A 110,396-nucleotide genomic window follows, 5' to 3' on the forward strand; every position below is an offset into this window, starting at 1 on the left:
CTCATGAGGTTGTATTACACAGAAATATTTGGATCAAGTACTACACAAATACAATACACTACTACACCATAGCATTGCATTATTTACTGTACTGTATATAGCTATTCAGAGGTATAAAAGTGACAGTTTGGCCAGCCCTTATTTTAACAGGAAATCTATTTCTATCATTAATGTTAATGTTCACATCTCTCTCTTTTATCTGCTGTAGCAAATTTATTACAAGGGATCATTTTTGTTGTGTGTGTGTGTATAGGGGCGGGAGGGCAAACGTTATGGTGTCTGCAGTGTGTAGTTATTGCATGGAGCCTCCTGTCTGTTGTAATTCTGTGAGTCTTGTTGCTGCCTTTGCACCTGCAATGCACCAGTATACCAGGCGTAGATCTTGTCTCTTGTATTCTTATACCCACTGCTAGATGGGGCCCGGATTGTTTTGGAACTTCCCTCCGAAGGCTGGCTGCACGGTTCCACAGAGCCTCCTGCAGACCATGTACGTAGGAATGAAACCCATGCCTCGTCGCATTATACGTAGATCGCCTTGATCCAGCTTGTGTTTATCTATCTATGACAGTGGTTCTCAAACTTTGACATTTGAAGGTCTTCTCCTTAACTTTGACAGTTTACAAATTGGTTCCATTTGCACACTGTCAAAGTTACAGACTTTATAAGGGTCAATTTAGACCCCCATAAAGGAACCTAGAGCAGGGGTCTTCAACATTTTCAGGCCAAGGACCCCTTAGTTGAGAGAGAGATGAAGCAGGGACCCCACAACCTTATCATAGATTCCGTAGTTTCATTATTTGACAGCACAATTCATCATCCAATCATGTTGGATTCATGTCAATTTGTGTTTTCAGATATTTAACCACTTGAACTGTCAATTCTTAATAAACCTGACCTTTCACTCTGTACTTAGTCTGCTCTTTTCCCCCAATACACCAAAGCTCTTTGCCAAAAATAGAACGCTTGTAGATCTTTTATTTTTGCCACAATGTCTCTCAGAATATGGACAAGAGGGTTCAAGTGGTTAATATAAAATATATATATATATATCACTCAAAGATTTGGAGGACCCCCTGTAGTAACTCTGAGGACCCCCTAGGGGTCCCGGACCCCCTGTTGAAGACCCTTGATCTAGAGAGTCCTTCAAATCCACTTTGAGAAACACTGATTCTATGGCATCTCAGTCCATCGCTCCATTCCCAAGTCAGATTTACTCAGTTGTGTGCCGGTGTCAATCACGCAAAATAGCCGAACTACAAGTGTGCAACGTGTGGGTGTTGCGAAGTGTTGTTAGCTTGTAGATCTGCTATTTTCAGTGTGCGACACTGCCTGCAATGAAGTATATCAGGACCATCAGTTGGTAAGTCCAGTGTTTCACTAATGTTAAAGAGGTGGTGCCATAGTGTTGTACTTTTTCTGTTTTGTATGTGTCTATGGAGTTGACATTACTCTAATAGACCCCCAGGTGTGGTTATAATGTGCAGGTTTGTCTTCCCTGTGTATTTTTGGTTACTTCATGAAAGCTGAAAGACGAAAAACACTGAGTTAATGGCATCATAAAATCATCCCCTCCCCTTTTACCATTCACCCAACACTGTGGGTGCGGCTAACTTCAGCTGGGTCACCTGACAACCAGGCATAGTTAATAAACTGGTGGGTGTGGCCACATACACACCCAATTTTAACACTTTCTGTAAACTTCTTTTGAACAAATCTTCCTCCTAGTTTAATTATAATACCTGATCATCATGTTTTAGGAGGGAAAGAAATCATGGCACTGCATCTTTAAACACGCCTGGAAATTTGCGATTTTCATGCAAACTTCTGATTATGAAACAGGAAAAGATATAGTGCAAGTAAAATTGTAAAAATAGGCAATCAAGAGCCGTACCACAAAGAAAACACTCGCTAGGGAAAACACTGTGTAAATGAGTCATTTTACAGTTATAACCTCAGTGTGGAACATCACACTAGTAGGAGGTTACCCCACTCTACTGAGTGAATATCACACTTTAGGAATGACAGCACTCACTGAGTGACTAGGGACTTTAAGCTCCGACGGCTACGGCAGACTGCTAAGGCAACCGGAAATGGATCAGCACTCGATAGATAAACCTGCTCGCCATCGCAGCCGTCCCTACAACGGCAGAAGCTACCTTCCCACGTAGTGGTTACAACGTCTGCTGCATAGACGCGTCACCATGGGAACCAAAGAGTTCAGTAAAAGTGGTGGGACCCCGTCGCTGACGGCTGTTTGCTTAACGTCCTGAAAATCGTCGGAGCTTAAAGTCCCTAGTATTACACTGTAGGAAGTTACAGCATTCACTGTAGAGTGATTATCACACTGTAGGAAGTTACCACACTCACTGAGTGACACTGACTTGAGGTCACACTTTTGTATATTCAGGTTCAGGGATGTGATTGTTGATGAACTGACCTTGATTCAGATTAATCCTTTTCTGAATGTTCCAATTATGTCCTGATTAAGTTTGAGAATAACATTACAAAAGGTTATTCTATATACCATATATATATTTTCCTTAATAGAGTGCCACGGAGGCTTGTAGACCATCATAATTACCCATATGAGCATGCAGGACTACAAGCCAGCGTCCAATCACCGCAGAGCATTGGACCAAATCTCATTTATCCTAAAGGCAAATTGACACTTGACCAACTCATTGATCAAGCGTCATTTCTCATGTGTTGCACATTGTTGCTGTCGGGTTTAAACCTTGTATGTCCAATAACAGACGAGACGAGAGAACATAAAATGTCGAAATGTGGAGATGCAAGGTTTCTGCCCAACAGAAACGATATGAGAAATTTGTGAGGAAACTCATAAACCAATGGACCCATCACCGTGATCGCTGGACCAAGACTGAAGCGATGAGATTAGGTGGTACGTAGTAGGGATGGGACGATAAGCGATGTCATCGTTTATCGTGATAAAAAACACTCACGATAATCGTATCGTGGAGATTTCATTTATCGTGATATCGTCCTCCGTCATGCACTGGGATCAATTCACCTTTTATTCAGCGAGCTGCATATCCGGTACCACTTAAACCCTCTATTGGTAAAACTTATAATATACGTACTTGATACAGTATTGTTATTTTTTCACTGTCTACCTCTTTGCCAAACAATAGCCGATGTACAAGCTTGTTGATCTGCTATTTTTTGGCAAATGTTCCGCTGCAAGATAATGGATGTTGGGGATATTTCGATTATCGCGATAATATTGTACATCGTGATTTCTTTGGTCACAATAATCGTGATATGAAATCTTCATATCGTCCCATCCCTAGTACTTGGATTACACTCACGCTCATTGGCAGGGGCGTCACACCAAATTCTGGGCCCTGGGTACAAGGATTCACTGCGGGCCCCCCGTGAATGTTAACTATTGAAAAATAGCAGATATACAAGCTCGCAGCGCGGCACCGAGTGCCGCGCTGCGAGCTTGTAGATCTGCTATTTTTGAAAAATCTTGAAAATGTGTGCAAGAAACTTATGTTTCTATGTCAGTGGTGCTCAAACGTTTTCATGTGAAGGACCCCCAAGATGATATGTATTTGGCCACAGCTAGACCCCCATCTCAAAATATTTAGTTCCAGGGACCCCTCCCCGGAAGCAAAATTTGAGTTACAAATGTTCGCTTAAAAAATACATATATTCAAGGATTTGCACACATTTTCACGACTTTTCAAAAATAGCAGATCTACAAGCTCACAGCGCGGCACTCGGTGCCGCGCTGTGAGCTTGTATATCTACTATTTTTCAATAGCTAAAGTATAAAATAATTAAGGCCCCCTCCACCACCTTGGGCCCTAGTAACTCAGTCCCACTTTCCTACCCCTTGTGACGCCCCTGCTCATTGGACACGCCTGACAATGAGTCTCCTGCCAAAATAGTGCATACCAATACAGACTATCCTCCTACACACACTTCCTCTGTGTGTGTGTGAGTGTTATGTTCTCTAATCAGCTTTGGAGTGCCTGTCGTCTGGGTGTTGGCTGTTCTACACTATGAGATTGTCCCGCTTTGGGTGGAACTGCATGTTCCACACATCCCTGCATGCACTGTGTAATGTATGTCATAGCTGTGTTAGAGCGCGCAAGCACAGTTCATCTTGAACTTGTCTTGGCAGCAGTAATAAAGTCTTATAGTCATCAACTGCTACAGTACTGTGAGGCTCATTTCCTGGGTAAATCAATGTGTTAACCACTTAAACCCGTCATTGACCGGGGGTCCCCCAGGGCTCTATGCATGGCCCCCTCCTTTTTCCCTCTATACCAAATCTCGTAACTGAAAATAACCGGTCTAAAACCCGAAATAACCAGTCTACAAGATTACAACACGTTGTGCTTGTAGGTCGTCAATTTTTGCCAAATGTTCAAGTGGTTAAAAGTCAGGAGTTTGTTTGTGGTGCCATGGCATTGGTCCGAAATCTCATTGTTCCTACATCCCATTAGCACCAGCTTCGACTGCTCTCTTCGCATTCAATCCGACTTTTTCACCATTTCTCAGACGTTTGAATGCAGAGAGTATCCACGGGGTATCCACGGAGGAGTATCCACAGTATCCTGTTCACCGTGCACTTTGAAGTACGCATGCGCCGATATCTGTCGCCTTGAATATTATTCCCCTCAGGGGAATCGAACACAAACCGTGGGTTTGTTGCATCCGTGCTCTACTGACTGAGCTAATGAACGGATGATGTGACTCCTTTTTTGTGCATTTATCTTTGACGTGGATAGTGGGGTAGACGTGGATAGTGAGGGACTGAATATTTACTATTCTGTCCATAACGGCACATATCTCGGTAACGCGGCTGAGTGGGATTGGGCGCCGTTCCCACCGCTCGTCGCGGCAACTCGGCTCGCTAGCGCTCGCCTCGGTGGCGACTCACAGGGGTCATCGGCGCCCAATACCGCGCCGCTCCGTCGGGGTCTGTGGCGTGGAGCGTTACACCGGGGAACAGAGAATCCATGACATCTGGTTCGATGCTGGGAGTCAGCTCTGTTTTAATTATTTGGCACCTCTGAGGTTGACCACTAGATGTCGACATTTTACTACTAATATTTCTGCATTGGTGAGATACTTCTCTGCATTGGTGAGAAACTTGGATACCCAGTATCCAGTATCCATGGATACCTCTGCATTGAAGCATCTGAAAGCATGTGAATATTTCGCATTAAGTGCGTTGATATCATTCGAAACAGGTGCCATTAGTCAGAATCTGGTGATGTTAACCTGGTGAAAAATACTATGCCTAACCCTAACCCTAACCTCAGTAAAACTATGCCTAAACCTAACCCTAACTAAATTCGGACTAATGAGATGTAGGACTAATGAGATTTCTGACTTATGGGCAGTCCCCTTGTTTGTTTGTTTGTTTGTTTGGCTAGAGAATCCAGCAGTCCACTTGATGGTCAGTAAAGTGGGGTTATGTGTTAAAAGCCAGAGTGGGTGTCATGCTGTGATACAGAGAAGTGGATTATGTCATTGAGTGGTATGTGCACTGGTGCAGCTGATCTATTGGATATTGAATGTGACAAGCCCGCTTTTTCCTGTGGTTGTTAATGGAGGACCACTATTAAAATGGAGGCTTGCTGCACCGTAATGCCGATACTGTGGCTTTATAAGGAGTATGAACAAACTAATTAAATCTTTATTATTTATCGCACGTTTACGGAATGCTGCATATGCAAATGAAATAGCCACTGGGGGTTTGAGATATGCAAAGTATTGTTAAACTGTAAATTAAACATTACATTTTTCCTAATAGATGTGCATGAGCACTCATTGTCATTAATAAGTATTTACTGGGAAATGTTATTGTGGAGTCATAGAATTGTACTGGTGATTATTATCATTGTAACCTCTAGGAGAGAAGGAAATTGTCATAGTTTCTTAGGTGTTCCCTCATTCAGACCCTCCACTTAATCCATGTTATTTGCTCCACCAAGCATGGACCTGAGAGACATCTGCTTCTCCCAGGGACGTGCTGGCCATTGGGAAAAGCGGGACAACTCCCGAACGGCGGGTTCATTCCTGGCCTGTCCAGGCCGGCCATTAGGAAAAAAATAAAAAATAAAATGTCGGCCTTCGTTCCATTTTGGGGGCTGGGCGGCCAACAAAGTAAATCGTCACTGTCGGACAGAAACCTCGTATCTCCAAGTTTCAAATGTATACATTTTTTCTGCTTCATCATACAAGGCCGTTGCACAAAAGTAGTGAAAACAGCAGATCTACAAGCACACAACGCCTCACGGTGCGAGGCGTTGTGTGCTTGTAGATCGGCTGTTTTCACTAGTTTAAATCATTTTTAAAATGATAAATACAAAACAAACGGTTTTGGACTTACAAGGTTTCCACCCGACAACAACGAAATATAACTCACGTACAATAATTGGCCCACTGGCTTGTCACTTGTCATGATCTGAAATGGCCAATCTTTGAGTAGCAGCAGCGCTATAGAGAGAGATCTCTCTCTATAGCGCGCAATGAGGGCCTCTCCAACTCTTTTTCCCGGGCTGAATCAGGGGCTGAGCACGTCCCTGGGCCTTCTCCTGTCCGTTGTGGAAGGGATCCAACAAATAGTCTCCCTTCCTCTCAATATTCTGCTGGTGTCCCTTTGAGGACCACACACTGTCTGTCCGTCTGCCCTCGCTGGCACTTCCTGCATGACCCTGTGGTTGGCTCACAGAAACGCCCTCACTAAACTGGCCATTCTTTCTGCACCAGTAAGGCTGCCGAATGGGCAAACTGTGCTATTCAGCTTGAAATTAATTGTACCGTGCCAGTCATATTTTTGGTGTTTTGTTTTAACAGCTAAAGTGCATGGCTTTTATTAGTGTGGTTGCTTAGAGGGCAGGCAACACATTATAATTCTAGTATATATATTATCTATAGTATATTTATCTGACTATAAATAGTTAGTAAATTGAGTTCAATGGGGGAGTGATGCTAGCTTTAGGATTGGTCGAGCTTCACATGTACAATTTGGCTATCCAGATAATAATACAACAACAATACCACAATAGGCAACCACACTCGCAATTTCCTCGAATTGCATTCTTTCTAGTTTAAAGCTCACAACACAAGCTTATAGATCGTCTATTTTCTGTGCTGGACACTTGCACGCACCCAAGTATAAATCGGGGTGAAAATGGTCTATAAACTAATGCTCACACCGAAGGCTCAAATTGAAAGCGTCATGCTCTGCGGTTCAGTCTTCCACAAACAGCCTCAGGGTTAGTGTTGTTTGTGCCAGTGAGTGTAGTAGCTAGTGACAAGATGTTGGACGTGGCACTGCCCTGGCAGGCTGGCACACTAGTCCTCATATCCTGTCACACTCTCATTCTGACTCTGACGCCAGAGCAGAGAGCTTGAACACAGATAGATAGAGAGAGTGTGTGTGTGTGTGTGTGTGTGTGTGTGTGTGTGTGTGTGTGTGTGTGTGTGTGTGTGTGTGTGTGTGTGTGTGTGTGTGTGTGTGTGTGTGTGTGTGTGTGTGTGTGTGTGTGTGTGTGTGTGTGTCTGTGTCTGTGTCTGTGTATTAGTACTGCATTTGTGTACTCACTTATACTGCACGCACGCACGTATGCTGTGCATTAAGTGCTGAGTGACTTCCATGAGTACCCTTGCACCATCCATTGCATACTTAGAGCAAGCTTGGGTGGACATTAATCCTCAAATAAGACTGCTTATTTAAATAATTTCTTTAAAGGCTTAGATAAAGGCAGATATTTGCTCTTTGGAGATAAGAGGTTCGGTTCTTCGGATCTGGCATCAGTGATGAGAGACAGTAAAATCTGGAGTGCTAATTTCACTTGAAATGGAACCCTTATGGTTTTTTAGTGCCCAGGGCTTTAGCTGATAGCTGCAATTTAATATTTAATCCATGCAGAGACATTGATATTTCTTCTTTGGGAAACATTGCAGGCTCAGAAGACTCCTTCAGACATTCAGAACCTATAAATAATTGAGAGCTTCACTTCCAAATGTAGAACAGACCTAAATGACAAACTGTGGCATGCAGCTAAGATTTAAAGCGAATTTATACATTTATACACAGTTTTATGTTAATTTACCCCACCAGACCGGGTTGTCTACCAAGGGCCTGCAAAATGTGGAAGGCAGACATTTATTGGAATGGGATCTGAATGACTTGACCTTGATCACATGACCCGAGAGATAATATGTAATTTGGGCTGGTTTAGCGCCACCATGAGGCAGATTTGAAAAATCTGGGGTGGAGGTTCTTGCCAATCGGGATGGAATATGAGAAATCATATTAAACAAATTGTGAGTGTTGCAAACATTGGCCTCCTGGTGGCGCTGTTACAGGCCGAAATGAACCTTTTGGAAGAGGTTTTGCCTTGGCCACCTGGGAGTGTTCGTGCAAAGTTTCATGCCGATCGGTCTATCGGTGGTCGAGATGAGATGTTCACAGACACACGCACACACACACACACACACACACACACACACACACACACACACACACACACACACACACACACACACACACACACACACAGAGAGAGAGAGACATCCGTCCCTAAGAACTAAAGAACACTTGTTTTGTTGCACAGATGGATGTTAAATACTATCTAGACATAGAGAACCAAAGAAGCCACATTCATCACATTTTGCAATTACTTCCTGCCATTGTTGTCTCCAATGTTCAGACACTGGAACAACCCCGCTGGACACTGAGTGCTCCCAGAGCACAGCGCTCTGAATTTTAAAACGGCAACACAGAATGTCTGAATGCACCACAAATTGCTACCACTTTCAACTTAATCTCTCTGATCTGTCAGCACCACTGCCCTAAAAACACGTAGTGTTGTTGATGGTATGGAATAAACACAGAGAAGCACCTGGGAGGAAGTGGACTAAGAAAAGGGAGGAGCTGAACCAAGTCCCTGTCTCTACACAAAAAAGCTGACCCTTTGGAGAAACGCTAGCAGCGCCTATCCGAGGCTTCGCATAACCAAGCATAGGTAGAGAAAGTGAGCCGTATTTAAAGTATGACAGTGTGACGTAATGGACAGCAGATCTGTGAATGAGGAATAGGAAAGGAGCTGACTGACAGCTGACTACAGCTGGGCAGGGCTAGACTCTTGTGTCCTGCATAAACTAACGCTAAAGCTTCATTTATAATATCTTGTTTAATAATAATATGCCTTTACATTAACAATTGTGAAAAACGAATACACAAAAGACAAGAAAACTTTGGGGGGTATTTGCTAACATATTTTATTTTGTGTCGTAGAACAACATGTGAAAATCATTTACAGTAAACCCAAAATACTTGTTATAATAGTTGTGGTCCTCTCACATAAAACAGAGAACAAAGACATACTTCTTTTTGGATCAGAAGAGGTGTTTTTATGGGCTCCTGAGGGGAAGATGGTTCTGTTGGTGTGGACTGTGTCTGAATGGCCTGAGGACTTTCAACAATGGCTTCATGTGCTTTGTGCTGGGCTGGGTGTTGGTCATTGGGCCAAGACTGCAGGGCATTCTTTCGGACCACCAGCTGAAATTGAGTTTGGGGATTAAGGCTGTCCTCAGAGCTGTTGAGGGAATGCAACAGGACAAAATAACGTCTTCTGCAAATAACCATTGGATTTAAAATCCCTTAAAAATCCCCACATGCAGGGGCGTAGCCAAGGGTGGGCCTGGATAGGCCTAGGCCCACCCATTTCGTTTTTGTGCCCACCCGAAAATAACTAAAAAATTCACGGTGCGATGCACGATGCGATGCACAGTTTGATTTGATCATAACTCAGTCAATTATTTAAATGCTTGCTATTTTAAAAGATCCGATGTACAAGCTTGCATCTGTGCCCACCAACATTGTGCCAGGCTTAGCCAGTTGGTAAATCCTGGCTATGCCCCTGCCCTCATGAGGACTGATGATGATGCATCTTCTTCAAATATCTCTGTGCCTAGACGGAACAGGAACTGAAAGTCTAGAGCGCACTCGCCTGGAATGGCTTGTATGGGCGAAGTGTAGGTAGAAATATAACATGGGAGATGACCTCAATAGTCCGCTGTTCGTGGCTCCAGTAGAACCGGTACATGATGTACTGAGACATAGACGCCCACAGTACAGCAGGAAAATGCCCTGGATGGCATCCGCACAAGAAATACTACAAATGGCACTTTGATGTCAACATCAAAGTCAACGTCACATCATTTGATGTCAACTTCTACTGATGCTTTTAAAATGGACTAAAGACATACCTTTTCATTTTCAACAAAGCATTTTCTTAATGTTCCTATCTTTTTAGATATGTTTTTGTCTTGCCCTGTTTTAGCTTAGTTTTGGGGGCCGGTTGCCTATATGGTGTTTTAGTTTTTTTGCCTTGTAGCACTTTGAGATTCGTAAGAATGTAAAGCGTGTTATAAATAAAATGTATTATTATTATCAGAAATGTGGGCCTCTGGGGCGCCCACTGGCCTAGTGGTCAAGGCGCATACCACATACCAGGCTATGATGCCTGCTGGCGTCGCCGGTTCGATTCCCGATTCGGACGACCTTTGCCGCATGTCATCTCTCCCCATTTCCTGTCAGTCTGCTGTCCTGTCAGATAAAGGCATAAAAAGCCCAAAAAACAAATCTTTAAAGAAATGTGGACCTCTATGGAGGCCTCCCACGGGTTGCGGACTCGTGGACAAGGTCAGAGAGAGAAGTTTGAGGCTTTGTTTCGCGCACTTGATGGAGCTTCGGGAAACATGTCCATTCAGACCACGCAAAATAATCCATAAGTATATTATGCCTAATTTTCTCCATTATTAGACTGCACGAGTGTGAAGGTCTGTGATCTTTTTTTCTAGCTGTCAGTGTGGGAGGAGGTTTGGTTTGAGAGAGGCAGGGAGAGAGAGAGGCAGTAAAAGCAGTGTCCTTCCGTGGGCTTTTATCCTCCTCTGAGGTTTGTCAGGTTGTAATGTCTAATTAATCCACCTGTCCATAAGTCGATAACCGTACCCGACAGAGCTTGAAGAGAGATACAGCGTGAGTTCCGCCACAGTGCTTTTACTGAATGTGTTGTCGACTGAGCAGGTGTCTCCTGCCAGTGTCTCTCTCTCCTTTCTAGCTGTGTCCTCTATTATTATATTCTCTCGCTGCACCCTATACTCAACTTTTTGTCCCCAATAATAGGACTATTATCCCTTCTTTTGACATTTTCATTGTCCATGTACAATATGTAGAGCAGGGTTCCCCAATTAGTTTTCTCCAAGGGTCGAATTATGTCTAGGGTACCGAGCCGAGGGCCACAGCATTGCAGGGAGCGACGGTGGCGTTCCCGATACTCCAGGGACCGTTCAGATATCGTCGTCGTTGGGTGAAAATCTTGTATTTATCGTTCGTTTTGCATTTATCATTTAAAAAACGATTTAAAATAGTGAAAACAGCCGATCTACAAGCACACAACGCCTCGCACCCGCGAGGCGTTGTGTGCTTGTAGATCTGCTGTTTTCACTACTTTTGTGCAACGGCCTCACACGATGAAGCAGGGCTTTACTATTTGCGAAGGAACGTACAAATTTGGAGATACGAGATTTCCATCCGACAACGACGATAATACTAGTGTTGTTGCTGCTCTTATACCACCATTATTACTGGGGTTGGTGGGGGTCAGACAGTAGCCCCCCGCGGGCCGCAAATGGCCCGCGGGCCGCCTATTGGGGAACAAAAATATACATACTCTAGTAGTATGTATAATTTTGTCTCTACATGTCACCCCTCTCTCTCTCTCTGTCTCTCTGCTGTCCCAGTTTCCAGGTATTGATTGTGTGACTGTACTGTACATCAGATCAGATGCTTCCCCTCCACATGACTGAGCAATTGATTTCCTGTCCGACAAGAAGCATCTCTCTAAGCCTTGTTGTCCCCATGTCCCTTTAAACTTTAAAAGGACATCGGAACAGCAAGGATTAAACCTTGCTGGCTTTGTACCTAAAAAAAAAAATCATTTTCCACAGAGCAAATGTTGGATAGCAGGCGATATTAGTGGGAGGGCTAACATGGAAGTATGTTTGTTTGAAGTGACATTATAAAATGTATGGTCACTTGATTACGATTGCCTGAACTGCGTTGGAAACCTTGGTGAAATGCTCTATAAACACACACCACACCAGTGACTGTATTACTCTATCAAGAAAAGTGTTTAGAAATGTCCAATGTTTCTGATTACATTGTACTGTAAGTCCCCCTCGGGTCGTTGGTGATGCACGCGCAAAGTCAGTCAGTCAGTTCAGGACAGTTCACGAATCACGAGATACACTCACATACACACACAGACAGAGCTTTCGCTCATTCATAGTAGGACCAGGGGCATAGTTCCGTCGATTTAAAATGATTCCAATACAGAACTAAAACTTCCTATGATTGGCCGCTAGTTGCGCTGTTTTCCCCCCCGGCCGATCGCAAAAAGAATTGTTCTCCATTGGACCCCATTCATTTTCCCCTTTCGTTTTCTAACCTTAATTAACATTTTCATAAATACTTTATGGTTCCTATCGCTAGTTAAAAATTGCCTTTCAATCACGATGATATGCGTTTTGTGAAAATAAGGTCCCATTTATGTTAAAATTGATGATAAAGTTGCGGGGGGCGTGGCCAAATAAATTGATACCAGCCGGCTGTGTTCTTCTTCGTGTGCTGTATTTCGGGAGGCTCCGACCACATCCTCCCATGTATCTCTGCGGTTGCACGTGACCGTTGGCAGCCAATAGCATCCTCTGGTGCTTTTACAATCTATGATGGTGACATGCCAAGGACCCAAAATGTGTCATTTGCGCTGCATAGAAACCAATGGCTTCGCTTTGTCCATATATTTTACAGTCTATGAGTAGGACACACCATTCGGGACCGTCCATGCATTTACATAGCAACTGAATCCAGGTTTGTGGTTGCCATGGTTACTCAATACCCAAACCTTCAATCAAAGTTCCCTATTGCTTTAAAGTTTAACAATATGACACTTTGGTAGAGGTTTAGGGTTGTGTAGTGGTGATGATATATCTTCAACAATTGCTCCATGGTTAGAAATTGATATTTCACTAAGTGTTGTGGAGCTTGTAGATCTGCTATTTACTGAGCAGGACACCGGCACACAACTAAGTATACTGAGACTTTCTTCTCCCAGCATGTCACTTGTTCCTCCAACACCCTTGATCTCCTCTATGTTAATGTCAGGAATGCTTACAGGAACAGCTCTGACCATGACATGGTGAGGCTGGTTCGTTGGGAACTGAACAACAGTGGTCAGATGATTTTTTCTTTTAACAAACAGATTTGTTTGTTGAAGCAGACAAAAAAGTAAGAAGTGATTGAGTTTTGACCTTGGAGCGACAGAAGTTCTCAGTCGCCATGACTGATTTCGAAAATAGCCAATCTACAAGCTCTCAATGGGCCTGCGACCCATTGAGAGTTTGTAGATTGTCTATTTTCAGGTATTAGGGTTAGGGTTATTCAGGGTTATTATATGAAGGTTATAGCATTTGAAGTGGTCAAACTAGCACTATGTTCAGAACAGAAGCATCGTCCATACAATCTTAATAGTCTGGGATATTTCATCTAAAAGCAAAGGTTTAAAGCCTCAGTCTGTGATTTCTTCACCTGGTTGGCAGTATGTAGAGCAGCAGGTACTAGAACATCATCATTTTACATATTGTGTTGATCGTTTAGGGGCAATGTTTCTCAAACTTTCACATTTTCAAGGTCTCACCCAAACTACAGTGTACAAATCAAATGGGTTCATCTGGGTTCATGAGAATCCATGAGAATTTTGACTAGCACAACTGTTACTGAATTGAAAACAGGCTACTTATGTTTATTTTCAAGATATTCACATCAATATTGTCAATTAAAGGGGGTACTTGGAGTCAGCAATCAGGAAAAAGGGGTAATGAAGCCCAAAAAGTTTGAGAACCACTGATATAGACAGTCTATGCCAGCCTATCACAGACTCCATCAGGTGAGGAGGTGTGTGTAGTGTGTGTGTACCCTAGAAGAGGGTTTGTTGCTTCTCTAACTAAATAAACCCTGCATGAACCTGGCAATTCCTATAATGCTTAATTGTTTAATCAATCTGTTGATATGAAAAATGTAAATTCTTCTCCCTTATTGCGACCGTAGGTCGCATTTACTACCAAAACCTCCACCGGCTGTCTGTGAGTGAGTGAGTGAGTGAGTGAGTCAGTCAGTCCGTCACACTTTTGCCCTGCTCATATCTCCACAACCGTTGCCCCCATCCATGCCAAATTTTGCACACACACTCCTTGACTGCCAAACTACAACCTCCAAGGACCCCCGGAGCCCCAGGGACCCCCAGGTCCCTGGGGGACCCCCAGATGTAAAAAATGACCAAATGTGCTCACACGTCACACTTTTTCCCTGCTTATATCTCCGCACCCGTTGACCCGATCCATGCCAGATTTTACACACACACTCCTTGCCTGCAAAACTACAACCTCCAAGGACCCCCGGAGCCCCAGGGACCCCCAGGTCCCTGGGGGACCCCCAGATGTAAAAAATGACCAAATGTGCAAAAATGACCAAATGACCACCCCAACGGGGCTGCTCGCGGGGAATTCCCGGGGACCACCGACTCCTGGTGCTCCAGAACGGATGCAAAAGTGGTGGCGCCCCCAGTGGAGGACCCCCTGCCACTGCAGCGCACATAAAATGCCGTAACTCGGACTAGGAGCGTCCGGGAGAGCCGGGGCCGGTACCTATTCGTCCGCCAAGGCAAAGCGGAGACCCCACCCCTCATTTCTCACATGGCCCTATTCTAGCGCCACCTTCAGGCCGATTTTTAAAACACATTTTTGGACACTGCTCCTACAGTTTTTGCCCTAAAATCACGAATATCACTACACAGCATGTCTACACTCATGTCATCAACATGGATCAGGAAGATTTTGGAAAAACAAATTTGTGGAGATAAGCCACCTACGGTCGCTTATCTCCCGATTAGGGAGTCTTACTGGTTTAAAATAATCGATAGAATCATCTTCTCTAAGAAATCAATAGTTACAGCCCTACTTAAATTAGGAAAATGGGGAGACAAGTGGAAAAACAGTGTGTTTTTTTTGTAAAATGAGGGGAGCAGGAGGGAGAGAGAAGATACCGGGGCCAGCCGCACTGCTGGGAGTCGTCATGGCAACCGTGTCTGGGCAGAGCCACAACGAAAGGCAAAATGAGGGAAGGAAGGAGGGGTGAGAAAAGAGGACAGGTTCAATTTGTTCCCCTCGACTTAATGCTGGAAAAGCAGACTATTTTCCCTGCACTGGGGTGACGGTCATGGGCAGGGGCGTCACACCAAATTCTGGGCCCTGGGTACAAGGATTCACTGCGGGCCCCCCATGAATGTTAACTATTGAAAAATAGCAGATATACAAGCTCACAGCGCGGCACCGAGTGCCGCGCTGCGAGCTTGTAGATCTGCTATTTTTCAAAAATCGTGAAAATGTGTGCCAAGAAACCTATGTTTTCATGTCAGTGATGCTCAAACTTTTTCATGTGAAGGACCCCCCCATCTCAAAATATTTAGTTCCAGGGACCCCCCAGAAGCTAAATTTGAGTTACAAATGTTCACTTAAAAAATACATATATTCAAAGATTTGCTCACATTTTCACGATTTTTCAAAAATAGCAGATCTACATGCTCGCAGCGCGGCACTCGGTGCCGCGCTGTGAGCTTGTATATCTGCTATTTTTCAATAGCTAAAGTTACTAGGGCCCCTCCACCTTGGGCCCTGGTAACTCAGTCCCACTTTCCTACCCCTTGTGACGCCCCTGGTCATGGGACGGGGGACTCTTTTCTCTTGGAATAAAAAGCTTTCTTTTTCCCGTCTTGGCTGTGTGCCTTTCACATTAAGGCACATCCTTTGTGCGAGGGGAGATAGAGAACAGAGAGCCTGGTAAATAACCCTTCACCCACTGACACTCTGGCTCTGTGACCGTACTGTGTGGTCAGCGACGAGGACAAGGCGTTTGAAGTATATAGCTCTGGATTGTGGAGAGTTGACGGACTGCCACATACCTCACTAACAGGCACACAAATAACACACGCGGACAGAGATGCACCACCAAACGGCAACACACACACACACACACACACACACACACACACACACACACACACAGGAAGGAAATCCTGTGTCGCATATAGGGTTGTCAAAATTATTACATAATCGTCTAATCGTGATTTTTAGACATAATCGTGATTTTTTTTTTCATAATCGTCATAATCGTTTCCATGTTGAAAAATGTTAATATATTTAAAAAAAAATCCAAAATAGTGGGAATAGCCGATCTACAAGCTCTGATGCGACGCGTTGTGAGCTTGTAGATCGGCTATTTCCACTATCAATGTTCTTTTTTATGAAGTTGTCAAATATGTCAGTAATTATGTGTCATATCTACCATTTGCAACTTTAAAGCAGAAATGTAATTGTCAACGACAAAAACACAATTAAATCGTTAATCGCAATTATTTGAGTGACAAATAATCGTCATGTAAAATGTCATAATCGTGACAGCCCTAGTTGCATACGCTCATACGTTACATGAAAAGAAAGGCATAACATGCATGTGCACACCCACACACATACAGTAATACTGACCCACTTGTGTCCTCCAGAAAATTACCATTACATACTGATACAGTACATACTGTACATGATCGACGTCACCTTTTTTTACTGCAAGAGCTAGCCGTCTATAAGAGGTCTGTGTGTGTGCGTGCGTGTCCGGGGCGGGGCGGGGCTGGACCGATCAGCACAGAATTTTACGTGGCAATAGGAACATATTTAATACAGATTCGTGCGCTCTTTTTTGCTTAGATTGTTTTAGAAAAATTAAGTATGTTTTATATTTTATAATGGAAGTCAATAGGTATGAAATCAGGCTGACATCGTGCCCAACTTTGGATCTGACTGAGGTCATCAATGTGACCTCAGTGATCTCATATCGGTGTCATATCGATATGCTGGAATGAATCCGAGTGAGTAAAAAGCTTAGTGCATGTGCTTTTTATAGGCATTTTGCCCCCCCCCCCCACCCCTCTCTCTCTCTCTCTCTCTCTCTCTCTCTCTCTCTCTCTCTCTCTCTCTCTCTCTCTCCCCCTGTCTCTCTCTCTCTCTCTCTCTCTCTCTCTCTCTCTCTCTCTCTCTCTCTCTCTCTCTGCTCTGACGTAGAGGTCCACCCGAATGGAAAGCCTGAGCTAATACCCGAGAGCTGTACGGTACGGGTTAGGTTCCATGTCTGTTTACCATTATGTGTAGTACCTGAGTGGATCTGAGAAGATGATGATTAGGCTGACCTATAGGATCAGATATTATACCAATGCAAAATTGAGGAAAAGGTTGAATGTTTTTTTTACATTTTTTAATCATTGTAAATAATACAGAAATGCATTGCTATTAAAAAGAAATAGCAACGTTAATGTGTTCTTTTGAATACTTAAAGGAGTAGTTCACCACTTTTCAACCTGTCTTCATATAATAGGTCCTCACTAATGTTCATGATAAAATATCACACATTTTTTTCTACTCAGTCCAAGTCTCCTAGGAGAGCTGTGGGAAGTTCAGAATCCATCGTCTTGTGACATCATTTTCCAAAAAAAAAAATGTAATCAATATTTTTGAAAAAAATATTTCGATTTTTATTATCGCCAGAACAATGGCTTCCACTTTAAAATTGCAACTTTTCAGGAATAGATAGAAAGCCTGCCGTTTCTATAAGCTGGATTGGCAATCGATGATGTCACAAGACGATGGGTTTCTGACCTGCCCACAGCCCTCCTCTGAGGGAAAAAAGAAAAGAAAAAAGCTATTTTTGAGTGAGGACCAATTATATGAACAAAGGTTGAAAAGTGGTGGAGTGCCACTTTAAGTATTTTTTAAAGCAAGTACTCCAGTACTAGAATTTTGACAGAGCAACTTTCACTTGTACAGTAGTTGAGTAATATTTAACCAGGAGTATACTTTGACTGGGGTTGAGTACTTTGTCCACCACTGTTTATTTTATAGGAGCTGCTACATAAAGATTCCATGGAGCAGCCATCACTATTGGAGTCTGGACTGGTAGAAGCATTTTAATAGCAATTATAATGTTTTGGTTTGTCAGGGACATGGACTCGCTTGGTTCTGTAATAGGCCATCTCTGAACCAATCGAATCTCGGAAGCAATGTCTCGGGTCCATTATAGGGTTCAGGTCTGTCATATAAAAAATGTCAGAAGAACGAATTGGATCTCGGAATGAATTTCCTGGGTTCATGATTAGTGTTGGGTTCCATCATTTTGGACCCGTGAAAAGCTCTAGTCTAACGTGTCCAAATGGAATCGTGCAAAAAGCACAGATAGATACAGAAAGAAAACATAATGCCCACAAAAGAACAACCAGTTCCTTTCTCCTCTATCAGGCCCCCTGGCTGGCCACTGTGGCCAGGGGGCCTTTGTGAGGGTACCTACTAGGGCATTCACCAACTATTCGAATATCAAATTAAATTTTATTTTTTATTGTTTTGTCTTTAAAATATATGTATATTTCTTCATGGTTTATAAAGCTTGGCTAGATAGGATGTCAATAAGAACCCTGACAAGCACTTGGAATTGTAGGTATTACACTTAATGTGACTCGGTTCCGCAGATAAATATTGTGAAAATAGCCGATCTACATGCTCACAACGCCTCGCAGCGCGAGGCGTTGTGAGCATGTAGATCGGCTATTTTCACAATGTTCGCCTCTTGCTTACTTAATATTAGACAGTTTGGCCAGTCCTGTCGAATATTCGACTATTCGAATACTTTGAGGTTGAATAATTCGAATACTAAAAATCACTATTCGTGAATGCCCAAGTACCTACCCTAGGAGACATGGGGAGAACATACAAACTACACACAGAAAGGACCGATGTACTATGTTTTGGTTAGTTTTGTCTTGTTGTCGACACCAGGCCGAAGGCGAGGCTGAGACTGTTTTCACTCCTGTCCGAGTGGGTGTATGTGTATATGTGTGTGTGACTGTGTGTGTGAATGAATGAATGAATGAATGAATGAATTTTTATTTTCGTGTCTTGTCAAAAAGACCCATCCCTTACGGGATTATAAGACACCAAACATGAATAAACAATACCACATTCCATTATTGGAAACTGCACACAGTGCACAACAATATAAAGAAAAGAAAAGAAAAGAAAATGCCAAAACAAAATAAATATACCTTACATATAGGTTTTCTTTGTTTGTCCCATGCTTTCTCTAAATATTCTGCCAGTGCAAATATCTTGTGTTCAAAAATCCAACGAAGTCTCTCTGCGTCACTTAACCATATCAAATCGAGGTTTTTACACTTATGAAACAGTCTTTGACGTAGCTCATGATACAAAGGGCAGTAGAACATAAAGTGTGTGTGTGTGTGTGTGGGTCCGTCTATGTACAGCTAATCTCAGGCACCATTGGACCAATCGGCAGGAAACTTTTCACGTGTAGCAGTAGCGGTCCAGAGCCTCTGCCTGATGACCAAAAGCCTAATATGTCCGGCTAAGGGGGAATTTACCTTTAAGATGATGCCTTATCACGTGGGAGACACGGGTTCGAAACTCAGGCGTTACACGCACTCACTCCCAATATGTCAAGGAATAATCTCCACAGACTCCACCCAATTTGTTTTCAAATCGGTCTGTTAGCACTTCCATCCTGTTGTTGGGAATGCAGCGTCCGATTGCCGTGAAATTTCACACACAGATTCCCGCTAGGTCAAGGAAGAAATGGCACTATAACAGGCAGATCTATGTGAGCAGCTAATCTCCGGCATCGTTGAACCAATCGGCGTGATTTTGTCCAAATATCACCCACATTGGTACACATGGTGAATGGTGGTGATGTATCTCTCTGATCTTTCATATTCCATCATGATTGGCCAAGATTGGCTAACAAAGTTTGTAGGAGTGATCCCTTTAAACAAAATCATGAAAGCAGCGTCCGATTGCAGTGAAACATTGCTGACCTACAATACCTGCCCTTGCGGAGACCTGTGCTCCAAGGAGCACATTTACATTATATTGTCACTGTCGGGCAGAAACATCGTATCTCCAAGTTTCAAATTTGTACATTTTTTCGCAAAGTAAAGCCCTGTTTCATCATACAAGGCCGTCGCACAAAAGTAGTGAAAACAGCAGATCTACAAGCACACAACACCTCGTGGTTCGAGGCGTTGTGTGCTTGTAGATCGGCTGTTTTCACTACTTTAAATCATTTTAAAAAATGATAAATAAAAAACAAACGGTTTTGGACATACGTTTCCACCCGACAACGACGATATACTCCTGCAGATTTTGTCCAAAACCATTCCAATCGGCTATGACTGCCTTCCAAAGTTTGCAGGCCCTTTAGGCAACACGGCCTGAACCAGATCTGTCCCCAGAGGAGCAGACTTTTTTGTGTTACCAGACTATACTTGTCAGACTTTATTCCTTCCATCTTTCCAGATAAACTTTATTTTGCCACGCTACTCCCACAGTTTTGGTGGCACACACTTGCGTATGTCAAATCGACTGGCTTCATCAAGACACGTCTGGCTTCTGCGGCTCTAAGGTGGCGTTCACACGATGCCGCTCCCATGAAAATTACGCAAAATGAAATGTCAGATATGCCTTCCGTTCAGATGATGCATTTTCGGGGGTTGAAAACGCAAGTCCTAATTCCGAAATTTCGAGTGAAAATCTGTGAAACGATCCTCCTTGCGTTTCCATCTAAACGGGCGAGTTACAGGGAAACCGCAAAATGTGTGATGTAATGACTGACGCTGCAAAGCCGACAGCAGTGAAGCACAGGGGAGTCTGTACACTGCCATGGTAATTATGTAAACAAATGATGTGACAAGGAAGTAGAGCAGACAAGATGTCACACACTGCCAGATACGGTGTCACTGCCACCTAGCAACCTGTTGTGCACACTACATTGTTTCAGTCCCAGTGCGTCTTCGTATGAACACTGGAAAAAAAGTGTCAATGCAACGGCGAGGTCCCGGGACCTCGCCGTTTTCTCTACAGGTCGTTGTCATCTAAACATGTCCTAAAATTTTCCTGTGATATCCGCGCACTGTTGAAGGGCCTTTACTGTATGTGAACAAAAAAAAGGAATACCCAGTGTCTCATCATATTGACGCCACCATCAGTATGATGACAGAGATTCACATGGGAGATACGCCTTAAGACTACATCTTTTTTTTGCTATATTGTATAGCCTATTATAGCACAGTACCGTATAGAAGTATATCAAAATAATTATTGTGTAATAATACAGTATTGTGCCATAATTATACTACCATGTTGATCAGTGTGTTCAGGTTTAGGCACCCAGCATTGGCCAGGTTATTGCGTGGGCATTCTGGGAACCCATTCCAGAGATTATTGCATGGGTGAAATGGGCTCTCTCTGTCCCTCACTCTCTCCCTCACTCCTTCCCTCCCAACCTCACTCCCTCCCTCCCAATAGGGCATTCACCAAATATTCGAATATTCGAATATTCGAATATTCGAATATCAAAGTCACCATTCGACGTTATTCACCGAAGTCGAATATTCGCTTATTATTTGTTTTGTTTTGTTTTGTTTTGTCTTTAAAAAATATATATATATATTTCTTCATGGTTTATAAAGCTTGGCTAGATAGGAAGCCATAACAACCCTGACAAGCACTTGGAATTGTAGTTATTACATTTAATGTGACTCGGTTCCGCAGATAAATATTGTGAAAATAGCAGATCTACATGCTCACAACGCCTCGCAACGCGAGGCGTTGTGAGCATGTAGATCGGCTATTTTCACAATGTCCGCCTCTTGCTTACTTAATATTTGACCATTTGGCCAGTTTGGCCAGTCCTGTCGAATATTCGACTATTAGAATACTTTGAGGTTGAATAATTTGAATACTAAAAATCACTATTCGTGAATGCCCTACCTCCCAACGTCACTGCTTCCCTCCCGACCTCACTGCTTCCCAACCTCTCTCTCTCTCTCTCTCTCTCTCTCTCTCTCTCTCTCTCTCTCTCTCTCTCTCTTGCTGATCGAGCTCTGGTCTGATGAGAGACACACATTAAGAAACGGTTGCAGATTTGCATCCTGTGATCAGGTAGAACTAGTGTGATGCCTGTCAGTAATATGACATCATATTGATTACATCGATTGGATTTATGTATTTTCTTTCGAGAACCGCTGATCCGGCCGACACGCCGGGTACCGCACTGGCTCAAGTCGGTCAAACGGTTCTCAAGATACCCAGACTTCTGGAATTTCATAGAGAGATGGATACAGTGGTAGTGTAGCAAGACAGGAAACCAGGGACGTGCTGGGCCCCTGATTCAGCCCGGGAAAAAGAGTTGGAGAGGCCCTCATTTGTTTTTTTAGTTATATTTCGTCGTTGTCGGGTGGAAACCTTATATGTCCAAAACCGTTTGTTTTGTATTTATCATTTTAAAAATGATTTAAACTAGTGAAAACAGACGATCTACAAGCACACATCGCCTCGCGGTGCGAGGCGTTGTGTGCTTGTAGATCAGCTGTTTTCACTACTTTTGTGCAACAGCCTTGTATGATGAAGCAGGGCTTTGCTTTCTGCCCGACAGTGACGATTTACTTTGATGGCCGCACAGCCCCCAAAATGGAATGAAGGCCGACATTTTATTTTTAATTTTTTCCTAATGGCTGGCCTGGACCGGCCGTTCGGGAGTTGTACCGCTTTTCCCAATGGCCAGCACGTCCCTGCAGGAAACTGAGCTCAGTGAGAAGGGGTAGACATGCGAGACATGATGGGAATCAGATTAAAATCCGTGACTCACAAGGGGAATTTAGTCAGTGCGATATCACGTTTTGTGGAGAAACTTCCCCAGAAATACCATAAACTAACAGGAAAGTGGAAACCAAAGCTTTCAATCAGAGGTGGAAGAACGGAGGCAGCATCTGTCCACAGGCAACACCGGCGTCACAGGGCCAAATATAGCTAGCGTAATGCGATGGTAATTGATTTCATGACCAGCCATCTTACATAAGGCTGTCACGGCCAGGGAAGAGATGCTCAGACGATGGGGTGGAATGAGGCAGAGAGAGATGCAACATGTGTAAGCAAAAGATTACCAAAGAGACAAATGGAAACCGGTGATAAGAAACAATACAAAAACAGACATTAAATATGAGAGGTAAGAGAAAGGAAAGGGTTGGAACAAAGTAGAAAAAGGAAATGCATGGACGTAAGCCTATACTTCCTTGGCCGAATGTCAGCATGCACAAGACATTTGGCACTGATGATCGGTCCAGCAGTTTGTGAGGTAAGCCCAGGACACATAAACAGAGGAACAGACAGACCCGTTTTTTTGGCTACCCATTTGTGGTTCTTAAGCCTGATTTATACTTGTATGACGAATAGTCAGACAGACAGACAGACAGACAGACAGACAGACAGACAGACAGACAGACAGACAGACAGACAGACAGACAGACAGACAGACAGACATACATTCAGGAGTGGCAGACAGACAGCATTTTTTTTTTATAAAAACAATAATATACTTTATTCAAGTATGTTTTTGAGAAGTACTTTTGGAAAGGCAGAATTGTGCCAATATGTAGGCCATATCTAGGCCAGATGTAGGCCAGGCTTCAGTTTACTTAAGCCGTGGACATTTTTTGAACACGTTCTTCCCATCGGTTTTTGACCGGACAAAGCCAGATGTTGGCGCTATAGCTACTGTTTCAGGTGCACCGCTAAAAAACGGTACATACAGACAGTACAGCAGTAAAAGAACAGGCAGATCAACAGTTAAAACCCAAGAGGTGAGACAGATAAAGAGGGCCAGAGAGAAGAAAGTCAGGAACAAACAGAAGGTAGGTCGAGAGGTATTTGGCCCCCGTTGCCTAATTAATCATTTTCACTGTGCCAGTCAACTAAGGAAAGGTCATGCTCACACAGTTTGCAAACTGGTTACAGTGGGAGGGAGGGATGCAGAAGGAGGAGAGAAAAGGAGACAGAGTCATTGGATGGTTTTTAATTTGAGCAGCTCCCCATGTGAAAAGAGTAAAGGCCCATTCCCACTGGGCCAGATAACAGATTAAAAAAAAATCTCTTTCTCCAGATATTTTTCCACTCAAGTGGATGGTAGATGGAGATAAGAAATATATATATGATATACTATCTGATATATCAGATATCTTCGGTATCTACCATCCACTTGAATGGAAAAATATCTGGAGAAAGAGATTTTTTTTATCTGTTATCTGGCCCAGTGGGAATGGGCCTTAAGACTGTGCTTTCCATTTTGAAGATTGTTTGAAGAGGCCCTCCCCTGTGCGTCACAGCAGGCAACGCATCAACAATGTAGCAGTTGTTCTGTTGCTTTTAGATAGAATGTTTTGTTTTGATTTGAGATATAGAGGAAACAGACCAGAGCTTGCAGAAGGATTAAAATGCCCCTGTAGTGGCTGACTGCTTGTCCTGAAATAGCCTCTTACACTACTAAGAAATGGACCAACTGTATGGTTATTATACTGTGTGTTGTTGACACCAGTGAAGGACAAAGTGTTGAACCGGTACTTGAGCCCATGTAATATTACCAGCTTGAAAAGCTGTTACCATATTATATGGCTATTTTTTGGTAAAACAAGTGTGAATGTATATATTATTAGATTTCGCGTTACTTTCTCCTCAGCGTTCTCGGTGACGTCACCACCTCTGCAAGGCTAGTTCACAAGGCGCAAGCTAATTTAAAAGGACTGTGTCATTTCTTGTTAAAGCTATACTGTGTAAGTTGCTCAACTTGTGGTCAGTAGCTCTATAGCAAACCTCGGTCGCGTCTTTCGGCCATTTTTCGGTTCTCACACCCCCGCGTCTGCCTCCACCTCGCCGAGATCTATCTTTTGAGGGGTCCCTGGTTGCTGTGCGTTCAGCCATTCCGGAGATACACTCCTTCACCCATGCTTCACCGTGCACCCGAGTATAGAGACACACGGGAGACTACAAATATGGCCGCCCTAGCGACCCCACTCCAAGATGCGCTGTGATTGGCCGGCAGTGTATAACCCTCGCTGTGATTGGCCGGTAGTGTGATGACGCAATTTTTCCGCGAAAACCGGTCCCCGGTAGGGATCATAGAAAACATATAAAGAGAAGGCTTTAGAAGCTGAAAATAACGGAGTGGGGGTTCTAAAACTTTAGCGATTTAACAGTTAGGACAATTTTAAGATTTGTTTTATAAAAAAAGTTACATGGTATAACTTTAAGTGAAAGTTGCTCACTCAAATCTCAAAGCTTGAGTTGTACAGGAGAACTTGCTTTTGCAATTGTGAAAAAAATATGGTATATTCAAACTATAATTTTCTTGCTCATATACTGCAGTTACAACCAAAAGCCACCCTAAAATGTCATTCCAGAATAATTCCCATGATCTCGTAGAGATTGCAAATGATAATGATTGAAGGTTAGGGAAACCAGTGCTGGTACCCTGGGTAACAATGTAGTGTTTATTTGGGTAGCCTGCCCTACTAACCTTTGTGGTCACATGTTGCCATTGATTTTTTTGTGAACCAGCACCAACAGAGAGGGTCCCTTAATGGTATCAAAGACTATTATTGTGTGGGAGTCTTTCATGCATGTTCAAACATACTATTGAACTTTTGGGTAAAGTTTTACACTGGACTTTGGAGCACTGAACACACACACACACACACACACACACACACACACACACACACACACACACACACACACACACACACACACACACACACACACACACACACACACACACACACACACACACACACACAGCCATGCACGCACAGGCACTTGTTTACTTGTTTATTATGCACTTTATGTCTAACCTCAGTACAAGCTGGATTTTGCTTTGTGTAAATGATCTTAGATTTGTTTTATTCTCCTTCCTCCCCAATTTTTTTCCTCTGCTGTTTTCTTTTTCTCCTTGCTTTGCTTTCCTTTTTCTTTCTGAAAACAACCAAAATGATGAAGCTTGCACCAGAATGAATTTCACCCACTTCTTTACACCTATAGACCTGTGACAATGAAGTTGATTCTGATTCACTTGCACATAGTCATACAACCAGGTTCTTACTCAGCAAATGCCTTGAATGACAGCATTTGGGCTTTGTCTCTAGTGTTTTTGACGTTGTTATTGATAAACACACTGTCTATTTTTGACACGTGCCACCGACTGAATAAAAGAGTGACGGAGAATCATAGAGTGAAAGATTAGAAGTGACGGGTAAGTGGGTTATAGCCTTAACTACATGAAACCCTAGCATCCCTAGGCTCAACAAAAGTAGCTGATCTGCAAGATCACAACGTATGTGGATTGTGGAAGTTGAGAGCTTGTAGATCAGCTGTTTTCAGCGAAGAGATTTGGTGTAGTAAGAAAAAAGAAGGGGGCCTAGTACAGTATACTGTAGACCCCTGGGTACAATAGGTTTCATGTGGCTCAGTTAGCGGGGGTCCTTGCTTTTGGACAGCAGCATAGTAAACTTTGCTAAGCAGGACTTCATCTCCTGACTTTACAGGATTAACAATGCGAACAATGTGTGTATGTTCATGTGCTGGCATGTTATTGTCTGTGAGCCTCTGGGACAGCGGGGTGGTGCCACCACAGCTCAGCTGTGTGCCAGTCTTTGCGATGCCCTTGTACTGACACACTATTGAACCTGGAAGTGAGTCCGACTTTGGACAGTGAGTGAGCAGTGGTGGAAAACGTACTCACATTTTGTACTAAAAGTATCAATACTGCAATGTAGATGTATTCTGTTACAAGTAAAAGTCTGGAATTCAAAATGTACCTGAGTAAAAGTATGAAAGTATTGGCATCAAAATGTACTTAAAGTACCAAAAGTAAAAGTCGCAACGCGTTGTGAGCTTGTAGATCGGCTATTTTCAAATAGCCTAGGTATAAAATAGGGCTAAAGTGATTCATGTATGTTTTATAATATTAGAATGTATATCTGCAAAGTAACTAAAGTTTTCAAATAAATGTAGTGGAGTAAAGGTACAATATTTGGATGCGAGATGTAGTGGAATAGAAGTAAAAGTATTGGAAACTCGAAATACTCAAGTAAAGTACCTCCAAACTGTACTTAAGTACAATACTTAAGTAAATGTACTTAGTTACTTTACACCACTGAGTGAGTGAGTGAGTGAGTGAGTGAGTGAGTGAGTGTCCGTCTATTCTTACACATGTTTGTCAGTGTACTGTGACTGTGTCATGTTTTTGTGTCATATTGTGAGTCTGTGTGTGCAACTGTGCATATTATGTAGTAATTTTGTATGCACGCCTGCATGTTGTTTCTTGACAGCTCATCAGTGAGCTGTGTGTTTCTATACTTGTGTCTGAAGTTGATAAGAATTTGAGGAAAATGAATAATGCAGGTAATCTTATTCAGACTCGGGTCCCTCTCTGTCTGTCAGGTAGGGTCTGGTCTCTGCACTCCAAACCTATCTTCATAATGCGTCCAGCAACGTTCTTTTATTGCAGCTCATGCCATCTCATTGGCATGAGATGGCACCCTCCTTTTTCCCCTCTACACCAAATCGCTTTGCAGAAAATTGCCGATCTGCAAGTAAAAGACAAGTTGTAGATCTGCTACTTTCGTAGAATATTCGCCTGTTCTTTGCTGAATATTTGCCTGTTTTTGCTGAATGTTTCCCTATTATGTCATAATGTGGACGCTTCAGGCGGTTAAAATACTGTCGTAAGGTTGAGATAAATTTAATTTAGATAGTTTTACTTGTACGCATACAGATGTAACCACTGTACAGTACAGCAGGGGTCTTCAACGTTTTCGGGCCAAGGACCCCTTAGCTGGGGGAGAGATGAGGTAGGGACCCCCTCTACATATCGTATAAATGTGTGATGCAGATTTTCATCGATTTCACAGATAGATTCATAGACTTGTTTGACAGCACTGTCATCAGTCTATGTTGGATTTGTGTTTTTAATTAACTTGACCTTTCACTCTGTACTTTTTTTACCTCTACACCAAAACTATTTATCGAAAATCTGCTATTTTTGGCTAAAGTTCTCCTCAGAATATGAATGCGAGGGTTCAAGTTGTTAATTTAAAAGAATGATCCTATCACAAAGATCTGTAGTAACCTTGAGGACCCCCTAGGGGTCCGGGACCCCCTGTTGAAGACCCCCGCAGTACAGTACACACAAAAGACCCTGTGTAGAAAAACCACTCAATTAACCACTCAATTAACCAATTAAATGATTCTCCTTGCACCCACTTGTAGCTTAAATGTCACCAATATGGAAACCAAAGTGCTTTAGTGCCTTTAGTGGAATACAGATACTCTATTGGTGAAGAGAAGCAAGGAAACCTTTTAGCTGCGCGGAGCCAGCCCATCATGCAGATTGCACTTCCATAACCACCTGACGCGTAACCGCCGGCTGTTCACACATTCCATTTGAGTATGACATTCATGAATGAATGAATGGTTGAATGGATTTCTCCATGTGGATTGGTAAAATGCCTCCATTAAATGATCATTATTGATCTCAATTGATGTCAATCAATTTACCTGAATTGAAACAGAATTGATTTCAGGCTGTGCTGCATTGATAGTAATGGAGATAATGATGCTTGTTATCTTTCACACACACACACACACACACACACACACACACACACACACACACACACACACACACACACACACACACACACACTCAGATACGCATGAACGAACATGCATGCATGCACACACACACACACACACACACACACACACACACACACGTAAGTACAGTACATAAACACAAATGCTCCCTCACATGCATGATCTCAAAAGAAACAGGGTGTGATGTAAAGATAGTATAATAGTGCGTGTGTATGTGTGTGTGCGTGCGTGCGTGTGTTACTATGGTGATTGCAGGTTGCTGTCAAGGATGGCAGGGATGAAGGAACAGCAGTTCACAGAGGAGAAGCCCTTGCTACCTGAACAGAGAGTACTGGACTCGGACATGGTCAGTAGGTCTTTCTTACTCCCTGGGGTTGTTTATGTGCTTACGTTTATGTGTGTTTTGTACTGTATTTAGGATGGTAGAATATGATTCTGTTTTGGACCGGTGCTGCTGGGTTTAAGATATAGGGTCATCATCACAAAGAATAATAACAGTACTTGTGTACTGTACCAGTGCATGCATTTACACAACGCTCTCCCTCTAAGAACGTGCATGGGTACGACATACTGTAAGATGATGATTTGTGCATTATTATTTTACTTGTAATGGTAGTAGGTGTAGTTAGGGCTGTCACAATTATTACATAATCGTCTATGCATGATTATTTGACATAATCGTGATTATTTTTCATAAACGTCATAATCGTTTCCATGTCAAAAATAGTGGAAATAGCAGATCTACAAGCTCACAACGCGTCGCGTCGCGACGCGTTGTGAGCTTGTAGATCGGCTATTTCCACTATCAATGTTCTTTTTTAAGTATAAAGTTGTCAAATATGTCAAGTAATTTCTTTGTATATTTAGCTTATGTGTCATATCTACCATGTGCAACTTCAAAGCCTAAAAGCCAAACAGAAATGTAATTGTCAACTACAAATACACAATTAAATCGTTAATCGCAATTATTTGAGAGAAAATTAATCGTCATATAAAATGTCATAATCGTGACAGCCCTAGGTGTAGTAGTATTAGTAGTAGAACACCAACATTAGTAGTAGTAGTAGTAGTAGTAGTAGTAGCAGCAGTAATTATTGTTGTTGATGATGATCATCACTAACCAATGCTGATTAGCGTGTGTATTAACGTTATTATGTGTCTTCCACAGCATGCATCTGTGTAACATTTACTCATTTAAAATGACATTTTATTTAAGTTAAATGAACACTTATGATTTTACAGTGCAGTGTCTGTAGCAGGTTCCAGTTTAATGCTAACCCGGTCGTTTCCCATTTTTAAAAGAAGCTAGATGGAATTATCACCAATCAAATGGTGGAAAAATACAACAACCTGTTTCTCATTAAAGAAAAACAAAAAAAAAACAAGATGGAATTATCACCAATCAAAAAGGGGTGGGTGGGGGGGGGGGGGGGGGGGGGGGCACTGTTTAGTATCAGTGATGTCAGCATGCGGCTGTTACCATGGTGGCGACACTGTTTAGTATCAGTGATGTCAGCATGCAGACAGACGGTAGACAGACATTCGCTAAATTAATAGTTAGATTACTTTTTTAAGGCGTATGTAATAAGTAACATACTCTCCTGAGTAATATTGCCCAACACTGCTTATGCTCAACAATCTCACAACGATGTAGATTTATTTTTTTAAATAGTATTGTAGGTATGTAAGAAAAGGTCCTGTCTATTACCTTGTAGTGTAGGTAGGGCTGTCACAATTATTACATAATCGTCTAATCGCAATTATGTGACATAATCGCGATTATTTTTCATAATCGTCATAATCGTTTCCATGTTGAAAAATGTTCATATACATATTTTTTTAAGTAAAAAAAATAGTGGAAATAGCAGATCTACACGCTCACAACGCGTCGCATCGCGACGCGTTGTGAGCTTGTAGATCAGCTATTTCCACTATCAATGTTCTTTTTTTAAGTACAAAGTTGTCAAATATGTCAGTAATGTCTTTGTATATTTAGGTTATGTGTCATATCATATCTACCATGTGCAACTTCAAAGCCTAAAAGCCAAACAGAAATGTAATTGTCAACAACAAAAACGCAATTAAATCGTTAATCGTCATGTAAAATGTCATAATCATGACAGCCCTAAGTGTAGGGGTAAGGCAAGACAGGGCCTTTTCTTAAAGGGAATGGGAGAACTGAGAACACACTCTTTTTGATTCATATCATTTTATGCCCAAAACACACACATGGTTTATCTATTCTAGAGGCTTAATACCACCCCTTTGCACTTACAGTAGTGCCGATCTTTGTGGCCAGATGAAGCGGCGTCCGATAAAACTATAGTGAAACTAAGACAGATGCACCTCCAACGTATTTTGTGCCCTGATTTTAGACCGTGCGCCATAGATTGTCTAAGTAGGGCCCTCAGACTTAAATGAACAACACTGAGGATTTTACTGTGTGGATTAGGGTCCCAGAAATAAAACAAAATCACATCAGTTGGGGATCCTATACTGTATAGTGCTTTTTTTCATGAGCAACAGGTTAATGCAACCTGCTACAGATGCTTACAGCAGTAAGTGGCTTCTAGCTCTATCTAATGTATGTAAAAATACAAAATACAGAAATGTGAAATGTTTGTGTTCATTATTTGTGATGGCATTTAGATAATTGGTGAAACAAAATAACTGACTGAGCCATACAATTACTGTAATTGTGATCCTAGCCCTGGAATGGTTATTTAAAAGCCAATGTGTCGCTGCTTGATTGATGACACCCTGAAAGATGAACAGTCACAGTTCATCGACTGCTCACACTGCTCCTATTATTTCTTAATGGGGACATCTATTGCACATTAAAGAATATAATTAATATCTGTCCATGGCTGCTGCACAATCAGGTTGGGCCAAAATGGGCCACTTACTGTACCCTAAAACACTGCGTGACTGTTGATGGAACATTTCACGTGCAGCAAACTGTAAAAAAGGATATTATTGGCAAATATACTTATTGGAAAGAAGGCTAGTGCATCGACTCAGCGTGTCATCCAGCATTCACTCGATTGACAGTAATCTAAAGTAATGTGTAAACCTGGACCTATGTTAGCCAAACAGTCAATCCAATAGCTTGATTGGAAACTGTGTGATTCATTTACAACACTATAAATGAACAAGTCTTGTAAGTGAAGGTCATTATTAACCACTTACCGCAGCGTCCCTACTGGGGGAGGGGTGTTGCCAAAAATAGCCGATGTACAAGCTCACAGCATGCTGCGTTTCGATGCGTTGAGAGCTTGTAGATTGCCTTTTTTTTAAAAATCAAAGTAATTTGGTGCAAAGGGAAGAAGACTGCATCCAGTATAATGGCAACTCATGTCCAGTTGACTAAAGTATAGACGGTTTAAGTGGTTAAGATGGATCATTATGACTCACTGCTTGCATTATGTTTGTGTGACTCCACTCCACATGCTTATAATTGCTATATTTGTATACAAACATTCAGTCTTAAATTCTGCACCTCCCCTTCCTCTGTGTCTTTCAATCATGTGATTTTTCTTGCTCTCTACTCTACTATGAGTGTGTGACCTTTGAATGTCAGAGACTCACGGTGGCATAGTGACTTCTACAGTTGCCCCGGAGCTGAGGACTGTTAACTGAACTCTGAACAATTTGTCCTCTATCTCTTCACCACACCCCAACAACAAGCTTATTGAATATCACCCTCATCCAGGCCTCTGTATTTCTCCTTCACCCATGGCTTTCGTCAGACCTTTTGCCTGCTACTGGAATACTGGCGAGACATGCTATGCTTGTGCCTTGCACCCTGCGTTATAGACCAAGTGCCCTATATGTAATTGTACAGCTACAGTATTTTTTTGCTATTGATTTGAAAAGTCTGCAAAAATAGTCCCTGGAGAAAGGACACATTTATAGTGCGAACAAATTCCAGATTAAATTATTCTGGTAAATTTGGTAACATTGTAATGGCCTTGGTACACATGCAAAAACTACACACACACACACACACACTGATAATCTGATAATCCCATGTGGGATGGGTCAAATATTGTCCAGACACGAAAATAAAATATTCATTCATTCATTCATTCATTCATTCACACACACACACACACACACACACACACACACACACACACACACACACACACACACACACACACACACACACACACAATCCTTTAAAGGTGTAAAAAGGATATAGGCCTTATTGAGTTATCATATTGTCTTAGAATCATCCCTCCACCCATGACTTTTATTGTTGCAGTACATCTTATACGGTATGTGAATAATAACTAAGGGCATTTGGCACTCGTCATCAGCAGCAAAGTAAAAACCCACAGTGCGAGGTCGCTGAGGACACCAAAATGACGTGACCATATTGGCACAATCTTATTCCGAGCTGCCAGATCCAAATGACCTGTCATCTCTGGTGATTTAAAATGATGGGGAAAAAGATGTTGGTTCAGAGATACACGCCCTCATAACTGGATGGAGACAACCTCACTGTCCAAGCCAAGGCACTAGTTTACCTGAATTGGCAAGAAATCCTTTAAATTGGCCCATGATATTTTCAAAAAGGTTGTCTCATTTGGATAGAAACACCCCAGATGTTGCTTCTGAGAAGTTAAAGGGATATTACACTTTCAAAAAACTTTTGGTCATTGTATGGTCTAATCAGGCTTGTATGAACACCCTGAACAGTTTTTAATTTGCTTCATTCAGTATTTAGATATTTGATGTAAATGTTACCAGCTCCAACACGCCCAGGCCCTCTCCACATACACACCCATTGTAACTTCAAACTCCATTTTAACCATGATAGATTCATTAAAAACACACATTATTTTTTCTGGTGACTCATAATACCCTCCTAATACGTGAGCAGACTGTGTTTTTTCAATAACTTTTTTCATTTATTTTCAATAAAATATTATTGTATTTAATGTTTTCCATTTTCCCAAATAATTATTAAAAATAAAAGAAAAAGGTTATTGAAAAAACACGGTCTGCTCACGTATTAGGAGGGTATTATGAGTCACCAGAAAAAATAATGTGTGTTTTTAATGAATCTATCATGGTTAAAATGGAGTTTGAAGTTACAATGGGTGTGTATGTGAAGAGGGCCTGGGCGTGTTGGAGCTGGTAACATTTACATCAAATATCTAAATACTGAATGAAGCAAATTAAAAACTGTTCAGGGTGTTCATACAAGCCTGATTAGACCATACAATGACCAAAAGTTTTTTTGAAAGTGGAATATCCCTTTAATCCCAGGAAGAAACTATATTCTGAATAAAAAACACTGCTGTAAAAGTGCTGCTCACAGGGTTCCCACGGTCGTGAAATTCCTGGAAATATTTTGAAATTAGAAAAATATTTTTCCAGTACTGGAAAAGTTTGGGAATTTATCAAGGGACCTGGAAGGTCCTGGAAAAAATAGCTATGCATTGTCTTTGGTTATTGATTTTGTTAATACCTCTGAAATGACAAATTAAACATGGGCCAAATTGTCAAGTATATAGAGGCAGACATTGTGAAAATAGCCGATCTACATGCTCACAATGCCTCGCAACGTGAGGTGTTGTGAGCATGTAGATCTGCTATTTTCACAATAGAACGTGTTATACAAAATTCCTTAAGTCTTAGTGCTCGTCAGGGTGCCGGGTCCCCAGTTAAAACATGATTATTTCGGGGGTCACAGCCTGAAAAGGTTGAGAACCACTGGCATACACTACCTGTCTTTGGGCATTGCGCATAGGTGTAAGCGACCTGTTATTGAGCTGAATTATTGTTATATAGTCCTGGAAATTGGGTTAAATATTCTGGAAAAGTTTTGGAAACGTTTTGGAAATTAATTGGTAAAGAATGTGTGGGAACCCTGTGCTCAGGAAAAAGATAAACATGAGGTCTGGGCCAGGCCTTCCTGGATACCAGTGGGTCGATGAATGGCTGTGTTCCTTTACCCAATAATAACACATCTTGTTTGTTGTTTCACGATACAGCAGGATAGAGGAGCAGAGGCGACGGGGGGCGCCGTGAACGCCCTCCCCTGCACCGGCCGTGCGCCCCTCACCACCAACCCCCCTCCCCACAGCCGCCCCCCTCACGGTTGGCATGTCATCGCACGGCACTGGCTCCGCCGAGCCCGCAGTCGGACCAGCGGGTTCATCCCGGTAACTACCAGAAGCACCAGTCTACCAGGACAGAGGAACGGGATATAATGCACTCTGAGAGAATAACACCACCAGAGAACTTGTGAACATAATAACAGGGTTCCCACGGTCATGAAATTCCTGGAAATATTTTGAAATTAGAAAAATATTTTGAAATTAGAAAAATATTTTGAAATTAGAAAAATATTTTTCCAGTACTGGAAAAGTTTTGGAATTGATCAAGGGCCCTGGAAGGTCCTGGAAAAAAATAGCTTTGTTAATACCTCTGAAATGACAAATTAAACATTGGTTAAATTGTCAAATATTAGAGGCAGAAATTGTGAAAATAGCCGATCTACATGCTCACAATAGAAATGGGTTATGCAAAATGCCTCAACTCTTAGTGCTCGTTGGGCACTGCGAATAGAAGTAAGCGACTTGTTATTTAGCTGAATTATTGTTATATAGTCCTGGAAATTGGGTTAAATATTCTGGAAAAGTTTTGGGAAAGTTTTGGAAATGAATTGGTAAAAATGTGTGGGAACCCTGTAATAATAATAATAATGGTAACAATAATTCTGCCGTACACTTCAGGCAGAAATAATTATAATAGTATATTTAATTTGTAATTATTGTAGGGCCTTTCATAGGAGTGAAGTGCTTTAGAGATTTATCAAAACGGATAATACAAATGTGAAATAATACAAATGTAAATGTAAAACACAATAGCCCTACTACTGGAACACGAGAACACTACACTGTGACAGAGAACAAAACAGTCTGCAAAGGCAGTGCCCCCCACAGTGCTTCACTGTATTTCAGTCACACCCCTTCTCCCAAAAACCTAATTTACCACCTAATAAATTTCAGATGCATAGTCTGTACTCTGTAGTGATGTAAAATGCTGTTTCATAGGCTATGTCTCGTCTTATTAACATAAATATGGGAGCTACTTGTCTCTTTGCTTGTTAAAGTGTAAATGTCACCTCCAACAATGCTACACGGAAGGCCTCCTCAATGAGCTGAGAAGCCACAGTCGCATACACTATTTGGGGGATGAGGGTTATACAAGTGAGAAGAGTGCCACCTGCTGGTCCGACCACCCTCCTGCATCCACCTTGTATTCACCGACTTTACCCCCCCAGAACAAACAAGCCATTGCATGAAATCCACAGGTATGAAGTTGCCCTAGAAGTGATGGATCTGTTTGAAAAATGATGAAATTGGGATTATTCCGGCGTTCCATTTCAAGCCGATTTCACAGATGGTAGCTTTTTCAAAAATGTTAACCAATCTGACACAATCAGAAAAACGTTTGAGGTTCATTGCTTTTTCAGGGCAGTTTCATGTCCTGTTTGTGAGTGCATGACATACTGACCCCTCTCTCTAGGTGTGAAACAAGGGTGTGACCCACCCTTGTTTCTGTTCTGTAGAATGACAATACTTGTCATTTGAGTAGAATGACAACACTTCACCTCTGTTTCACTCTCTGTGATTTTAATATAATATCTGACTTTCCGTTTCTTATTTTCCTCTTTCTCAACAATCCTTTCTTTTACAACTTATGTTCTCTTCAGACCTTCCCTTTTGAATCCAACATCTAAGAACTAACCTTTGCATGTATAATATGGAACGGATGTGGGATAATTATGTTACCCTGATTAATCCTGATTGTGATCCTGTTCTTTTGTGGTATCTTCGGAGGGATGAAAGCAGGAGTCATTTCACTCAAGTGGAGTTTGGAAAATAACACGGGTTGTCCCTGCAGACACACAAATACATAACAACAAACATGTTTGACACATGTCGCTTGATCTGGAGGGTCAGGCCTCAGTTCCCCCAAATCATCTCACAGGACTGTGGAGAAAAGAAAAAGAAAGATCTGATTTTCAACTATATGCAGGTTATCAAACACATACAAATATGACCATGCATTACCATCTAAATAGGTAACCGTTGTTTCTTCAAGCATCTAATGTGTTCAGCCATATACCGTCCGGGACTGATGTCATATTTAAAAATAACACACCGATTTTTTTCCCTCACGTATTACAATTAATCACAATTCAATCTCCCAAATGGATTTTTAGCAGCGAGATTATCTTTATCCCCTCGGTTATTAATAATGCATGTGCCTTTGTGGACAAAACAAACTTTTCTACACCCGTTTGCACAGAAAACACTCCACATTGGCCCATGTATTTCTGAAAGGTTTTCTGGATACATGGTGGGCGTGTGATGTGATGACATGACGGTGAACATCGATCATACTGTGAGGAGGATGATTCTGTGAAACTGGATCTTGTCTGATGTGGACTCCTCTAGCCTACACATCACTGTGTTGCTCTTCTTTGTAGCTTGTGTGCTCACAGCTTTAATCACGCTGTCCTCTGATGCGGTGGAAACTCCAATGCAATGTGTAGGGAACGTGTGAGCGCCAATTCAAACTTATGTTGTTCCTTGTCCTCTCCATTTTCATTCACTTTCTCTCCTCGGTTCTCTCTTTCTGTTATTCCTCTCTTTCTCTGTCTCCAATCCAATGCGCTCTCTCTTTCTCTCTCTCTCTCTCTCTCTCTCTCTCTCTCTCTCTCTCTCTCTCTGTAGGAAAACGCTGACCAACTGATGCCACCAGGTGATTGGAAGGTAAGGGCTGATGTGTTTTGTTGCAGTCATATTTGGACAGGGTTCCCACGGTCATGAAATTCCTGGAAATATTTTGAAATCAGAAAAATATTTTTCCTGTACTGGAAAGGTTTTGGAATTGATCAAGGGTCCTGGAAGGTCCTGGAATAAAATAGCTATGCATTGTCTTTGGTTATTGATTTTGTTAATACCTCTGAAATGACAAATTAAACATTGGCCAAATTGTCTCATATTAGAGGCAGAAATTGTGAAAATAGCAGATCTACATGCCCACAACGCCGTTGCGAGGCGTTGTGAGCATGTAGATCGGCTATTTTCACAATAAAACCGTGTTATACAAAATTCCTCTACTCTTAGTGCTCGTCAGGGTGCCGGGGTCCCCAGTTGAAATATGATTATTTGCGCATAGGAGTAAGTGACTCGTTATTGAGCTGAATTATTGTTATATAGTCCTGGAAATCGGGTTAAATATTCTGGAAAAGTCTTGGAAAAGTTTTGGAAATTAATTGGTAAAGATGTGTGGGAACCCTGTTTGGAGTACCATTTTCCCATGGCACAGGTTTGTCATGGGACAGCAACCGATTGGTGGCTTACCTCTCCAAGCTACTGCCACTTCTGAAACAAAATGTAGCAAAACCAATATTTAAACGGAATCGTGGTGTGTTATGGGTTGTACTCATGGGTTGTAAGAGTAACTATGGCAGCTGAACATTTCCAGAGCCTGAATCATGATGCACTTGGTTTAAAAACCTATTTAATACAAAGACATTAATGTTACAGTCACTGAACTGTGGTTCTTATTTATAGCGATCTATTTGCCTTGCATTTCAGGATGACAGGGTAAACTTCTCAATTACAATATAGTCATACATTATTTTTTTATACATTTTCAAAACTATACAGTACTATACAGAGTATTTTGTCTTCTCTCCCAAGCTTGACAAATAAGATCTGACACAATAAACACTCCTTTGGCAAAACATAACTCAAGTTTTTCATAATCATAAAAGGTCAAGGAAATCATCATAGATGGCAGACATCTTATTAACAAATGGCTCTCTTATATCATCATATTTAGGACAATAAAACAAAAAGTGAACCTCATTTTCAATTTCCCCAAGTTCACAGAACAAACAACATGAGCTAAGGCTGGGCGATATTAGGAAAACCTTCGATATTCGATAATGTTGTTGAATACCTTGATATCGATATTACTCACAATATTAGTAAAAACAATTGCATTATATATTTTTTTATGTTTTTCTGCTTTAGGTCCCCTGCCTGCCTAACCCAGATAATGAAGCATATCCATGCATGCACATTACACAGTACACATAGAATAAAGAAATTAAATGCCTTATTTCCATTTTCCAACAATGGTTTTATTGAAATATCATCTCCAGACGGTTTTGCACCGACTGGGAAACTTTTCCTTTATTGAAATAAGATTAAAAAGAATAGAAGTCCGCACAACAGCTGATGCTCCACAGTGTTTATTAAATTAAAACTAGTGCTGTCCGAGTTAACTAAATTAATCGCAATTAACTCACTGTTATGTTAATCGCGATTAATTATTTTAATCGCAATTAATCGCATATTTACAAACATTGGCTACAAGGTCCATCCCTTTTGATGTAACAAAAAATACAAAGTTTAAATAAAGCATAAAGGTGGACACAACAGTAATCATATTTAAGTCAATTTAGCAGATCCTTATACCCATCAGCTGCAGTCTGTTTAATGCAATCCATTATGATTTATTCAGGTTTTTAATTGATTTCGAATAAAAGATTGACATACTTTTGCATAAATCCAGCAAATATTTCCACTCCCAAGTTAATAGGGCCACAAAAGACTTGAAAGATATCCCTCTAAGTTACATTGTGACCTGATAAAAGTTGATGACTTATTTGCGATTAATCGTGCGATTAACTACATAAATCATGCGATTAATCGCGATTAAAATATTTAATTGTTGGACACCACTAATTAAAACATAACGTTTGACAACGCTTCGGCCATCAGCTGGCCTTCATCAGGTGGGGGAGGCACCTGATGAAGCATCAGCTGTTGTGCGGACTTCTATACTTTTTAATCTCATGTCGACCTGAGCCCAGCACCAGCACTTGGAAAGTGGTGGTGTGGTTACAGATTAACTGCTTTTTTTGCATGTGCTACGTGCATGCATAGCGTGTCTGTTAATTAATTTAACACACGTCTTCGTCGATATGTATACCGTGCATGTTGATACCTCGATATAGGTACATCTTCGATATATTGCCCAGCCTTAATCTGAGCTAATTATTTGATTATGAGTATGAGGTAAGTGATTAGTGCATGATGATATTGTAATATTATCATTATATATTTAGAGGAGTAGAGAGGTACAGTATAGAAAGGTTTAAGTGTCACTGCACAATACTGCAAAAGATACAAATACTGCATGTCTTCTAATGTCTTTAATTGTTGCATACACTAAGCGGCAGTGGATTGATTGATTGATTGATTGATTGAAGAATTTATTAGCAGTTTGCAATAGCAAAAAGTACAGTTTCATTACAGTACAAATCACTGGTAGGTGATCTAAGGTCAACTAAAAGGAGATCCTAGAAAGCCGAGGCTTATTTCCACAGGAACCACACTTTAAGTATCTCATATAACATTGAAAGACAGACGGATAGAACATAGTACTTTATCTAGGATAATATCAGTTTCAAAAGCATAACATCAAATACAAAGGCAGAAAAGAAAAGGGTGGGGGGAGCATGGGGGCTTAGTCTATTTACAGAAGTCACGGGTAGCAGCTGTCTGAAGGTGACTTTTCATACCAATTTTGAAGGAGGCTAGGGATTTGCTCTCCTTTAAGGCTTGTGGAAGGGCGTTCCACATGTTGATGGTATAGCAGGATGGCTTTGTGAAGTATGTCAGTTGGATCCATTGTGTTCTTTCTCTGCCTTTTTTAATACGGCAGGATTTATACACGTTTCTGCTGATTGGGTAACTGACCACTGACCCTACCACAAAAGGAGAGAAAACATACAGTACCTCAAAGCTCAACACAGAAACTATAGCAAAATCGATAGGGTTGGAATTGTTATCAACGCCAGGCCAGAACTACTCTTAATAAACAACATGGTATTTTATTGTGCAAACATGATCAAACCTTTTCTTCAAAGGGGACATCATGGCAGGGTTCATGGCAGGGACGTGCTGGGCCCCTGATTCAGCCCGGGAAAAAGAGTTGTAGAGGCCCTCATTGCGCTATAGAGAGAGATCTCTCTCTATGGCGCTGCTGCTACTCAAAGATTTGCCATTTCAGATCATGACAAGTGACAAGGCAGTGGGCCAATTACATGAGTTATATTTCGTCATTGTCGGGTGGAAACCTTGTATGTCCAAAACCATTTTAAAAATGATTTAAACTAGTGAAAACAGCCGATCTACAAGCACACAACGCCGCTGTGTGCTTGTAGATCCGCTGTTTTCACTACTTTTGTGCGACAGCCTTGTATGATGAAGCAGGGCTTTGCTTTGCGAAAAAATTTACAAATTTGAAACTTGGAGATACAAGGTTTCTGCCCGACAGTGACGATTTACTTTGTTGGCCGCCCAGCCCCCAAAATGGAACGAAGGCCGACATTTTATTTTTATTTTTGTCCTAATGGCTGGCCTGGACCAGCCGGGAATGAACCGGCCGTTCGGGAGTTGTCCCGCTTTTCCCAATGGCCAGCACGTCCCTGGTTCATGGTACTTTATGGACTCCTTGGCAGAGATCTGAGCTCCTCTGAGTACCTACCTACAGTACAGTAACCCTTTGCAGTTACTTTAATTATAATGTATAATATTCTGGTGGAAACCTTGTATCTCCAAGTTTCAAATGTGTACGTTCTTTCGCAAACTAAAGCCCTGCTTCATCATACAAGGCTGTCGCACAAAAGTAGTGAAAACAACGCCTCGCAGTGCGAGGCGTTGTGTGCTTGTAGATCGGCTGTTTTCACTAGTTTGAATCATTTTTTAAATGATAAATGCAAAACGAACGGTTTTGGACGTACAAGGTTTTCATCCGACAACAACGATAATATATTCTACAGTGTTCGTTTGAATTGATTGCATTCACGCTTCAGAAGTTGGGTTTTCACACCTGTCTATTTCAGTAACATCCTCTGAATGCTAGAGTCAGGTGCTAGGTGCATAGTCTCATGAAAACACCTCTGCTTTGCACTTGTGTCTGACACTTTTTCTCCCAACATAGCTCTCTGCCTCCTCCTTCCATATCCCTTATGCCAGCTGGCTTACTGTACTGTATGTAATGAGATTCTATCGCAAACATGCAGGAGTATGCACAGACCTGCAGTATACAGTACTTGCACACGCACAAGAACACGTACTGCATGTGCCCATACATATTATCAAAAGCTTCACACACTGTCTTCTTCACACAGTAGCTTGAATGCTGCATGCCATGCGTGCACATTTTTCTGTAGTTCTTACATTCACATAAGGCTTGTGTGTGCATGCATGCGTGCGTGTGTTTGAATTAAAACATACATTTGAAAAAGCTCAGAATTGGGTATAATAAGACCGGTATAATAAGAGTCAAACACCACTGATGATGATGATACTACTGTGGTTTGTATTCAAAGGTATGTGTAAATAAATGACACCACAGTGTTGTAATAATTAGAGAAAAAACTATATGACATTTTAATCCTACAACCACAATGTTTTAGCATAAGTTACTAAAGTAATTCAAGAATAAATCTGAGAATTAACCAAAACCAAAACAGCATTCTTTAATATTGACAGCAAATCTTTTAAAGCTGCAAAGTAGGCAACTCTGGAGAAATGAGCAAAATAAACGAATTTTCTTGATCCAAGACCAAATCAATACCGTGTAAAAATGTAGGTGAGACGAGACCGATCTCTGTTACTCCAATATAACAAAGAGAGAGAGAGTTTTCACAGATGCAAAAATAAAACCTTGTTGGTAATAGCCTTTCGTGGAAGGCAGCATAGACTTTTCAAAGTGATATGCATGTTATCGTAAAATGTTAATAATAATAATTTGGTCTGCACTCCTATGCAGTATTTATTGCGAGCGTAGGTCGCAGTATTAGTATGTGAACGGTCACAGCTTGACCGTATCTCTGTCACGCCTGACACTGTGGTCCCCCTGACACATCATATGCTCTGACATCACTATGATGTCAGGGGAACCACTCAAACAGAATGGGTTTGCCGCTCTGACATCACGCTCTGGCTTCACTGTGATGTCACACTAACAGAATCCCTTTTATGCCCATATATGGAGTTCCCTGATGTCATCAATATTAAGCCCATATCTAACTGGACTTCATATGGGAATGCCCATACAGATGTGCCATTTCAAAACTTCACACGTCCTGCAATTGACAAGACAGTAGATTTTCAGGGGATTTGCAGAAAATTAAGATTGTAGATCAGCTATTTTTATGACCTTCTCTGACTTAAAAGTTTATATTTCAAGGTGGATTCTGCTTTTCAATGGGAATGGACTGGTTTCGTGGCATTTGCGAGTTTCTGCAAAAATAAGCTCCATTCTCCATAATTTTTTAAAAATCAAAACAGTGAAAGAAACCTGTGGAAAAAACGCATTTGCAGGACATTTTCAGGAAAAGAGTAGCAAATGCAGAAGAGTTGAAACGGCACATCTGCACATGGAGGCCACATCGGCCACATACCACACTAACGGAATCCATATATGGCCAAGACAGATGGCCAAGACAGCCCATATCTGTGGTTCTACAGACAGGGATGTCCATGTATGGGCATTGGGCATAAAAGGGTATGATGTCAGATGTCATAGACACCATAGGACTTTCACATAACGAATAACTGAGTAAGCATGTTTGGGCTCTCATATCTCATATCTCCATTTACAGTATATTATGGATATGTGTACCAGGGTTCTCCATATATGGGTAAATGGTCCGATATACATCACTGGTCAGATGGCCAAGGCATGGCACAACGGGCGAGGTCGCTTGAAGTCGCCCTGAGGCGTCTTATTAGTATGTACCGTACTAGAGGTTTGTGCTCCCTCCACCGGTTTTATAGTAATATATTAGGCCTATGTCACATGAAACTTGACCAATCATGGAAATTGGCCCATAACACTCATTGGATGATGTAAGCGCAGACAGACACACAGAAAGATGGACATAGATTTTCCTAATTCATAGTTAGATATAATAATAATTCATAGTTAGATATAATAATAATTCATAGTTAGATATAATAATAATTCATAGTTAGATTTTGCAGGGAAATGTGGACTGGGGACCTTATGTTTCCCAGGGGGCCTCTCTACCCGACTAGTAGTCAGCTATACGGCCACCTGTATCTCAAAATATTTCGATTATGAGAAAGTGTTGGTGTTAGTGTTATGTGTGAAGAAGACAGTGCATCAGTACTGTACATAACAGCTTTTAACTTGGCGCCTCTATTTCAGGCATGCATATGCTATATTGAAAAAGAAAGAGGTAATGGGGGAAAAAGGCACATCGATCTACAAGGCTTGTAGATGTGCCGTTTTAAAGTTTCTTTAGCATTGTGAGGCATTGTGAGCTTGTAGAATCAGCTACCGCTAAATGGGTCTTGAGTTGTTAACGAACAAGCTTATGAGAGTGACTACAAAATGGAGGTGTTATACTGTAAGACAGATGTTGAGATAGAAAGATGGAGAAAGGAAGAGAGTAAATGTCTGTTTAAACATGACAACGCTGGGGGCCAGTGTGGGTATGTGGTTAATCTCTCATGTAGGAACAAGCAACAGAAACGCGGCGAGAGAGAGAGAGCGAGAGAGGGAAAGGAGGGGGAGAAAGCAGATAGGGCCGTGTTAAGTCGAGTCAGCATGCTAAAGCTTTCTGTCAACAGGAAATTGGGATAGAGGGAGACAGAAAAGATGGGATAAAGAAAGGGGAGATGTGGTGGAGGGAAGGACAAAGGCTGCACTACTGAAAAAACTAGAGAGCAGAGCAGAGAGAGCCTCTGTGTGTGTAAGTGTGCACGCATATGTGTGTGTGCGTGCGTGCGTGTATGTGAGATCATTCATGTGATAATCATTGTCGTCAGCAGGACGGCCAGTCAGACGCCATTACATTCCTCGGTAGACTCACGTACACTTCTGGCACTTGACTCTGTCCATGAAATTACATTTCATTTGGCAGAACCTTAGACCAGGGGTTCCCAAACTTTTCTGTCTCAGGGCACCCCATAAATATTTTTTTTAAATCCGAGGCACCCCTACGTTATAATTTTCACTCCCAGCACCTTATATTTATAGCATATCGTCATTGTCGGGTGGAAACCTAGTATGTCCAAAACCATTTGTTTTGTATTTATCATCTATAAAATGTACTAAATGTACTAAACTAGTGGAAACAGCAGATCGCGAGGCGTTGTGCGCTTGTAGTGCGACAGTCTTGTATGACGAAGCAGGGCTTTGCTTTACCAAAAGACATACACATTTGAAACTTGGAGATACGAGGTTTCTGCCCGACAGTGACGATATTTTAGTGATTATGTTGTGAGGAAAACGTTGAGATAATAGCCATTTTGGTTAGAACTGACTGAAAATAACTTTGTACTTCAAGTTTAAAATTATACTAAATATTTTTTCAAGTGTCCAAATACATTCCAAATATTGTCAAATTATCTCGCGGGACCCCTGGACTGCCGTCATTTGTTATTTTGATGATTGTAGTGGCCCAAAATTTCCCATAGGTGTTCAAGGTTGTTGACGTTTGGTGACTGAGAAGGGCCATAGCTTGTTGTCGGGTGGAAACCTTGTATGTCCAAAACTGTTTGTTTTGTATTTATCATTTTAAAAATGATTTAAACTAGTGAAAATAGACGATCTACAAGCACACAACGCCTCACCACACAACGCCTCACGGTGTGAGGCGTTGTGTGCTTGTAGATCTGCTATTTTCACTAGTCTTGTGCGACAGTCTTGTATGATGAGGCAGGACTTTACTTTACAAAAAAACATGCAAATTAGGAACTTGGAGATACGAGTTTTCTGCCCGACAGTGACGCTATGATTGACATAATTTGCATGCTGATCATTGACAGTTACCCCTCGTGTCGGTGGATGAGAGCAGTGTCATCCTGGAAGAGCCCACGAGTGGGAAATGTTTCAAAGGATAAAGGAGATAGAGAGAGAGGTGCTCAATGGAGATACAATCTAAAAACGTAGATTGGTGCTTCCTGGAACAAAAGCCAACTTGTTTCGACCATCAACTGGTCTTCATCAGGGCAAATGTGATAACGTTGTATTGATTTGCAGTGAGTCTGCCATTTACAATTTACAATTGAGGTATTTAGCAGATGTTTTTATCGATAGTGCAAGTGTGGAATCGGAGTTAATGGCATGAAACATTTGTTGCCAGGCTGGACACATTTGTAAATGGAAGCATATTATGCTACCGTTTACAAATGTGCACCACAGAAACACCTTTCCTGAGCTTTTAAACGACATTAATAAGACACAGTATCAGCAGCAACAACATTGTAAATACATTTTCTAATAAATAAAATCCCACATAAAATCTGGTACATAAAACAATGATTGAGAACCACTGCTCTAGGGGACAAGTGAGCCCACCTAAACCATTGCAGGAAAATGGCCTTCATAGCACAACTGAGCCCCTGGATGCCTTCACTGAAGGGGTCAAGGCCAGTACCCTTCTCTTGGTGTACGCCACACTTGCATTTCGTCACTGTCGGGCAGAAACCTCGTATCTTCCAGTTTCAAATGTGTACGTTTGTTCGTAAATGAAAGCCGTACTTCATCATACAAGACAAGTGATGCCAGGCGTTGTGTACTTGTATAGATCGTCTATTTTCTCTATTTTAAATAGTTTTTAACCTAAACCAAAAAATTGTACTGTAGGTTTTGGATATACAAGGTTTCCAGCCGACAACGACGATGTACTTGTAAGTTGTGGAGAATATGAGGATGACTCATCTGACTATATCACTTTTGTGCACATATCTGGAGACCAGTGCCTAGGGTTTTTGGCACTACTGAAATCTCAGTTGTGCGTTTGACTTTGTAATGAGAGGTTTATGCATTGCAACCATCCGGGAGTTGTCGATGGACTGTTCATTGCTGACGCGGCCTGATCATGTCCTGCACTGACATTCTTAGTAGCAGAGTAGTAGAGGAAGAGTTGCTCATCTGTCTTTCTTTACACAATGCACGAGCATCACTGTCATCAAATAATATTTGATTGTGTTTGAAAGAGCACATATTATGTGCTCTTTCCAACACAATTTCCATCTGTACTGACCGTCTTTCCCATAATATCAAAATGCAGATGTCACTTGTAGTCACTGTTGCTATTGAAACATAGCCAATTGAGCAATCTTTGGCACTGAAGCTCCTGCCATCCCTGACCCAATAACAATATCTTCCCCCTTGTCATCTTTATCCAAAATCAAGGTCAACTGGGCCTGCATTGCATTACTGGTGCACCCGTTTCGGAAGTTATCATGCCATACAATGGCAGATTATCACGTATTATCATCCGATTGTAATGCGCCAGTATGACCATGCTGTGCCAACTGAGTCTGTCAGTAGGCTGTCATCAGCCGATTGTATCGACATGCTCTGCAGATTGAAGCGCTGCGCTTCATGGGTGCACCATACAATACATGCAACAGAGCATGATTGTTTGTTAACTGCTTATTTGTTCAATGCAGTTAAGTGATGACCTGATTCTGTATTCGTTATAATTCTCCACTCATTTAGTAAGATTTGTCCTTTCATTTGTCACTCGTCTGATACTGTATGTGTCCCATAATACATTCAATTAAAACAACAGTTTAGTTTTTGCCATGGGCGGATAACAAGACAAAAAAAGAAAGATGACAGAGATCCATAGTCAGATCCAACTCAATCTGTTAACCCATTCGGTAAAAAAAAGATTATAATAATCTTGAGAGATTAGATTAATTTAGAAGTAGAGTGATCGTGCTGAAGAGACCAGCACAGTCCTCGATATTAATTTATCGATTTGTACAAATGTAACCAATAGACTGTTATGGGTCCATTTGGTTACATTTCTACATTCTCTGATCCTCTGCTAAATGAACACAGGAGGATTCTAGCCGTGTAGAGGATAACTGACGAGGGAGCCAACCAATCGAGCCACAGGAAAACAACACTCCCAGCCAATGATGCGCGGTCTGCCCCACCTCCCATGTCTCTAACGGGCCTATAAAGTATTGTAGGAAGGGAGGGAGGGGGAGCAGCATAGTGTGTGAAGCTGAGAGTCAGCGCAGCTTAGAGGACAGGCAGAGACAGCAGCAGCATCCATCCATCCATCCTCCAGTGTAGCCAGCAGCAGCAGACAGGACCTACAGTGCACTTAGTCCCTTGAAACAGGAGAGGTCTGGATACGCGTCTGGCTGTCTCACTGCAGCTGCAATCTCCTCTTCTGCCTCCTCTTCATTCTCTAAGAGAAACCGTTTACTGAGGCATCATGCCAGAGTGCTGGGACGGGGTGAGTGAAAGAAAAGAGTGTGTGTGTGTGTGTGTGTGTGTGTGTGTGTGTGTGTGTGTGTGTGTGTGTGTGTGTGTGTGTGTGTGTGTGTGTGTGCGTGTGCGTGCGCGTGTGTGCGCTGCTGCTTAATTGAACTTATTGCTTGTGTAGAGTAGAGACTTGTTCAGGATATTGTCTCTGAAAAAGCCAATGTATTCGATATTAGACTAGATATTAGATAAATACTAAACAAAATAACATAAACGAAGCGAAGTGAAGCAAAATGATTCTGGTTTACTGTTAAAGGAATAATCTGTACTTTGCTACATGTTATTGTTTTTGCATTGTGTATATCGTCACTGTCCAGCAGAAACCTCGTATCTCCAAGTTTCAAATTTGTTGTTTTTTCTTAAAGTAAATCCCTGCTTCATCATACAAGACTGTCGCACAAAAGTAGTGAAAATAGCAGATCTACAAGCAACACAACGCCTTGCGATGCGAGGCGCTGTGTGCTTGCAGACGTTCACTATTTTAAATCGTTTTTAAAATAATAACAAAAAAGGAAGGTTTTGGACATACAAGGTTTCCACCCGACCTCGACGATATTCTTTTTGTGTTTGTGAATAGAATACAGCTGTCGTTGCATGTTCGGTCTGTTGCATCTTGGGTCATCGTATAGCTTGACTTTGGCCCACTGACACACATTGGACATGCTGACACAGACAGATGCTGCACCATGTGCTCTGCGCAAGTGTGCGTACGTGCAAGTCGTGTGCATGCAGTATGTATACTATGTGTGTGTGGGGGGAGGAGGGGGGATTATTCTGCAGAATTATTCACCTCAGCATCCTCCAGAGGATGGGGGAAGGGTCTGCAACCGTGTCTGTCTGTGTGCTGGCATGCACACACTTGTGTGATGTGGCTTTCAATGGATGTGAAATATTAATGAGTGATTTCCTTTTTTTAAAACATAAACGTAAAAGAAGACACATTCACAAGCTTGGGGGATTTCAATTTTATTTGCACCATTACATCTTTACCTTCAGATCCTCTCAAGGTCATCATTAGCTCACACACACACACACACACACACACACACACACACACACACACACACACACACACACACACACACACACACACACACACACACACACACACACACACACACACATTAAATCAGCTTTATTGTAAATTAACGATGTTTTTGTAGAAATGAATATACAGTACATGTGAATTGTATAAAAGTACACCATGAATACAGAAAACAAACCTGATGCAGTCACTGCCTAAAATAGCAATGCTCAGTTTCAGAATTGAATGTCATTTGCTGGAAAAACGGAGATATAATCTACATAGTGACAGTGGATGTTCGATGCCATGCATTTGACTGCACATGACATACATTATCAATGTTGATTTCCTTCACACTAAATGTGTATCATGCATCTTGTGTGCGTGCGTGTGTGCGTGCGTGCACGCGTACAATATGTGTGCAAGCGTGTTTTCTGCTGGTTTTTCAGTCAGAGTGTATCAAAGGGTGCGTTCGGAAATGCGCACCGGGTGTGTGCTCAGTGTAGTGAGTGCCTAAACCTAATAGTGTGGTATGCTATGTCCAAAATACAGCTCCTGTAGGATTTTTGTGCCAAAATTGATTTTTCTGCAGATTTTGGTTCTATAGGGTCCAAACTATCAGAAAATGACGGGGGTCAAATTTTCCGACCCCTCCCTCATTTCCTGGGGGCGGGTCACTTCAGTTTTGGCCCTATTCGGCTATGTATTCCCAATTTCCCATAGTATTTTTTGCTAAAATTGATTTGTTTGCTGTGTTGGCTTCTATAGGGACCAAACTATCAGAAAATTACGGGGGTCACATTTTCAGACCCCTCCCTCATTTCCTGGGGGTGGGTCACTTCAGTTTTGGCCCTATTTGGCTATGTATTCCCAATTTCCCATAGTATTTTTTGCAAAAATTGATTTGTTTGCTGTTTTGGCTTCTATAGGGACCAAACTATCAGAAAATTACGGGGGTCACATTTTCAGACCCCTCCCTCATTTCCTGGGGCCGGGTCACTTCAGTTTTGGCCCTATTCAGCTATGCATTCCCAATTTCCCATAGGATGTTTTTGCAAAAATTGTTTTGTTTGCTGTTTTGGCTTCCATAGGGAACAAACTATCAGAAAATAACGGGGTTGAAATTTTCAGACCCCGCCCTCATTTCCTGGGGGCGGGTCACAGTTTTGGCCCTATTCAGCTATGCATTCCAATTTCCCATAGGATTTTTTTTTTGCTAAAATTGTTTTGTTTGCCGTTTAGGCTTCTATGGGGACCAAACTATCAGAAAATGACAGGGTTCAAATTTTCATACCCCTCCCCCATTTCCTGAGGCGGGGAGGGGGGGGGGTTTCAGTTTTAGCCCTATTCGGCTCTATATTCCCATAGATTTTTTTTTCTTCTTTTCTGTTTTGGCTTCTTTAGGGACCAAACTGTCAGAAAATGAGGGGGTTCACATTTTGCATGCAATTGAAGATGCCAGGGCAGAGCCCCTGTAGGAAGATCTTCCATGTGTCCCATAGCATGATCTGACGGAGGACGATTATTCTATCAAAGTTCTTATTGTTGATGCCATGGGTTTGCTTCAGAGCATGAAAAAGACAAAAAGCTGTCAGATCTTCAGGATGCATTCAACAAACGCATCATAACGATGATGGCTGGCTATGTTGAGGGTCAAGTTGTCTTTGATAGGTAATATTAGGTATATGGATCAGTCGAAAAACACGAAGTCTTCATCCAGAGATGAAGCTCACTATGTCCATCAAGGAACTCCTGACTGTGTGATCAACCAAGGAGAAGTTGACATGTGCCAGGGACTGCTTGAGTATTTCTCAAGGGACAGTTCTTTCAAGCTCGTTGTCATATATGATACCTTCATCAAGGGACATGATTTTGAGGAGGTGCACACATTGAAGAGGCTGCTGACACCAATCTCCAATTGCCCTGAGCCCTGAGCTTCCACCAATTGAAGAGAATTGGTGGAATTCAGAGAGTGGAGGGTATGTTCCAGTAAGGTGTCTTGCCCTCCCTGCTCCAAAGGCAATACTTGAGCTCATCACATGTAATGTGGGTGCAAAGCAGATTGCAAGGGACAGTCAGTCTCTGCAAGTGCTATGGCACTGGACTGGAGACTTTGCCAACAGTATAAAGGCCCATTCTCACTGGGCCAGATTAACAGATAAATAAGTATCTTTCTCCATTCAAGTGGATGGTAAGACACAGATAAAAACAATATCTGTGACAGATATTTTCTTTTATCTGTATCTTACCATCCACTTGAATGGAGAAAGATATTTTTGTATCTATTTATCTGGCCCAGTGGGAATGAGCCTTAAGGGAGGACATAGATAACAGTGATCATGAATAGATCCTGTATTTGACTAGAATAATAACAGGTCAGAAGTATAAATGCTACCCCATCCTCCTCACTTGAACTGTTCCTACCTAAACTATTGAATATCCTCAGAATATACTGTGAAGTTGTGTATAAAGTACTGTAAAGTACTCCCCCCAGGATATGAGGGAGGGGTCTGAAAATTGGAACCCTGTCATTTTGTGATAGTTTGGTCCCTATAGAAGCCAAAACGGCAAAGAAATCAATTTTAGCAAAACACTCCTATGGGAATACATAGGTGAATAGGGCCAAAACTGAAGTGACCCCCTCCCCCCCCTAGGAAATGAGGGAGGGGTCTGAAAATGTCTACCCCGTCATTTTCTGATAGTTTGGTCCCTATAGAAGCCAAAACAACAAAAGATAAAATATGTTTTAGCAAAACAATCCTATGGGAGATTGGGAAAACATAGCCGAATAGGGCCAAAACTGAAGTGACCCGCCCCCAGGAAATGAGGGAGGGGTCTGAAAATTTTACCCACATTATTTTCTGATAGTTTGGTCCCTATAGAAGCCAAAACAGCAAACAAATCATTTTTTTGCAGAAAACTCCTCTGGGAAATTGGGAAAACATAGCTGAATAGGGCCAAAACTGAAGTGACCCTCCTCCAGGAAATGAGGGAGGGGTCTGAAAATTTAACCCCCATCATTTTCTGCTAGTTTGGTCCCTATAGAAGCCAAAACAGCAAAAGAAATCTATTTGGCAAAAGAATCCTTTGGGAAATTGGGAAAACAAGGCCGAATAGGGCCAAAACTGAAGTGACCCGCCCCCAAGGAAATGAGGGAGGGGTCTGAAAATTTGACCCCCGTCATTTTCTGATAGTTTGGTCCCTATAGAAGCCAAAACAGCAAAAAAAGCCATTTGGGCAAAAAAATCCTATGGGAAATTGGGAAAACAAGGCCGAAAAGGGCCAAAACTGAAGTGACCCGCCCCCAGGAAATGAGGGAGGGGTCTGAAAATTTGACCCCCGTCATTTTCTGATAGTTTGGTCCCTATAGAAGCCAAAACAGCAAAGAAATCAATTTTGGCAAAAAATTCCTACAGGAATACATAGCATACCGCACTATAACCCTAATCCTAACCCTAACCTCAGTAAAACTATGCCTAACCCTAACCCTAACCTTAACCTCAGTAAAACTATGCCTAAACCTAACCCTAACCACACCCGGTGCGCATTTCCGAACGCACCCTTTGATACACTCGGACTGAATCACCAGCAGAAAACACTCTCCCGTGCAAGCATAGTGTGTATGCGGCTCATGGAAACCAATATCTCCAACCTCCATTTTGAGGTATGCTGTATTAATGCTTAGAAAATATGGGTCACTGCGAGAGAGGTTGGAATACGGGTCAAGTTCTCTGTTGGGTTCTCATATTGAGACAATTAGTCGAAATACTCAATGGTTCATAAATATAGCAAAAATATACTTCTATGCTTTTTTTAAACTTGAAAACAAGTTTCATGATTTAACATGGTTTGAGAGTCTCAGTCTATGATACAATCAACAGTTATTAGAGATAATACAGTAATACCTTCATCCACACCCTCCCAGAGGTTTTATTTTGTGCACGTGTATCGCACAAAATTATTGCAAAATATTCATTACATATACATCCCTTTAATTTCTAATAACTAGCCCTTACCCGTTCAAAGATATGAGCTCCGAAATGATGTGCAGTGTGTGGGTTATGGGATGTGCACTGTGCACACAGTATATGAGGGATGGAAAGTAACTTTAACTGGTGCTTGCATGGTAATATGTAGGAGCATCAATGTAAGAAATACCCGTTCCATTTAACAGCTACAGAGGTACTGTGTACCGATCTGCCTGATTTTTGGACAACATCTGTAACAGGGCCAGAACCCCCCCCCCGCACACACACACACACACACACCCCACCCCCCCGTGTGTGTGTGTGTGGGTTTGTGTGTGATTGTGCATGGCCTGAACAACAGCGCCCCTCCCTTAACATGTGTGGTCACAAAAGGTACTGTAGGCTAAATAGATATAGATACAGCATACAAATGCTAATGTACAGTATATGATTTGTGAAAGTGACAAACGGGCTTCACAGTTATGTTAGGTGTGTTCATATGCTAATGGTGATGCGATTTCAGATCAATTGCTCCAGCCACTGAGGAGAAACGCTGTTTCAGACAGACAGACAGACACTCACTCAGACAGACAGACAGACACTCACTCAGACATTCGCAAAATTATAGTATAGATAAAATATGGCACCTTTAACATTGACTAAATGAGGGATGTAGAACACAGCAACCATGATGAAACCGTTTTATTTTTATTTTTACTCCGATTGCAAATGTTTTAGCTCCTACAATGAACCACAATGCTACACTAGTATAGCATTCATATTTTGGGCATGCCATCGAAAATAGCTGATGTACGAGCTCACAACACGTTGATTTGGTATCGGGGGGAAAAGGGAAGGGGCCAAGAAAGTACAGGGTTTAAGTGGTTAGATTGTCTTTTTTCAGCATAGGACAGTGGCATACAACTAGAGTATAGATCAGGTTTTCAAGATTGCAAATTGAGTTTATAGAGCGTGAGCATGAATCTGCTTTGCTCTTTTCAGGAACATGACATTGAGACCCCCTATGGGATGCTGCATGTGGTGATTCGGGGGGCACCCAAAGGGAACAGGCCCGCCATCCTCACCTACCATGACGTGGGCCTTAACCGTGAGTAAACAGTATATTGTTGAGCGGTGGTCACAACGCTCCTATACGTGGCCGTGTGTGTGGGTCTGTCTGTCTGTCTGTCTGTCTGTCTGTCTGTCTGTATGCGTGTCTGTCTGTATGGTGTATGTAGCCTGTATGTAGTACCTTTTGTGACCACACATGTTAAGGGAGGGGCGCTGTTGTTCAGGCCAGGCCAGGCCAGACACCCACCCACCCACACACACACACACACACACACACACACACACACACACACACACACACACACACACACAATATATATATATTTGTTTTGCTGTTGCGCAGCCTCCACGACCACCGCTCAGTTCACACGGGTGTGATTTTATGTGTGAGTGTGTGTACTGTGTACGTGTGCGTGTGGGGGGAATGCAGTTATGTACTGTACGCGTGTTGACAGATGTATCAGGCCTTGTCAGTGAGGCAATTCTTTGCTTATCAGAGTTGATAATTGGTCTCCATACCGCACAGCATGTCTCTCCACCTTCATGCAGCGAATGAACCCGCACCCCCCCCCCCCCCCACACACACACACACACACACACACACACACACACACACACACATGCACGCTAGGGTGGATCTTAAATTACCTTTTTTTGATTTTCTTGAGTCTCACCCCCCAATTATGTTCCAATGTACAAAAAAATGCTTTGGTTAAAATTTGGTTGAATTTCAAGCATATTTAGAGGTAGCTCAATCAAGTCAAAGATTGTACATTTTATTGGTCAAAATCGAATTGCACTGCAGGCACATTTAAGTTATACAGTACACATTATTCTTATACTAAGCACAGAAATTATATTTTTTAAGCTTACAAATCTAAACACAAATCTGATTACATGTTTGTCATATGTCAAACCAGAATTAATGTATTGTAGGAAATAGCAAAGCAAAGAATGACAATTTGCAATTTTTCATTTAACGTGCACAATGACATGTCTTTATTGCACACTCTTCAATCATACTCTTCAACACACAACAAGCACACAGCCCCACTTCCTTGTTTACCCCCAAAACCCCTGAAAGTCACTGCAGTATAGTAATTCAGTAGTTACAGTACAGATCAATTAAAGTTTGTTTACGGCTATCGGGATACTTGTGCCGATAGTCCTGCACAATTTGCAGCAAGTATTGGAGTTGGGACTCATCTTTAGTAATGAGACCACAATATTCTTGTATTAGGGCAACCCCACGCTCAGCATGATCATTGACAACATTCATCGCCTTCACTACAGCCAGAGCTTCTTGGTAGTCCTCCCTGGGCTCCCACTCAAAGCACCTTGGAAAAAATCTTCAATGTTCTTCCTTGCAATTGTTCCAAGGTCAACAGTAATTCTCTTCATATGCCCCTGTTCACCATAAGTGATTGGAAAACCTTTGAGAAGCAGCTTTAGACACCTCAGCATTTATTGATGAACCGGATACCTCGCTGCTCGAGGTATCCGGTTCAGAGCTCCAGGAGCTACCCATCATGCCCGTTGGATGGCAAAGGTTATTTATTGTATGAAGATCTGGATGTTTCATGGCCAATTCAAACTGACCTTCAGGGAAGAAAAAGCATGCATGGATTTGTGCATTTTTGCAGTTTACAATTATGTGAAGGCATCATAGGCATGTTGCTGTCAGCGCTCCACTAAATGACTTGGCAGCTGTTAAAATCGTTGCTGGAATATTCATCAATAAATGCTGAGGTGTCTAAAGCTGCTTCTCAAAAGTTTTCCAATCACTTATGGTATTTGGCTCCAGAGATCGTCGGACTTGCATTGTTTGACAGTCAAGTGAGCGCGCAAACGAAGAGGCTGATGGTGAGAGCCATGAAAGATGGAAATGAAGATCATGAACAGGGGCATATGAAGATAATTACTGTTGACCTTGGAACAATTGCAAGGAAGAACATTGAAGTGCTTTTCAAAATGATGGATCTCCCAGGTGACTTCCTTGACGTTGAGCCCGATGAGTGGGAGCCCAGGGTGGACTACCAAGAAGCTCTGGCTGTAGTGAAGGCGATGAATGTTGTCAATGATCATGCAGAGCGTGGGGTTGCCCTAATACAAGAATATTGTGGTCTCATTACTAAAGATGAGTCCCAACTCCAATACTTGCTGCAAATTGTGCAGAACCATCGGCACAAGTATCCCGATAGCCGTAAACAAACTTTAATTGATCAGTAACTACTGAATTACTATACTGCAGTGACTTTCGTTTTTTTTTTGGGGTAATCAAGGAAGTGGGGCTGTGTGCTTGTTGTGTGTTGTGAGTATGATGAAGAGTGTGCAATAAAGACATGTCATTGTGCACGTTAAATGAAAATGTAATTCTTTGCTTTGCTATTTCCTACAATACATTAATTCTGGTTTGACATATGACAAACATGTAATCAGATTTGTGTTTAGATTTGTAAGCTTAAAAAATATAATTTCTGTGCTTAGTATAAGAATAATGTGTAATGTATAACACATTAAAAAAATTCGATTTTGACCAATAAAATGTACAATCTTTGACTTGATTGAGCTACCTCTAAATATGCTTGAAATTCAACCAAATTTTATCCAAAGCATTTTTTTGTACATTGGAACATAATTGGGGGGTGAGACTCAAGAAAATCAAAAAAAGGTAATTTAAGATCCACCCTAATGCACGCACTTACACTTATCTATCTCCTGTATTTCAAATGAATCCATTCCATAGCTATGGTGTTTTTATTTGCAAAATAGGCTTTCTCTGGTTATTACAAAAGGTAAGGGTTTCTTTGTTGCAGCATCACATACTTCCTATCACACTGATCACTATAATGTCAGTTAATTACTGGAACCCCAGCATCCCACAGTAAGGCCGGTCAGAGCTTGCCCTCCCTCCTATTCTGGGGGGAACATTCACTGAAAATAGCAGATCTACAAGCTCACAATAAGTTGCATAGCGAAACGTTGTGAGCTCGTAGATTGACTATTAGATTGGATATTTAGTGTAGCCCATGGTATGGTAAATACTAGTTTACCATGGCGCCCATGGGAATATGGTCATTTAAGAATTGGGTTTAAATGATTATGGTGAAAACCTGCCGCTATTGTCACACAATGACAATATCAAACATACCACTACGGCGTCAGTGACTGACCCTCTCAGAGTTAAATGGACACTGAGGATTTCACGGTGTATAGTGGCTGGTCTGGTCATATGCCCCACTTTCAACAAGGCTGTGATACTGGCTGAGTGGTCACCAATTCAATAAAGCAGGAGATAATATAATAATAATAGACAGAGAAGGAGAGAGAGAGAGAGAGAGATAGACAGAGAAGGAGAGAGAGAGAGAGAGAGAGAGAGCGAGAGAGAGAGAGAGAGAGAGAGTGAAACACTTGTGGCGATCTAAAAAGGTGGCACAGAAATAGCAGTTGCGTAAAGAGCATGTGAGCATCAAGCATGAAATGTAGGTCAACAAAACATCCCCATCATGCAGTGGGAGACGGGCTGGGTCAGCAGCAATGCGGCGGCGGCGGGTGGGAGGGGCCTGTACCGTGGCGGGGCGTGCCAGAGACGAGTTTCGCCGCTTCACAGTTGTGTATAATCATGTGTTATTAATATCTTATTGTGATTTTCTATGATGACCTCCTAAAAAAAAAGTATTAAATTAAACCCATTTGATATTAGAACAGATGATAGTCATCTACTTTTTTTTTACAGTTTAGATTAAATTACATTTATATTATGATTGCCTTAAATAGAATAGGGTATAATAGAATAAAATGGAATGCAACACAATACAATACAATGAAATCACTGCAATGCACTAAAATTATCATTATTATTGTTATTATTAAAAATGTAATTAAATAGCGTGATGTTGTTGCCTTGAAGTCTAAAATTGTCTTTGTCGCAGCAGCTGCAGCTGTTGGCGATCCGTATTCATATTCATAACCCACCACTGAACTGATGTGAAATATGTGATGATTCAAAGAAAGAAAGACGAGAGGGGTGCAAAGATGATAAGCTTGTTCACAAAGGAGTGTTAATACTGAGTGATTCTACAGTGCAGATTCACTGTTATAGTGAATCTATAAACACAGACACACTGGCCTACATCTACGCTACCATCTGTTCTAGGGGAACGGAGGAGTGGGGGGAGAGGAGAGCATATGGAGGAGTCAAGAGCTTGGCAGTGAAAGAGAGCGTGAGTGAGTGATGAAAAAATGGAGGGAAGGGGGTGTTGAGAGTGGGTCATAGCCTGTGCCAGAAGATACTGGAGGTGATTCAGTGTGTTGTGACCCATTGGATGACAACGCGTAGGAGAAGTTGTTACCCTGGTTATATGTATGTATGTGTGTATGTACCGTATATGTTACAGTTTGAGGTACCAGTAAGATTGGGAAAGGAGCGCTTGTTTTAGTTCACCTTATGGGCAGTCCCTGGAAGAAGCCCATGTCTCAGTGGTAGAGCATTTGACTGCATTGGTCCCACGTCTCATTGTTCCTCCATTGTTCCCATTAGTCCCACCCTGGTGAATGCTAACCTGGTGAATGCTGCTATGCCTAAACCTAACCCTAACCTCAGTAAAACTATGCCTAAACCTAACCCTAATCCTAACCCTAACCTCTGTCAAATTATTCCTAGTTCCCCGAAGGAGGCACTGCTTGCTCCACCTTGACAAGCGCTCCTGGTCTCAATCTTACTGTAGCCCAAAAGATCTGTGACATATACAATACATGCACATGTACTGTACTGTGCCACATAATGCGCGTAGCCACTAGACTAGCCCGAAACGACCCTGTAGCCAAAAGTAGAGGTCAGCTTCACCCATTTTTATCTCAGCCCAGTTGTCGCGCTAATTTATCCACTGACAATTCACATCATCAGAAAGTAGGTCAACTCACAGAGATGGTGGATGAAGAGTGCAAAATTAAGGGTTGACATTTTTTCCTATACTGTTCTGTAGTTCTGTAAGTTAATGATTTTTCCCCCCTCACATTTACTGAACATAAATTATGTTTTGCAAGAACTACACACTTGTGACCTTGTGAATCTGCTATTTTTAATAAATAAAAAACATCAAAAGATGAAATATAGAAATGTGAGGTTTCCACCGACAGAAATATGTATATTAGGGGTGCAAAATATCAAACCGAATATTGAATACCAAACTGAATGACCCTGTACCGAACCTGTAATGAACCATTTTTTTTATTGCAGAACTAAAATACACCAGGAGTTTCACACCAACATATTAAGCTGGTGCACCTTACCCATTCACAATACCACTCCACATCCACATTCCCCTGGAACCCCCTCAAGGACCCCTAGGGGTCCACAGAGCCTACTTAGAGAACCACTACCCTAGAGGTTGGGTATACCATATTGTTCAAAGTTAAAACTAAAAATTAATTTATAAATCAAGGACATTTCTGTTTATTTTTTTCATCGAAAAAGTATCAAACCGTGACACCAAAATATATCGAACCGAAGCGAACCGTAATCCTCTCAAATGAGCATTTGCCCTGACGGGCAACCTGAAAGTAAACTTCACCTGCCCGAAGGTTTTATTTACCTGCCGAGGGCAGGTGGGCAAGCCTTAATGTCAATGCCTGGGATATATACTTCTTGGTAGTGGTTGATGAGGATGCAACATGCTGTTATCAGCAGAAAGAATCTGCCCTGCTTCCTGGCAGGGGATGAGATATGCAGATGGTCATCTTCTATGCTCTCTCTGAGCCTTCTTTATTATGTTTAATGGGATTATATCTTCTCTCTCCTTCCTCCCCTCTTCCTCTCTTATCCTCTCTCTTCCATCGTATAACTTCTAATCTCACATCCTTCATTCACTCTGCCTCCATCTTCCCATCTTCTCTGTCTTCCCCCCTCATCTCCCTTCCTCTCCTCTCCGCTCTCTGACCTTCTCCATCCACACAGACAAGTTGTGCTTCAACAGCTTCTTCCACAACGAGGACATGCAGGAGATCACCAAGCACTTTGTGGTCTGCCACGTGGACGCCCCAGGACAGCAGACTGGAGCTTCACAGTTACCACAGGGGTATGTATGGGCTCACACACACACACACACACACACACACAAAAACACACACACACACACACACACACACACACACACACACACACACACACACACACACACACACACACACACACACAAAAACACACACACACACACACACACACACACACACACACACACACACACACACACACACACACACACACACACACACACAAAAACACACACACACACACACACACACACACACACACACACACACACACACACACACACACACACACACATCCTCTATTTCATGTTCACACGTCCACGCACGGCAGGCTAAATACCGATGCCAGATTTTGGGGAGCAATCTTTCCAGATTTTTGAAGAGTCTTCCTAGCCCATCATCGATTACTGACAATTGACCGGTATTTTGTTAAAAAGTGCAAAATCGAAATATATTTGAAAAAAATATTTTTGAGAACAATTAACGTATGAAAAAAAACAGAACATTTTGGTAGATACAAATATCAATATTTTATTTGAAGCCCATTGGGCATGTTATTTTAGGCAAAAAGATCTACAAGCTCACAACGCTGTGAGCTTGTAGATATTTTCACCTATAATGTAGGGGCACTAGGTTGAAAAAGATTTTTTCAAAAGGTATAATATTTGGGAGTCAGGACACATTGGCTGCATAATTGGTGATACCAATGTTGTCAAAACAGTCAAATAATGACCAATATATCGGCCCGGCTCTAACTCACTAACAAGCACACACACACACAATGTAAAAGCATGCACCAGGCTGACCTGCTTGTGTTCATGTGTGTCCACAGGTACCAGTACCCCACCATGGACCAGCTGTCTGGCATGCTGCCCAGCGTGGTGCAGCACTTCGGGTGGGTGGACCTCTCACATCTTATCAAATGATCCTGTTCTCTAGTTTGTGTGCATGTGTGTGTGTATACTTACCTGTCTCCGCCAGATGGTGGCAGTAGTGCGTATACTGCATATACCGCACTATTTTTACCATCTGGGCTTGCTCGGGCAGACTCGGATGTAAGGGGCGGACCTTTAGCAGGTGATTGGATGGGGCCGTCTGTCTATCACAGTCTGGGAGTAACAACTCCAGCCACTCATATTGGCCTGTCTGCATGATGTTGTTGGGTTTCAACGTGGTCTGCAGTCAGACTCTATTGGCTCAGAGCCGCTCAGAGCCCGCCCGTAGCTGCCGCTGATTGGTCCGGCCCGGGACTTTACGAGTGATATCAACTCTCCCTGAGCAGGTTCAGATGGTAAAGTAGGGCGATACGCACTACTGCCACCATCTGGCAGAGTCAAGTTATGTGTATATAGTATAATGTGTAAACAATGTAAATTTGAAATGTAACTTTTAGTTCATATTAGTACATACTCTACTATCTACTAGTCCATTGGTCTCAAAGTGGAGTCCAGGGACCCCCAGGGGTCCTTGAGGGGGTTCCAGGGGGTCCCCAGCTAAATAATAGATAGGAACCAAAGGGACCCTTATGGGTCTGTAACTCAGAGAGTGTACAAATGGAACCAAATGGACCCGTTAAATTAACATTGATTTTACAATATAAATTGGGGTCACAGAAAATACCATTGAATGGGGGTCCGTAGCCAAATACATGTCAAACTGGGGGTCCTTGAAATTAAAATGGCTGAGAATCACTGCTAGAATCGTAAAAATCTCCTCTTATATGGGGGTCCCTGCAGTATCTTTTCAAATGGGGGTTCCGCAGGTTAATAAGTGTCAATTTGGGGGTCCTTGACATGAAAACGTTTGAGAACCACTGCACTAGTCTACTCTACTATCAACAACCCAAGCCGGGTCTCTTGCACTGCCCTTCTTAAATTGTTTAGTGTATTGAAAACAAGTCAACTGATGCCTGGGGCGATGTGTTTTAGATTCAAGAGCATCATTGGGATCGGAGTTGGTGCTGGAGCTTACATCCTGGCTAAGTTTGCTGTAAGTGACTACCCTACTGAAATTTCCTCAGCATGGCTGTAGGCCTGGGATTTATGAATACCAGTAGAGGTGCCGGAATGAAGGTCGCCCGGAAATCCCTAGTTTGTTCGGAAATGCGCACTCAACGCACTGGTGTGCTCAGTGCACGCACTCAGAAGATGGGGTTTGGCGGTGTGGTGCGTCAGTGCGGTGTTACGATTGGTTGGTTTTCATTGGGTGTCTCGAGCGCTTCTCAGCTGTGAACAATGGAGGAAGTTATTGCAAAATGCACCATTTGTGGCTTGATAGGTCCTTTTGGGGTTTATTGTTACACACATCAACGTGTAAACTAACAGCAGGAAGGCCAATGTTATGAATTAAATTACCTTTCAATAGTAACGTTACGTTAGCAACTGCTGCTTTTCAGAAAGTTTACCTTCAGAGTTCACCGACCACTGCACTCACTACACTGACCACACACCTGGTGCGCATTTCCGAACGCACCCCCAGTTTCCTGGCGACCTTCATTCCGGCGACATTACCGGTTACCAGGATTTATTTATTTATCCTCACAACCTGATAGTGATGTTCACCAGTTGTAAAGAGTCTAGTCCTGGATTAGTATAGATTAAGTGTTTAACTGTTTGTGCTAATACTGACTGCAGTCCCAGTATTTTTTGTCAAACTGCATGGATTGCGGATCCAGGGATAGGCTTGAGATCTGTGTCAGGGAAATGGGCTTAAAACCTCACAAGCTATAAGGGAGGCAAATAATCATTTGCTTGACTGGATGAAATAGTAAAGTTTACACTATCCTGTGTGGTCTGCGGTCTTCTCCACATCTGGAACCCATTTAGTTTCTTTTCAACCATTTCACAATAGTCTACGCATAATATTTCTGGGCACTTTTTCATCCTTTCGGTTGAATATTATAAACAATCGTTTTATGGATTCTACTATGCACCATGGAATTTAACACTGCTCTCTCTGTCAGCTCATCTTCCCTGATCTTGTGGAGGGCCTGGTGCTGCTAAACATCGACCCCAATGGGAAAGGCTGGATCGACTGGGCTGCCGGCAAGGTACTATCAACTTCATTTAATATACATGACAATGATATTACATTGAATATAAACAACAACAACAATAATAATAAATCTAATACATCTTTCTTCTCCTCAGCTGACTGGGCTGACCAGCGCTCTGCCCGATACCGTGATGCCACACCTTTTCAGCACGGTAAACTCTTTAAAGATAATTAGAGTTTTTTTATGACCCCCCCACCCCACCCCAACCAAGCATTTATTCCTTAGTGCAACATTAGAAGAACATATGAGTGACTTACTGTAAATACACAGAATCTCTTTACATCTGAAGGTGACGTATCTCGAGAACCATCCGACCGACGATTTTAAATTCAACACAACCTGTTTTCAGCGACTACCTGTCGCTTTTGCGCTGTCGATATCTTACTGTTCTGTAGGCCTATACATTCTTTGTCGTTGTTTGAGACAATTTCTCTTACAGCTGCGAACGCTGCTACTGTACATCACATATCCTTCTTCCTCGTGAACTTCGCGAATGTCACAAACGTCACAAACGTCGAACTATGTCTATGAACCCATATGGCAGACCCTTTTTGCTCATGCATGTAGTTCACCCCGCCTGCATGCAGTTCCAGCTTTGGCCAGTAGGGCTAAGGCTGCTGCATCGTTCGTTCTACCGTGGCTCTGGCGGCTTGGGCTAGACAGGGCTAAACTTTTTCTAGTACAGTACAGCACATTTAAACTGAGTTTGTGTGTGTGTATGTTCGTGTATGTCCTGTAGGAGGAGCTAATGAGCAACACAGAGCTGGTGCAGAGCTACAGGCAACAGATCAACAACACCATCAACCAGTTTAACTTGCAGCTCTTCTGGAATATGTACAACAGGTAGAACACAACGACAGTACAAATACAAATACATGCACATGAGATCTGCTTCAGTGTAAATGTGACTTGATATGGCCAATATACTTTCCTGCCGGAAAGTATATTTCCTTCCTGCTTCTTCAATCCTAATCTGGAACATTTAAGTCTGAGAGTGTACAAATGAATGTACTCTGAAATGTACAAATGGACTGAATAATTGATTCTGTATGTACAAAAGAAAATCAAACAATATCCCTTAAAAACAATCACTAACAACAGAAGTAGCTGAAATGCCATTGAAAAATACTGATTGATTGATTGATTGATTGATTGATTGATTGAATATTTAATTGAAAACAGTGCGGCAAGTACAACCAGCAATGCTAACCACAAAAAGCGCTTGGGGCTCAATACCAAAAGCGAGAATAGTTGATGGTATATTTAGAGATAAGGGGGTGGAGACACCCTCAACTTGCTGACGTAGTGGGGTTGTTCGACTCTCTGGGGACAAGCTGGCGGGGGATAGAATAATCTATAGTAGTCCCTATAGGAGTAACTGACAAGCAGAAGAGGGTCAGTATGTAGCGATTAGAATGACGAGGACAGCAGATGACTGCACCCAGCGGGTTGCAAAGCATGCAGCGCATTGGTAGTGCAGTCAGTCAGGGCACTAATCACATGCTGGCACACAATGACGCAAGTTCCAATAAGACTCTCGTCATGTCTCACATTTCTCTTTCCATCCCTCTATATCAGCGGTTTGATGATGGAGAGGGCCACTATATTTCCACACTCACTCCAGTGGGCCACCTTGCATATTGTTACTGCCAAGTGTTTTGAGCTTGTAGATCTGCTATTTTTTAATTGGAATCCTGAATTATCTTTTTTTTTTTTTTTTTTTTTTTATCCTGAATGTAACATTTTGATCTGATTTCAAATGCATTTAGTTATACTTATGTTAACTTTATGAAGTTAAATACAAATACTTTGGACATAAAAAAAACTACAATTTTAATACCACTATACAAGTCATTCAATTACTAATATAGTCTTAAAGTGAGTTATGTTTGCATGAATTGTAACAGCTGAATTCAATGATATATCAGTACACCGATATTAACCTACGGGCCGCATTAAGCGAAGGTGGGGGCTGCATGTGGCCCCCGGATAGCCAGTTGCCCTTGTAAGCTCTATATCGTCGCTGTCAAACAGGACTTTTTATGTTGTAATTTAAGGCCCCAGTTTGATCATACTACATACAGAGTCACACGAATTGCAGGTCTACAAGAATTTGTAGATCTGCTGTTTTTGAAATGTTTTAAGTGAAAGTGGACTGTCTGTTGGTTTGATGAATATTTAACCGACGCAATAATTTATTATCTCTTGTCCATCTCAGCCGCAGGGACCTGGATATGAACCGCAGTGGGACTGTTATCAATGCCAAGACATTAAAGTAAGTCCACACACTGGCTGTCGACAACTATCTATTTTTTCGATCCACAGGCGTAAATAATATTTATTTTTTATGCATAACATAAATGGTAAATGGTGCATTTATATAGCACCGAGCATTTCTTCAAAGTGCTTTAAAATGTGCATTACATTCACACATTCACACACATTCACACACAGATGGCGGAGGCAACCATGTAAGGCACCAAACCCGGAACCTTGACAGGTGCTCCGCTCTTTACACATTGTCTTTTATATTCCATCCTGATTGGCTTCCAAAGTTTACTTGAAAAATATCTGCTGTAGATAGCTCTACAGCAGTGGTTCTCAAAGGGGCCTTTTCCACCGGCAAAGAACCGGTTCCAGAACCAGTGTCGGTTCAACTTTCTTGGAACCTTGGTTCGTTCTTGCGAACCAGCTTGCGTTTCCACCAGAATGAACCAGAGCCAAGGATTTGGCTCTGGAACCACGAAAACAAAGGATTTTGTGGTTCCCGTTCCGAACCAACTTTTATGGTTCGGAACCAACTCGGTTCTCGGTGGAAAAGCACACCTCTGGTTCATCCCATAGGCGGGAGAAAGAACCATTACCGGTTCTTTGCCGGGAGAAACGTGGGGTCCAGGGAACCTGAGCCTCAGGGTTCGTTGAGGGAGTTCAAATGGACCCTTACACGTCTGTAAGTGTACACTTGCACTCTCTTAAGTTAACTCTCCGAGTTAAGTGGTCCTTGAAATAAAAGAGTGTGAGAACCCCTGCTCTACAGGGGCTGCCCATGTGTTTCCAAAGCATATTATCGTGCTCCTTCCTGTTCTGCTTGTCCACAAACCTCATTGTGTGGAGGAAGTGGTTATTACACAGCAATATTGCCCTCGGCCTTGTGGCTGCCAAGCCACTTCCCAAGTGGCTGCATCTGAAACAGTCCATGGTTGCAATGGCTATACTATAGCTGACATAATAAATGTCTGTGTTTTGGGATTTGTCTACTGTATATTATGTCTATATTATACTACTGACAATAGTGTGCTGCCATTTTGGCCAGGACCCTTGAATAGAGACCAGTACCCTATACTTTTCACGATGCATTGTGAGATAAGATGAGTCCACTATATTGGTTATGATAATTAACAAATGTACTGTACTGTACATTTGGACACCACTACAATATGATATGCTGTAGTCAAGTGCACTATAAATTCAGAAGGGATTTCTGAAACAGCATTTGAGAATTAGAAAGAAAAAACTAACCTGACAAGAAAAATCTGGCCATGCACGTGCACACTCTTGACATCAATGTGTTCATGGCTGTACATTTCTGATCATTTGATGATCACCTGTGTGCAGGTGTCAAGTGATGCTGGTTGTTGGAGACAATGCACCTGCTGAAGAGGGAGTGGTGAGTCAGCACTACTTTCTTTTCCCCTTTCTGATCAGTTCCTTTGTTTGGTTCTGCCCCCTCTTCTAACTTCACAGATCACAAATCCTCCCTGTTTATCAATTAAGCCTATTTCGGGGGCGCCTGCTGGCCTAGTGGTCTAGGCGCATACCACATACTAGGCTATGATGCCTGCTGGCGTCGCCGGTTTGATTCCCGATCCGGACAACCTTTGCCACATGTCCTCCCCCATCTCTCTCCCCATTTCCTGTCAGTTTACTGTGTCCTATGAAATAAAGGCTTAAAGCCATACTGTGTAAGATGCCCAACTAGTGGTCATTAGCCCTATAGCAAACCGCGGTCGCGTCCGCGTCTTTCGGACGTTTTTCGTACCTTCAGACCCCCGCGTCTGCCTCCACCTCGCTGAGATCTATCTTTTAAGGGGTCCCTTGTTCCTGTGCGTTCAGTAATTCCAGAGATACGGACTCCTTCACCCTGCCTGGTAGGCGAAATTACCTAAAGAAGGGATGGTACAAACGGGCGACAACAAATATGGCTGCCATAGCGACCCCACTTCAAGATGCGCTGTGATTGGCCGGCAGTTGTATAACCCTCGCTGTGATTGGCCGGTAGTGTGATGACGCAATTTTGGCGCGAGATCCGGTCCACGGCAAGGATCTCAGTTTACATACAGAGAAGGCTTTACAGGCTGAAATTCACGGCGCGGATCTTCTAAAACTTTTGTGATTTAATAGTTAGGAGAATTTTAAGATTTGTTTTATAAAAAAAGTTACATAGTACAACTTTAAAAAGCCCAAAAACAAATCTTAAAAAAAAATTAAGCCTATTTCATAAATTCTTTTCAAAAAGACGTAGACACTTCAATTAACACTCAGGTCAATACATGCTCCTTCCGAGGTCTGACATCTGGGAGAAAAAAAAAAGTATAGTTTCAGACAGGCTTTCCGAACTAGTTGGGACAGTCAGGTCAGCTGGGGGTGCAGGGGCATAGAGAAATCAAGAGAGATCAAGTTCTGAATGAGGTCAAAATGTAGATCTCACCTCCGTTTCCGGAAGGAGCATGCATTAGGCTTACAGAGTTCCTCCTTTGAATTCCTTCCCTTACAATATTTAATTCCTTTCAATCTTACCGTACATGTGTTCTACCCTCCTACACTATTTTGAAAATCATTTTTAAATAGTTCCAATAGCTCACTACGTGTCAATTTATTGCGGCTATTTGGAGTATTTGAAAATGTTTCTCAAAACAGTGAAAAAAGGCAAAGAAGTTTAGGGATAAGGGGTAAGGCATGGACAGAAATATAGCTGCATGTCTCCGTCCATTTATTTTCCTTGTTGTGCTGCTGTGGCTTCTTACGTATAGTTTGACGTGACCCACATATTTATAAGGGTGTCTCTATGTGCTTGTTAATCTGCCACTCCAAAGGTCAAGGCTAGAAACAAATCCCTCCTCAGTGGGAGAGAGAGTGAGTGATTGTGTGTGTGTGTGTGTGTGTGTGTGTGTGTGTGTGTGTGTGTGTGTGTGTGTGTGTGTGTGTGTGTGTGTGTGTGTGTGTGTGTGTGTGTGTGTGTGTGTGTGTGTGTGTGTGTGTGTGTGTGTGTGTGTGTGCGCGCGCGCGCGTGCGTGGGAATAAAGATACAGTAAAGAGAATGGTCCTCCTATAGCGGTTGTCACGGATGGAAATAGGACATTAATTTGGTTCATATATCCACTAATGCGAGACGCCTACATCAGTGTGCTATATTTGCTTGGGCTGCTTATTGTCTGCCTGTTATGTTACACTGCTCTGTAAAGAATGAGGCTGAGATGATAGGACTGGCAGAGGCAGACAAAAGTGACGCTGCTGTTCCACTGGCCTGCTTGGCTGTTTAGCATCTGGTCGTAGTGGCAGGGTTAGGGTCAAATATCATATCGTTGTTGTTGTCGGGTGGAAACCTTGTATGTCCAAAACCCTTCGTTTTGTTTTTCTAATTCTTTTAAATGATTCAAGATTGTGAAAATAGCCGATCTACGATCTGTAGATCGGCTATTTTCACTAGTTTTGTGCGACAGTCTTGTATGATGACTTTATGAAAAAACGTACACGTTTGAAACTTGGAGATACAAGGTTTCTGCCCGACAGTGACGATATTGTATAGCTGTTGAGTTGGAACCTTGTATCTCCAATGCTGGTTCTGTACTTTTCAGGAAAAACGCTAATAGTTTTCATTGCTTCAACATGTATTAGACACACTTAACCACTTTCACTGTTGTTAAATCTTTCTTTCTACATAAGAATAATATCATCATAATACTAATACTAGTTGTTGTACATTTACCTGGTGATTGTTGTTTCATTTTTATTTTTATTCACGATACATTTGTCTATCCTTTCATAATTGAGTCCGGATTCTATGGAAAAAAGAAAAAAAAAGATTTGATAAAAGAGAAATAATAATAACACTACTAATAATAATCAGTGTCTGATCGCACCTGTCCATTGTGTATTCCAACTGCGGCTTTGTGCTTGTATGCTGGTCCTGGAGTGACTCATCTCTGCAGCATACTGCAGTATCTGGGTCACGCTCCGCCTCTGCACACACACACACACGCGCGCGCACACACGCACGCACGCACGCACGCACGCACACACACACACACACACACACACACACACACACACACATCTGGATGGAGCTATCACATTTAGAGCTGCTGTGATTGTCTTGCAGGTGGAGTGCAATTCCAAACTGGACCCAACCAACACCACCTTCCTCAAGGTACTGTATGTGTTTATCACCCTGTGTCTGTTAATCCTCCACTTTATGGACAAACCACATGGCATTGATGATCATGTTCCCATTGCTTGTTAGCAGTTGAATAGCTGTTCTGTTCTTGTTCTTTCTGTCCCAGATGGCTGACTCTGGTGGACTGCCCCAGCTCACACAGGTAATTGGCTTCTGGAAGGCAAAAGGTGTCACTCTTGCAAGGGTTCATCTGTAATCATATTTGAAATGAGAAGAGTAATGGAATAAAACCAGGGATGTGCACACACACATAAAGGGGGCTTGAACCCCTGCCTCTTTACCCGTCTGTAAAAAGTGCCCTCTCTAGACCATGAATACCATAGTTTTTACTGTGGTGAAAGAAACGTAAATGCCCCCTTTTCCATGCCATTTAAGGCGGCATTCAAGAGAATTGCCTTGTCCAAACTCTCCTGAACTTGAATGCAGCATCTTCTGTTGAAAGAATTGCCCTTTCTGTGTAGAAATCAAGCATCGAAAATAGCAGACCTCCAAGCTCACAAATCAAGCATTGAAAATAGCAGACCTCCAAGCTCACAACGCGTCACACACACACTGCAACGCGTTGTGAGCTTGGAGGTCGTCGAGATTTCCACCAAAAGGCCATTTTTAGACATTTCAGCCCCTGCCTCTCTAACATTCTGTGCTTCTCCCTGAATAAAACCATGTGTTGCTGCTTCACAGCCTGGAAAACTGACTGAAGCCTTCAAGTACTTCCTCCAGGGGATGGGCTACAGTAAGTGTTTAAACAATACAAATATGACTGACTGAGTGAGGAATGATAGTAAGGAATTCACCCTTTGTCAAGTCCCGCCCGTTGTCCCGCCCCTCTTCACACCCATTGGTTGCTTTGTCTTGGTGGGACATTTGGTGGGACACTCCATCCACTACCATTGTAATTCAGTTGCTTTGTATTGTTATTCTGAGTGCCCAATTCTAATTTCAAACTTGGTTTCAGTATTATGGAGCTACTCAGTGGCAGTATAGTGGCTCAGCATGTTTTTAAATGTTTTTATTTCCCTAACATTTATGTTTTAGCAAATTCAACATAAAAAAGGCGGAACCAGGGCGGGACAAGGCAGATAGAGCTTGCTGGTTGGTCAGTCAGGGACCAACCAGAAGGCTAACAAAGGGTGAATTGTCTTTCTGTCTGTATCATATGTGTTTGTTAAGAACTCTTCTGTGCGTGCGTGCGTGCGTGCGTGCGTGTGTGTGTGTGCGTGCGTGCGTGCGTGTGTGCGTGTGTGTGTGTGTGTGTGTGTGTGTGTGCGCGTGTGTGCGTGTGTGTGCGTGTGTGCGTGCGTGCGTGTGTGCGTGTGTGTGTGCGTGTGCGTGCGTGTGTGCGTGCGTGCGTGCGTGCGTGCGTGCGTGCGTGCGTGTGTGTGTGTGTGCGTGCGTGCGTGTGTGTGTGCGTGTGTGTGTGCGTGCGTGTGTGTGTGTGTGTGTGTGTGCGTGTGCGCGTGTGTGCGTGCGTGCGTGTGTGCGTGTGTGCGTAGGATATTTACAATATAACATAACAGTGTAGTGTGTACTAGGGCATTCACCAAATATTCGAATATCAAAGTCACTATTCGACGTTGTTCACCGAAGTCGAATATTCGGTTATTTTTATTGTTTTCTCTTTAAAAAATATCTAGTTTATAAAGCTTGGCTAGATAGGAAGTCACAAGAATGAGTTGTCAATGCCCCTGGTGGAGGAATTTGTTAATGCTCTATACCAGGGGTTCTCAAACCTTTTTAGGCCGTGACCCCCAAAATAAACATATTTGAACTGGGGACCCCCACCCTGACAAGCACTTGGAATTGTAGGTATTACATTTAATGTGACTCGGTTCCCGAGATAAATATTGTGAAAATAGCAGATCTACATGCTCACAACGCCTCGCAACACAATGTTCGCCTCTTGCTTACTTAATATTTGACAGTTTGGCCAGTCCTGTCGAATATTCGACTATCCGAATACTTTGAGGTCGAATAATTCGAATACTAAAAATCACTAATGGTGAATGCCCTAGTGTGCGCATAGGCTATTTACAATATAACATAACAGTGTAGTGTGTACTGTACTTATTGCAGGGAGTCCAGGGACATGTACTGTGTGCTGTTAATCTCACCCTGTGTATTCATAATGTACTGTGCTGTTAATCTCACCCTGTGTATTCATAATGTACTGTGCTGTTAATCTCACCCTGTGTATTCATAATGTACTGTGCTGTGTATTCCCCCCGCCCCGTTCACACAGTTCCTTATGTGAAGGATCGGAGGTTGAGTGGAGGTCCAGGTACTTCCTCCTTCCTGTTCACCTCTGACCTCTTATTACTTCCCTGCTCTGATGACATCAGCATTTTGAATGCCTTATACATTTTATTATTTCGTTTTATTATAGCCTTTTGAACTTTAATTTTGGTTATCATTTCCATTTTTTTTTGTCTCAAGGATATGAACTTGCATTATGTATTTTTGCTTTTTTTTTGTATTCCCCTGAGAAATATACAAACCTTAACCATCCCCACTCCCCCCATCCCTGCCACTGCATTTCTGATATTGCTCTTTGCATGGCATTCGGTTACAGTAGCTCTAGTTGTACACTAAAACATAGTTTCAAGACAAGCACCCCTTTTATATTTGTCCTGACTAGAAACAAAGGATAGATGATTAAATCTTCCATCTTCGACTTCAAGAAAGGGATTTATTTTATTGTTATATGCAATAACTCCAGGGATTAAAGCAGTGAGAATGTCAATAGACTGTTTGTCTGGGTTCTGGGTACAGAATACAGATTCTCTAATTGCCTTCCGTTATGCAAGTAAGAATAATTACACAAAATAGTGAGTGACGGCAACTTAAAAAAATAGATTCTGTGATCTATTTTTCAAGCTATGTGACAGACACCGACCATTGCATGGTGCTACTGGAAAAGATAGGGTGAATCTACAGTATTAAGGCCAGTCCATTCTTTTTCCGTCCAAAACCGAACTTTTCGTCTGAGAGTTCTGACTTTCCGACGTGCGGCTTTCTGAACTCTAATTCGGGGTAATGCTTTTCAGAAGGTCCGAGTGACGTCATTTTGTAGTTGAACCAGACCTTTCCGATCGGAGAGAGTATGGACAGGCCTTTAATGTAGCCTGGAAACCAGATGGATCTGCCAGTTAATTTCATTAATCACCAAAGGCATTTCTTTCAACCTGCCCCTTGGAAATGCAGGTTCCATCCAGAGATTCCAGACTAATATCTACGCAGTGATATTAGTCTGGCCATGCCCTATAGACACATTTGAAAGCTTTAACAAAAGTATCCCAAACATCCACGGCTGTTTATCCTGAATGTGATTTGAGACGATCAGTTGCCTTTTGTCACCAGTCGTTCATGAAGCTGCTCTTAATTTATACTCGTCGTACGACGGAGTTGCTCGCCACAAGTAGCAGATCTACAATCTCACAATAAACTGCGACGATCGGCTATTTATGCCGCACAGAGCACAACTCCACAGTATGACAAAGTACAAATCAGGCTTCAGAGATGTTCTTAAAGGAGTAGTTCACCCCCAAAATAACTTTCTTTGTATTGATTACTCATGCCATGGAGACTTGAGTTCAATAATATTTTTAGTTTTTTGTTGCATTCCTAAGACAGTAATTTGATTACAATAACTGTACCCCCATTGATTCCGGATGGGGACCCAAATGCATTCGGGTCCCGATCCGGAATCAATGGGGGTAAATTTACAATAGTCCATTTTTTGTCTTAGGAGTGCGACAAATACAAAATAATATTATTGAACTCAACTCTCCGTGGCATGAGTAATCATTAGAAAAAAAGTCATTTTGGGGGTGAACTACTCCTTTAAGTTACACGCATTGGCATGAGCTAGTCCGCATCTCTTCCTTGCATCAAGGCGTCGACGCGCTCAAAACAAATCACAAATGTAGTTCCCTGAATGTTCTCTTCTCTTTTTGTCTCTTTCCCTCCGTTTCCCCCCACTCTCTCTCTCTCTCTCTCCATCCATCCCAGTGCCCTCCGCCAGCATGACCCGTCTGGCGCGCTCCAGGACGGCCTCGCTGACCAGCGCCAGCTCCGTGGAGGGCAACCGCTCCCGCACCTGCACCCACTCCGACAGCACGGAGGGGGTGGGCCAGGTCACCCACACCATGGAGGTGTCGTGCTGAGCAGTCAGAGGGAAGGAGGGAGGAGGGGGGTAGAGGTAGACGGGCGGTGAGGAGAGGAGGGATTAGGGCGGAGTTTACGACAGCGGCAGGGAGAGAAGGGGAGGGGTGGGAGTGGGAGTCCAGTGGTGTAAAATAACTAAGGACTTTTACTTAAGTAATGTACTTAAAGGAGTAGTTCACCCCCAAATGGACTTTTTTTCTATTGATTAGTCACGCCATGGAGAGTAGAGTTCAATAATAGTTTTTTGTCGCATTCCTAAGACAAAACTTTGATTAGAGTAAATTTACCCCCATTGATTCCGGATGGGGACCCGTTTCGAAACGGGTCCCCATCCGGAACGAATGGGGGTACATTTATTGTTATCACAAAAACTAAAAATATTATTGAACTCTACTCTCCATGGCGTGACTAATCAATAGAAAAAAAGTCATTTTGGGGGTGAACTACTTCTTTAAGTACAGTTTTGAGGTATATGTACTTTACTTGAGTATTTCCAAATTCCAATCATTTTACTTCTGCTTCACTACATTTATTTGAAAACTATAGTTACTAGTTACTTTGCTGATATAAAATATAATATGTTAAAACATACATAAACCACTTTAGCCCTATTTTATACCTTACCTTGGCTATTTGAAAATAGCCGATCTACAAGCTATGCGACGCGTTGTGAGCTTGTAGATCTGCTATTTTCAAACATTTTGTATTTTTACTTTTGGTACTTTAAGTACATTTTGATGCCAACACTTTCATACTTTTACTCGAGTACATTTTGAATTCCGGACTTTTACTTGTAACAGAGTACTTCTACATTGCAGTATTGATACTTTTACTTAAGTAAAGAATGTGAGTAATTTTTCCACCACTGAGTGGGAGTGGGGATGACAGAAGATGGGAGATGGAGGAAATTAAAGGTTGTGAGAGAGAATGTCTGAAGGTAGTGACAACAATGAGTTTGATGGGGGAAACAACACGGTCTCTTTTGGTTAATACGCTGGCCTGTCCAGGTTCCCAAAGGCCTGTAGTGTCCGGTGGCTTATGGCGCTCTCTTCCCTCCTCCACTGTATTATAACATAATGTGTTGCTACTAACCCCCGCCCCCCGTGTCCCGTTAACACCTTGAAACATCCACTTGATGTACACTGAAGGCCTAGCCAACGCTTTGCTACTTTTCTTCTCAAAGTGTCATATTTGTGTTCATTGCTCATTGTATCAAATTCCCTTTTTTGCGCTCCACTAAAGAAATACATATACTGTATTATGTACATTAAGCCCCTGCTATGTCTCAGCTATACCCACAGAAAATGGAAGACGTGCACAATTACTTTTGTGATTTTCACACAGCACAGATATGAAAACGAGTCATGACAACCTTGTTGCCAAACACGAGTTTCTTGAGTTTGGGCCGTATATGTCCCTGTGCCAAACCCGAGTTTTGCTGTTGATCGTAAAAAAAATAATAATAATAATGAAAAAACGTCCTACTTCCGGTTTTGGCATGATTGCATGCCTGAACGGATTTCCAAACAGATTTTTTTGTTTGAAAGCTGTGAATGGCGTGCACACGTGTGGTGCATGATCCTTGCATTATGCAGGACCCGTGCACATCGTGCACATTAAAAGGTACGAAAATGTTGGCAATTGAATAGATTAGTCACTTTTTAATCCTGGCAACAAGTGTGTTTTAAGAAGGTGAAAGAAAGGCAATGGTGAAGAGTGGAAAAAAAATCAACAGTGAATTGGAGGGGGTGCAAAAAAAAGTACGGTATTTTAACTTTCCAAACAGTTTATTTTCATCTCTGTATGTAAGTATCTCTTTCTGTGTCAGTGAGTGAGTGGGTGGAATACCAAGTGTCTTGTCACTTTTTGGTTATAGGACGCAAGTGTTGGGGGGGCATGTCCAGGACTATAGACAGACAGCACAACACAGTGTTCCATTAGTGATGTACAGTACAAGTGTAACACTTGCACAGGAATGGTCAGTGAGACTATTTTGCCAAGCAACATGCTGTAGTGTACACCCCTGTAATTATTTAAATCACATAATAATGTCTTCTATGTGGAGACAATCCTATGAAGATTCACAACATCACAGAAAATATATATATACGGTACTGTAAACTAGCTCGGCAAGTTGGAGAAGAAATAGTTAAGGATGAAAAAGCCACTGTTCTTCTTAAGTTCATATTGAATGCAGCCAAACACACCATAAGTGGTTCTGACCGTTGTCGGTTCTTTGTGGTCTCTTACATGACAATCACACTCTGACCCAAACCAAACCAGACCAGGGGGGCCGAGGCAGAACCAGACCCACACTGGCACCAGATTATGTTTTTCCCGTCGCAGACACCAAAGGATGGGATCCTAGAGAGCCCACTTTACTCTCCTATTACTGCATCCAGCCCCACATGTTTGAAATACCAAAGTGGCATATACTGTACATACATACTGTACAAACATGTGCACACATTGCACACTACACTACCCTCTCACAAATGCACACAGGCTTTTCTAAGGGAATTGACCGAAGGGATATAGGCACAGGTTAATACACAAATGATATTGCCCTATGTCATTCCCCAGTGGGGAATCCCCACACTTAACATTCTTACTGCTGTTGACGATCCAGCTCGTTGTTGATAGCCTTTACTGTATACTGCCGTTGACAGTCTGACTGTCAAACTTACTGTAAATACAGTACACTTGTTTTGACTTACTGTACGTCTGGGCTGTCCAGTGGTGATCGCTAATGGCGGCGGTTTGTTTACAAAAGACGTTGACGTGCACTGAAAGTGAACATCCTCCATAGAAACCCATTGATCTTGCAATAAAGAAGCCTCATTATCTTGAAAAAATACATTTTGATCCCAAGTTGGCATTTTTCACGGCAAAATAGCACTACAATTTTGGCTTTCTGCTGCGTGCCGCCATTTTTGGTGACTTTCTAAACTACATCTGGGTTGAGGCTGACAAAAAGTAAAGTGGCCAAAAATACGCAGATTTTCATCCCGGCTTTTCAAAATGAGAGCGACCGCCTGTGGGAGGAAGTCGCGGCAGTCTGCATCCCTTGGTCCCTTCAAAGTAATGGCAGTAAAAGTGTTTAAGCAGATGTGGGTAGTGTGGCGATGTTGCAATCAGAACCTCAACATACATGCAGTATTCATCAGCTACAGTATTTACTGTGTACTGTTATCTGCAGTAGTGCTGGACAACCTTTATTAAAATTCATATTAGGAATCCACAGGTCTCCTCCCCAGCAGTTTGCGTAGTATTGTAGAGTAGTTACAGTTGAACAGATATTCCATATTTATTTTTTCTAGAATGTCCACCTTTCTTCCTTCCATTCTGCCGAGATGGAATGGTCGTAGCTTCCACTGCTACCGGTGTGCTCTCCTAGGGTGGCCTGTAAGAGACGGGGCTTATTTGGAGCCATTTGGGCCCCAAGCTCAGAATGTATAGGGCAACTCCCACCCACCACAAAATAGACCCCTTCCCACAAAAACATATGGTGCCCCGCCTCTCACAGCCACACCCAGTCGCACCCTAAAGGGCTATGAGCTGAAGTCACTTTTGCGTTCCTAGTCGTAGTTGTGTTTCCCCTGCACTATGGGGCCCTAATAAGAGTTGATCAAAGGCACATCATAATAGACAGGGCTATGATGGAGAGAGAGAGAGAGAGAGAGAGAGAGAGCGATTGATTCTGAACACCAAATGAAGATGAGTCATATAAATGAAGGAATGTCCGCTTGATGATAACAATGGCAGGAATGTGAATTAGCTGATGGAGATTAACTGCTGTTTTGTGTTATTTATAGCCTATTTTAGAAGTCTAATAAAGTTTTCGAAAACCACCCTGGAAGAGTGTGAAATATAGATGGAGATAGATATAAGGATAGAGTTTAAGAGCATATTGGATTACGACAAATATCTCTTATTCCTAAATGAATTGAATGCACCCCAGACACCTCACCGATATTATAATTTTGCCTGTTTGAATAATGCTTAATTTATATGTGGCTGCATGCCGGTGTCGTGTGCAACCATGCCGCGTTGTGAGCTTGTAGATCAGTTATTTCCGGCACACGGCATCAACGTGCAACCAAGTATAATATCAGGCTTTGGCATATGAATATCATTGAGCATCATTGTTGTGTTTTTCTAGACCCTTTGCTGGGCTATTTTGGTTTCCTCCTCCAACATTCCTAGGTGTACTGCCAGGGGGCGCTCCTGAATGTATTTTGTCCCTTTGAAGTGCTGTATGGTAATGTCAACGTGTCCATTATCTCCTCTAATCTCCTCACAAAATGTCTGGCGCCCAGAATTCTTATCCTTTGAACCCCAACCCTCCCATATAGAACCCAAGATCCTCCCTGGTTGTTGTCAAGGTCTATTCAATTCCACGGTTGACACATAAACACAAATGGGTTGTGGGCTGAAATGGAACTAGCTTTCTAGAATTCCACTCCCAGTATTTGTCCAGAGTCCGAAAACGTTTGCATTGTTGTTGTCAAGGACACTCGATCGCTTTTTGTCATTGCTGTCTGAACACTGACAATGTACTACTGACCATTATGCTCCTTGCACTTGTAGATACTTTCTATTTGTAGAGCAGGTTAGCCAAACTGAGCACTCTAACACAGTTGTGACAAATATTGTCCCCTTGCGTTTCTCTTTTTATATAGCAGCGATAGGGACATCGTATTGGTATAATTATATTGTTTCATGTGTACTATTATTATTATTACTGCAAGCGTTCTGATTGATTTGTATTGAGCAATAAGTTCTGTTTTTTTCTTCTTCTTTGGATTGTTTGATATTGTGAGTCTTCCCTTGAGCTTGTTTCTATTCACAAAGATAGAAGGACACTTACCTGCTTTGTCGTCATTCAGATGTGAACTGTAAAGTTTAAATATATTATAAATACATACAGTATATAAAGTAAGCTGTGTCTGTCCATGTACTGAACAAGTAATGAATAAATTAATAAAGACTTCAAGTCAAACGTCTGAGAATTTTACACAGTTGTCGTCAATCATATACAGTACACCCTCTGTTCATGGTAAATGTGTGGATATTACGACATAAATCCCACTAATATGGAGCAAATCTGAATAGATTTTCATTTTATTTGAGCTTTTTAGACATGAAGAGCATTTTTGTTTGATATCATATATACATCATAAATGCATGTTATGGTTATTTATGTGTTATTCACTGTGGTGGACAGTTAAGTACAATATACAATACAATACAGTATCCATATTTTACTTGAGTACAGTAGTTTTTGGATACTTTATAATGTATAAAGTAAACCTTTAACAAAATGTTTCTAAATGAAAAGACAAATATTTTACTTTTGACTCCACTACATTTCTGGGATGTGAAAAAAGTTAATTATAAATCAACCACTCAAATATAGTGAAGAGATCTTTAAGCTCATGTTACAACATACAACAATAGCTTGTAGATCTGTTATTTTTTTTAGTAAAAATCTGAAAATCTTGGATTTTGGGGGGGAAATGTCAAAACTTTAATACAAGAATGCATTGATAATAAAAAATATAATGTACATTCACATTATATTTTTTACTTTTGAAAAGCAAGAACTGGAGTACTTAAACTCAAGCACAAATTTGGACAGAGCAACTTTCACAAGTAACATTTTACCATGAGTATACAGTAGTTTGACTAAAGTACTGGAGTTAAGTTCTTTGTCCACTACTGGGTATGCTAGCATATGTTTCAATGTATGTAGAATAGATGCTTGCAACCATAGACATAGAAAGGAAGACGCCTCCTCTGGCTCTGGGGCGTTGGTAAAAGAGGGCTGGCATTTTTTTAAGCTTCCCTGAATTCTGAAGGACGCTTTGTTGTGTGAAAGGGGACGTTCAGTAAGAGAATCAGATGCAGGACTCCCTCTTTCCCAGAGGCACTTGCTTTGGCAATGTAAACGTTTGTCTCCTCATGCCAATAAAGCTCCTTTTAATTGAACGTCCCCGAAAAGACACGCTGTGATTGGTCAGCAGTTATACTTTGAGTGGCAGAGTGCCTTCCACACTTCCGCCAGTCCTGTTTTACCAGTCACGCCAATGAACTGCAGTGGCGGATGAGGTATCTAGCTTTTTATATCTGTGCTTGCAACAGTGTACTGGTGTGGTAAATATCCAGTCACTCAAACTCTACCTCGTAGGACACCATCTTCCCATCACTGTAAACATACAGCATGTGGTCCACAGGACTGTAGTTGAGGGAATATATGTTGGCTGCCATTTTCTGGATGTGTATGCCAACATCATACCTCTCAACTCCGGTCGTGGTGTCAAAAGAGTAGAAGATCTCCTCGGTGCTAGAGCTCACATACCGCGTGGCATAGAGCATGCCACATGCCACAAACGTGTTAGTAGCCGCTTGCTTGTAGAGCGAGGTATGCCAGGTTTGCCCAAGCGTCGGCTGTTTACCCGGCTCTACCTTAGACACCACCAGGTTGCCAAAGTTCTCAGAGGTGGCGTAGATTACCCAGATACCACTCTCATCTGTTGCCAGGTCCAGATCTGTGTATGAGTAGCATTGACCAATGCTACCAATGCAAAAGTTACTCTGAGAGTTAAACCTACGAGAAAGAGAGAGAGAGAGAGAGAGAGAGAGAGAGAGAGAGAGAGATTTCTGTGTATAAGCGAAAGGGGTTCAAAATCAATTTTCAGAGATTATTTGTCAATATTGATCCAACCTCATCACTGGTATGCCAGGATAGCCAATTATAACTAGGCTAAATACATAAGTAAGTAAGTAAATGAATAAATATAACAAAATACCTGGTGCCTTTGGGCAACTGTACAGAGGTAACATTACTGTCTTTGAGGTCGAATCTACAAATAGCATCTCTGTTATAACAGCCATAGTACAGTGCCTCTCCATAGAGTACAGCATTTGGGCCTTGGATGGTGTTGGTGGCGGGGTTGGAGGAAGAGATGTTTACAAGCCCTATAGGAAGAAATAGAAGAAACATAGTAATGATACATTAAAGAAATTAAACTCTACTTGTTTTTAAACAAATGGACTATAACCAGTAAGACACCTAAGGGCGAAAGCGGCCCTGTGAGGTCGCACAGAGGGCGAGGTTGCGCAGGATGGAATTCACACAGGACTGAATTCATTATTAATACATATTGGACCAGTACCCCATATATGGAGATCCCTACCCATATATGGAGATTCTGGTGGAGAAGTTAGTTAGTTAGTTAGTTTCATGTATTGTCCACAGTGTGGAAATTTGTCTTTTGTCTCACATTTAAACAACAGATCAACAACAGCAGCAACAAACACTTACACACAACACAACACATCTTAAAAGGCAACAAGAAGGACAAGAGTGGCATATACTGTAAAAGAATGGGCATATTGGTTCTACAAAATAAAAATGTGTTCCGGTTCTCATTCTTAAAGGGCCACTTCACCTCTGGGACAACCAGATCTAAATATTTTCACCAGGCTCTCCACCACGTAGGAAAGGCTGGTTCAAGGCAAACTTAAATAGTTTAGTTTTGCTAGTCACAATATAGTTTGAATAAAAGATGGAAATATCAAATGAGTATCAAACATATAATTTTGCGAATGTCTGAGTGAGTGAGTGAGTGAGTGTCTGTCTGTCACAGCGTTTCTCCTCAGTGGCTGGAGCAATTGATCTGAAATCGCATCACCATAAGCATATGAACACACCTGACATAACTGTGAAGCCCGTTTGTCACTTTCACAAATCGTATGCTGTATATTAGCATTTTTATGGTGTATCTACTATCTATTCTGCATCTAGCATGAGGCACATCTATTCTGCATCTAGCTTGAGGCAAAATGTTTAACCAGCTCTGTGTGTGTGTGTGTGTGTGTGTGTGTGTGTGTGCAGGCAGGCGGGTGTGTGTGCAGGCGGGTGGGCGGGCGGGCTGGGGGGGGGGGGGGGGGGGGAACAGTATCTCTGTAGCCATTAAACGAAACGGGTTTCTTACATTGATGCTCCTACATCATGCAAGCACCAGTTAAAGTTACTTTTCATCCCTCATATACTGTGTGCACAGTGCACATCCCATAACCCACACACTGCACATCATTTTGGAGCTCATATCTTTGAACGGGTAAGGGCTAGTTATAACAAACAAATGTAAAACAAGGGAATCATTTTGGAGGTGCACGGCACCGGAGGTTCCGGTCGTGGGTTCCGGGCGCCAAGTTATTTCCGCTCCTGACGGGATTAGAAAAACGATGAAAAATGATCCAAGTAGTACTATAGTGAAGGCTTGGACTAACACCTGATCTGGCCATTTGTCAACGTTTTGACATGACAAACATCCTGGTAGTCCTGCCCACATGGGAATGCAGAAGTGTCGTTCTCACTTCTAACTCGTAAAATGTAGACAAGTTAACTAAAACACTTGAAACAAAGCAGGCGCAACGTCAGAAGTGGTCACGTCAAATGTTGACAGATGGTCAAATCCTTCCCAATTCATCATCCGTTTGATGTCACAGGCCCATAGACTAGATTATCAATCACAATTAATGGCCCTTTTATGAAACACAAAGGTGCTTTACCTGGACTACTCTCTCCAACAATCAGGCCGCTCAGACTGGAGAAGCGGCGTACATAATTAGCATGTACGTTGCTGGTTGTCAACATCACCAGCCAATACCAGCTCTCCTTTCCTGCTGCAGGTTTAGGATCGCGACCCCAGGCCCCATACGGCTGTGCACTAGTCGCTACGGTGGTGACCCTGGGCCCAGTGACATTCACCTTATGTCCAAGAGGGCAGTTACCTGAGCAGAGTGGGATAAAGAATGATTGGAATGGTGAGGAGAGGGGAGGGGAGGGGAAGAGCAGAGGCATAATTTCAGAAAGAAATCGGTAGCAAAAATAAGGTTACCACAAAAAATTATAACAAGTGTGTGTCACGTGTACATGGACAGGCATCGATTGTGATGATTAATCTGCTAAAACTATTCAGAGTTGGTACCTTGTGGAGGCTGAGTGGGCGGGGCTGTGGGGTGTCCATTTCTGCACTGGTCCAGGTCTCTCTTCAGACGAGTGTTGGCTTGGCCTCTCTGCACAACCTGCATGCTGTCATACGTTTGCAGATCTCCCATCTCCTCTTTCATTTCCTGCAGCTGTAAAACATTTATGTTTTATTTTTTATAATGACCTTTGTGATTGTTTGGAATTGAAAATGTTTGCGTGGAAACCCTTTATAAAAGATTCCAATGATGGTCAAAGAAAAGTATTTTTATGACACTATTGTATAAGTTATTATTAAGAGTGCAGAATGATTTTTTAAACATAGGCCTATTGTGATTTGGTCGAATACATGACATTACCAATTACCATAACGGTTACTACACAATGTCAGTAGCGCGGGAAGGGGGGGGGGGGGGCTACGGGGGCTAGAGCCCCCCCTGGTAGCTGGTCAGCCCCCCCTGAGCCCCCTCCAGTCGCATGAGCAGACTCAGCGCCGTTACCGAGTTATAGAATAGTAAATCTTCGTCCCCCCGACTTTCGGCACCTCCGCGCGGTCCAAGAGGATACAACCAAGCGCTCCCTACCTCCTTGCCCAACCCTGGCCCCCACCGTTGTGCTTAGGTTGCTAGGGAAACGGCAGATCTACCCGGAAGCAGTCTAGGTTTCAATCACAACACGCGCGGTGCAGGAGTAAACACAGAAACATGATTACTTTATGGTGGACTGTGTGTTTTGCTTCAATAATTTGCAACACATCACTTTAATACCAAGGGATTATTGCATGACATCATGGACAGTTCATTCGCTATCAAGGATAAAGTGAGGTTTTAACAAGGTAAGAAGATTGACTTTATAATGTGCTCTCTCTCTCTCTCTCTCTTTATCTCTCCCTTATTTGCAAAACTGTCTGGTCTGCCGCCGTGCAGACCCTAACCCTTTTCTGATGTGGGCTTTGCGGTGTCGTTTATTATTCTGCATGGCTGGGGCAGGGCATTGTAGTGTGTGTGTGTGTTGCCTGTCTGTCTGTGGCTCCTTGCTATACCATTGCGTGGGGGGAAATCACCGACCGAAACCGTAATAAAAGTCCCCCAAAACCGCTATAGAAATCACCCAAATCCGCCAAAAAACGCACTGGCACGCATGTCTCAAAGCTCAGCCCAGCCCACCCTGAGATTTATTAGTTCCCGCGCACAATGTCATAACAAATAGACATTGACATATAGTGCATTTCTTTAAAATAATAATAATAATAATAATAATAATCATTTTCTTTCATCGTTATGAATGAAACTATGAGGACACAGAGTTGTCTACCTTTGTGGGGCTTGTAATACATGTCTATCTATGTCTATCTTCAATAGCATGGTCTTTTGGTAGGTTTGATATCTACCTTCTGCTCAGTGTCAGCGTTGAGGAGCTGGGTCCCCTCTGTGGTGTTACTGAGCTGCTGGATGAACTTTAAGATCTCCGCCTGTTCATTCTCGATGACCTGCAGGGTGATGGCTCCGTACAGATCCCCGTCATCCTCCTTCTCCAGCTCTGCCACCATCGCCTCCAGCTGGGGCATGCGATGCTTCAGGGCAAGCAGGAGAATATCTATATCCTGGATCTGGAAAAGGCAGATTTTTTTATATTTTGTATTATTTATACACTGCACTGTAAGAAATGCCATCAAAACTCATTCATCTAGTTTTCAAATTAAATATGTACATACAAATTCACAGACATTTGAATATCGTTTCAGGTTTAGGGCTGTAGAGATGTGATTTTTATTAAAGCAGAGTATAGTTGCAGGGGCCAAAAAACTACCAAAACAAGCTTGAAAACCATTCCTGGTTCAGCCCATATCCCCATTCATCCCTTAGTATGGGTCTGTTATCCCCCCTTATTAGGTAAGGCTCAGTAGTCTGTCTACTGGCTACCAGGAGGCTGGTATCACCCATGGTATTGTTATTGTAATGCGCATGCGCCAACACACGTTCAGAGGAATAATTTGCTAGTCGTTCCTCTCTAGCAGGAATTGAACCGAGGCCTTTGATTCCCTGCTAACCATCGCTGCTGAGTGAGCTAACCAGGCAGCTGGCTGATTTTTTTTTCTTTTGCTTTGCGTTAACTTTGACCATGCATGCGAACTAGGGGGGAATAATATTGACTATTCTGTCCATAACGGCACATAACTCGGTAACGGCGCTGAGTCGGCTCATGCGAGGTTTACACCGCTCGACAGTTAAGTTAAGCTCGGCGGTGTCTCACGGGGCTCATTGCCGCCTGAGATGGCGTGCCTCCATTGCGGTTTGTCAATAAAACAAACATTTCAGTGGCACTTCCGTCTCAGTAGCATCCTCTGTAAGAGCGCATGTCTAGTATTCCCAACCTGGTAGTTTCAAATCCCAGCGTGGCTATGACTTTTTTTTATTCCCCTGAACGTGTGTTGGCGCATGCGCATTGCAGTGATAAGACCATGGGTGATAACCAGGCTACCAGCCTCCTGTTAGCCAGTAGACAGACTTCTGAGCCTTAGCTAAGGGATGACAACGGTGATAACAGACCCATACTAAGGGATGATAATGTAGGTATCAGCAGCAGCATTAAACCCTTACCTTCTGTTGTGTGTGCTTCTTCTCATTGCATTTTGAGGCACTGTCCTCCACAGTCCTCAACTTGTCATGAGGGAAAGGCTTCTCCAAATTCTTAAACTCGCAAACACAGTCAGGAGAAGATGCACCCTATGGAATATCATGAATACAATTACAGATTCAACACCGTTTGCTGAAACAAAATTGTGCACATGTGTTTAAATTGCCAAATGGAAATATCTGTACTATCTATCTACATCCATATTTTCAATTTGTTAGATCATAATCTTCACTGATAACCGGAACGCTCACCCCAAAACACACTCGCCCCCATTTGGGTTAGGTAGGCATAGTTTTACTGAGGTACAGTTTAGGAATAACAGAATATTTGATTTGACCCGGGGCAATTGTATTTTGGGGCGAGTGTTCTTGTATTATTTTCACTAGCTGTAGGTACTGTATAATACACCACAAATGTCAATAAATCCCAACCTGTTTATTTGTGGTTTCTTACCTGCTGGGCAACAGTAAGCAGAGCCAAAAGTCGAAGTAGCATAAAGAGCTTCATGGTGGATTTGAGAACAAAGCAAAAATGACACTTCCCCTGAGAACATGTACAGTATATAAAGACAAAATGTTGCAGTATCAGCATCTTCTATCTTCTGAATACTAGCTCCCTCCTCCTCTGTGATCAAGTTGAAGTTCCTCTTTATTGTCATTCATTTTGATTGATTGATTGATTGATTGAAGACTTTATTAGAAGTTTGCATAGGAAAAGGTACAGTTTCATGACGGTACAGTTCACTGGTACAAGGTCAACTAAAAGGAGATCCTAGAAAAGCACTTGGCTTATTTCCACTGGAAACCATTGAAGTATCTCATATAACATTGAATGACAGACGGATAAATTCATTCTTTACATGAGAAATTCACAGCAGAACAAATTTATGCAATGGCTGTTATAAACATAGACATGGGATTTATAGAGGCATTTTGGGGTAGGTCTAAAAGTGGGGTACCAGCCAGGCCATTTTACATAGTTCAAGTGTGCTGAATCTGAAAAACATGGTACCCAAACAAATGTATTCGTTTTTAACCTTCTAATTTGCAACAAAATGGCTGCAGATTTTTGGAACTGCTCAAATTCACCGCTTCACTTCAAACCGAGGTTTGATTTTTTAAGTAATTAGTGGTAAGCTTACTCCTAAATATGCAAATTAGAGGCCACCATTACAGAAAAAACGTTTAGTACCCAAAGGGTTCCATACCCATAGGTTACGAACGTAACCCCGGTTTTGTACATTTCGAACGAGTCGTTCACATATGGGAAACAGCGCCTTCTGGCGATGACACAGAACCTACACATTTAAAGCTATACTGTGTAAGTTGCTAAACTAGTGGTCAGTAGGGGTATTGCTTTTTTCGGACGTTTTTCGCCCGGAGTCGTCGCGGACCACCGCCGCGGACCACCGGAGCGGCGCCGCAAACCACCGTGACCGATACAAATCCGTGGAGGGGAAGAACGCATGGTAGAACGTAATTTTCTGGCCAGGATTTGGGGATTAAGAGGTTAAGAATCCTTCACCATGGTAAACCGTGGTAAACACTGTAGCTGAGCGAGGCTACTTCCTGAAGACAAGGCAGATAAGCTGTGATTGGCCGGTAGTGTATCATGTGTGTATGATCCGCAATGTGATTGGCCAACGTATACACAACGTATACAGATGATGCAGATGACGTCATTTTGCCCCCCCCCCTCACGGCTCATAGAAAACATATAAAGAGAAGGCTTTAGAAGCTGAAAATAACGGAGTGGGTGTTCTAAAACTTTAGCGATTTAACAGTTAGGACAATTTTAAGATTTGTTTTATAAAAAAAGTTACATGGTATAACTTTAATCCCTCTGGAACAATCCTATCGGTCTGATGTGCTGCCTCGAATAGCGTGCAGCGGGTCCGCCGTGCAGAGGGAAGAGTAGAAGCGATGGTCGCCGTAGTCGTCGTCTTGCTCCTCGTACAGGGCCCGGGTGAGTAGGAAGTGACATTCGGCTCTGCGGCTCCTCAGCTGTGACGGATGGAAACTGGAACAGTCGAGACACCTCAGCTCAGCATAGGGGTCGTAGACAGCGTTGTCTGCATGATTGAAGCCGAGGCAGACAACGCAGTGGCTGTGCGTGTCCCAGTCATCGAGGAGACGACCACAGGAGCGGGTGCCACAACGCCGTTACGGTCAGCGGCGATGGAAAGCTCACGTCAAGACATAGCGGTACGAGCTAAAAGAACGGTGAGCTAAGCAAACAAACTAAGAAGCTAGGTGGAAGAGACTAGGAACATCGGATGCCCAGGATTATTCAAGATTTAATCGGCCTTTGCCATGAAAAAACGCCATTTTACCTATTTCTGCAGCTCCATGGAAAAAGTTATCAGAGTAAATGTAATCGGCTTTAGGCTAGCCTACTTTCTGACAAACCACAATCATTTGACTACTAGAAGGAAGTGAAGCCTTATGTATGTGTGTACCATGCATGGAACTGGATGGAGCTCTGTCAAGTATTTGTCTCATCAGCAAGATGGTGAAGAAAGAGAACTTGTGGACAAACCACACATCATTTGACGAGACATTTCCAGCAGACAGAGAACTGAGAAAATTAAATACACTAAGGAACTGAAATTGCAACATGTTCTTTTGTAAAATTATTGGACAGTTAGTTTGTATGTCTGTGACAAAAATAAATTATTCATCAAAATGTCCATCACAAGTAGGGTGTATCGTCTGCGATACTTTTAATGGTATCGATTGCATGACATTGATACTATCGGGTATCGGTTCATGTAAAAACGAACGATACCTAGTTTCGATACTCTGGAAGGCACCCCTGGCCGGTCGCATCTGTAACAGTTGGGCTACTGAGAGTTTAATGACTGCTTTAGTAGGCTACACTCGTTACTGTGGAAAATAGCCGACAATAGCCTATAATGTTTATTATTATGATGATTAGCCAACGTCTATACTCCCAGTTCCGCCAAAGTACACATTTTGTTCCTGATGACCAAACATAATTGAAGTAATGGATTGACATTCCATACTTTCATGGGGATGTCTGCCTTGTATAACTCACCCCATGAATGACACCTGGTTCTGGTGCTCTTGAACTCAGGGATGTGAGAACCAAGACAGTGAGTGGTTGCTTATAGGAGTCCCCCCAAAATAATGGTGCTCAGTAGTCTTTTAAAACACTTGGAGTAATGTCTACTCTAACTTGTGGGCTGGATTAATTCAATATTTTGATATTTGATTTTAATTTGATTGCAGGTGTTCATGCTCCATGGTGACACACACGCGCGCGCACGCACACACACACGCGCGCGCGCACACACACACACACACACACACACACACACACACACACACACACACACACACACACACACACACACCATAGACACACACACAGCACTTATAGGCATTCATTAGAAGGACACTATGGTGCTCTACAGACGGACAGCGGTTGCCACCGGGGCTCCCGCTTGGATCTGCGAGGACCGCGCCGCGGTGATACACAAACACACTCGCTCTTTGAGTAAACGCTGCGCGGTATTTCACAAAGATGAACACAATCCATCTCTCACCGGCCGCGTACGCATGCACAAACGAGCACGCTCGCGGGGATTTTCACGGGACTGCGCCCGCTCGCCTCGCCGCCTCTAAACTTCGCTGCGCGGACGAAATAGCCGCCCGCCTCTCATTGAAAATGAATTACTAGCAGGCGGTGACCGCGTACCGTCTGGAATCCCCCTAAGTCAGTCACCAGAAGCAAGCTGTGTTTTCAATGGGTCTAACCCAGTTAACGTGAAGTTGGAGGTTGAAAGGCCTTATAGGGAGAATGGGGTAAGATGAGACACTTTTCACTTGTCCTGGAAGCAAGAATAGATGGCAGTAAAATCAACTTCTACCACTTTTTCGAGTCACGTGTTCAAATACTGGATTCTGATTGGCTAAATTCCGGAGGTTATGAGAGGACAACTGCCGCAAAGTTGTGTGTCCGAGATCAATGCGCCTCAGTGTACATCCGGGGACTTCAGGAGGTAGTCGGAACACCCCACATGGAAAGAACATATATGTTACATATATGTTAAGACATATATGTCACATATAGGTGACATATATGTCTTAACATACATGTAAGATATATGTACATATATGAAATACATATATGTAACATTTATGTAATATATATGTAATATATGTGTAATATATATATGAATTATATATATGTAACATATATGTAACATATATGAACATCCCTGAAATTGGACCCCCCTAGACATATATGTTGCATATATGCAACATATATGGAACATATATTATATATGTACTATATATGCAATATATATGTAATGAATTACTATATGCAATATGTTTATTTACACATGCTCCTGAAGGTATGCATACCTCATATATATATAAAAAGAAACTCAAAATGCAGGCATACAAGTCATTAACATTTATTGAACAGAACATACAAATGTACACTATTTTAGTGCCATATAGTGCATTCTCTTTCTTCCTCATTCTTAATTGTATGCCCTGGCTTACACAAAATTAAGTTTGTCTAGATGACAAAAACAAAACACTCAAACCCAGGGCCTCTCTTAAATTATAAAACCTGTGATGTAAACTGTCATCAAATGTGCAAATATAAAGTGACACAAACACCCAATAGTATAGAGGGTGTGTAAGAACCATTAGTGCAACTCTGGAGACACCAAACACAGCAGGAAGACGGCAAGAACAGCTTGACGTTTCAAGACTTATAGTATCCATTAAACTGTAATTATTTAACTCATTGTGACCGCAAGAACAGCAGTCCATTGTTCCTGAAATATCAGTATTGTCCATGAGGAGGTAGACACATTAGAGTGTCGTAGGATACCCCAAGTTTGACTTGCGTTCGATTGACTTTGTTAGTTTCACTTGGGTTCCTTGGGATGCCTCCCTCGTGCTCTGGAGCATATCGCAGCCACTTCTTTACAGTGTCACTGAAGTCCTTGTGGGTCAGCTTGCGGTCAAACTTCCGAGCAGCAGCTGAAAGACAAGATTAAAAAATAAGGAAGAAGTGAGGAAGAATGAGCGAGTATCCCATACCATTCTTGTTATATTAGACCACTCTGTACATACAGTAACACATGCTACATGCTTTATTCTTCAGAGAGGAGACAAGCAATACAGTATATTACAGCTATAGCATTCAAACTCTGTACTATATGGCTCAGAAAGAGCATAATTATGTTCTGGATCACGCAGTCACGCCCAGTGGTGTGATATGGATTTTTTAAGTGGTGGCCTTCTAAATTCATGATGACATGTGTACGTCACGTGTGCGCGCACGTGTGCATGCATGCCTGCTACTCTGTGCTAGTAACTACCGTTAGTTGAAATACTGTATACAACACACATTTTTTATGTAATTATATTTCTTATTAGATCAATTGTTAATTTGTTGTTTATTTTAGTTTCAATTAATGTATTTTCCTTTAAGTTTGATAAATCTAAGCTATTAAGTAGTTTGCAGGGGAGAATACTCACCAATTGTATTGTTGTTTGCTTGAATGGCTTGTTGCCGCTGCAACGCTTGTCTTCCAGTTGAACTGACAGGCCAGGACGTTAGTCAGAGGAGTTGCCAACATTCGTCTGATCAGGTTCTCTGAATTGGTGCCTCCTACCAGAGCCAGGCGAGAAATCTAAAATCAGAGGAGAGATGTACACACTTGATACACTGATATTCCAGCGCATGGTGTTCAATAATGTTCATCCCTGTTGTTGCGTTTAACCCCGGTGTCCGAATTTTGGTCATGTCAATATGCAAATGTGACAAAGGTTCACACCATTGTGACATTTTTAACTTCTTTGTGGTTTCTTTAGAAAAAAAAGTGATAAATGAAAACCTGCAAAGGAATTTAGTCTGTAGTCTAATAGACCAGGGGTTTTCAAAGTGGGTGATGGGGCACCCTGGGGTGCCACGACAGCAGTCCAGGGGTGCCGCGAGATAATTTGATAATATTTGGGATTTATTTGGATACTTGAAAAATATTTAGTATAATTTTAAACTTGAATTACAAAGTTATTTCCAGTCAGTTCTAGCCAAAATGGCTATTATCTCAATGTTTTCCTCGCAACATAGGGTTAGGGTACTAAAACAAAAATATCGTCGCTGTTGGGCAGAAACCTCGTTTCATCTCCAAGTTTCAAATGTGTACGTCTTTTGCCCTGCTTCATCATACAAGACCATCGCACAAAACTAGTGAAAACAGACGTGCTGATCAAGATCTGCTGTTTTCACTAGTTTAGTAAATTTTATAGATAAATACAAAAGCAAAGGCTTTGGACATACAAGGTTTCCACCCGACAACGACGATATGCTACAAATATAAGGTGCTGGGAGTGAAAATTATGATGTAGGGGTGACTCGGATTTAAAAAAATATATATATATGGGGTGCCCTGAGACAAAAAAGTTTGGGAACTCCTGTAATAGACAACATTAATAATAATTACACTATGTCCAATAGACTTGCCTTTCAAGAGGTGGCTGGTGTCATCTGTGTGGTTCCATCTGTTAAACAAAAACAATAATGCAAGTTAAGCACTGTCCATATTTGGAAGTTATTCAGCATGCGCAAGTGAAATTGACACAAAGTGATTTTATTTTGGTTAAAAATGTTAATAGCTATGCATTCTGTGTTCAGTAACAGGTCTCTCCCCTTTCCTACATCTCTTTTGTAAACAGAAAATACATTTTCAGTATCAAATCAGGAGAGAAAACTACATTAATGTACATGTTGTAACTGTGACTGTCTTGAAAGTCTGTGCGGTTTGGGCATCTTGCGATGCAGTACATTATAATAGATACAATCCCAGGGCTCCATTTAATAATACTCAGAATGGTGAGAATTTTAGAACACAATCATCAGTAGTCACTGGTACGTCATTGGGCGTTTCAGGCCTTTAACTATACACCCTGTTATACCAGCTGGCCCAGAAAAGGTGATCAAGCCTTCTCTGTGTGTTCCATGTCCAATTAAGTATTATGGCATTAGTTTTGGAAAGTAACATATACAGGCAGGGTACGAGTAGCCATTCGTATCGGTAGAACTGAGAAGACCTACAGGTTTGTGATGTTATATCTCTATCATATATAGAAACAGCCGATCTATAAGTTTACAGAGAGTTGTATTGTATTATGGTTCTATAAGTTTACAGAGAGTTGTATTGTATTTGAGTTAAGGAAGGTTAAGTTAATCGAACCGCAAGTATGAATCATAGTGTCCTGTATGTTAAGTTAAGGAAGGTGAGTAAGATTAGCCGGTGTGTAACACCGCGGAGGTGATTATTAGTTCAGAGCTATATGCTAAGTAAGAATGAGTTAATCTAATCAGTATAAGACCTGGAGTCTCATGTGTTAAGGGTAGATAAGATAGGTATGTTACGCTAAGGTAAGTAGGATTAGTAGCTTTACAAGCTTGGGTCGTGGAGTGTCATTTGTTACGAAGGAACCACCCACGCGAAGGGAGTGAAAGGCTGAGTATCAGGACATAGGGTCTCTGAAAACCCAGATCTGAGCAACGCACCAGGGCTACTTCCACCAGTTAATGAGGAGGGTGGGATTGGGAACCTCCATTTCACTGGCAAGCCAATTGGACGTGACTCAGACCAATCAGTAACCACCCCCTACCCTGCTAATGAAAAGGGACGTAATGGTAAAGTCGTAGACTGTAGCCTACAAAGGTCACAGCCACGACTCCCTGAAGGCAAACCAATCATCACACAGCAAAATTCCGGGCTCAGAAAACTTGATGCAATGATCAGTAAGCCATCATACCAAAACGTTGTCTATCTAATGCAACTTACCGACTTACCAAAGGGAACGCCCAATCACACGTAATCGCAGACTCAGGAAGGGGACAAGTGGAGCATCAGCAACCTGAAACATCATTACCTATTATATAATACCGTCTTAACAGAATATTAACCCCTAAGTGATTTACAAGTAGAGTTATACAGGAGTTTAAGCAATATTAGCGTTGGAGGTGTAATATAAAGGGTTAATTAATTATGCAAATTAGGTCAAGAATTGAAAAGGGATTAAGGGGGGATCATAAGGTAAAGGTTTTAAACCGAAAGGTAGTATAGTATACAAATTATAGGTAAAAAGGTCTAAAAGGTGGTAAAATTAGGTTGAATTCAATAGGAAACCAATCCAAGTCAAAATAATATAAAGGGTTAATACATTTTGAAAATTTAATAGGGGAACTGAAGAGGGACTAGAGAGGGTTAACTAGTCCAAAAATTAAGTATATAACTGTTACCCAACTCAAGAAAATGACTAAAGTGTGTACAGAGCAAAAACAGCAGATCTACATGGCGTTAGCATGCTGTTTTGTTGATGTTTTAGCACAATACACGACGATTTAGGCTGAAAAAAACAAACAGGGGTCAAAATAATTGTAAGATAAGTAAAGAGGAGCTAAAGGGGTTTAAGAAACCATTAATTATATGTCTGTAGCTGTAACCTAGCCCAAATGACAGCCAAAAGAAACACCAGAGTCCCCACCTGAAGCTGGGCCAATGCTAATTGGCTCCATAGAAACCCTGTGTAATTCATGCTAACAGTTAGCTTATGACACAGCAGTTTAAAGGCTAGGTCTCACCAGGTAAATTAAGTAAATTAAGCTATGAAAAGTGGATAAAAGTGAAACCCTTTACCCAAAAGGTGTAGATAAGATCCTAAGGAACATTTTGTGAAGATTACAAGTGTCCAGCTATAGTATAAATGAATTAAAAAAGCTAAAAGGTGAGAGAATGTGTAATTCATTACCTGTTCATGTGCTGGGTCTCTGCTAGTGAGACAAGATGGCCACCCATGTTGACATGGGGATGTATTGCCATAGTTCAGAAGGATGTTTCCCATGGTCTGTAAGAACCAATCAGAGGGCTGCTATATATAATTGACTGTAGCTAAGCAACCATATGTCCTATCGGAAAGTGGGGGGTATCGAATGAAAGAGCAGAGTGTCCCGCATATGATAGGGTCTATTCTGTAGTGGAGGGGAGGGGCTTGCAAGGGAGAGCCAATCAGAAGGCTGCTATATATAATTGACTGTAGCTAAGCAACCATATGTCCTATCGGAAAGTGGGGGGTATTGAATGAAAGAGCAGAGTGTCCCACATATGATAGGGTCTATTCTGTAGTGGAGGGGAGGGGCTTGCAAGGGAGAGCCAATCAGAAGGCTGCTATATATAATTGACTGTAGCTAAGCCATCCTAGGTCCTATCGGGACGTGGGAGGTATTAAATGAAACCGTAGAGTTCCTGCATTATGATAGGGTCTATCTTGTAATGAAGGGGAGGGGCTTGTAAGGGAGAGCCAATCAGAAGGCTGCTATATATAATTGACTGTAGCTAAGCCATCATAGGTCCTATCGGGACGTGGGAGGTATCGAATGAAACCGTAGAGTTCCTGCATTATGATAGGGTCTATCTTGTAATGAAGGGGAGGGGCTTATAAGGGAGAGCCAATCAGAAGGCTGCTACCTAAAATTGAGAATAATTCAACAACCATAGGTCCCACAGGTAAGTGGGAGGTGTCCAATGAATCGGCAAAGAATCCTGCATCCTGATAGGGCTCCTAGGTAATAAGGGGGAGGGGTTTAGACCAAACCGGAAGTAGATCTATAGTTAATGAACCAAAGGTCCCAGTAAGGTGCGAGAGGTATTAAACGACTCGTCTCGGAGTCCTGCATGCTAATTGGACCTTCTCATGTGTGAAAGGGGAGGGGCTTATGTTAAACCGGAAGTGACACTATAGTTCTGGAACCGTGAGTCCCCCGGAGGTGTGGGAGATGTCAAATGACTTGTTTAGGAGTCCTACATTCTAATTGGACCTTCTTATATGTGAGGGGGGAGGGGCTTAAGTCAAACCGGAAGTAATCCTATATCTCTAGAACCGTTTGTTCCCCGGAGGTGTGAAAGATCTCTAGAGACTTGTCTCGGAGTCCTGCATGCTAATTGGACCTTTCTGTATCAAAAGGGGGAGGGGCTTGTGTCAAAACGGAAGTAGCCCTGTATTAAATTAACTATCAGTCCTACCAGTGCGCGCGCGGGTGGTACCAAATGATTGGTTTAAGAGTCCCTAGTCCTGATTGGGCCTTTCTGTCCCAAAAGGGGAGGGGCCTATTTCAAACCGGAAGTGGCCCTGTAGTTAGTAAAGTATATGTCCCAAGGGAATTTATGTTAAAGTTATTGTCGACGACATTACAAGCGGCACGAAGGCCAGCGGACCTTGGTCCTGCTCTGAGCGCCCGAGCGCCGCAGGCGCGAGTGCCCGCGAAGAGCGGGCACTCCGCCGGCCGCGCGAGTTACGAAGCCGTGGTGGATGCAATCGTTATATTTAAGCGCACGATACACGCCATGAGCCGATAATGGTTTGGGTTTAGGTAAGGGTTAGGGTGGGTTAAGGTTATGGTTATGGTTAGGGTTTAGGGTTTTGGGGTTAGGGTTGGAGTTATATATAGAAGTTATTGTCCACGACATTACAAGCGGCGCGAAGGCCAGCGGAGGCCAGTGCGCGGGCCAGCGCGGCCAGCGCGTGGCCGGCGGAGCGCCGCGCGAGTTACGAAGCCGTGGTGGATGCAATCGTTATATATATGCCCAGGCCGTAAGGCCTGGGCAAGCGCACGATACACGCCCTGAGCCGATAATTATATGGGAGTTAGGGTTAAAATCTATTAACAGGTTTAGAGTTAGAATTAGGGTTAAAGCTGAAGTATAGGTAAGTGGTAAGTGGAGATATAAGCTAAAGTGGACCTCAGTGAGAAGTAAAGGTTAAAGTATTGGATAAGTTCGTAAGAGTGACCACCCTCATATAGTACCTAGTGTAGAAAACCCAGGTTTTTAAATGTGAAATAACCAATCCAATTGGGGTCACAATTACTTTTATTAAACCATTCAGAGGATCAAAACATCAATATAGAATAACACTTAATGTACAACACCCGACCAATAAAAGGGAAATTAATACTGGATTAAAGATGATAATAACCATATATGGGGTTCTATGGATGGGTGTGTAAAGGAAAAAAAACACAGAAGGATTTTAATTTGACAATAAAGAATAATATCAGAATAAAAGGTACAATTGGTCATTATATTAGTTATTTACAATATATACACAAAAACATAGCCCACTGGAAACTGTATAATGATCAGACAAGGTCCATATTCATATCTGGAAATTAGATACCCCTATCCGAGTGGGGTTCCTTAGGGATCCCAAACATCAAAACGCAAAGGTTAAAGTTCCATGTGACCGTCCAAGGGTTCAAGGTCCAAGATCAAGTTAAGAATAGGGTGCCAGGCAGGGCGAGATTGACCAGGGTCGGTGATGGGATAGGGCTAACGCTCATTGAGCCCCTTAGGGGTCCTAGAACCGAGCCGTTGGATCCAGAGATATTCCTGCCTCTTCCTTTGTGTAGGGGACCACAGGGGATTATGCTGTAGGACCAGGATGTGGAGGTTGTGGGGCCATGTGACAGGAAGTGGGTAACTAGGGCCGTATCGGACTTGAGGTGGTTGTTAATGTTATAAAGGTGCTGGGCCAGGCGTGTCTGAAGTGAGTTTTTTGTTTCACCCAAATAACGAATACCGCATTGGCGGCATTTAATTAGGTAAACCAGGTTTGGATATGACATGTCAGCATATGGTCAATATGACAGTATCAATTCAGTATCATGTAAATATGTTTACCATGGTCAGCAAAAACTAATGACTGGCTACATTTAAAAAAAAAGTTAGTTACTTTTAGAGTAGGCTGTCCTTTAGAATTGTTAGCCAACTTCTGAATTGGAACTCTATGAAGTAGTTCATCCCATAGCAGTGTTAGCTGTTAAAGGTCCTCAAAAGCATCTGTCCCAGTCCATTTGTTTCCATTTTTACACTTGAGTGAAATACCTGTAAGGGTCCATTTGGTTTCATTTTGTATGCTGCTGCTCTCACTCTCATTTGAACTTAGACCTAACTACATTTTCTGGAACCTCAAGGACTGCCGTGGGGGTCCCTGGTCCAACATCCAGGATAATACAGAGTACACTTATCTACATATATTATGCACATATCAATCTGAATATGGTATATATATGTTAGATACATGTCATACTTATCTACATATATGAACCTGGATATGGCATATATGTTGCATATATGTCATACTTATCTGCATATATGCAGATAAGTATGACATATATGCAACATATATGCACATATATGAATCTGAAAATGACATATAAGTCACATATATATGACATATATGTGCACATATGTACATATATGTTGCATATAAGTTCTTTCCGTGTGGGACCTTTCCCCCAACCAACAAATGAAGGTCGCAGCGGTCCTATGTTTACTAACGTGCGTACTATCGTCGCCGATTTATTTGGATCCAATGCAATCCGCCAACTTTAAAGCCCCTTTTCTCTGAACCTATGCCTTTCTGGAAGCGAACAGCCTCTATTTACGGCCGGAACGGTGCTTTTAACTGACGTTAGCTTAGCTGTAAGCTAGACGCATGGATTAGTATGGAGTTGGCGCCATCTGTTGGTGAGTAGAAGATGTTGTTGGTGGAACTATCTACTGTCTCGCGGAAGTTTTATAGGCAATAATGATTGTAACTTAAGATCCTTGCAAGTTACAACTATGTGTTTTCTTTCATGTATAAGGGAAAAAGTGGTAGAAAAGCTATTTACCACTCGGGGTCGGACATTATGCTCTGATAATGTCCTGTGTTAGGGTGTTATCGGACTCGGCTTCGCCTCGTCCGATAACACCCTAACACAGGACATTATCAGAGCATAATGTCCTCTCACTCGGGGTAAATTGCTTACATCTAGATATATTTCAGGATGTCTTCTATCATTTGAAATAATGAGTAAGCAGATATGGCAAAGGGCCATAAAAATATGACTTATTAAAAAAGGTGGTCATGTTGCTCAAACTGCCCCAGGTTATGGGTAATGTGGACTGTCGCTAGGCAACCGCCTCACAGGTGAGCCCCACAGCACACTGGGTCAGTGGAGAGGGAGGAGAGCTGGCTCTCAGAGACAACACCCAGCCCTGGGGCAGGTAATAGAAGGGCGTTACCTGCCGAATTACCTGTTCAATCAGCTTAATCTGAGCACAGCTGCGTGGCTCAGGGCTGGGCCCTTTAGGGAAACAAAGGAGCCTTCTCTCTCTCAGTCTGCACTGGCTCACTGTACTGGCGGTCGGGCTGACGGCGGTAAGAATGCCTTAGATATTAAGCTACACTCCACACGTTCTGCTCCTAATTGTAATACAGAGGAATGCAATACTAACACAGCGTGTCTATCTTCCACCAGGCAATATAGGAGACGCTGAGTCTGGTGAATGGAGAGCCGCACGATGGCGAGTGCGAGGGTTTTGGAATTGTACCTGTAAACATCTCGTACTCTATGCGCACTGCCCGTGAGTGTGACGGCTTTGAAACTGTGCCTTGAAACATATCTGAACTACGAAACACATGCAAGTATCACTAAGCGAGGGCTCTGGAATTGTACCTGTAAACATCTCGTACTCTATGCGCACTGCCCGTGAGTGTGACGGCTTTGAAACTGTACTTTGAATCATATCTGAACCCCAGAACACTCGCAAGTTATCATGGTGCCCCGGGCCGGGGATACCTTTAATTGTACGTTATGCATTGAGTTATGTTGACTAGCTCTGACTAATATGAGCAACTGTTTCTTTGAACAAGTGATGCCTAAGTTATTCTGAAGACATTTAAGAAAACGCTATACTTTGTGTTGTAAAAGTACTTGCTTTATCGGAGCGAGGCTCTGCTGCTGTTAATTTACCCTTGTGTGTTATAAATAAAAGTGCCCAAAAGTGGCTTAAACTGTTCATTTGTCTGGTGTTGGTTGAGTTTTGAATCTGGGACCCCACATTTGGTGGAGAATCGGGTTTCGAACCTCACCAGCGACACACAATGGAACATGCACAGGCGCTTACGGCGCTGTTAAAAAGCCAGGCTGAGTTACAGACAGCCGTGCATGAGCTCATACGTAAAATGAATAGGGACACAGCAGCAGCGCGAGCCCCAGCCGAAATACTCACTAAATTTGTCCCCGCTGACGATGATATCGAAGCTTATTTGGAATTGTTTGAGCGCACAGCTACTCAGGAACGGTGGCCTCAGGCTGAGTGGGCCGCGGTGCTGGCTCCGTTCTTGACGGGCGAGGCGCAGCGGGCTTGCCGCGACCTCTCAACAGCAGACGCTCGAGACTTTAATAAGTTAAAAGCAGCAATATTAGCAAGTTATGGTTATAGTATCCCGGCCCGGGCACAGCGGTACCACAATTGGATGTATAGATCTGACGGGCCGCCCCGTGCCCAGCTGGCCTCCCTGCTTCGTCTGACGACTGGCTGGCTGACCAGCCCGGGGGATCCCCCCGCTGTGGAGAGACTCGTAATCGACCGCTGTATCAGAGCATTGCCGCCAGACGCCCGACAATACGCATCTAGAGTGAGCCCCGGTTCGTTGGAAGAGCTGATAGCTTTACTGGAAAATCATCATGTGAGCACTGAGATGATGAGGCGGGAGGAGCGCGCCGGCCGAGAGAGACAGCGGCGGCCAAACGCTCCCCGTTCGCCACCACGTCCCCGGAGCGCGCCGCCGGAGAGAAGCGGACGAACTCCCCCTACCCAGCGGCGGTGTTACGTCTGCGGCCAGCCGGATCACCTGTCCTGGTCCTGTCCGGAGGTGAGGAGGGACGCGTCCATGCCCAGTGCGTCCGCCTCGGAGGCGCCCCGGCCGTGTCTGCACTCCGGCACGGGAAGACGACGGCACGCCGAGGTACCGGTGCGCATCCGAGGCGTGGACACCCACGCCCTGTTAGACTCGGGCAGCGCTGTCACACTAGTTCACCCTGACCTGGCGGGGAAGGTGGGCGACGTCACCGTTCCCGTAACCTGCGTCCACGGCGATCTCCGCTTCTACCCCGTCACACAGATCAAAGTGCTCTCGCCGAGGGGAGACCTGCTCGTGACGGCTGGTGTGGTTCCCAACCTCCCTGTCCCACTGCTCATCGGCTCTGACTGCCCGCTCTACGATCAGTACTGGCCGCCGAGACGAAACCTCGAGGGGCGAAGACGACGCCGTCCCCGCCACAGCCAGCCGAGAACCACCTACCGCGCCTGCCCCGTGTTCGGCCCGAGCGACGAGGCCCACGACGACAGCACCTCCGCGGAGGAAGGAAGAGGGGAGGAGGAGGCGCTCGAGAGGGAGAGCGAGAGAAGTGAAGACGGGTTGGCAACCAGTGGAGCGCGGACCCGGCGGGGACGCCGGGCGGCCGTAGAGGACAGCGTGACGCCGGAGGGAGATGAAGTCCCCGGGTTTTCGGCATTGGAGCCGGACCGTGGGCCGAGGAGCGGGAAGTACGCCGCCGACCAATGGGCGGACCCGAACCTGAACCTAGCCAGACAGCGTGTGGTGGCCATAGATGGCAAAAAGTGTGAGGGGGTGAGTGAATACACGTTTCCTTGCTTTATAGTGAAAAATGACCTATTGTACAGGCTAACTAAAGACAGGGCAGGTGACACTCTAGAGCAATTGTTGGTCCCTAAGTCTTATGTGTCACGGGTACTGTATTTAGCTCACACTCACCAACTGGGGGCTCATTTGGCAGTAGAAAAGACTTCCGAACGTATTTTGGCCCGGTTTTACTGGCCCGGCATAAAGCGGGCAGTAGAAGATTTTTGTAAAAGCTGCCCAGACTGCCAGAAAACGGCTCCACGGCCCTACTATAGGAACCCCCTTGTACCTTTACCCATTATTGAAATCCCATTCTCACGTATCGCCATGGATATAGTGGGGCCCCTACCAAAATCTGGCCGAGGCCACAAGTACTTACTTGTAATTATCGACTATGCCACTAGGTATCCCGAGGCCATTCCACTGCGGGCAGCTACAGCCAAGGCCATAGCACACGAACTAGTCATGCTGTTTAGCCGGGTGGGAATTGCCAGTGAAATTTTGACTGATCAAGGCACCTGTTTTATGTCGACAGTTTTGTCGAAGTTATATCAGTGGCTTAAAGTTAAACGTATTCGTACGTCAGTCTTTCACCCTCAGACTGATGGCCTCTGTGAACGCTTTAACGCAACATTAAAGAAAATGCTAAAGAAAGTAATTGACAAAGATGGGAAAGATTGGGACCAATTAATTCCATATGTACTGTTTGCCATCCGAGAGGTTCCCCAGTCCTCCACGGGCTTCTCCCCCTTTGAACTGTTGTATGGGAGGAGTCCCCGTGGTCTACTAGACATTGCAAAAGAAACTTGGGAGAGCCAACAGCCCGCCCACCGAAATGTAATTGAACACGTAGACGTTCTGCAGGCCCGGGCCAGGAAAGTGTGGCCCATAGTCAAAGAGCATATGCAGCAAGCCCAGCGGGAGCAAGCTCGCACCTATAACCGAGGAGCCACCATTAGAGAATTCAAAGTGGGCGAGAAAGTTTTGGTCCTAGTGCCCACCTCTGAATGTAAATTTTTGGCAAAATGGCACGGCCCCTACGAGGTGTTGGAGAAAGTGGGTCCTGTGAACTACTGTGTGAGCCAGCCGGGCCGCCGGAAACAGAAACAGATTTACCATGTGAACCTTTTGAAGAAATGGCATGTGGCGGAGCCTCTGCCGTCCTCTGTCCTATTAACGTCCAGTTCTCCCCAGTCTTTCCCCGAAGTGCCCATAGGAGAGGACCTAGCCCCGGCCCAGAAGCAGGACGTAAAAGAAGTGCTGAGTCGGGCCCGTGACGTTTTCTCCGCCCTGCCCGGACGGACCCCGGTCATTCGCCATGACATCATAACTACACCCGGGAGGGTGGTCCGGCAGCGACCATATCGCATTCCAGAAGCCAGGCGTAAAGCCATCAAGGAGGAAGTGGAGATGATGTTGGAGCTCGGAGTGATCGAAGAATCTCGAAGCCCATGGTCCAGCCCTATCGTCATCGTCCCGAAGCCAGATGGGTCTCTACGCTTCTGTAATGACTTCCGAAAGCTGAATGAAGTCTCCGCCTTCGACGCCTACCCCATGCCACGAGTAGACGAGCTGATCGAACAACTGGGCCCGGCGCGGTACGTGAGCACCCTCGACCTCACGAAGGGGTACTGGCAGGTACCCCTGACGGAGAGGGCCAAGGAGAAGACGGCCTTCTCCACCCCGGAGGGGCTCTACCAGTACACAGTCCTACCTTTCGGAGTCCATGGGGCCCCCGCCACCTTTCAACGGCTGATGGACTGCGTGTTGAGACCCCACCGGGACTACGCAGCCGCCTACCTAGACGACATCGTGATCCACAGTTCCAGCTGGGACCTGCACCTCCACCACCTGGAAGCTGTCCTAGGGGCCCTTCGGAAGGCTGGGCTCACGGCCAACGCCAAGAAGTGTCGCGTCGGCCTCACCGAGACTAACTACCTCGGCTTCACGATCGGTCGGGGGTGCGTGAAACCCCAGGAGAGGAAAGTGGAAAAAATAAGGAACTGGCCCCGCCCTGTCACCCAGAAACAGGTGAAGTCATATTTAGGTTTGTTGTCATATTACCAAAAGTTTATTAAAGGTTATGCTACTGTTGCAGCCCCCCTATACGACCTGACGCGCCAGTCTCTACCCCGGCTGGTCAGGTGGACGCCTGAGACGGAAACAGCTTTCCAAACGCTGAAAGACGCCCTGTGTGAAGAACCTGTGTTGGTGGCACCAGACTTCGGAAAACCCTTCCTACTCCACACCGACGCCTCCAATACCGGGTTGGGAGCCGTGCTCGCCCAGGTGGTGGATGGAGAGGAGCACCCCGTCCTATATGCCAGCCGGAAGCTGCTGAAGCATGAGAGGAACTATGCCGTCGTGGAGAAAGAAGCTCTGGCCGTGAAGTGGGCCATACATCACCTGAGATATTACCTGTGGGGCCGCACCTTCACCCTCATCACGGACCATGCGCCCCTGAAGTGGATGTCTCGTAACAAGGATAGGAACAGCCGAGTGACGCGCTGGTTCCTGGAGCTCCAAGATTATCATTTCCATGTGGAACACAGACCCGGGAAACAAATCCCCCATGTCGACGCCCTTTCGAGATTGTATGAGGATGAGAAGAGTGAAGCTCCCGGTAGCAACGGCGAGCTTAGGGGGAGGATGTGTGGACTGTCGCTAGGCAACCGCCTCACAGGTGAGCCCCACAGCACACTGGGTCAGTGGAGAGGGAGGAGAGCTGGCTCTCAGAGACAACACCCAGCCCTGGGGCAGGTAATAGAAGGGCGTTACCTGCCGAATTACCTGTTCAATCAGCTTAATCTGAGCACAGCTGCGTGGCTCAGGGCTGGGCCCTTTAGGGAAACAAAGGAGCCTTCTCTCTCTCAGTCTGCACTGGCTCACTGTACTGGCGGTCGGGCTGACGGCGGTAAGAATGCCTTAGATATTAAGCTACACTCCACACGTTCTGCTCCTAATTGTAATACAGAGGAATGCAATACTAACACAGCGTGTCTATCTTCCACCAGGCAATATAGGAGACGCTGAGTCTGGTGAATGGAGAGCCGCACGATGGCGAGTGCGAGGGTTTTGGAATTGTACCTGTAAACATCTCGTACTCTATGCGCACTGCCCGTGAGTGTGACGGCTTTGAAACTGTGCCTTGAAACATATCTGAACTACGAAACACATGCAAGTATCACTAAGCGAGGGCTCTGGAATTGTACCTGTAAACATCTCGTACTCTATGCGCACTGCCCGTGAGTGTGACGGCTTTGAAACTGTACTTTGAATCATATCTGAACCCCAGAACACTCGCAAGTTATCATGGTGCCCCGGGCCGGGGATACCTTTAATTGTACGTTATGCATTGAGTTATGTTGACTAGCTCTGACTAATATGAGCAACTGTTTCTTTGAACAAGTGATGCCTAAGTTATTCTGAAGACATTTAAGAAAACGCTATACTTTGTGTTGTAAAAGTACTTGCTTTATCGGAGCGAGGCTCTGCTGCTGTTAATTTACCCTTGTGTGTTATAAATAAAAGTGCCCAAAAGTGGCTTAAACTGTTCATTTGTCTGGTGTTGGTTGAGTTTTGAATCTGGGACCCCACAGTAAGTTGAAAAAGTCAAGGGGTAAGTTGACCCACATGACATTCTAAACTTTAACAGTTTAATAGCTAATTCAAACAATGCAAACATAGATTACGTCAATAATTTAGTTAAAAGAAAACTGACAAAAAGTGTCAGGCCTTTATTATTGTTAAAGTAATTGCGACCAAAGGTCGCAGTATACCATGAGAAATGTCGTAGCTTGTCCGTCCTTCCGTACAGGAAGTGATGCCACGTGACATCACCTCATCGAAGATCAAACCCTGGATATTCATACTGTCACTGTGACATCACTGTGACAGTCCATTTATGGGTATCCCTTTTATGCCCATATATGAAGATCCCTGATGTCATTGATTGCGACCGTAGGTCGCTACTTACTGTAGAAACCACCACAAAGTGTCCGTCTGTCTGTCAGTCTGTCTGTCACACCTCACACGTCACACTCTTGCCCTGCTCATATCTCCGCAACCGTTGCCCCCATCCATGCCAAATTTTGCACACACGTTCCTTGCCTGCCAAACTACAACCTCCAAGGACCCCCGGAGCTCGGACCCCCAGATGTAAAAAATGACCAAATGTGCTAAACTGACCAAATGACCACCCCAACGGGGCTGCTCACGGGGAATTCCCGGGGACCACCCACTCCTGGTGCTCCAGAACGGATGCAAAAGTGGTGGCGCCCCCAGTGGAGGACCCCCTACACTGCAGCTCACATAAAATGCCGTAACTCCGGCTAGGAGCGACCGGGACAGCCGGGGCCGGTACCTATTCGTCCGCCTTGCCGGCACGGAGACCCCACCCCTCATTTCTCACATGGGCCTCTTCTAGCGCCACCATGAGGCCGATTCTTGCAAAACACATTTTTGGACACTGCTCCTACAATTTTTGCCCTAAAATCACGCAAATCGGTACACAGTATGTCTACACTCATCCCATCAACATGAATCTCTCCCATATAGCGCCACCTCCAGGCCGAATTTTAAAAACACATTTTTGGACACTGCTCCTACAGATTTTGCCCTAAAATCACGAAAATCACTGCACAGTATGTCTACACTCATGTCATCAACATGGATCAGGAAGATTTTGGCAAAACACATTTTTGCCCTATTTGTGGAGATAAGTGACCTACGGTCGCTTATCTCCCGATTAGGGAGCCTTACTGGTATATATCACTGGCCAGATAGCAAAGGCACAGCCCATATCTGTGTGGCTGGTTCAGATAGGGATCTCCAAGTATGGGCATAAAATATATTGTATATATGGATACATACCAGTAAGACTCCCTAATCGGGATATAAGCGACCATAGGTCGCTTATCTCCACAAATAGGGCAAAAATGTGTTTTTCCAAAATGTTCCTGATCCATGTTGATGACATGAGTGTAGACATACTGTGTAGTGATTTTCGTGATTTTAGGGCAAAATCTGTAGGAGCAGTGTCCAAAAATGTGTTTTTAAAAATCGGCCTGAAGGTGGCGCTATATGGGACAGATTCATGTTGATGGGATGAGTGTAGACATACTGTGTAGCGATTTGCGTGATTTTAGGGCAAAAACTGTAGGAGCAGTGTCCAAAAATGTGTTATAAAAATCGGCCTGAAGGTGGCGCTAGAAGAGGGCCATGTGAGAAATGAGGGGTGGGGTCTCCGCGTTGCCTTGGCGGACGAATAGGTACCGGCCCCGGCTCTCCCGGACTACTCCTAGCCCGAGTTACGGCATTTTATGTGAGCTGCAGTGGAGGGGGTCCTCCACTGTGGGCGCCACCACTTTTGCATCCGTTCTGGAGCACCAGGAGTGGGTGGTCCCCAGGAATTCCCCGTGAGCAGCCCCGTTGGGGTGGTGATTTGGTCATTTTTGCACATTTGGTCATTTTTCACACCTGGGGGTCCCCCAGGGACCTGGGGGTCCCTGGAGCTCCGGGGGTCCTTGGAGGTTGTAATTTGGCAGGTAAGGAGTGTGTGTGCAAAAGTTGGCATGGATGGGGGCAACGGTTGTGGAGATGTGAGCAGGGCAAAAGTGTGACGTGTGACGTATGACTCCCGGACGGACATTTTTTTACACCTGGGGGTCCCCCAGGGACCTGGGGGTCCCTGGAGCTCCAGGGGTCCTTGGAGGTTGTAGTTTGGCAGGTAAGGAGTGTGTGTGCAAAATTTGGCATGGATGGGGGCAACGGTTGTGAAGATATGAGCAGGGCAAAAGTGTGACGTGTGACGTGTGACTGACTCACTGACGGACGGACAGCCGGTGGAGGTTTTGGTAGTAAATGCGACCTACGGTCGCAATTACCAGTAAGACTCCCTAATCGGGAGATAAGCGACCGTTGGTCGCTTATCTCCACAAATATCACAACCTCCACCTCTCACGTCATACGGGTAGCCATAGTTACACCTGGAATGTTGAATCTCCATATATGGAGATAACCTACGCATCACACAAAGTCTGACCTCACCAGCCCATACTTGGGCATGGACGACTTATATCTCCATATACGGAGATGGCCATATATGGAGATACGATGACATCACAGAGTCCACAGCTGATGATGTGGCGTGATGTCATACAATACACAAACAAGCCCTATATAAAGGGGCAATTCTCACCAGGGAAGAGAGCATTGCCTGGAATGTTGAATCTCCATATATGGAGATAACCTACGCATCACACAAAGTCTGACCTCACCAGCCCATACTTGGGCATGGACGACTTATATCTCCATATACGGAGATGGCCATATATGGAGATACGATGACATCACAGAGTCCACAGCTGATGATGTGGCGTGATGTCATACAATAAACAAACAAGCCCTATATACTGATGCGATACGATGACATCACAGAGTCCACAGCTGATGATGTGGCGTGATGTCATACAATAAACAAACAAGCCCTATATACTGATGCGGAGATATGAGCAGGGCAAAGGTGTGACGTGTGACGTGTGACCGACCGACCGACCGACGGACGGACGGACGGCCGGTGGAGGTTTTCATAGTAAACTGCTCCCTGACGGTCGCAACCAGTAAGACTCCCTAGTCGCTTATCTCCACAAATATCACAACCTCCACCTCTCACGTCATACGGGTAGCCATAGTTACACCTGGAATGTTGAATCTCCATATATGGAGATAACCTACGCATCACACGAAGTCTGACCTCACCAGCCCATACTTGGGCATGGACGACTTATATCTCCATATACGGAGATGGCCATATATGGAGATACGATGACATCACAGAGTCCACAGCTGATGATGTGGCGTGATGTCATACAATACACAAACAAGCCCTATATAAAGGGGCAATTCTCACCAGGGAAGAGAGCATTGCCTGGAATGTTGAATCTTCATATATGGAGATAACCTACGCATCACACAAAGTCTGACCTCACCAGCCCATACTTGGGCATGGACGACTTATATCTCCATATACGGAGATGGCCATATATGGAGATACGATGACATCACAGAGTCCACAGCTGATGATGTGGCGTGATGTCATACAATAAACAAACAAGCCCTATATACTGATGCGATACGATGACATCACAGAGTCCACAGCTGATGATGTGGCGTGATGTCATACAATAAACAAACAAGCCCTATATACTGATGCGGAGATATGAGCAGGGCAAAGGTGTGACGTGTGACGTGTGACCGACCGACCGACCGACCGACCGACGGACGGCCGGTGGAGGTTTTCATAGTAAACTGCTCCCTGACGGTCGCAATCACCAGTAAGACTCCCTAATCGGGAGATCTCCACCAGTAAGACTCCCTAATCGGGAGATAAGCGACCGTTGGTCGCTTATCTCCACAAATATCACAACCTCCACCTCTCACGTCATACGGGTAGCCATAGTTACACCTGGAATGTTGAATCTCCATATATGGAGATAACCTACGCATCACACAAAGTCTGACCTCACCAGCCCATACTTGGGCATGGACGACTTATATCTCCATATACGGAGATGGCCATATATGGAGATACGATGACATCACAGAGTCCACAGCTGATGATGTGGCGTGATGTCATACAATACACAAACAAGCCCTATATAAAGGGGCAATTCTCACCAGGGAAGAGAGCATTGCCTGGAATGTTGAATCTCCATATATGGAGATAACCTACGCATCACACAAAGTCTGACCTCACCAGCCCATACTTGGGCATGGACGACTTATATCTCCATATACGGAGATGGCCATATGGAGATACGATGACATCACAGAGTCCACAGCTGATGATGTGGCATGATGTCATACAATAAACAAACAAGCCCTATATACTGATGCGATACGATGACATCACAGAGTCCACAGCTGATGATGTGGCGTGATGTCATACAATAAACAAACAAGCCCTATATACTGATGCGGAGATATGAGCAGGGCAAAGGTGTGACGTGTGACGTGTGACCGACCGACCGACCGACCGACCGACCGACGGACGGCCGGTGGAGGTTTTCATAGTAAACTGCTCCCTGACGGTCGCAATGAAAACCTCCACCGGCCGTCCGTCCGTCGGTCGGTCGGTCGGTCGGTCGGTCGGTCGGTCGGTCGGTCACACGTCACACGTCACACGTCACACCTTTGCCCTGCTCATATCTCCGCATCAGTATATAGGGCTTGTTTGTTTATTGTATGACATCACGCCACATCATCAGCTGTGGACTCTGTGATGTCATCGTATCGCATCAGTATATAGGGCTTGTTTGTTTATTGTATGACATCACGCCACATCATCAGCTGTGGACTCTGTGATGTCATCGTATCTCCATATATGGCCATCTCCGTATATGGAGCAGGGCAAAGGTGTGACGTGTGACGTGTGACCGACCGACCGACGGACGGCCGGTGGAGGTTTTCATAGTAAACTGCTCCCTGACGGTCGCAATCACAGCATAGGTTGTCACCAGGGAAGAGAGCATTGCCTGGAATGTTGAATCTCCATATATGGAGATAACCTACGCATCACAAAAAGTCTGACCTCACCAGCCCATACTTGGGCATGGACCTTTGCCCTGCTCATATCTCCGCATCAGTATATAGGGCTTGTTTGTTTATTGTATGACATCACGCCACATCATCAGCTGTGGACTCTGTGATGTCATCGTATCGCATCAGTATATAGGGCTTGTTTGTTTATTGTATGACATCACGCCACATCATCAGCTGTGGACTCTGTGATGTCATCGTATCTCCATATATGGCCATCTCCGTATATGGAGATATAAGTCGTCCATGCCCAAGTATGGGCTGGTGAGGTCAGACTTTGTGTGATGCGTAGGTTATCTCCATATATGGAGATTCAACATTCCAGGCAATGCTCTCTTCCCTGGTGAGAATTGCCCCTTTATATAGGGCTTGTTTGTGTATTGTATGACATCACGCCACATCATCAGCTGTGGACTCTGTGATGTCATCGTATCTCCATATATGGCCATCTCCGTATATGGAGATATAAGTCGTCCATGCCCAAGTATGGGCTGGTGAGGTCAGACTTTGTGTGATGCGTAGGTTATCTCCATATATGGAGATTCAACATTCCAGGTGTAACTATGGCTACCCGTATGACGTGAGAGGTGGAGGTTGTGATATTTGTGGAGATAAGCGATATTTGTGGAGATAAGCGACCAACGGTTGTCACCCTGAGGTGTCTTACTAGTAATAATAAAGGCAAGATACATTAAGGAAAGTGTTTTACAGCAGACAATTATGCAACAATGATTCGCAGAACTTTTAAAATGC

The 110,396-nt window shown here is 43.1% G+C and overlaps 2 protein-coding genes across 6 annotated transcripts; one reads left to right on the forward strand and one right to left on the reverse strand.

Moving 5' to 3' along the window:
* Positions 1-413: 413 nt before the first annotated feature.
* Positions 414-73,873, forward strand: ndrg4 (NDRG family member 4; the record flags this gene model as incomplete). 5 transcript variants are annotated; one of them, XM_080736155.1, is made up of 18 exons in its annotated part: positions 414-487; positions 28,966-29,060; positions 34,732-34,886; positions 37,470-37,508; positions 54,082-54,187; positions 60,107-60,227; positions 61,034-61,096; positions 62,130-62,190; positions 63,164-63,250; positions 63,351-63,407; positions 63,996-64,099; positions 65,475-65,531; positions 66,872-66,923; positions 69,636-69,683; positions 69,817-69,852; positions 70,392-70,443; positions 71,950-71,988; positions 73,719-73,873. In XM_080736155.1, the coding sequence occupies 18 exons, from the start codon at positions 414-416 to the stop codon at positions 73,871-73,873; spliced, it is 1,401 nt and encodes a 466-aa protein (XP_080592281.1). The 5 variants fall into 5 exon arrangements, with proteins under 5 accessions (XP_080592281.1, XP_080592285.1, XP_080592282.1 ...); XM_080736159.1 differs by having other exon boundaries at positions 28,966-29,056; positions 34,716-34,886; XM_080736156.1 differs by lacking the exon at positions 34,732-34,886 and having other exon boundaries at positions 28,966-29,056.
* A 5,810-nt stretch (positions 73,874-79,683) lies between these two features.
* Positions 79,684-86,016, reverse strand: LOC308294133 (olfactomedin-like; the record flags this gene model as incomplete). The annotated part of the gene is made up of 7 exons (XM_080736857.1): positions 79,684-80,484; positions 80,687-80,855; positions 82,455-82,676; positions 82,874-83,018; positions 84,263-84,481; positions 85,473-85,598; positions 85,963-86,016. 7 exons carry the CDS (start codon positions 86,014-86,016, stop codon positions 80,043-80,045), a joined length of 1,377 nt encoding a protein of 458 aa, XP_080592983.1. The 3' UTR covers positions 79,684-80,042.
* Positions 86,017-110,396: the final 24,380 nt, after the last annotated feature.

This window comes from Nannobrachium achirus (assembly GCF_963921795.1).
Source record: "Nannobrachium achirus genome assembly, chromosome: 11".
NCBI classification, from domain to species: domain Eukaryota; kingdom Metazoa; phylum Chordata; class Actinopteri; order Myctophiformes; family Myctophidae; genus Nannobrachium; species Nannobrachium achirus.